Raw genomic sequence first — 115,241 nt, forward strand, 5'->3', positions numbered from 1 at the left:
ACTACAATGAATATATTTGTTCCTATTTTGGATATGGACTCAAGTAAAAGTAGAAATTGTGGGTCAAGGGGTGAGTTTCTCCCAATTATTTTCCTATGTGTCTGTATTAATTGATCATTCTGCCAGCCTTGTAGGTTGGTAGGTTTTTCTACCTTCTCATTAACTTTGGGTATTTCCATTTTAAAAAAAAGATGCAAATGTGTGAAAATGGGACCTTTTTCTTTATTTTAAATTTGACTTGTGAGACTGCACATTTCCTAATGCCTGTTTACTAGTTTTATTTCCTCTTTTGTGTGGGTTGTCAGCTCACATCCTTTGTTTATTAAACTACAGGATTTTAAGTATTTTTCCTATCAATTTGTATAAAGTATTTACAGGCTTAAGATATTAACTCCTATTTTGGTTGCTGCAATTCTTTTTCCACTCTGCTGTTGACTGTGTTATTGAAGTTCTGCTGTATGATTTTATTTCTGCTTTACCATGGTCAATTTTAATTTTTAAAAAGGTTGCAGTTGTATTTTTTTTTCCTGGAAAATTTACACTTAGAAAGTTTTTCTTCATACACAGATGTGGTAAATATTCACTTCTATTTTCTTCTGGATTTTCTCCCTCCAATAGCTTGTTGTTAAGTGTGTAACTCTTGAATGTAGATGGAATTAAATTAGTATCTGGTATATGGAGAGAGATCAGGGCCAGAGATATCCTTCTGAATTACTAATTAGGAATTCCTTAACAACGTATTAAATAACTCTTCCTATCTCTACGTGAAGCCTCCTTTGTTATATACTAAATTTATATGTAAAATGATTTTTGTGTCCCTTCCTTTTACTTAACGTTTTAATGCATTGGTCAGAATTTCCAAAAGGACATTATATAAAAATGGTAACACTGGGTTTCCTGGGTTAGTTTTTGGTAGTAATAATGGGCTGATTTGAATTTACTCAGAGATCCTGGGAATTTAAGGCCTAAAGTGAACCTCCTTTAGCTAGGCAAGAGAGGCCCAGTCACAGGACCCACAGATCACAAATACCAGCTGACAAAACTGTTATTATTATCTCTATATCTCTATATTGTTAGAGATTTTTGAGCTTTGTGACTGCTTTGGTCAAAGTGAATTACAGGAGAGGACGTGCTGAGCAGAACTGGGCCTCCCAGTGAGATAAGAGATAGATAGGCTCCAGGCTGGACATTTACGACCTGTCCTGTTTGCATTTCCTGAGAGGAAAGGTAGGTGGGCCCCCAGCTGAGGAATTTACCATCAGCCTCCTGTTTACAAATAGCCAGGCCTTGTCTCTTGTAAACATCTCAAGGTAATAATCACGACAAGGACTAAAAGGGAAAAAACAAAAAACGGAGGAAAGGATTAAGGGATCCCCCCGTCCCCCTTTTTCATGACAGGGGTGACACTGCACAGGCGCAGAAGGACTCCATGTGGACCAAAAGTCGAGGGATAACGCCAGGCCACAGTGCGTCTCGCTCTTCCCAGCAGCCTTCACCTCAAGGCGCATCGTGGCTGAGGGCTGCCTGTACACTCAAGGGGAGGGTCCTGAGGCAAATTAACCAGGGTGGGGACAGAGCAAGACGAGTGGCCTGAGGGAAGAAAACGACGGGTAAAACCGCACCCTTATAAAGGGTTTAAACTTCCCAAAGACGTGATTCTCTCTCTCTGAGCTCGCCCACGCGCCTTTCCACATGTACTTTTCAATAAACTTCTTACTTGACTTACCTTCTGCCCCCTTGCCTGAATTCATTCTTGAGTAGGCAAGCAAGAACTAAGGACTCTAGCCCTAACTTCTTGCCCCTGTGGTGCAGAGGTTAGGACTCCCGATCCAGGAAACTAAGACCTTGCTTCTAGCTGCTGTTCACTGCTGCTTACTGCAAACTACCCTTTACTGCTGTGGGTGGTCCGAAATCACCAGGACAGGAGCTGGTGAACACTTCAGCCTTGGTCTGACAGAAGAGAGTCTGGATAGGGACTTCCCGGGTGGTCCAGTCGTGAAGAATCCGCCGTCCAATGCAGGGGACTCGGGTTCGACCCCTGGTCATGGAACTAAGATCCCACATGCTGGGGAGCAACTAAACCCCTCGCCACAACCAGGGTCTGTACACCACAGTGACCGATCCCACATAACACACCGATGATTCCGCGAGCTGCAACTGAGCCCTGACACAGCTACTGGAAATAAAATACAGAGACTGTGTAATGGCAAGAGGTCTTGGCAAGAGCATCTCTCAGGCACGTGGCCTGAGAAGCAGAGCAAGACAGCCAGGGGCACAGAGAGAAGCAGAGAGAGCCAGGGACACCGACCCCCACTGCTTTCTGGTCCCTGAGCGTCCACGTCTGGGCTGCTCTATGAGACGCTCTGCTGTCCTCAGAAGACTTTCTCCTTTTTCACTTAACTTGGTTGAAGTGATTTCTATTTCCTGAACCTGAAAATGGTCCCATGGAACAAGACTCACCTTCGTGAGCGACCAGAGGTTTTGCCGTCTCCACTGTGGACCCAACGAGCCGGCTACTGCAGCTGTTGGCAGAAGCAATCCATCAAATGAAGGGTTGGGAACATTGCTGAGATGACTCTAAGGAGTTCCTGGGTCCTCTGAACCTGCAAATGGAGGATGCAATGATCAGAAAATTCTAAGATTCAGAGGAAGCCTTGGAACATGGGTGAAGTTGTGATGTTTTTGTGTGTGTGCTCAGTCGTGTCCGACTCTTTGCGACTCCACGGATGGTAGCTCACCAGGCTCCTCTGTCTACGGAATTTTCTAGGCAAGAATACTGGAGTGGGTTGCCATTTCCTTCTCCAGGGTATCTTTCTAACCCGGGGATCAAACCTGTGTCTCTTAAGTCTCCTGCATTGGAAGGCAGATTCTTCACCAATGCACCACCTGTGATGAGTGGCACATATAAACGCAAATGAAAAACCTGTCCTTCATAGTCTCACCACCCACACCCCCACCACACACACAATCCTTCTCTTTCCATCAGGAAGTTGGGGTCACCTGTTTTGTGCCAGACGCTAAGGAAGGTGAGTGAGGCAAATTTTTGTATGTACTCAGAGAATGCTTTGCAGGGGGGAGCTTTGTAGTGTGAAGCAGGGTCATTTAGCCCAACAAGGGCATCAGGAAGGTCTTCCTAAAGAGGCAAAGCAAATAAAGGAGAAACAGGGCATGAAGTCATTATGGATGCCTCAACTGACAGCCTCACTGACAGCACCAAGTCTGATGCTCCGAATAGAGTCTGGTGCTCCATCCACCCTCGTGGCCTCACTGATCGTGCAGTGAAGTGGGGATGGGAGGTCAACAAAGTTGTTTCCAAGCTTTCATTTGATTTGAGAACATTAGTAATAGAACAGGTATGGGTAAAAAAAATAGAGTCTGTAGTGTTCATGGGTGCTTATTTCTGGAAGGCAGTAGGCAGCTGCAGTAATTTTGAAGTTGCTAGATTGTTGACTTTTAAATTCTACCCAAAACAACTCTAAGCTAAGCTGTGAACAAAGAAGAACTGAAAATCACTCGAAATACTTGAAGACACTGCTGTAATTATTATCCTCCTTTCTGGATGTTATTACTCTGAGGCATGGGTTTACAGTAGTAAAACATTTGGAAAGAAGAATTTGTTGGTTTTTAGAACCTGATTGGGATGTCCAAGGCATTGAGTAATCAAGGAATAATTTTTTTTTTTAAGTAATACTTTTTGTTGTACAAAGAAGACTCTTGATAGTCCCTTGGAGTCCCAAGGAGATCAAACCAGTCAATTCTAAAGGAAATCAACCCTGAATATCCATCGGAAGGACTGATGCTGAACCTCCAATCCTTTGGCCACCTAATTCAAAGAGCCGACGCATTGGAAAAGACCCTGACGCTGGGAAAGAGGGAGGGCAGGAGAAGAAGGGGGCAACAGAGGATGAGATGGTTGGATGGCATCATCGACTCATTGGACATGAGTTTGAGCAAAGTCTGGGAGATGGTGAAGGACAGGGAAGCCTGATGTGCTGCAGTCCATGGGGTCACAAAGAGTCAGACATGATTGAGCGACTAAACAACAGCAACAAACAAAGAAGAAACAAAGGAAAAATTCAGCCGGCACTCCACCTCTGCATAGCAATCCTGCTCTGGTGAAAACAATAACAACAACATAGTCCTCCTTCAGAATGCGGGCAAGGGGGGAGACTTAGAATCAAACTAACACAACAGACCCTTCCTGGACCAGAACATAGAGTGGGAGGGAGAGAAACTTGGGGCAGGTGAGGGCCCAGAGGAGGTGTCACTGGGGCCACGTCTCTTTCAGGAGGGCTCTGACATGGGAAGTGGGGAGGTCGCTGTTCACACATGAACTTAAGTGATGGGCCAGTGCTTGGGGAGCTCACTGGCCTCCATCACCCAGTGGTCATTCAGTCACCAAACTCAAAGGAAGACGATCCCGCCACCCCCCTCCCCCCACCATTGTGATGCTCTTTCTCTTCAATCTTCTTGGAAATTTCTATCCAGGAAGGAAATTTACCAAAGGAAAAACCCTGATATCTGTTCAGAGTTTGCAAACCACTTTCAAATTGATTCTTTCATTTGATTCTCTCCCACAAAGCCTTGTCTAGTGCTCTGGGATCATTTGCCTCAGCTATCAGACTTAGATTTGCCAAAGGGCACATAGATGATAAAATTTAGCAATTTTTGCAGCAAGCCTAAGTTGTGTTCTTTCTGTCTCCCAACAATTTTGCTAAAGAGTTTATGTTATTTTATGGGTTGCCCCAGAGCAGGAGTTTATAAAGCTTGCTTGGCAAAGGCTCAGGGATTCCAAGTCTGTGCCCGAGGGTGCTCGGGTGGGGAGGGGTGAAAAGATGTTGGGGGTGGTAGGCCTGAGGTATCTGTGTCTTGTATTGTGTGTTATTTTCCTCAGGAAGATGCCATTTGCAGAAAGGATTCTGCAGCAGTCTTATTTATTTTCAAATCCCCATCTTCAAGTCTTTAATAGATGCTCAATTAACATGCTTGGAAAGAATATTTCAAGGGTAAGAGGGTGAGCTTGATCATCATTGTTGAGGAGTGGAGCAGCAGACAGCAAATGGAATGGACCTGAAAATAAAAGCTTTGTAAGGGCCATGATTTAAAAAAAAAAAAAAAATCTGTAAACTTGGCTTAATCAAACTGAAAATCTGGTGGATCAATTACATACTACAGAAATCATTTTTAGGGATTTAGCTTTCACCCAGCAGCAATACAGTCTCTCTCTCTCTCTCTTTTTTTTAAGGATAAATAACATCTTATTTATTTAGTCAAAGCTGTGGTTTTTCCAGTAGTCATGTATGGATGTGAGAGTTGGACTATGAAGACAGCTGAGAACCACAAGAATTGATGGTTTTGAACTGTGGAGAAGTTCTTGAGAAGAACTTCTCAAGAAGTTGGAGAAGACTCTTCAGAGTCCCTTGGACTACAAGGAGTTCAAACCAGTCCATCCTAAAGGAAATCAGTCCTGAATAATCATTGGAAGGACTGATGCTGAAGCTGAAACTCCAATACTTTGGCCACCTGATGCAAAGAACTGACTTATTGGAAAAGACCCTGATGATGGGAGAGATTAAAGGTGGGAGGAGACGGGGACAACAGAGGATGAGATGGTTGGATGGCATCACCAACTCGATAGACATGATTTTGAGCAAGCTCCAGGAGTTGGTGATGGACAGGGAGGCCTGGTGTGCTAGAGTCCATGGGGTTTCAAAGAGTCGGGCACGACTGAGTGACAGAACTGAACTGAACATCTTATTTTCGTTCCCAGAGGTAGAACAGGGGGAAGGAAATTTGGGTCAAGGAGGGGAGCTGAGAGACAGTCCTTCCCAGCCTCATCTCAGTCCTGTATCAGCATCCAGCTCTGGGGAAACTAAGGAAGAACAGAATTAGTCTTGGGCGTCCCTGGCGGCTCAGTTGGTAAAGAATCCACCTGCATTGCAGGAGACCTGGGTTTGATCCCTGGGTCAGGAAGATCCCCTGGAGAAGGGAATGGCTACCCACTCCAGTATTCTTGCCTAGAGAATTCCACGGACAGAGGATCCTGGAAGTGCTACAGTCTATGGGATCACAAAGAGTCAGACACGACTGAGTGATTACCACTTTCAGGATTACTCTGAGATGCTTGGGAAACTGGGATCTTTTATTCCCAAAAGCCATCTATAGATCTATTGGTTTGTGTCCACTGAAGCCTTGAAGCAGGAGTATCCAATCCCCGGGACTCTGCATTCTTCATCCCCACTGTCATTTCGGGCTTCCCAGGTGGCCCTAAACAACCTGTCTGCCACTTCAAGAGACCCAAGAGACGTGGGTTCAATCCCTGGGTCGGGAAGATCCCCTGGAAGGGGAAATGGCAACCCATTCCAGTATTCTTGCCTGGAGAATCCCCATGGACAGAGGAGCCTGGTGGGCTACAGTCCACGGGGTCGCAGAGAGTTGGACACAACTGAAGCAACTCAGCATGCAGCGCTCACTGTCATCTCAGGGACATCCACTGAGCCCTCTGAGTACACCAGACGTCCAGGGCAGGGAAACAGCTCGCCCAGGTAAGCAGCTCACCTGCCTCCTCACTCTCAGATGCATCTCCATTCCTCTGTTCCCCTCAGATTGCTGGGGGTGGTCCAGTTCCTGTACCCATGCCTTTCATTAGGCTGGGCCAGTGAGAGGCATAAGTGAATGACGAGAAGAATTTGGTACACTCTCCAGCCTTTCCAGCCTTGCCTTGGGCGGTGGCTCTACCTCTGGCAGGGACCACTTGTCCTCCTTGGGCCCAGGTCTGCCTCGTAGCCCCTGCCCTGCTTCCGCTCCTCTCTCCACCACCACCATGGCCTTCCCTCACCCCAAACTGCAGCTCCTGCCTGGCAGCCAAAACCCTGGGGTCCCCAGGCAGTCCCTACTGCATAGCTCCAGCTTCCAGCTCCTGGGGTCTGACTCAATCTCCTTCCTTTGTTCCTCCAGCCCTAGGAGTGGTAGCAGTTTCCTGAAGCTGTTAATCTCTGGGTTATCTCCCCTGTAGCTACCTGCCCCCAACGTCCCCTCAACCCCTTTCAGTTCTTGCAACCCTGTTGTAACTAGCCTGCTGTGTTAATTCCTTCTCCTAAACTCTCTGCCCTGGGATCTGCCTTCTTGACTGCTCCCAGACTAAAACACAGGGTTAGCACAGTCAATGGGCACATGCTAAGTCACTTCAGTTGTGTTCAACTCTTTGCAACCCTATGGACTACAGCCTGCCAGGCTCCTCTGTCCGTGGAATTCTTCAGGCAAGAATACTGGGGTGGGTTGCCATGCCCTCCTTCAGGGGATCCTCCTGACCCGGGGATGGAACCCACATCTCTCATGTCTCCTGCCCTGGCAGGTGGGTCCTTTACTACTGAGCCACCAGGGAAGCCACAGTGAGTGTTCTCTTTCTATTCTGTGGTGAACAGTGTAATTCCACTCCTCCTTCTCTTTGAATTGTAGGCACACACTCAGTAAACACCCACCCATCTTGCCTCGTGATTGAACACCCTGGCAGGGGCTCTGCACCCAGCTGCCTTTTTCCAAGGGTCCACAGAAGGGAAGGCCACTAAGGAAGACCTTTGTAAAAAATATTTATCTATCTTTGGCTGTGTTGGGTCTTCATTGCTGTGCGGGATTGTCTCTCGTTGTGGTGCGCATAGGCTTAGTTACTCTGTGTCATGTGGGATCTTCCCTGAACAGGGATAGGACCCATGGCTCCTGCATTGTCAGGCGGACTCTTTCTTCTCCCCTGAGCCACCAGGGAAGCCCCAGAAAGACCTTCTTGAGTGGAGGTTAGCTTAACATGCTTTATTTGCATTACTCAAACGTTTACTTAGGGGATCAAGAGAGTTTAAACTGTATCTGTTGTTTTGGCCATCTAAAAAGAATTTGCTCATATTAAATGCATCAAAAGCTCTGTCTCCCTCAGTAAGAAAATAGACGCAAGAAAGGATCCCAAATCAGAAAGTTTTGCTTTTCCATAGGCAGAAGAATCTGCCTGCCAATGCAGGAGATGCAAGAGACGCGAGTTCGATCCCTGGGTTGGGAAGAGTCTCTGGAGTAGAGAATGGCAACCCACCCCAGTATTCATACCTGGAAAATTCCATGGACAAAGGAGCCTGGCAGTCTACAGTTCATGGGGCTGCAACGAGTCGGACACAACTGAGTGGCTGAGCGCACACAAAGACAGACTAAGAAGAGGTAAAAGGTTCCACAGGTGCCAGAGAAGACATGAGACTCCTGGGTCAGAGGCAGAGGACTTTACTACTCACAGCACAGCAAGCAACGTAAGCTTCAGGTTCGAGTCGGTCCCCTGGTTCCTCAAGCACTGCAGGGTGATACGGAGTGGCACAGGCAGATACCAAGCACATAGTGGGTTTATGTTACAGCAAAGAAAGCCTGAGTTCAAGAAACCCACATCTTTCAGAGGGACTGCAAGCTGCAAGCTGCAAGCTCAACCCAACGTTGAGACCAGAGAAAGACACTTATCTTCATTCTCCCAGATACCAAGAAAATCTGCCCTCTGCCCTGGAAGGAGACACTATTTCTGTCTCCCAAGGCAATCTGCTTTATAATCTTCCATAAAAAAGATAGTTGAAAAGATAGTCTGATGAGAAGTACAGTGCTCCCAGCTCATAAAACATGTCAAAATACAAAAGACGCGCGGAGAATTTTCTCCTAATACTCTCCTGGTTAAGAATCACCATGAAGGATATTGTTTCTGAATCTAAAGGCGGTTCATTTTTCAAACAATTAATTGACAAAGGAGCTTTTTTCAAGATTAATTCATTAATTTGGCTGTGCTGACTCTTAGTTGTGGCATTCAGGGATCTTTAGTTGCAGCATGCGAACTCAGCTGTCATGTGTGGGATCTTACTCCCTGACCAGTGATCAAACCCAGGCCCCTTGCATTGGGAACATGGAATCCAAGCCACTGGATCACCAGGGAAGTCCCAGACAAATGAGCTCTTTTCATCCTGTATTATGAATTGTGCAACGGGCCACTGCCTTTTAGTTGAGCTACCACAACACAAATCTAGTTTATTTCTGTATAAAAAATAAACACCAGGTTCAGACTTGCAGCTGTAGGAATACTATGAGGGTTAAATGAAACAATACATGCAAAATGTTGGCACACAGCAGGCAATAAAATTTAGTTCTTCTCTCTCTTCTACTACACTTTGCCTGCTTCATGGCCTTGCCTGAAACTGTCCTGGCTGTGCATCAAGAATGGCTCAGATTTATGTCTTTTTCCTGCTACTGGTGGCTCTGCTGAAAGGAGTCCATTGAATCCTTTAAATGAGTCCCAAGAGAGGCACCCAGCCTTCTAGAAGAGCAATAAAAATGACTGAGCAGCCGGCAACCTGTTATCTGTGATTTTATGAGCTGCCACTCACTTGACTCTCCCATTCCTCCTGGCTTCTCTTCCTACTTCCATCCCCACCCCATTCTGTTGGCCTTCTCAAGGCCACCTTCTAGAGACTGTTTACACTCTGTGTTCTCCACAGCCACAGCTCTTGTTTATTCACTCAGAAATGATCTGCAGATGACAGGATCTCTTATATAGAAAAGTCTAAGGAGTTTTACTAAAAGAAATATCAGAATTAATAAGCTAGTAGAGTGAAGTGACAGGATACAAGATCAATACACAAAGATCAATTGTATTTCTGGAAGGCAGCCGTGCTCACCACTATACCACCAACACAAAAGAGATGAAAGAAGCATAGCCCTTTTTCAAGGTATTGTGAAAAGCACTGATGCAGAGGGGGAGAATCTTGGACTTTATCTGCTGGGGAAAACGATGCCATCATTAGCTGGGTTTCTTTTTTTTTTTTTCAAGTCTTTATTGAATTTGTTACAATATTGCTTCTGTTTTATGTTTTAGCTTGTTGGCCAGGAGGCATGTGGGATCTTAGCTCGCTGATTAGGGACAGAACACCTGCCCCCCACCCCTCCACCTCCCCGTAATGGAAGGCGAAGTCTCAACCACTGGATCCCAGGGAAGCCCCTAAACTGGGTTTCTGAATCTCCTCACTGGTAACCTTTGGACCAGAACATTCTTCATGGTAAAGGGCGGTCCTGGGCATCTCTGGCACTTGATGCCAGCACTTAGAATAAAAAATGCCTTCATTTGAAAGACAGTCTGAACAGAAGTGCAATGTTTTTTGACCTTGGGGTTGTTGTTGCTTAGTTGCTAAGTCCTGTCCAACTCTTTGTGACCCTGTGGACGGTCGCCCTTCACGTTCCTCTGTCCATGGGATTCTCTAGGCAAGGGTACTGGAATGGGTAGCCATTTCCTCCTCCAGGGGATCTTCCCGACCCAGGGATCAAACCTGGGTCTCGTGCATTGGCAGGCGGATTCTTTACCACTGAGCCACCTGGGAAGCCTGCCTTTTGATGTGGGAGAGGTCAAGATCACATCTGGTTGAGAACCCTACGAGGAAAGGGAGATGCTGCGAAGCAATTGGCAGAGAAGATCCCACACAGAAAAAAAGTCAAGCTGAAGGTGGTTTGTGCAGGAAGAGATTGTTCTTCTCTGGAGAAAAGAGCCATCATCAGGAGTAGGCCCTAGAAACAACAGCTACAGAGGTTCAATTTCAGAGCATCTGGATGCAGTAGGACCACGGGCCTCCGCTCACCAGGCAGGCTATACCAGCCTCAGACCATCCCCCAGACAGGGAGATGCTTTGCCCCCTCTTGAGACCCTTTTGTTCAGACAGCATCTTCTTCAAAGTGCCCAAAGGAAAGCCTGGATTCCTTTTTAGCAACTCTCTGAGATTTTTTTTTTTTTTTCCGGCTGGCAAGCTACTTCTGAGAGCAGAGCAAGGAGGGGCAAATAACAGAGTCACCCCATCCTCCAAGCTGGGAAATGGAATCCTGAAGTGTAACCACTGCCCCCGGACCCCACTGGGTCCCTGTAAGAAGCCTCTGAGTTCTAGGAAATGCACAATGTGATCACAGGCTATGCATTTAAAAGACTGCACTCTGGTTTCCAAAGAAACAGGATATTACAGTGAGAGATTGTCCTCATTATCCCTGGTTAACGTCCGTGTGCATCTGAGGACAGTGCCCCACGGCGCTGTGCTGGAGAAGGACTCAGCCAGGACTCAGCCTTCTTTGCGGGGGCAGCGTCACTTGCTGGGGTTCTCAAGCAGACAGGTGGGCGTCTAGCTCAGACTCTCAGAAGCAGAACAAATGACTCACCAGAATGAATCCGCGGCTGCTCCTCGAAGGTGATTTGGGGTCTGGAGTTGAGAGCCAGCTTGGCTTTTCTCATGCTTTGCGTTGTCAAGGGGCTGAAATCCACTCCCTGCAAGTGGTCGGCCCAGCTGGGGTTTTTGGATCAAAGGCTGGGCAGAGTCGTGGGGAGGCAGGCCATATCTGGGGTGGTGGGGGGGGGGGGTTGGCGGTCAGAGCAGTGTCCCCTGAACTCCTCAGTCTCTAAGGGGGCTCTCTGAAGCATCTGATTCCAAGGGTGAAATACTCCCCCAATGAGCACAGCTGACAGAAGAGCAGGTAATGGGGGACTGCAGTGACTCCCTGAAGCCCCCACATGAAGTAGGGGTGGGTTTGCAGGGCGCCTTACCCATGGGCTCAGGGCACCTCCTCCCAAGCTAATACAGACACCCCAGTGAGCCCTTGAGACCCCAGAGCCTCAGTGCCCTCCTATGAAAACTAGGGAAATGACGCCTACAACATAGGGACTGTGAGAAGGAATGTACAAAGAAGTGCTCCAGAGGCCTTAAAACGTGATGTGAACGTTGGCTGGTATTGGCCCAATTCCACATGCTTTACAAATGGCACTTTCATAATAAAGTATCTGCGCTTCTATGTGAGAAGTTACAGGGTTACTTTACCTCCTGATGAGAAAACAAGAGTAGAGAGCCTGACCCCAAGGCATTCAAGCAGTTGGCAAACAGGCCCCACGGTCCCCTGGCAGAGCCGGCTGGTACATCCCGGGAGGCGGGGCCGGGAGGCGGGGCCGGGAGGCGGGGCCGGGAGGCGGGGCCGGGAGGCGGGGCCCCAGCGCAGCGCTAAGCCAACCCTCCCCTACACACCTGCTGGAGGTCCCTGCGGTGGTGGTGGTGGTGGTTCAGCCTCTGGAAGGTAGTTTTATAAATAAAATTCAAATTTCTGTGTGGACCTTTGCTTTATTGAAAAGCTGTTTACTTCGTTCCTCCCAAAGGAGACGGAAGGATCCTGCTTTCCGGATTCACCCCTCTAGGAAAGCGCAGGGTGGCTCGCCGCTGCCTAACGCGACCCTCAGCCTTCCCACGTGCAGCTGAGACACACTAAGCCCACCCCCAGGAGGAGACCCAAGGCGCTCAGAAGGGCGCGGGCGCCCAGCGAGCGCTCCTCTCACCTGTCGGTCCCTGCGGTCCTGCTCTGCGCTCAGTTCCTGAGACCGCGCACCTCCGTGAACACGTGTGATATATCGTTTTTCCTGCGTTGGTGTCTCGGCGCACATGCCCACACCTCCGCTCACCCAGAGGGCTCGCTCCTCCGGACAACGACCACAGAGCCCAGCAAAAGGTCCTTCACCTACTAGGTGTATTGTCGCAGTTGCTCAGATCTTTGCTAGAAACCCATCAACACCCCTCGGGGAGCAGGAGTGTCCTTGCTCAGAACCTGCCAACCTCCCCTCCACCTTTAGCAGGAGCGAACACACATCTCGAAGTTAAAAGTGTCCAGAGATAAGAAGCCAAGCTTCTTGTGTGTGCACGCAAAGGAAAAACCAGACGGAAGCCGCTGGAACCAAGATGGCGAGGAATCTGACCTGAAACTGACCCCATGTCTCATTATACGTTGATCTGCCTATTGCCTATATAAAGGACATGCCTACCGCTGGCCAGGACCGAGCATTAAGGACCAAAACAGGATAACAAAGGGGTGGCACCCCGCTTCCTTAAAGAAGCCCTGCCCTTCCCCACCCCCCACTAATGCGTGCACCTCCCCATCACTAGCCTCACTCCTCCTCTTGTCTTTACTCTTTAAAATTAAATAACTCTCGCCAGGTGGGTGGAAAGTGATCTGTGAACTTAGTTCCTGCTTCTCCGTTCCTTGGCGACTTAAGTTTGTGCTGTGTTGAGCTTGGCTTTGGTTTGTTTCGTCTGTTTGCTCCTGTTCAGTCCTGTCCGACTCTCTGCGACCCCATGGACTGTAGCCCACCAGGCTCCTCTGTCCATGGGAGTCTCCAGGCAAGAATACTGGAATGGGTTGCTGTTCTCTTCTCCAGGAGATCTTCCTGACCCAGGGATTGAACCCCCTCTCCTGCATTGCAGGCAGATTCTTTACCCTCTGAGCCACTCTGCTGGAATCTAACAGAAAAAGAAACCTACCCTACTGGGAAGCAGAGATCCTGGGCTGGGCTAGGGCCCAAGCAGGGGCTAATTGACTTAATTGGGTACCAAATGTTCTATAATACATATGTAGTTTTAATTTATTATTATTTATTTGACCATGCAGTATGTGGGATCATAGTTCCATAACCAGGAGTTGAACCTGTGTCCACTGCATTGGAATCTCAGAGTCTTAACCACCAGACCTTCAGGGAAGTCCCTGTTGTATATTTTTGCTTAAATATTCAGTTTCTGTGGTCCCGTAATTTTTTTTTTTTTTTGCAAGGCACCAGTTCGCCGCTCTGAGACGGAGACTGCACTGAGCACTGACCTGACTGTGGATGATTCTACTAGACAGAAGTCACTTTGTGCCACTCCTCTGCCCAGATGCCACTGCTCAGATTCACAGTAGCCGAGGCCCTCGGGCCCCTACCCTGCTCCTTCCCACATTCCTGCCTCCCTGGCCTTCTTGTCTGTCCCTGAGCACATTAAGTGCACTGCCTGAGCTCATGCACTTACCATTTCCTGTGCTTGGGACCTGCTTCCCATCCCACTTCCCTCTGCCCTCGCTGCCTCATTTCCTTCATCTTTCTCCATCACCATCTGACCCACACCATAGATCTACTTTTGTGTGAATTGTCTCCCCCTCCCCATCATTACATAAAGGCCCAAAGGGAAGCAGTTCAGTGGCTTGTACTCCCAAAGCCTGGACCCGTGCATGTGGCAGGTATTCAATTAATACTTAGAAGTGACTGAATAAATGAGAGGGATCCAGACCTCCTCTGACCTGTGTTCATGCTTTTTGTGTTGCTGCCTGTTACTGCCCTGCGAGCAGACTTCTCTGTCTCCTGTGGGGACAGCGGCCTCAGGTGTAATCTATTCCCTTAAAGGTCAGCACCAGCTGTGTATCCCTGCCACAGCTCCCAGCCCACAATGCCTTGACAGGAAAGGGATCTCTAGCTAGAGACTGGGTGAGGGGAGGGGGGATTGGAAAGATGGTTTCCATGCACATCCTTTGGCCATACTTTTAAAGACTCCCTTTAAACTTATCTTTGTTCTTTCTCCAAAGTTCCTTTCTAGGCAGCCCCCAGGTATAATCAGGTCCCTTCCAAGGAGCCTGGTCTGTCCCCCCACACAGACTGGGTAGGCATCCCCAGACCCTGGGCTTCCCATCAGAGTGGCATGGACCACACTGGCTCCTAAGCCACAGGAAGAAAGGAGAGCATCCCCAGGACCCAGTGCCATCCTGGCACGGGGTTCACATTTAATAAATGCTTGTTGAACGAACGAGTGGCTGCATGAGCGAATGAAGCAGGAGAAACGCTTTGGACTCTGTAAAGCAGAGTGATGGGAATGATTATGAGAAAGATGTTCAAAGTTATGAAATCCACCCCTCCGAGCCCAGGGTTCTGGTCTGACTTTCAGAACTAACAGGTGCCCGTTAAACAAAGCTTTTCAGGGAAAGAAATTTCACAACTTCCCTTTCTTCCTCCCTCTGGCCACAAAGGCTGTTGATTCAGACACCAAATTAAGAAATAGATGAGTAGACAAATTGCACTGCCAGGGCTTCATCTGTGTGTTGTTGCCCTGAAGCTAATGTTTCTGTGGATGCATTTGAGGTCGTCTCCTCCCTCTGCTCTTGGTCTCCCCTCTTCCCCTAAAAGGCAGAGCCTGGGGGCTCAATCCATTGCCAAAAAAAAAAAAAAAGAAAAAGAAAAAGATCTGAGATATAAAATCCTGAACAAATAACCAAGGAGCTAAGGAAAGTAGTTTGCTTTTACCTGTAGCATTTTGAAATTTGCAAATGATTTTTTTTTTAAATTGTACTGGCTCCAAAGAAATGGGAGGGCTGCCCCCTAAAGGGGCAATTCAGCAGAATGAAACTTTGGGAATGACTGGAATTATATTGTCTGTCTGCTCTCTCTGCCACTGACAGCAAGTGCTCAGTGAGCAGGTTCTACATTTCTCTTTCTCCGGGTGTGCAGCTGCATTGCAGGGGTAGCTTCAAGTCACCCAAACCAGGCTGCACCCTGATGGGGAAGTCAGAAGCTCTGGGCCACAGTGCCTGAGGCAGGACCACCCCGTGTCTGCAGCCACTATAGCATGAGTCCCTCTGGTGCAATGCTGAAAAAAAAAGTCTCCGGAGAACTAGGACATGTAGAAAGCCCAGCCCGTCTCTATTTGTTGGCATTTTCCCCCGGAAAGATAGCTTCCCTGATGGCTCAGTGGGTAAAGAATCCACCTGCGGGGCAGGAGACACAGGGCACTCCCGGGTTCGATCCCCGGGTTGAGAAGATCCCCCGGAGGAAGGCATGGTAATCCACTGTAGTATTCTTGCCTGGAGAATCCCCCATGGACAGAGGAGCCTAGCGGGCTACAGTCCATGTGGTCACAAAGAGTCGAACACAACAGAGTGATTAACACACTCTCCTGGAAAATGTATCCACAGGACAAATGTCTGAAGTCTCTGAAAAAGAAAAAATCACTACATGTGCTATAAAGGCAACAAAAGCACTGGAGCGTGTTGCCGTCAGGTGAGTGTGTGGTAATGAAGCAGCGTGGCTGTGATTTGGGGTGCACTAGGGAGGACAGAGACAGGAGGAGAACGCCAGTGGCTGTCAGCCCGCTGTACGGCTGCAAACACATGAAGAGACACAGTCAGGCGAAGCTGACATCTGCCAGGGAACAATTAGCTGTGTCAAGCCCTGAGCCTCTGCTCCGCGCTCTGCAGGCTTTGAGATGCTTCCAGATGTCCCTGTGTTTCAACGCAGCATCTTCTTAACACACAGCAGGAAGAAGGAAGCCGGGGGCACAAGCTGAAAAAAGTACCCACTTGATTACCAAGTTCAGCTTAGTCCAGGGATAAGAACCACTTCCAAGGAGCTATGGGCCAACATTAATAGGGTCATGGAACATATCGTAGAACGCCTCGTTTAATCCCATAAAACCCTATGAGAAGGGTCACATTAAGCCACTTTCATAGGGCTTTCCTGGTGACTCAGCAGTAAAGAATCCACCTGCAATGCAGGAGACCCAGGTTCGATCCCTGGGTCAGGAAGATCCCCTGGAGAAGGAAATGGCAACCCACTCCAGCATTCTTGCCAGCTGGGTGGTAGAGGTCAGCCAGCTCATGTTCATCACAATGAAAATGCCAGTGTTCACCTGCTGTCTCACCTCTCTTAAGGCTGCACACAGCGTACAGGGTCAGTCCCAAGGTGGAGAGGACACTCAGATGCCCCCGTCCTGGCACCTGGAGCTTTTGTGACGGTCCCTTGGTCCTCTTCCCCCTCAATTCATCTGCCACATTTAATGCGATGACATTTCCCTCCTTACAAATCCTTCTCACAGGGGATTCCCTGGCAGTCCAGTTGCTAAGACTCTGTTCTCCCGGTGCAGGGGGCTGTGGTTCAATCCCTGGTCAGGGAACTAGATCCCACATGCCGCAACGAAGACCCGGTGCAGCCAAATAAATAAATATTTTTAAAAAGAAGATTTACTTTAAAAACAAAAATCTTTCTCAATGTCTGGAGAGTTCAGAAATACACACTGTATAAAGGGTGGAAAGACATGACGTCTGAGATTTTCTTCAAACCACTTCAGCCAACCAAAAAAGGCGGGGGGTGGGGGGGGAAGAACAGGAAATAGAAGAAGCAAATGTGGAAAAATCTCGACAGTTATTGAGTTCAAGGAGAGGTTTAGCCTGGGTGTAAGGGTGTAACCCTGTGCTAGGCTCTGTATTTGTATACACTCTTGAGCAGTTGACCTTTTTCATTATAATTAAAGAAAAATTTTTTTCTTTGCTGGAACTCCTGCTCACACATCCGTCCTGGCTCTGTTCCTTGTCTTTCTGTACCTCCTCCCTTAAAAATAAGTGTTTTCCCAAAGTCTTTGCTCACTTCTTTTGAGTCACAACTCTGTGGGCTGGGCCTGCCTGTTCTCAGAGAACCTGAGTTCTCTGTGAAGATGCCCTGACTCTACAGCTTCAGTCATATTTCAGATGTATGTATATCGATATCTATCTATATACATTCATATATATACATCGAGGGAGAGAAATATGACAAAACTCATAAACCTATCAGCTAATCAACACTGACATTTTGTCATGTGTTGTGTTAGTCTTGGTCACGTCCTACTCTTTGCGACCCCATGGACTGCAGCCTGCCAGGCTCCTATGTCCATGGAATTCTCCAGGCAAGAACAGTGGAATGGGTTGCCATTCCCTTCTCCAAGGAATCTTCCCAACCCAAGAATTGAACCTGGGTCTCCTGAATTGCAGGCAGATTCCTTACTGTCTGAGCCATCAGGGAAGCCATATTTCCTTCGTATTTTTAGAATCAACGTTTTCCAAATGTCGTTAAAGATCCGAACGCCCTAACACACCTCAGACTCTCCAGACCCACCTGTCATCCCTGTCTCCCCAGAGAAAACCCCTGTTCTGAACCCATTGTCTCCGGACTATGTTTACACTTTGACTACATAAGCCTGCAATCTATGGAACTGTTTTGTTTTGTAAATTTACAGAAAGAAAGTTCACTGTCTGTGTTTGTCTGTAGCTTTTTTCCCTCCACGTTGTGCTTACCAGGTCACCCATATTGATACAGGAAGCTCTGGTTCATGCACGGTGAATGCGGCAGAGTATTTCAGTAGATGACACCGCACAACTTTTCTCCTTATTCCCCTGTGGATGGACATCTTGGCTGTTTCCTGTGCACACACTGCGGCAGTGACTGTCTTATAAAGTCTCCCTGTGTACACATGCACAAGCGTCCACTTTCCACTGTGCATCACATACCAACGGCCCTTTAACACATTACGGTGCTTGTTTGCTTTTCTTATTGCACCACTCAACCCCAAGCAGAGAGTACATTCTTATCTCTATGCTATTTTTTTAAGCACATAGTGTGAAAGTGTTAGTCGCTCAGTAGTGTCTGACTCTTTGTGACTCCATGGGCTGTAGCCTGCCAGGCTCCTCTGTCCATGGAATTCTCCAGGTGAGAATACTGGAGTGGGTAGCCATGCTCTTCTCCAGGGGATCTTCCCAATCCAGGGATCAGGCAAATTCTTTACCGTCTGAGTCACCAGGGAAGCCCATTCATACCTATTAATGGATTAACTAAAGGGAGGGAGGCAGGAGAAAGGGAGGGAGTGGGGAAGGAAGGAAGGAAAAAGGAAAGGAAGGAGAGAAGGAAAGAAGAGAGGGAGGCAGGCCATAGAAGTCTCCATCATCAAGGTCAGGATCAAAGGACTAGGCAGCCAATGGCATTATTTTGTGGAAATACAGGTATGAAGTTGGCAGAGAGGACTCCATGAGGCATTTTTAATCGTGATTTATATGCTTGGGATCAAAGAACACCCTCTCAGTGTGCATTATACTCAGTGGAAAAATAGAGTTGTCTCTATTTTACACTAGTACTTAAACAGGCTTCTCATAAAAGCCAGTTAAAGACTAACTTGGATAGTTTTTCAGATGAAGTGAAACTACATTGTCTTAAGCCAGCTAAGCCTAGACAGATAAAAGACAAGACTTTGTCAATTTAAAAAAATAAAAGAGCCATTTATCTTGCCAGTAGAATGAGTTTAGCCAGAGGAATTGTAATTTGGGAATGCAGTGGACAGCAAGATCAAACCAGTCAATCCTAATGGTAATCAACCCTGAATATTCATTGGAAGGACTGATGCTGAAGCTGACGCTTCAAAACTTTGGTCACCTGATGCGAAGAACAGACTCCTTGGAAAAGACCCTGATGCTGGGAAAGATTGAGGGTGGGAGGAGAAGGGGGTAATAAAGGATGAGACGGTGGGGTGGCATCACCAACTCAATGGACATGAGTTTGAGCAAATTCTGGGAGATGACAGGGGACAGAGAGGCCTGGTGTGCTGCAGTCCACGGGGTCACAAAGAGTCGGACACGACTTAGTTTTGGCAGTCTGGGCAGACCACAGGCAAATCCAGACAAGGAAGAGAGCTTGCTTTTATAGAGGAGAGGAGGGAGCTGGGAGGGGCACGAGAGGTCAGGCAGCTGGCACAGGGGCAGGACTGGCCCCGGGAAAGATCCCAAACATTGTGCAGGAGGGAAGCCAGCTCAGAGAAAATGGGACTGAAAGAGGACTCACTCCCTCGCAGGCTAGACTCAGGACCGCACACTGGGCTGCCGTGTCTGCCAGACCAGGTGCAGGGGAGGCTAGTTTGGACAAAGAAAGACAGAAGGAGTCTCTGGGGAGTTGCAGTAGTCATGTACAGATGTCAGAGGTCACTGCTGAGTCATTCGACCACGTGTGTGTGCTCAGTCGTATCTGACTCTTTGCAACCCCATGGACTGTAGCCTGCCAGGCTCCTCCATCAGTGGAATTTTCCAGACAAGAATACTGGAATGGGTTGCCATTTCCTACTCCAGGGCATTTTCCCTACCCAGGGATCAAACACCAGTCTCTTGTGGCTCCTTAGCAGGCAGTTTCTTTACCTTTAGCACCATCTGAGAAGCCCTATATTCTGCACAGGTAAGTGCAAATTTGAGGAGGCACTGAAACTCTGGGCTGCAAGGACAGATATAAACACATCATGTGGCTGCTCAGTAGCTAAGTCGTGTCTGACTATTTACGACCCCATGGACTGCAGCATACCAGGCTCCTCTGTCCTCCACGATCTCCCAGAGTTTGCTCAAATTCATGTCCACCGGAGTGGGTGATGCTATCCAAACATGTTATCCTCTGCTGCCATTGGAGAGGCACCTGGTGCCAGGGCTGAACTCCACTGACACATTCTGACCCATCACCTACATTTTCAATAAGATGATGCTTAGCTTGAGTTTCCAGATGCATCCAAAAAACCCACAAAATGATCAAGAGAATTTGGGCTCTGGCTGCAGACTAAGTTATTTTGGTCAGAGAGACACCTGGTGGCCCTCGAGAGAAACCACATGGTCCTGCCAAAGGACACTTTTTTGCCCCACGCATGGCACCAAGGAGTAGCGGAGGAAACCCAGCTTCTTCTGCTAAGGAGAGTACCCAGAGTCACCTTTGTAGGGAGGGGGTGGGCCAAAGAGGCACACGGAACTAGGGCTTTGTGGCTGGAGGGAGTGGGTTCAAACACCCACCCGGATTCTGTGTCCTGGACAGTCAGCTTGACTGTTGAAATGGGGCAGGGAGGTAAAGAGCTCCTAAGGCCACTGTGAAGGCCAGCTGAGCCGAGAGTGATGGACTCGATGATGGCGCCCACAGTATTTGAATGTCGCCTGTCCCCTGACCTTACTGGGACCTGGTAAGGGGTCAGATTCACAACAGATCCCTCCTGGGACCGCTACCGCCCCTGCGCTCAGATGATTACAATGTGATCGGGGAGCTGGGGCCCCCGTGGGCAGGCAGGTTTTGCTCCCTTCGTGTCCCAGTTCTGTCCACCCACAAAGAACACCCCTCAAGAAATCACATCCGTGGGGTTTCCTTTTGTGGGGTGGGGGTATCATGACAGCCTCTTCCCCACCGTGATAAATTTCTACATGCTTACATTATTACTATACGCGGTTTCATGTTTATATCAGCAAAAAATAATCACCATTTCCTTTTTGGAGGAAAAAAATGTTAAATTTCCATCAGTTCTTATTTTCATTTAGCCCTTGTATGGCCTTCCATCAGTTTGTGTTTTTCATCTTTTTGAACAGAGTAAAGAGACTCTGGGATTTCACAGCGTTATTTAACGCTCTCATATTCTATCCTGTAATTTCAGCCTTTGTCATTGTCTTTACACAAAGGAACATGGCAGACAAGCAGACATCTCGCTCTGGAAGGAACCCAAACAGTGGTGTTCATGTCTCTGCCCAAGGTTGAAAATGAAGAAAGGAGGGTGGTTTCATTCCTAAGAGCTCCACAATTCTTTCCAACACCCACTCAGCTTTCCCACACATCAAGGTAATCTGAAAGGGAAACTGAGGGTCAGCAAGAGTGGTTCCTTAAAGCATTTCTTTGTATATGCACACCTCACCTTTTTTCAAAACAAAAGATGCAGTGATAAAAAGGTTGTCTGTGTATAAAACTTTATTAACTTGGGAAGAATTTTATATGTATTAGGGAACTTATCTGCTGATATATCATTAGGAATTTTTCAAAGCAGAAAAAAAAATCCTATAATTCAAATAACCTTTTTCTAATTCACGTATTTGATTGGCTGATTTTGGCTTATGCTGGATTTTCTTAAAATAAAGGTCATTTTTGGGCCTTATCTGGTGGTCCAGTGGTTGAGAATCTGCCTTCCCATGCAGGGTATGCAGGTTCAGTGTCTGGTTGGGAACTAAGACCCCACATGCTGCAAGGCAACAGCCCACACCACGACAATAAAAAGCCTGCATCTTGTAACTAAGACCTGATGCAGCCAAAAATAAATAGATAAAATTTTAAAAAATTAAAAAGTCATTTTCATTATTCCAACGTAAGCTAGCAGAACAATTTGGGAACAGAACTATATTTTGACATGTCAATTTCCAGGTGCCATTTAAGAAAAAAAGAAAAACTAGAATTATTACATTCATTTAATAGGTGATCCTATCACAGTTTTTCACTTATCTTTTCCTGGTGGCTCAGATGGTGAAGAATCTGCCTGCAATGTAGAAGACCTCAGTTTGATCCCTGGGTCAGGAAGATCCCCTGGAGAAGGAAATGGCAACCCACTCCAGTATTCTTGCCTAGGAAATATCATGGACAGAGGAGCCTGGTGGGCTGCAGTTCATGGTGTCACAAAGAGTCGGACATGACTGAGCAACTAACACAAATATTAATAGTGATCCTTTCACAATTTTTCACTGAGGTCTTAAAGACTGAAAAGTTACCAGGAATGGACAGATGTTATGATTTATTCTGGTGCATGTGGAATTCTATCAGGCACATTTGCTCAAGTTTTAGAAGACAATCTGTTTTCTAAAGAAATGGACTCCCCTATTCAGGTGGTATCAACCTTCCCTTTCCACAATGGGATGTGCATATGACATGAAATCCTCACAGCTGGGGCATCCAGAAGAGGGGCCCGGCACACCTGGTGTGAAGTCCTAAGGGCGCGGGAGGGCACTCAGCACAGTCTGTGCGTGACTCTCCGGCTATGCATCACACTGAGCCCCAAGACCATCACCTCGATGACTCTACAGAGAACGGCTGGTACTAGGATGCGACAGAGGGGAGTTCTCCCCATCCGATGAAGGATTAAGTCACCAGCATGCCCATGAAACCTACAACTGGTGTGTGTGAAGCTACCATTGGGTGTGTCGGTGACGACTGCACAATGTCTATTTCCCCTTTAAGGCAGGTGACCACACACCCCAGTTTGCCTGGGTAGTCCCAGTGTAGGCCAGTTTCCCTGGTGTAATTATTCATAGCACCTCCTTTCACTCTTGAAAGTGTCCTGGTTTGGATGATGAATGACACTGTGGCCTCACCCCTAGGTATGGCTCACTCAGGACACCCCCACCCACCCCAGGATCTCTCCAGAGCCTTCCCAGCAGAGCGCTTTGTTCCAGACTTTTCTACCCCTCCTCCTACCTCATTCCTTCAGGGCCAAGGATCCCAAAACATCACCCTGTGATGAAGATGTGTGCATCAGAGAATAGCCTTTTGTAGACAATCACCCTCATCTGATGGGGTCATGTAGTCCATGCCTGAACCTGTGGGACTGACACCCTGAGGGGGTGCTTTCCTGAGTTCTCCCCAAAGACCACTGAGGCAGGCACTGAGGCGGGGGGCTTACACAGTGCTGGGACAGCCCAACAGGGGGCTCTGGCCACCCCCCACCCATCTCTGCCCCCGAAAAGGCAGCAAGCAAAGCCAGCACCTCAGTTCTCCCCAAAGATGGTGCCGCACCAGCCCACACACACTTCCCTCTCACACAGAGCCAGGCATAGGCAGGTTTATAGATGAATAAAAAAAAATGAAATTTTCTTCTAAATATAGCATGGAATGTTTTTGAAATAGGAATTCCTTCCTGACCAAAAAACGAACAACAAAAAAACATTCCTGACACTTTTGAACATCTAAAAGGTTATCTTCTGTACAATTATATAAATATCTCCACATCCCTATAAACATAACATTTATGGTCCTAAAAGCTTTTTGAAAAGTTGATACAATTGGATTCTTTAGGTAATGATTAGCCTCCTTGGGGGGAAATAGGAAACATTCCCCAAGCAGCAGCTGGGAACAGAGAAAGGACACAACAGGGAACAAGTAGGAAGGGGCTGGGGAAGGAAGACTAGAAACATAAAACCACACCACCACCCGCACATGGATTTTAGAGGATAAGACGCAGCACAGACTCAATTACACAAATGGAAAAGAGCTATCCAAAGGCAACGTGACATGACCTCATGGTCAAATTTCAAGCCAGTTCAGTGAATACTGTCACCTGGCAGCTTTGTTCTTCCAGGAACAAGGGCCTTTTTCTTGTTGCTTCTTATCAAACAAAATATTGACGGTAGAGTCAAATTAGAGAAAAGACTTCAGGGCCCGGCGACATGAATTCAGACCCCTGCTCTGGCATGCACACTGGCTGTGTAATCCTGGGTGGGATTCCTAGCCTCTCTGAGCCTGTTTCCCGCCTGCAAAATGTGGACAATATTGTATCTACTTTGCTAGTTTGTTGGGAGGATTAGAGGTAAGCGATAAAAAGTGCTTATAACCCCCTGAAAAATAACTGACAATAAATAACTAAAGTGTGTGTGATAAGGGCTTCCCCCTTGAAACTGAGAACAGGCTCTAGTCACTTAGTCTAAGACTTGGCTAGTGTGAGCAGACTCCCACAGGCTCTGCCAATCACCACCAAGCTCGGAGTCTGCCATGGGCCCACTGCTGTCCCTCTGATTATCGCGCAACCATAAAGGCACCCAAAAGTTAGACACAGAAGTTCCCTTGGGAATGGTGGATACCCCTTCCTAAGGCACCATGTGCAGGAGTCGAAGCGTGTGGAGGGCTGGGGTATCCTCTTACTCGGGTCTCATTGCCTCAGGGCTGCACGGCTCTGGGGAGCACAGACCTGAACCCCACGCCAGACCCTGTAAGGTGACTGTCGTACCGCAGGCCATGCAACCGAAGCCCCTGAAACCGGGCAAGCAGGATCTTGAACCACGTGCCTCCCCGGGGACCCCACAGAAAGCCGAATTTCCCAAGCCTCAGGCTCTCAGACCCTCAGCCCAGCTGGGCAGTGACAGTCAGCAACTGCAGTGGATTGTGAGAGAGAAGCCAGGACTCTAGGGAGAAGCGGCTCATGGGCAACCAAGACCTCTGGTCACCGAGGAGAAGCGTGGCAGGCTCTCTGGTGGTCGTGTGGGTGAGGGGTTCAGGCAGGAGCCCAGGAGTCCCTTGGAGAGCAGCAGAGGGGACTGAGAATGTCAGCCCTGCCCTCAGATGATGGGTTCTCACACCCCCACCATCAAGGGCAGAGGAGGAAGAGAAGGCGCCAGCAGAAAACAAGCGGGCACTTGAGGTACACGGTGGTCTCAGGTACGCGATGCATGCGGGCGCCGTCAGAAACAGCCAGGCCCGGAAGGTTTTATGAGCTCTGTGGACGGGCCCAGCCAAGATGTTGGACCGGATGAGACTGGTCGTGTCACAAATGCTAAAACAGGGGATGCGAAGAGGGCTTGTCCCTCCTCTTCTCGAGGCCACAGCAAGGTGTCTGATGAGCCCACGGGCATGAGCGAGCACACCTCCCCCCGAGCTGGGCGCACCCGGGGAATCGTGCTCCACGGGCTCAGGGAAGGGGTGATCCAGAAATTCGCCCAGGCCTGGAGGGGCTCGGCCGCCTGCTGCTGCCGCTGCTGGCTCGGAGTCTCAGCCATGGGGGCGGGCCCGCCGGCAGCTTTCAGATGCCCTGCTCCTCGTCCCGGTCATTCAGGAGCAGAGACCACTTGTCGCCCCTGTCGTCGGCCGCGCCGCTGTGCCGGGACAGCTTGTCGGACTTGAGGGAGGACAGAGACACCTGGCTGATGTAGCTGACCTGGTCCCAGGGCGAGGCCCGCGGGGAGTCGCGCCGGCGGTCGTCCATGCCGATGTGCACGCTGACCTGGGACGCGCTCAGGGGCTTCATGCGGCCGTGCGCCTGCGCCTCGTACCGCGCCAGGTCCGGCTTCCTGTAGCTGCGGGGCGGGGATCCAAGAGCGCCTGAGCCTGGAGGCACAGCTCCCCACCTCCCCTTCTAAGAAGCCCCATGCAGCCCTCTCATCAAGTCTTCTACTGACACGCAGTATCAGAGCCTCATGGGTTTTAAAGGAAAGGCCACTGAACTCCTAAGGCTCACCTCTGCCTGATTTAGAAACTTCAATCCAGATGCCTGGTACATAGTGTAGGGCACGCGGGCCAAGTTGCTTCAGTCGTGTCTGACTCTGCGACCCCAAGGACTGTAGCCCACCAGGCTCCTCAGTCCATGGGATTCTCCAGGCAAGAACACTAGAGAGGGTTGCCATGCCCTCCTCCCAGGGATCTCAACCCAGGGACCAAACCCGGATCTCTTATGTCTCCTGCATTAGCAGGCAGGTTCTTTACCATCAGTGCCACCTGGGAAGCCCTCTGGTACATAGTAGGCTGTTACTAACACTTGTTAAATGAAAGCATGAATAAGCATCTCTTGTATAAAAGGGAAAATGATAACAAACAGGATCCTATGACCATATATTTACATAAATAGCCCTCGAGCAGAATAACAGGAACAGGCCGCACGTGGTGACTGCTAAGCGGCAAACCGCTGGCTCGAGGTGGAGAAATCATTACACAAACACGCGCTCAGCCACGCTCAGGGCCTCTGGCTATGCCTGCGGCAGGTGTCCCCAGTGAGGGAGTGAGCCACACGCCCGCCCCGGCCCAAGCTCGCCACGGGGACTCACCACTTGAGCTGCAGCGACGACAGGACCACGGACACGGAGGAGGCCGCCATGGCTGCTGAGCCCATCCACGGCTGCAGCACGACGCCAATGGGTATGAAGACACCTGGCCGAGGGGTGGACGACACTCAGGCCGTGGCCCAGGGCAGACAGCGAGGAGGGCCCAGCCTCGCTGCCCACCTGATGCTGTCCTCCTCCGGGCAGCTCAGAAGCCCCCCACTGGATGCTGGCCATGGGCCCGTGCACCTGAGGCAGGCTGACTCAAAGCTGGACGGTGGGGGCACCGTTGAGGGGACTGAGTCCCCCACCTGTCCAGAACTTCCGGGGACCGTCCAGAGGTGGCATCACTGGTCTGGGGGAAGCTCCAGGGGACAGGGCACCCCAGGGACCCTTGGGGGCAGCCATCCTGGGGCCCCTCGGAGGTGTGAGCATCAGGACAAGATGCTAATGACCACGGTCCCTGTCTACATTGAAGGTCCTTCCTCGAGGACGTCAAAGCACTTGATAAAGGTGATGCGACCAAGTCCTGGGATAGAGCCACAAGCATGGGAGAGGATGAGCTCCTGAGCCAGCTCTGGGGCAGGAGGTGCATCTACCAGAGCCAGGCTGTGGCAGACACGCCAATTCACCGTCTGAGGCAGTGCTGACCACTCGGGCATAACAGGGGCACTTGCAGTGGGAAAGTCTTGTTTCAATACAGGTCTCGGGCTTCCCTGGTGGCTTAGCAGTAAAGAACGTGCCAGCCAATGCAGGAGACATGGGCTTGATCCCTGATCTGGGAAGATCCCAATTAAAAAAAAAAGAAAGAAAAGGGAAAAAAAAATAGGTCTTGGCCCACATAGACGTTTTCCTTGCAGGAGGGTCTAGAACTTTTCCCTGTCTGGTGACACAAAATTCAGTGGGGGAGGGAGAGGTTAGGAAGCAGAAAACGTCCATCGCTTTCCATGACTATTCCCGAGTCAGGGTAAAACCTGGGCAGAATTAATTCTTACGATAAAGTTCTGAAGCATTGATCCCTGAGCCTAGCATATAGCAGGTGCCCCATAACTGTTAAGAATGATTACTTTTCAGACTGTGTGTCTTAATAATGTTCTGGAAAACAAGGCCATGGTAAATAGGATCAAGCACCTTGGCCAGCTTTTCAGAGCGGCCTGGAGTGAACGGAGGCCTGGTTCCTCCCTGCAGTTTCTCATTCATCTCTCCTGCTCAGTCGTGTCCGACTCTTTGGGACCCCATGGACCGTAGCCCGCCAGGCCCCTCTGTCCGTGGGATTCTCCTGGCAAGAATACCAGAGTATTGGCTGCCATGCCCTCCCATGCCCTCTACTTTTAGATACTTACAAAGTGGAACATATGGAAATTAACTCTTTCCAGAGGCTTCTGGCAGCAGCTGGGGTTGAGGGAACAGGGTGGTGAGGGCCTACCTGCCGCAACGGGGATCCCGATCAGGTTGTAGATCAGCGCCAGCACCAGGTTGAGTCGTATTCTCCAAACGGTCCTCCTGGAGAGGTGAATGCTGGCCACCACGTCGAGCAGGTCATTCTGTGGGAGAGGACCACAGGTGAGTGGGTGGGTGGGGGCCCCGTCACCCATAGCACCATGGGGACGGGGAGCCGCAGCCGAGCTCACCCTGATGAGGACGACGTCGGCCGCCTCAATGGCCACGTCGGTGCCCGTGCCAATGGCAATGCCCACGTCGGCCTGCGCCAGGGCCGGGGAGTCGTTCACGCCGTCGCCCACCATGGCCACCCTCTTCCCCTCGTTCTGCAGCTCCTGGACCTTGGCCACCTTGTGAGAAGGCAGCACCTCTGCAAAGACTTTGTTGATGCCAACCTGGAAGGAGAGGGAAACAGCATTTGATAAAGTATATAATAACAACCGGTGTTGCCAGGGGCAGCAGCAGGAGCAGAAACCCAGGAGCCGCCCCACCCCGCCCCACCCCACAGCAAGCCCTGCAGATTCCGGGGCACACAGCAAACGCACCCCCCGCTCCCATCCCAATGCCAGCCCCACATCCCACCCTCCCAGTGCTCCTCTCCTCTCCATATGCTGACCCGGTGACCTCTCCAAAGCAGCCGTCATTGGCACCTGCGGGTGGTGCCATGCTACTTGCTAGGTCCTGCAAAGGGCTCTTCTCTTTCCCCGGCCCTTGCCATTCTGACTGGGGACCACCCGTGACTCAGGCCTCCTCTCCCCTGGAAGATGTCCCTGTCTGCCAGGCTGAGGGGCAGGTTGGCAGCCCCCAGCACATGGTTTACACTCGCCCCTGGGTCACCCTCGCGACAGAACTGTGAGCTCCCCAAGGGCCCTCTCAGCGCGGCTTAGTAAGCGCTTGCAAAATGCCTGAACAAGCTTTAACTGGGGAAAGTGGGTACTCTTAGAAGGATGACTAAGACAGGTGCCACCACTCCCTCCTAAGAACCAAGTCATCTGCAAAAGCAGACAGCTTTACACACATTTCCCGAAGGGCTGGTATCTAACTGCCAAGAGTCTGCACTGGAGCTGTCCCTGCACGGTGGGCCAGGCAGGCAGGGAGCCGTGCTGCCCTTGTGGTGCAAACTCAGAGCCAAGCGCTGCGGGAGACCTGCTGGGACCCGGGAGCCAGCTGGTGTAGCGTGAGAAGAGCTCAACCGGCAAACACTCCCTTAGCATAAAGGCTGCAAGAGTGTTTATCGCAGCCCTAAAGCCATGGTCTTTCTTCCTCACTGCAGAGTCTGGGACGTAGAGAACACTGGAACTGATGCTCTGGGGCTGCATCCGGCCGTGCAGGAATGACAGCTCCCAGGCTCCAGCGATGTGGCCTCTGGGGCAGCAGCAAGGTGGTCCCCTGTAGGCTCGGAGCAGATCGGAGCACGTGGAGAGGAAAGCCCCGGCGGAGAGAAAAGCCCAGAGCAAAGCTGACTCAGCTCCATGCACTGCTGCTGTTGTTGCTGAGTCGCTCAGTCGCATGACCGACTCTTTTATGACCCTACGGACTGTAGCCCGCCAGCCTCCTCTGTCCATGGGATTCTCTAGGCAAGAATACTGGAGTGGGTTGCCATTTCCTTCTCCAGGGGACCTTCCCAACCCAGGGATGGAAGCTGTATCTCCTGCATTGGCAGGCCGACTCTTTACCACTCAGTCACTTTCCTCAAACTGTTTCTGCCAGCTCAAGATTGCTTGTAATTTCCGAGGTGGGAGACACGCCAGCCCCTGGCCCGCACCTGGGTGGCGATGGCCCTGGCTGTCTTGCGGTTGTCCCCGGTGATGAGCACCACGTCCACGCCCATGCTCTTCAGCGTGTGCACGGCCAGGGCGGCCTCCTGCTTGACCGAGTCCGCGATGGCGATCATGCCGCACAGCACGCCTGCAGGAGACACCGTGGGTGAGCGCACGCCAGAGCCTGGCAGCCGAGGGGCAAGGAGGACGTGGCGACGACCGGGAACAGTGTGCGTAACACCATGTCACAGGCCAACACAGAACGCCAGATCATATAACAGGACACGCAGTTTTGCTTTTGCTTTTTAAATTTAGATACATTTCCAGATGCACACAAGAGTCTGGAAGGACTATCAGAAAATTGACAGTGGCTCTCTGGTGGGATAATGAGGGGTATCCCATTTTTTCCAAAGTTCTCGGAATTTTCCACATTTTTTCTAAGGAACATCTATTGCTTTGTGGAGTGCTTGACTCATAGCTCAATAACTGTTAGCAGTAATACAACAAATATGACAAATGCCCAAACAGCTATAAAATCCATCCTTCCTTTCTGTCTCTTCCTACAGAAAACACTTGTGTAGAGTTTGTTTTTTTTTAGTGACTAGAGACTGACACAGGAAGGTGTGTGAGAGCTGCGGTGTGATGGAGACGTGAGGATGAAGGTGGGTAAGAGGCATTTTTAATGAGTCAATTCCAGCTCTTAAGCTGAAGGGGCGGTGGGTTTAAAGGACTCAGAAGAAGAAGAAAATAGAACTAAAAATAACAGAGAGGAACTTTTTTTTTTAAAAAAAAAAAGGAAGACTATTTCTGCCTGATATCTCCAGCTTCCTTTGAGAGCAGAGGGCAGGGGAGCGGGGTGGTACCGTCGATGGCCACCAGGATGGCCGTCTGGCCCTTTGTCTCGTGGTCGGTCATGGCGTCGCGGACGTCGCTGGTGACGGTCAGGCCGTTGCGCCTCATCCATTCCCGGTTTCCGATCAGCACTGAGAAGGTCTGCGTGGCCGCGTCTGCTTGAAAGAGGGTGCGTTTATTCCCACAGAGCCCAAGGTCACCATGAGAAAGCACTAAAGACCAAGGGATCCTTCTTGTAGCAAAATGTCCACTTGTTGGTTCTGGAAAAACCACAACCTGGAGAACACCTCTCAGCACCAGCATTGAAGGACCAGGGGGGAAAAAAAGGATAATTAGCATGCAGAACCGTGGTGTGAATTAAAGTGTGTGAAGGTGTTACAAACACATTAAATACTGTGTAGTGTACCTACTGGCCTTTAGAGGTGTCTGCTACTGTTTCTACAGGGATTAGAGCAGTTAATTATGTATTCAGCACCAAAAGCAAGAATTGACGAGACTCATCTCTGGCTCAGTACAGACGACACAAGGTGAACCAGCCAACCACCAGCCCATGTGTGTGAAACGCTGTGAGGCGACACCTCCTAAAAGGTCAGGTGAGCCTTGCACCCGTCCCCTCTAACTCAGACGACACTGACAGGCAGGTCCCTGGAAGGCAGAGGAGAGGTCATCAGAGGCTTTAAACTGCTGGAAGGTGGGTGACGATAAACTCTAAATCAAGATTTAACTACTAGTATACTTAAGAGCAAAACTCAACCTGGGTTTTTTTGGTTGGAGGCTTTGGTTCCCCTCTTATGTTGATGGCTGGCAAGCCAGTCTTTAAATAACCAGGGCCATTATTCAAAAAGCAGCTGCCCGTCCAGTGTCCATTCTTCCTTAGGTAGACCATGTCCATCCTCTGTCCCTGACTGCTGCTAGCTTTCTCCATACGTCAGATCCCATCAAAGCCCACCACGAGGAGGTTTCCTGGTTAGCAAGAACAAAAAGACTCCCATCCGTCTACCCTGTAGCTGCCGAGAAGCAAGACTGGCCTGGGATAAGAAAGAGGAGACTCAAGATTAGGGGACAGGTAAGCAAACTCCGGCTCCTTGGAAAAGACCCTGATGCTGGGAAAGATTGAGGGCAGGAGAAGAAGGGGACGACAGAGGATGAGATGGTTAGATGGCATCACCCACTCGATGGACATGAGTTTGAGCAAACTCCAGGAGATGGTGAAGGACAGGGAAGCTGGCGTGCTGCAGTCCATGGGGTCGCAGAGTTGGACACGACTGAGCGACTGAATAACAACAAAAAGTGAACTCTGTGAATTTAAGTCATACGCCGCTTTCATCTGCCATTAGTATCGAGCCACATCAGAGGACACTGCAGGCTGCCCTGGGAGGCAGACGGGCAGCACACCAGCCCCGAGCCAACCCTTCCGCAGGCAGGAGCCTCGGGGTGAGCCTGGCCTGGTGCCCTCTGTGGTTGTACCCAGCCCCCGGCAGACAGAGCAGTGGAGACCGAGGCCAAGGATACCTGTTTCTGCGGGGTCACTGCCGACTCTGTTCAGGTGAGCGGTCGGTGGGCCCTGTGGGCGCTCGCCCTGGGCAAGGATGCTCTCCACGCTGCTGACTTTGCAGCTGATTCCACAGCCGGGCACCGCCTGGAAGTCCGTGCAGCACCCCAGTGTCTCCGTGCCGAGTTCCTGGGGGTGCAGGGAGAGGAAGCAGAGAACAGGGGTGAGTTGAGAGGGAGGCAGGACAGGGGTGGAGTGAGGGCAGCGGGGAGAGCAGCAGCTGCTGGGAATTAAGGGAGGCACGGTGGGAGAACTTCCCGGAAAGGCAGAGAGAGGGACTCAAGCCAGCAGCTCTTTTTCTCTCATCTGACACAGATGCTTAAAACAGCCTCAACTTTGGCCACCTGATGTGAAGAGCCAACTCACTGGAAGAGAGCCCGATGCTGGGAAAGACTGAAGGCAGGAGGAGAGGAGGACGACAGAGGATGAGATGGTTGTATGGCATCACTGACTCAATGGACATGAGTTTGAGCAAGCTCCAGAAGTTGGTGATGGACAGGGAAGCCTGGTGTGCTGCAGTCCGTGGTGTCGCAAAGAGTCGGACACGACTGAGCGACTGTACAACAAATTCTCTCCTACAGTCTGGATGCCTGGGCATCCTGGACAGGATGCAGTCCAGAAAAGAGAAAGGCCATGCATGTCAAACACTTCCAATTAAAGGCTGGGGGTGGCAGGGCTGAAGGTGCCAAAGTGGGCAAGATTTTATTTTTATGCTAAAAATAATTTCATAAAAACGACAGAATAGGTAAGTAGTAACTAACTCTTCTGAGGTAACTGCCCATGCACAGACCCTGGGGGGAAGGGGCAACATGGCAGGAGAAAGGGGGACCTGGGCTTATTCAGGTAACAGAACAGAAGGGATGCCTGGGGTGAGCAGAATCTTTCCTGAAACATCAGGAGGTGGAAAGGGGAAACAGCCACATCCTACACAAAGGACGCAACACGACATGAGAGTTCTGGAAGACTCCCTGTCCGGGAAGAGTTGTCAGCTTTTCCTCAAGGCATCCATGTCACCCTTCGACATTTACTGGTGATTGTACTATTCAGACAGTTTATATGTTGTTCGGGGCAATTTTCCAGCACACCCCTGGGGCCTCCATGTTCAGACTGAAAACAGAGAACGCTCACCTGGCCCTTTCATCTGGAGAGATCAAGGGTGATGGCCCACCACTAACTGTGCCAACAGCCCACAGGCCTCTGGTCACTTCTGCTGCTTCACCTCCATCCCAGGCATCCCCCGGGGAGTGGACTTCTCCTGCCCTCGCCCCAACACCCCATCCATTTTTGTGTCCCTTTGCACGAAATGCTCATAAAGGACTGAATCCGTATGTCTGTCTTCCTCACTCGACCCTCAGCTCCCAGCAGGCAGAGTTCGCATCTTATTAATTCTTACTGTCCTGAGCTCGGATGCTCAGGGAATGCCTAATGAATGGCCCTGCACACTGACCTGCTTTCTGATCATCTGGAGACGTGACAGGGGACCTGCCGCTGTGAGCTGCACCCCCACCTGCTCCGGGGGGCCCTGCTCAGACCACACACACCAAAGCGAAAGTGTGAGTCACTCAGTCGTGTCCAACCCTTTGCGACCCCAGGGACAGTAGCCAGCCAGGCCCCTCTGTCCATGGATTCTCCAGGCAAGACTAGTGGAGTGGGTTGCCATTCCCTTCTCCAGGGGATTTTCCTGACCCAAGGATTGAACCTGCATTTTTTTGCATCGCAGGCAGATTCTTTACCATCTAAGCCAATCACTTTAAATACACACGCTAAGGCCCCCTGCCAGAAGCAGCCAGCTCGGGGGGCCAGGGGCAGCGAGGAGGAAAGGCGTGTGTGGAGGAAGGCGCTGTGAGTCTTTCAGGGCAGCTGGTGGGAGTGGGGAGCCCCAGCAACGCCCAGTCCACCTACCTCTTTACAGTATCTGGTGACCGCCAGGCCCAGGGGGTGCTCGCTGCTGGCCTCCGCGGTCCCCACCACAGCGAGCACCTTCCGCAGGGGCAGTGTGGCCACGTCCACGAGCAGGAGGACCCGCGAGACTTTGGGGACCCCGTGGGTAATCGTGCCGGTTTTGTCGAACATCACGGTCTTTATCTGCCAGAAACAACCACATCTCAGTGACCAAACACAGATGGGGCTCTCAGAGTCCTCACAAGCTCAAGGCAGAACTTCACCCGACCCACCCCGAGCAGGCAACAACACTTCTGCACGCCCTGTAACAGAATCCTTTACGCCCATCCCAAGGGTTAACCTCTCCTGCTGCAAAAAACTTAGCTCCCTCTCTGGCCAGTTCTCAAAAACTCCACAGAAGCTCTCACTCTGATGTAACGGGAGGCGGTATGGTACCCTCCCCAGACAGTAACACCATGCAGACCTCTCCTGGTGTCACGTCAGGAGGGCGACCCTGGGGGCCTGCCCTTCTCCTTGTCCACCCTGTCTGCCGGGCAAAGCACTGTTTTTCTGGCCTGCGTCAGTACAAAAGCCTATGGAGAACAGCATTCTCCAGCTCCACGTTCAAGAAAGGAAGGGAGTGTTCCTGGCCATAATTACAAGTAACCATGGAGCCAGCCTGAGGGCCCGTGCCCCTCGGTCAGCAGCAGCCTTGCGCTGGTCTCTACGGGTCTGGGCTTGGCCATTCTTGGCTACTGCGCTCAGATGGCCCAAGTCCACCATCCCCGGGCCCTGGACAAGGTCGGCCCTTGCTCTGCTCAGACTATGTCCTGCAGGCTCGGCTGTCCCCCATTTAGCAAACAACAGAATCCCCTTCTTGTTTCTGACTTCAACACCATTAATGGGTCTTCCCTCAACCATTCTGGCCGGCTTTTATTCCAGCCCCCACTAGGCCGCCAGGAGGATCTTCCCAGCCTGCGATCATGCAGGTGCTAGACCCCGCTTCACCCTGTTTTTTGGTTAAGCTGTGGATCCTGGACTAAATAAACCTGCAAGGCTCTTCAAGGCCCCTCTCTCCACCTGCTTCCTCCCTCAATAGCTTTATCTCGTGTCAGTCTCTCACTCCATGATTGTCCTCATTTATTTATTCAGAAAATAACTGTGGGGTGATCGCCACGTGTCAGGCTCTGGGCAAGATGCTGGGGACACAATGATGGGGAAACAGTCACGGTCTCCCATCCTCCGGAGTCTGGGACCGGGCATTGTGATCTCCTGCCCCCCTTCCATATGCTGGTCCCACGGCCGGACACCATTCAAGTGCTGTCAACTGGCAGGTCTCAGACCTTCCCTGACCACCTGCGTCAACCCCCGTCCCATCCAACACACACAAGTCTACGGTCAGGCCCCTCATAGAGTCCTCATGGCAGTTCACGCTCTACACGGCACCTGCAGTTTACCTGCCCCGGGTCTGTCTGTCTCACTAGACTGTAAAGTCCTTGAGAGCTGGGGCCCGGCATGGGACCCACACACAGCAAACACCCAACAGACAGCGAAGAAATAAAGGGAGGATGGAAGGCTGGGGTTGCCGGCTGAAGGGAGATTCTTCATAGACACTGCTGCCCGCTTCTCCACCCCCAGGTCCCGGGACCCTTCCTGGAGCCCGACCGCCTGGCTCTGCAGGTCTGAGCTGCAGGCCCCCTGGCAAGGCCCCCGGGCCCCCGCTGCACTTCCCTCACCTGTAAAATGGACAGAACCAGCACCCGCCTCCGTGCTGTCGCTGAGATTATTTATACAGCATTCAGTCCTTTAACCGTGAGCTGCTGCAGTCCCTACATCATCCCCAGTGAGTCATGGCTTCTGTTTTACTTAATTAGCAGGGCTTAACGAGCCCTCGGGAGAAGGCAATAGCAACCCACTCCAGTACTCTTGCCTGGAAAATCCCATGGATGGAGAAGCCTGGTAAGGCTATAGTCCATGGGGTCGCTAAGAGTTGGACACGACTGAGCAACTTCACTTTCACTTTCATGCATTGGAGAAGGAAATGGCAACCTACTCCAGTGTTCTTGCCTGGAGAATTCCAGGGACAGGGGAGCCTGGTGGGCTGCCGTCTATGGGGTCGCACAGAGTCGGACACGACTGAAGCGACTCAGCAGCAGCAGCAGTAGCAGCAACGAGCCCTCTTTCAGGTTTTTCTCATTTTCAAATTCAAATTTGAATACAAAATTTAAACAAGGACGGTTTTCACTAGGACTAATTAAAAAAAAAAAATTGCACAGTGGACAGCTACAAAATCACCCCACCCGAGACTCTGAAGGGAGCAGGGGGGAGCCGACCTTGTGGGCCATCTCCAGGGGCTTGCCTCCCTTGATGAGGATGCCGTTCTGGGCAGCCACGCCGGTGCCCACCATGACGGCCGTGGGCGTGGCCAGGCCCAGAGAGCAGGGGCAGGCGATGCAGAGCACCGTGATGGACGTCTGGAAGGCGAACCGCAGGACCACCTCTGCCTGGGAGATCCCCTTGCTGGGGGCCTGACGAGAGGGAAGAGACGGAGGCAGGGTGAGAGTCGGGAGGCATCACACAGAACTCTGATCACAAAAGAGCATCTCACTCTGTAATGACCTCTATGGGAACAGTATCTAAGAGTGGAATATGTGTGTGTATGTATAACTGATTCACTTTGCTGTTCAGTAGAAGCCAGCACAATACTGTAAATCAACTATCTTCCAATAAAATTCATTAAAAAAATAAAAAAGCGCATCCCAGTGCAGTTGGGAGTTCTTAGATGGCTGGATGGTGCTGGGCTCAGGACACGTCCTATCGCATGGGTCACGTTACTGCTCCACATCCCACCTTTCCAACTGGGCCTTCAGGGAAAGGCATTATGAGAGGAGAGAATTACACAAAAATCCCCAACAGGGGAAGAACACAGACTCTAGAATTAGACCATGCAGGTCCATGTCACGGCCCTGACGATGTGTCTCAGCTTCCTCACATACAAAATGGAGATGATAATGCCCATCTTCCAGGTTTTTGTAAGGATTAAATGAGATAATATACAGTCCATGGGGCCACAAGAGTCGGACATGACTTAGTGACTAAACCAACACCACATATAAATACATGTAAATATAAATGTACATAAGGCCACATCTGCCATAGGAAGAGAAGCTTCTGAGAAATTATAACAATTATATTATCATTATTTTATTATTATTATTATGAAAGCTTTAAAACATTATAGATTTCCATGGAATTGACTCTAAGGTAATAAACACGTGGGAACAGATATGAGGATATTTCTCATAGTGTTTTTTCATAAAGGCAAAAAACTGGGAACAATCAATAGGGGATTGATTAAATTGTAGGTACAGGGTGCATAATGGAGTATTATGTGGATGTTAAAATGATGATGTACACATATAGTTTTTGACATGGAAAGATATCAGTAACATTGCTGACTTAAAAAAACAAGCACAAAATGGTATGTGTTATTTAATTAGTGCAAAATTATCTGCCTATATCTCTACATAGCCCTTCAACAATCCTGCAAAGATGTTCACCAAAGTATAGGGGTTTGGAGCCATCTTTATTTTCTTCTATTTTTCACCACTGTTTCCTTCATAAATCCCAAACCAAAAAAAAAAATACAGGTCTCCTTCCCAGTTACCTGGTGACACACATCGGTATGATTATCTGCAATCTAACATCTTGAGTGATCTCAGTTTATCTTTCAAAATGGCTAGTGGCAGGGGTGAACAACGGAGAGATGCTATAGTCACTTAATTACAGTCAAATGTGTATTTTTTAAATAGAGAATACAGACCACCATCTCTTCAGCTTCGATCTAGTCTTTGAAAGGTTTGATTCTAAAATAAGATACATTAGTAAAGATCATTCAATTTTCACAGAAACAGTTTGATTTAGGTAGAAGGGCATGCTGTTTAACCCATCATGTGATGTTTGGGAGGTAAAGATGGGTGCTTTTTTAAAGCCAGGGATTCTTGTCAAAATCACACCTGGCATTCTGAGGGAGGTGGGGTGCACTTCTGGAAGGGAACATGAACCCTGTCCCTACAAATGATTTTCACAGAGCAGAGTAACAATAATGTCTTAAAGGAACATATAGTACCTCCGGTGCCAGCATCCTCCCTGATATCGCAAATAAAAACAAAAGAAGCGAAAGTTAAGACAGAAAGGCAGGGATCAGCAGGAAGCCACCCATTCCAACTTGTTCAGGACTGAGTTTCCCACAGCCATGTGCCAACGAGATGCTCTCCCACAAAAGCCAGAATTTCTGCCAGTCATGTGCCATAATAATCACTGGTAAGAAGTTCTAGGAATACAGTCAGAGGCTTCTCTTATAAGCACAGAAATCTCCTTAGATGTCGGAAAGTATCTAACTTGGACATCTTTCATTTTAAGCAAGGAAATGTGAGGGACGAAATGACGTCTAAGTGAATGATGTGCACCCAAGAATATATGATATGCCTCTATAGATAAAAATTTTTTTTAAAATATTCATTCTGTATTTACAGGTTCTTATTTTATGGCTCTAAGGCAAAATATATATTAGACTGGGCTAAGTCTGAGATATTTTAAAAAATAAGGGAAAGTGTTGTTCTGCTCACTGGGCAGTTATCAAATGCTACTCCCAGTGGGCCATCAGCTTTTTCTGTCTATCAAGGCTTCTCAAGCTCAGCACTACTGACATTTGGGGCCAGATAATTCTTCACTGTGGGGGCTTGTCCTGTGCACTGTTGGCTGTTCCTGGCCTCTTCCTTGCAGTCCTGGCCTCTATTTATTAAATGCCAGTAGCCCCCTTCCTTAGTCATGACAACCAAAAACATCTTCAGACACTGTCAACCAAAGTCACCCCCAATTGGGAATCACAAATGTACATAGTCATTTCCAAAGCAGAAAAAGGGTTTTTTTTTTTTTTTTTGGTGACATCACGCAGCACACAAGACCTCAGTTCCCTGACCAGGGGTCGGACCCATGCCCCCTGCAGTGGAAGCGCTGAGTCTTAACCACTGGACCGCCAGGGTAGTCCTTGAAGCAGAAACATTTTGTAATTTCTTGAAATTCAATAAAATTGTATTTCCGAAGACAGTATTCTTCCACTTTTTAAACTCAAAAATGTATATTCCATTGTTTCATATATAATGCTTAGTAATTATCAAAAAGCTATTAGCTTTACTCGGAAAGCTATTACTCGGGAAGCTGCAAGGTTAGATTTATATGGACACAGCCAGCCAAAAATATATTTTTCTTAAAAATGGTTAAAGAATATTATCATGCTATTGAAACTGCATGAAACCTCTGGGAGATGGTGAAGGACAGGGAAGCCTGGCATGCTGTAGTCCACGGGGTTGCAGAGTCAGACACGACTGAGTGACTAACATCAAAAATAATAACTGAAATCGTGACTGATGTGACCTATCTTCTACGATGTGTGCTTCATAACCTCAAAAGTGGCCAACAGTGCAAAAATGCACATGCTTTAAGCATTACAACTGAGAGCCGACGGTGTTTGAAATTATCAGAAAGTAAAAGATGTCTTAGTGAATAAAAAAACCCTGCAGGAGTGAGTGCCTGACTGACTGTCCCACCCTGGCTGAGGTTTTGCTGCCAATAAGCGAAGCAAACAAATAAGTTGTAATGGGGAATTAAAGCCCAGTCAATCTAAGACATGAAAAAAACAGTATTAATGGCAATTGATTATTTAAAACACAACAACCACACGGCCCACAGCATTCAACTTACAGGAAAGTATTTCTGAACAACACCAAAATCGATAAAACCGATTACAATCCATACCACCAACGTCACAGTTGAAATGATGATGATAAATGGGACAAAATATCCACTAAACCGGTCAGCCAGTTGCTGAATGGGTGCCTAGGGAAATAAAACACCAAGATCGCGGGAAGTTACAATCTCTGAAGAAATAGAGAGGCCATGGGTGGACAAGGGCTGGGATTCCTAGCTCCCTCATCAACTACAGTTATTAGTCAATCTCTCTAACTCCATAAAATCTGCCTGATTCCGTGGGGCTCTTGGAATAATTTCTAAAAGCAGGGAGCTGAAGTTATACTGCTTTTAAAATTCCTTCAGTACCTTGGACATCTGGGCCTCTTCCACTAGCTTCACAATCTGGGCCAAGGTGGTGTCATTGCCCACGTGGGTGGCGGTGATGAGCACAGAGCCATGGGCGTTCATGGACCCGGCGATTACCATGCTTCCAGGCTTCTTGGTGACGGGCATGGCCTCTCCTAGAGGTGGGGAGGAGACCAACATTACGTGAGGAGCCTGATCGGTGTCCCCAGGGCCCAGGCAGGGTGCTGACGCCCACCCAAAGGGACCGAGTCCACACCTGTGATGAGGGACTCGTCAGCCATGGTGTTGCCTTCTAGGACTTTCCCGTCCACGGGAAACTTGCCCCCGGGGACCACCTTGATGATGTCACCTCGTTGCACCAGCTCCATGGGCACCTGCTCCTCCCTGCAACAGAAGCCGCTCAGGTTACACTCGGGGCCATGTGTGGGAGCCCGCCACCCTGGCATGTCACCCAGGTCGGGTTCTGGACACTCCGCCGGCTTTACTCTGAGCAGAGGTCATCACTTTATCTACTGTGTACAGACTGAATCAATACTGTGTGGCTGCTTAGTGCCAGGCACTGTCCTAGTCCCTGGGGAGATGGCTGTGAGCAGGACAGCCAAGTCCCAACCCTCATGAAGTCAATTCCAAGTAGCAAACAGACCAGCAAGATAGTTCCAAGACTTAAACAAGTGCTACACTGACAGCAAGGTGACTGGAGGGCTGTTTTCAGCAGTGGGGGAGGAGGAGGGAAGGGGACAGGTTTCATCTGAAGATGACATTTCAGCTGGATGACAAGAGGACCCAACATACAAGGAAAGAAAACTCAAGGGAGAGGGACCTCCCTGGTGGTCCAGTGGCTGACTCCACCCTCCCAGTGCAGGGGGGCTGGGTTCGATCCCCGGTAGGGAACTAGATCCCACATGCCACAACTAAGAGTTCACATACTGCAACTTTAGATCCTATGTACTGCAACTAAGACAAGAAAATTTAGGAGAGAAAGAGCAGCTAACACAAAGACCGATGGAAGGGGCCTTTGAGAAACAGGAAGCCTGCAGGCAGGACTGGAGGGGTTTAAGTGAAGCAGACAGACCCCGGACCATGTTGGGTCTTGTAGAGCAAAGTGTGGGCTTTGGACGTAAGGCTTTTAGTGGGAAAGTGACACCCGTTCACATTTTCAAGTCATGTCTCTGGCTGCTGCATGAGAATGGGCTGTAGGGGCAACAACAGAAGCTGAGAGAGGAGTCAGGCAATGGAAGCCTCCCAAGCGAAAGATGGCCTGGGCTGAAGGTGGAGCGAAGAGAGACCCAGGAGCTTTGGGGGCACAAGGTGTTAGAAAGATGTGCGGATATGCTGAACGCCTAAGAAAAGCAAGCACGAGCTCTTAGCTTCAGGTTGAGCGGCTGGGTGGATGAGAAGGCGTTTAATGAGATGGAGATGCCTATGAGAAAGCAGCTACAGAAGGAGGGGAAGAGGAGAGGAGATGAGGTCTGTGGTCTCACGTGGTAAACCAGAGATGCTCGCCTGACTTCCACACAGATGTGGCCAGTCCAGAGAGTTCAGTTCAGTTCAGTCGCTCAGTCATGTCCGACTCTTTGCGACCCCATGGGCTGCAGCAGGCCAGGCCTCCCTGTCCATCACCAACTCCAGGAGCTTACACAAACTCATATCCATTGAGTCAGAGAGTAGGGAGTGAGAAACTGGATTTGAGCTGAGATTAGAGGTCAAACCGGGAAGCTGTCAAAATACAGACAGAATCGAAAGTCTGAAATGGTAAGAGCTTCCCCAGGAGCGTGGCTGGAAGAGAGACCTCGGCCCTGGGACACCCCATCTTGAGAGGTTGAGCAGGCAGAAGGGCCCACAGGAGGGGGCACCCACCCCATGGCATTTAACATGTGGACGTTGTGGACATCAACGCAAGTATGTGTAAAATCCATCACATCCTACACTTGGGATTCATATTCTTCAGTGAAGGTAGGCGATAGCTTAATAAAAAAAAAGAAAAAGACAAAGTTTTAAAGGGACAGAAAAGGAGGGGAAATGCTGGCGAGAGGCTGACGTGAGCATTAAATGACAGCAACGGTGGGATTTGGTTCATGGACGTGATTTGATGTCTCTGGCAAAAGCAATTTCAGGAACTGGTGGAGGAACCAGGAAGACTGGAGGGGCCTGAGAGACTGCAAGATGAGGAAACCAGACAGGAGCTGAAGGCAACCTGCAGAAGAAGTTCTGTGTCTCCCTGAAGTCAGAAGTGAGATCACAGGCTAAAGGGGAAAGTGGTGGGACCAAAGCGGTTTCTGGGATGCAAAGAAGGCCAAGAAATAACCATTAAAATGAGGCTGACCAAAGATATACAGAAGCCTTTTTCTGTAAAAATGCCCATTTTATGAAATATGATTTAAGATTCAATTTGTGTGTGCATGCGCTTAGTCACTCAGTCATGTCCGACTCTTGGTGACCCCATGGACCTCCAGGCTCTTCCATCCAAGGAATTCTGCAAGAATACTGGCAAGAATACTGGAGTTGCTTGCCATTTTCTCCTTCAGGGGATCATCCAGGCCCAGGGATCAAACCCGCATCTCCTGCCTTGGCAAGCAGATTCTTTACCACTGTGCCACCTGGGGAGCCCAAGAGTCAGTATATGTAACTGTAAAGAACATGGGCTCTGGAACTAACAGTGTAGGTTCTGTCCTAATTCCACTACTTAACACCTGTGTGACCCTGGGCCCATTGCTTAGCCTCCCTGAACCTCAGTGTCCACGTCTGTACAATAAGAGTACTAGGAGTTCCTTCCTCATAATGGTTTTTTTTTTTTTTTTTCTCTTTTGGTTAAACACAAACATGTTAGTATAGCATCTGGCAAACAGTAAATGCTATATAAATCCCAGCAATAATGACAATAATCGTTATTGTTTTTAATATCTGCCAACCTTATACATAGGGCTTCCGAGGTGGTGCTACTGATAAAGAACCTGTCTACCAATGTGGGAGATGTAAGAGACACAGGTTCAATCCCTGGCTTGATCCCTAGGTCGGGAATGTCCCCTGGAGGAGGGCATGGCAGCCCACTCCAGTATTCTTGCCCGGAGAATCCCATTGACAGAGGAGCCTGGTGGGCTATAGTCCATAGTGTCACAAAGAGTCAGACATGACTGAAGTGACTTAGCAGTTAACCTTCTAAAGAAAAAAAGACACTTTTCCCATTTTTATTCTTTGGCTAGTTGAACTCCTATCTCAGTATCAAGTTGAATGCGTATCTCTTAGCCTGTCTAAATCCTCCAAATCTTGCGAGGCAGACCCAGCTCATGCACCACATTCTGGGGAGCTCTGTTTGACCACCACTAGCCTTCTCCTTCTAAGTTCCAGACACACTGCTCTGTACCTCTCACTTGGCATCTAGCACACATACACCCCCTTGAAGCCTTGCTCATCTTGGCATGTGAATGCTCTGCTTGCTGAAGTGGACTGACAGGCGGGATCTTTCTGCTGTGGCGGCGCCGGCCCTCGCGAGGTCGTGTGTCCCGTCCTGCACACCACGGGTGTATGCTGCGCAGCACACACGCTGACATAAATTGATCAAGGACTTCCGACAGTGCTGGTTACCTGATGACCATGTTGTCTTCACCAAGGGTCACGACGGTGGCTTCCGTGGCTTGCAGAGACATGAGTTTGGCAAGCGCTTCTGAGGTTTTGCTCTAAGAGACAACCAGAACATGAAGTGTGAGCGACAGTAAGCCGAGCTGTGCAAACCCAGGCCGGGGTTAGAGAAGACCCTGCAAGGAGAGGCTGTCCCTTGACACAGCCCCTCCACACGTCTGCAGGCTTTCAGGATGGGTCTCACCCACTGCCCGGGGAGGGTCCGGTGCCACCAAGTCCTGCGGATTACATTTCAGGTGGAAGAAATGGTACCATTTTCTTTTAGGTTTGCTCTAATTTTTTTAGGACCCGAGTTCCATTCTCTTACAGGACGCACTGGCATCTGGAACAAGGGTGGTAAGAACGGCACAACCCTGAAGTGGGAATGTGGATATCTAATCCAGGAAGCCACACGCTCGGTTATTTACCAAGAGACGATGAGACCTCTGACCCGAAAGCCAGAGTTCTTTCCACTGCACGAGGCGCCTGAACAAAGGCTTTTAATAATTAACCAGATTAGCTGGGATTTTAGAAGTAGCGACTGGTTTGGAGATTAGCGGCCAGGGCACCTAATTATATGTAGGTTTCACATTTCGTGCCCTTGACGGCATGGCATGAGTAATTCTAACCACGGTGCTCAGATGAGCTGAGGTTTGTGCTTCTGAGGGAAGAGTTCTGCCTTTAACCTGAGGCTGCAGTTACCTTCACCACGTGTTCCAGCCACCGCCCCAGGGCAATGAAGACGAAGAGCATGGGGGGCGTGTCAAAGAAGGTCACGGGGCTCCTCTCGGCCTTCTCGGCCACGGCCACCACCAGGATGATGAGGGAGTAGACGTAGGCGATGCTCGTGGCCAGCACGATGAGCACGTCCATGTTGGCCACCCCGTGTCTCAGAGATTTGTAGGCCTGGACGTAGAAGTACCAGCCGCCGAGGAACTGGAAGGTGGTGGGGGAGAGCGACAGTCGTGACAGGGCCTCTTGGGACTGCAAATACCCTGGGCTCACCCACGATGCAGACATCCCTTTGCCCTCCAGAACTGACATGTATGAAATATACTTCCTCACTCAGAGGACTTCTGGCCACAGGAGTAGATGCTCATGCGAGACCTTTAAGACCCAGAGGACTCGACCGCATAAGTCCGTGGATGGTGAAGATGGTGAAACAGATCATGGTGCGTTCATACTGGGCACAGTGCTATGCGGTCCCTGAAGAGACTGCTGGTGTGAGAGATGTACCCAGTATGTGGTTGAATGAAAAAGCCAGTTATAGATCAGTGTGTCTAGTATAAGCCTGTTTCAGCTATAAAAAAGGCCTATGTCTGTCGTATGTGAATACAGATACACACGGACATATGCACGTAAATGTGTTTTTCCTATACAGGTGAAGATCTGGAAAAAAACAAACTCAGCCTACAAATACTTGCCTCCAGACAGTCCTAATTAATATGAATTAATTCTAATATTCTAGTATTAAGTCTAATATTAAGTCAGGAGTTTTATTTTATATTCCAAAATAAATGGAAGGCACGTCTCCCACCAGAAACACAGCTAGTTCCTGAATGTGGTCCCCAAGGTAGACATAACACGAGGGCTGTGCCCTTTAAGTTATGATTCCTCAGGACCACGTCTCGGTCATTCTAGACAAGATATGGAAGAGCAGCAAGAGCTCCAGGGAGGTCCAGCTGCTGCTTCTAACCGTGAATTCAGCGGAAAAAAGCAAACGTGCTACACTGGATCACCAAGCCTTGCCTCGAGAGGGCTGCTGTTCCGGGGGTGTCTGGTCATCTGTGAATTGCCCGTGAAGCCAGGTCCTTTCTCGTCCCCCCGTGTTAGGCCCTGAGTGTCAGCCGTAAGATAGAAAAAAATCAGCAACGGGCTGGGTGGTGGGGAAACAGGCAATGAAGAGGCACTTGGAGCAACTGACAGCATGCTAAGAGGACAGCAGCTGCTGGCCATACGCAGGCATGCCGGGCAGGTGTGCCTCCTGCCAGCCCCCGATACGCACCTGGACAAAGGTGCACAAGATAAAGAAGATGAGATTCAGGATGGACAGTCCTGGGATGACGTTGTGGTCCAGGAACGAGGACTGGGATTCATGGCTGGGTATCAACATATAGATCATTAAACCCATAACGGGGATGCCAAACACCAGGCTGCACAGGAAAGAGTTCTTCCACCTGGAAAGCAACGCAGCAACACGGACAGGTCAGGCTCCGCCTGCCCCCTGGCTTCCAGGCTGGTCCCCTCCCGAGGACTTGGTCTGAGACTTGCCTCTGCCCCACGTCTGGGACAGACCACCAAGGGCTACAGTGGAAGCAGGGCTCGCTCCCTACTGGCCATCCGAGGGGACATCAAAGGTCTACATCTCCTGCAAGCATGCTCCAGGGATGTTTAGGCGTAGCCCTGGTCTGCCCGTAGCCAAAGTGGTACCTCCAATCTACAGGTGAGGCAACCAAGGCCCGGAAAAAGCTGAGAGTTCAGCCCCAAAGAGGCTGACCATCCTCAGACTATGGCCACTACTGTTCTTTCTTCAAAACTCACACGTTAAGTGTTATCCAATCTGTTAGCCATCAGCCATAGGTAGCTATTTAAACTAAAATTAAAGTGAAGTGGAATTAAAAATGTATCTCCTGAGTCACAGTGGCTGCATTTCATACTGGGCAATGCAGACATATAGCGTTTCTATCATAGCAGAAGGTACCGAGGGACAGTATTGTTGTCAAGGATTAACATTACGAGGTAAAGGCAATTAACTCAGCAGAAGGTGCTGTAGGAGGCGGCGGCGGGAAGAGGGGTGGTGACAGGGACCCCGATTAGCACAGAATCCGGCAGGGGAGGTCCCGGGAGAACTAGCCCCACAGGCAGGGCTACGGTTTATCCTTTCTGTTCTACCTACTGCTTTATTTCCACCTTGTGGTCCAAGTGATGAGCGTTGGGGATCCTCTGGGCCGGGGAGGCACGAAAGCCAATTTCCTTGTTATCAAAAGGAGGAAACAAGAAAGAAGGCACTTGGTTAAAACAGGCATCGGGAGAAAGCACTTTACATCTTTGGAAATGAGGTTAACCTACAACTGCCTCTGAGGACTCATGACTTCTGTCCCCACATTGCTCTACAGATGCCGTCCATAGTGACGCCTGATCCTTCTGTCAGCAAAGATAGTGGACGCTGGGAGGTGACTGAGCCTGACCCGAGCTGATGGATGCCAAGTTACAAGCTTAGGATTTGTGAGTGAAAGACTCCCCAGTATCAGCTGGGGAATTGGGCAGCGGCCACTGACCTCTGCAGGATGAAACTGCAGGTCAGAGGTCACACCCCCGACCAAAGCCACAGCATCATCAAAAGTGCTGGATCCAGTCACAGGTCCCCCACCCCTCAGCACGGGCTCTCCTGCCGAGCAGACCGTGGCTCCAACAGCATCTGTGGTTTTTTCAGGGATTATCTCACCCAGGTCTTTGGCTGCCTCACTCCTCTCTTCCACCCTTCTCTGCCTTATTTGATCTGATCACTAGATTTCTGATTCCCTTTATGAAATTACACAGAAAAAGCTGTCAGGAAATGTCCTGTCAGTCAGCACAATAGAAAGAGGGGCCCTGGGGACTCTGATGTTGGGATTTTATGCAAAAATTAAAAGTTACAGTAGGAGGAAGAGCATGTAAGGCCATCTAAAGACAAATCCTTCACAACTAATGCCGGCCTAGTTACATCAGGAAATGATGCCCCAGAGATGCAGGAATGGGGGCCAGACATTGGCAATGTTCCCCAAGTAAAAACAAGGAGGGAGCTACAGTGAGCTGGGTAGAGGCCAGCAGGGTGTTCTAAACAGGAAGTGGGGGAGACCTTCCCTGGTGGTCCAGTGGCTAAAACTCCAAGCTCCCAAAGCAGAGGGCCTGGGTTCAATCCCTGCTCAGGGAACTAGATCCCACATGCCACAACTAAGATTACACACGCTGCAGCTAAAAAAGGGATCCCACATGCCACCACTAACACCCAGCGCTGCCAAATAAATTATCTTTTAAAATAAAGAAAAAGAAACAGGAAGGGTACCAGAGATACGCTCCAAGCTCCACCTGAACACTCCCCATCATTACTGCATCTGTCAACTTTCTCCCTCACCAGTGCCTTATCATCACCATTCCATAAGACCTGCGGCATGGCAGAAACTGGATGCCCACTGAGCTTGGAGCTGGAAGATCTGGGTTTGAGTACCAGGTCTTGCAACCTTTAGCTGGGTGCGGGGGATCTAAGTCCCTGAACCTCTCTGGGGGATCTCTCTTCCTCATCTGATAAAGAAGCTGAGTTGTCTGCCTCTAAGATTAAGGCACTATATCAACAGCAGTAACAGTATTTACATGTCAAAGAGCTCTGCTAGGCCAGACAACAGACAACACCTCTCTTACACACACGCACACACAAAGAAAAATTTAACACAACTTAAAGCCTGCTCTGAAATGTTTCATTTCATAAGCCACAGTCCCTGCTAAGCTTCACCATTAGTTGTTACGAGTTCATCTGGTTCAGTTTTTACTGTCTCAGCCCAGCCAGATCACCACTGACGCTCTGATACAGCACAGACCTGGGAGAGGATATGGAATGTCTGTGGACAAAGCGAGGAAGGAATGGGGTGGAGGTATATGTAACTGCGTTGAGCGATTTTCCAAAGGAGAAATGACTGAACCCTCCTGCTGCAAAGAAGGCCCAAATGCAGGGAAACTCTTCCCAATACCAACAGTCATTTCATCTGCACATACTTGGCACAGGTGTAAATAATATTAAAAATTACTAACAGTCATTTTCTTTTTTTTTTTGGCTGTGTTGCATGGCTTGTGGGATCTTAGTTCCTAGTCAGGGATTGAACCCAGCCAGGCCCTCCTCAGTGAAAGCACAGAGTCCTAACCCCTGGACTACCAGGGAATTCTCACAGTTAGTCGATTTAACACCATGTACCAGGAATCCTGGTGACGCTGCTGTTTCTCAGGGACTACTTGAAATTAAAACAATCATGTCTTTTTCTTTTTCTTGTTGTTTAGTTGTTAAGTAGTGTACCACTCTTTTGAGACCCCATGGACTGTAGCCCACCAGGCTCCTCTGTCCATGGGATTTCCCAGGCAAGAATACTGGAGTGAGCTGCCTTTTCCTTCTCTAGGGGATCTTCCCCACCCAGGGATCAAACACACATCTCTTGCAACTCCTGCATTAGCAGGTGGGTTCTTTGCCAATGAGTCACCTGGGAAGCCCACTTCACTGATTTTCAATCTCAGATTATCTGATATTTACTAAACCCTCGTAGTTTATTTTAAAATAAGTCACCTATTTCCATGGGAAAATCTGAAGGATTTTATCAATATATTATACTAGCTGATCTTCTCTCTTTTTTTTAATTAGCCATATTTTGCTCATTTTTCTATGATGATTATAAATCACTGTTTTTAAAAAGGTGGGTGCAAAATTTTTTGGACGAATGACTCACCTCGATAAGTTTGACAATATCCCTCGGACCAATAATTTCAGGATCAAACTTCACGTGGGCCTTGCTGGTGGCGAGAGCCACAGAGGCGTAGGTGATGCCGTCTGTCTTCCTGAGTTTGGACTCTATGTTGTGAACACAGGAGGCACAGGTCATCCCCGTGATCTGCAGCAAAGGATGACAAAGATCCCACTGACCCAGGATCCAGAGGACTCCATCAAAGGCATACAGGGAGCTGATGAACAGGCAACCACAAGAACTCTGTCCTCCTTCCCAACGTGCAAGCCTCCAAACCCCCAGCGCAACATTTTAACCCCAGACATTCCCCAGAGGGAATATATTCCCCTTCAGGGAATATAACTAGTGGTTCCTCCCTACCTCAGGTACAGGAGACCAATCACTAAGTAGATGCAAGGACTGAGGCCTGACTCCCAGCTCTGGTAACAGTGGACTTTCACAGCCCTGTCCTGGTTATCCATTTCTGCCACCCCAGGCTGTGTGCACCAGTGTGAGAAAGGAATTCCAAGTGAGTCAGCTATCTGTCATCTGCATCAAGTGAGCCAGATGACTAACTCTTCTGAGTATCACTTCCCTGGTGGCTCAGATGGTAAAAGCATCTGCCTACAATGCAGGAGACCCGGGTTCGATCCCTGGGTTGGAAAGATCCCCTGGAGAAGGAAATGGCAACCCACTTCAGTATTCTTGCCTGGAAAATCCCATGGACGGAGGAGCCTGGTAGGCTACAGTCCAGGGAATCGCAAAGAGTCGGACACGACTAAGCGATTTCAGTTCTTCACTTCTTCTGAGTTCCAGTGGTCAGCACTTCCCAGAAAACAAATTAAATACAGACATAAAATACCTGAGCACGTGATGACAATACAAGTATCGATACCACTTAGTGTCTTAAAAAATAACACGGCAATTAAAAAAGAACAAAACATTGTTCCAAAGAATGTTTTCATCTTCCCCACTGCCTTTTTTTTTTTGGCCACACCACACAGCATGTGGGATCTTAGTTCCCCACCCAGGGATGGAACCCACACCACCTGCATTGGACGCTTGGAGTCTTAACCACTGGACCACCAGGGAAGCCCCCACAAATGACAGTCTTGTTCTAGATTTCCCACACCGTAGTCTGTGTAGAGACAAGCACCTCTGGACCTGGAGGTTTTCAGAGGGGCCCTGCTCCTGTCACCAGGGCTGATTCCGGCTGTGACCCAGCGAGTGCTGTACTGGGCCCCTCCGCACACACCGAGGCCCAGCCAGAGCGGAGGGTTTGCCATACAATGAACACCACTTATCAGCAGCTCAATGTGCCACTCGTGTCCTCAGCACTCGTTCTTCAAACATTTACTCACCACTAACAGCAGGGACTAAACACAGCAAAGAAGAAAGACGCAGTCACTTTGGTAAACAGCATTACTCAACGCTTATGGATTCCTTCTAAGTCTCCCTTTATTTGTACAAAAGAAGCTTTGCACAGAAGTGCTTGTGAACATACTATATGTGAAATACTAGACCCATCTGTTGTCGTTGATGATTTGTTGACGAATACAGCTGGTGACAGTGGGCAGACAGGAAACCACCCCGTCCCGCGCCTTCCAGCAGCGCTGGGAACAGCAACCACCCCGGCGCTCACCCCGGACCGAGCGCCTGCGGACAATCTAGTCACCAGACACCTTCTAGATCCATTCTGTGCCTACAACTGAGCCCTCTCCCCCTGGGATGGCTGCTGGCTGCCTCACATCCCATGGCCTGGACACCCCTCTGGCCTCCCAGCTTCCCTCCCGGCCTCATGGGACGTGTTCAGATTTGACTCCCTTGAAACACCAAGCTCAGGACAGCCGCTGTCTCTAATCCCTCTTCCTCCCCCACCACTGCCTCCTCCCCTCCTAAAACCCTGGATGCATCCCTATGACTCTCTGACACAGAGGACACTCCTTCACAAAATGAACAGGTCCTAGTTACTGGCTTCAAAGGAGAACCCAACAACGACAGGATATAAGCAAGATATGCGAGCGTCCTGTTCACAGCCCGGGCTGCGGTCAGAAGGCCTCCGAAGGCCGTCTTGGGCCTGCGCTGCCCAGTCCCTCTGCTCCAGCCCAGCCGCCGTGCTTACCATCAGCTCGAGGTCGCCATACGAGCCCGTGTAGTCTTCCATCACTGCTGCCTCAAAGCCCAGGTCCTGGACAAGCTTTGCTATCTCCAGGGGCTGGATGACTTCTGGGTTGTACTTCACCTCTGCCTTTCCCGCCATCAGGGCAACCAGCACGGACAGGATCCCTGCAACCAGCGGGGCACAGCTGGAACCCTCCGGGCCAGGCCTCTGGGAGACGATGAGCTCAACACAAGCCAGCAGAGGAAGACCTCTGCCCCCAGAAGTTTCTAGAAGAGTGGTGCTCACACTTGGCTGGGCGTGAGGATCACCTGGGGAGGAGCGCTAACGGTCACCGTACCTGGCCCTTCATGTTAGGCACTCAGTCGTGTCTGACTCTTTGCGACCCCATGGACTGTAGCCTGCCAGGCTCCTCTATCCATGGGACTCTCCAGGCAAGAATACTGGAGTGGGTTGCCAGGCCCTCGTCCAGGGGGTCTTTCCCACCCAGGGATCACACCTGAGTCTCATTACGTCTCCTGCATTGCAGGCAGGTTAAGGTTCTCCTGGGGGTTCTAATGGACAGCCAAGCGTGAGAGCCACCTTTCTAGAACCACGCTCCTCACATGTTACTGGGCATACGAATCACCCGAGGACCTGGTGAAAGCACAGACTCTGGCTCAGTGGGTCTAGGGTTCGCTCTGGGGGGTCACCCCACTCCCAGGTTGGGCTATACTGCCACCCCGGCAGGGGCAGCTTTGAGTCAGGTCCTAGGAGACACTGGTGAGGATGTACACCTCAAAGCAGGGGACGGAGTCTGCAGCTGGCAATTACTGTTACACCAAGGAGGTAATTTTTTCCTCCACTTTCATACACAGGAGAAAAACATAATTTTCAAAAGTGGTTTTCCTTACTCCTTTTCCGTTTTCAATTGCTTTCAGGAATGTAAAAGAAATCCCACGGACTACCTTGCTACGGCTATTGCTCATTAATAGTTTAAGGAAGGGAGGTCCTGTCTTCCGCCAAGTGAAAAAAATAAACAAAAAATAAAATACTATGTAATTTCATTTGAAACAAAATTGTTTAAGGGGGGGAAAAACCTCATTCAAGTAAATGAAAGGAATGATGTGCTTTAGAAAGAATGTCATAAGGGATAAAATGATAGATTCAGGTGAGGAAGAGAAACATGGGCCTGTGAATCACAGGGTAACTTCCGAGCGACCCGCTCAAGGGTGACAGGGGAGCGCCAGGAACACCTCAGTTTGAGAACCATCCTCTAGAGCTTCAGGAAACCGTAGGCTTGGTGAGCAGGAGGTCACAAGGAGCCGCAGGAAGACAGAAGGTGACCCCGGAGGCCAGCAGAGTCATGGTTCAGACATTCTCCAAACACAAAATTGGGACAGGATTTTCATTCCACTTTCAGGCTTAAGAAACCAGATGGCCGATGTTGTTTAGAGGACAAAACTTTGGCGTTTTTACAACTCTTTATGATTTATGGGGACAACAGGGCAGAATACTTAAAACTGGAACTTCTCCACAAAATACAGGCTATTGATGATGTATTTGGCAGTAAGAGGCTTTGGAAGGGAAAACCACAGACTGCTACCAAGACAAGCTAGGTGGGGAGGCAACTCATGACTGTACCTTGACCTCTAAACCGGATTCCCCGTGGCTAACTCACTTGGAGATCCATTTTATCTCAAACTAAAAACTCGTTAAAGGACAGAATGCCAACTGCTCCAGAACATTAGAGAAACATCTATCCTCTAACATACAGTGAACATGCCACCAGATTATCAAGTGTGTGCTAAGTCATGTCCGACTCTTTGTGACCCCATGGACTGTAGCCCACCAGGCTTCTCTGTCTGTGGGATTCTCCAGGCAAGAATCCTGGAGTGGGTAGCCATTCCCTTCTCCAGGGGAATCTTCCCAACCCAGGGTTCGAACCCACGTCTCCTGCATTGGCAAGTGGGCTATTTACCACTGAGCCACCAGGGAAGGCCCACCAGATTATCAGGGCTCCTGATAAACGTGGTCAGTAGAGATGCCAAAGGGCGCACACACCGCCCCACGTTGCTAACTGTGACGCCTGACAGTCTGCACGACCGCCTGACAGCAGCACTCCAGGCGCGGAGCAGTGGGGGCCGCTTACCAGGTTCCTTCTGCAGGCTCCTCTCTATGTTGGACACACAGGATGCACAGGTCATGCCTGAGATCTGCAGGAAGCACTTCTTTGGGGCTGCCGTGGTGGAGGCCGGCAGGGACCTGGGCGACTGGCGGGGGACGTGGTTAGTATGGAGCCCCCCTGGCTGGGGAGCCCCCCCCTGCACGGGCATAGGTGCGCCAGCCGCCACGTGCCCCACGGCACTCCCAGCGCTGTGGTTCCCAACGAGGTTGCTGGAACAGTTTTCTAGGACAGAAGGTCAGAAATCATTCAAATTAGGAACCATTCAAACTGGAAGAATGAATAATATTTTTCTGGAACAGGAGGGTCAAGCCTAACAATATTCAGGTCAAAGTTCATGGAGAAGATATGGGCGGGGTTGGGGGGAGAACCGGAGTTTTCATCACTGAATCTCTCTCTCCACAGGCAGACGGAGACACAATTCCACACGTAGGAAAACACACCAATACTGCAAGGATGGAATGTTCTGGGTAGACGAATGCTCTAATGGATGATGACAATAACAGCAGTGATAAGAACTCACCAGGCACCCCACCCTGTTAAGCACACATATGGCCTCCTTTAACTGTTAACATAGCCCTGTGGCAAATACTGCTACTGATTCTATTTTACAGATGAAGAAACAAGCTATAAGAAATTAAATACTTTGCCCCAAACCCCTCAGAAATCAGGGGATCGAGCTTACACATCTGGACTGTCTTTTAACCACTAGAGCATCCTGGTTAACAGAGGTCCACTCCCTCCCCTCCGAGAATCAAACTGCCCCAAACACCCTAACTGAGCTGCTGGCCCTTCCCTCACTTGTCTGCGTCCCCATACCTTCCGGGCAGGAGCCCTTGGTCAGCTGTACCCACTGTGAACGTGGGCTCCCAGCCTGCGGTTTGTTTTGTCACCCTCATCTAATGGTGTCTCTTAATAAAAGAAGCCCTTGATGTGAATGAAGTCCAATGTACAGTCAACTAAACCAACTTCTTTCCTCAGTTAATGGACATGTCTACCTCAACACTGAAGATATTCACCATGTTTTCTTCTAGCTCTGGTTTCTTCACTGAGCTCTGTTATCTTACATGAAGGTCTACATTCAGGTCACTGACATGCTTCACGTTAACTCCTGTGTAGATCTGAGGTGATGGTCAATGGTAATTTCTTTCCGCTTGGATTTCCAGTCATCCGGCTCCAATACTGAAAAGGCCATCCTTTCTCCGCTGAGTTCCAGGGATCAGGGAGCAGACATTTGCCCACCACACATGTATAGACAGATATAACTAAGCATCCAGCAGATCAAGATACAGAGCGATTTCATCATTCTGAAAAGTCACACTTTCGCAATGACACAAAATACCCATGAAGAGTATGTAGAAAGAAGGACATCATTTGACGATGAACTCTCACTACTTCAAAGTCCAGAGCTGCTATGATAAAAGCTCATTTTCTGGAAAGTCACACTTATGCGATGACACAAAATGCCCTTGAAGAGTATGTAGAAAGAAGGACATCATTTGATGATGAACTCTCACTACTTCAAAGTCCACAGCCGCTACAATAGCAGCTCATTTTCTGCAAAGTGCTAAAACTACTTCCACTCACTTGGAGTGCAGTTGATGGACACTTTCAGCACCTTCAGTGAAGACCCTCCAGTGCTCCGGCCTTAGAGGCCCTCCACCTTCTGGATGCAAAGACCATCACCTCACCTGGCACAGCTCTGCTCTCCTGGGCCTTGTCCTTCAAAATGACTCCACCTTTGGACTTCAGGCTCTTAACATTCAACCTCCTACTCCTAATCCACCAAACCCTCCTGCCCCTATCCGTCACCACTGTGTGGATTCACTTGCCTTTCTATTCAAATACTGTGGTCAAGTTTCACTAACATTCGTGCTATTCTCCAACACAGAGGTCTAACTCAACTAAATTCTGAGCTTCTGGACACTGCTAAAGAAAGTTAAAATAAATGAACAAAAACTCAAGCCAGCCTGCGCTACTAGGTCTTTTCTGCCAACCCTGAGTGCGCATATACATTGACTTGGCTTTCTGGAAATCTACTTAACAGCATTATCAAAAATGGTACCTCTAACTGTTTGGTACTTAGTAGTGGCGCAATAAATATTTGTGATGGAATGAAATAAGGCTGATATCCTGTGACCCAGCAACTATGCTTTCAGATATTTATCACAAGGAAATGAGTCTGTGCAAGGAGAAACAAATCATGTGGTTGGACGACTGCCCTCAAGGAACCCCTGGTCAATTTAAGAGTGACCGAAAAAAATACAAATAATGCCTTTTTAGCATTTAAGTGGTTATAAAAGACAGTCACCAGCACACTTACAGTTTATCCTACATTAAGTCTGACAGGTGAAATACAGGACGCCCAGATAAAACTGAATTTCAGATAAACAAGGGTTTTTTTTTTAGTATGTCTCAAATACCGCATGGGACATACCAATTCTAAAACATTCTTCATTGTTTATCTGAAATTCAAATGCAAACTAGGTGTCTCAGATTTTTATTTGCCAAATCTGGCACCCTAAGTACCTCTTGGGCTAAACATAATTCTCATAATTCTGGCCAATCAAAAGCCCTCTTTTCTCCCCAGGTTTACTTTTTGTCGAGTTCAATTATTCTGGGTTATATAGTTCAAGGCAAATTTCTTTTTACTGCTACGAACTTGATTCCACTGTTGAAAGACTTTAAGCCTCATGCAAACAGAGCAGACGGCCACTCCACACTGCATGTCTCACCTTCTGAGTACAGGATTTACTGTCCTACTCTTTTCCTTACTGACTTTTGTTTAAAAACAAAAACTCCTTCCTGAAACTTGGTACAAAGACAAAGCACAGGGTGGGGCCTAGTCCCTCCTCATGACTCACCTGCTCCCATCAGGGGTGTGTGTTCAGGGATCGGAGCCCCCCGAGCAGCCCACCCGCCCCGCCGTCTAGGAAGGGCTCCTCTCGGGGGGTGAGTGGGAGTGAGCCATGAGGGGGGGTGCTGTGGCCGGGTTTGTGCCATCTCCCATGGCTCACTCCCACCCTCCCCCTGGAGAGGAGCCTTCCTACCACCACCGAGCCCCCCACCTCACCAGGCCCACCCCTGCAGCCCAGCATGGTTTCTCCTTCTCGCTACCACACGAGCTCTCCGGGGGGCTACGCCCCACTGCCCAGCGGCCCGCAGCTCACACAGGCCTGGCGAGGGGCAGAAACACGGCAGGTGCCAGGACATCGTGCAGGGCTCCCGTGCAAGGGAAGTGGAGGGGACAGCAGCGAGTGGCTGGCAGGTCAATGCGAGGGGGCTTGGGGATGGCCACCACCCAGGAAACCATCTCCTGACGCGGTGGCAAGGCCTGTGGGCACCTCACTTTGTGAAGGCTGTCTTGTCCCTCCTCTCATAGCCGTGGCTGGTGGCAGGGGAAAGGAACCATCGTCCCGCCCTTTCCTTTATTCCCACTTTCAACAGAATGGGCTCCAGGGGCTGAGACCAAGGTGCTGTTGTCTTTATTATTCTGTTTTGTTCAGCAGAGAAATCTCCGAGTAAACGAGGATGGCTCCTTTAGAGAGAGGAGGGCCAGGTGTCCCCACAGTATGCTTTTTACAAACAACACAGGATCAGTGTTCTCTTCAGTAAAGAAGCCAAAAATCCGAGGAACTCAGCACTGAGTCCCAGCGACCTGAGAGGCAACACAGAAACACCCGGGAATTCTAGCTCCTTGATCCTGACAACTGGCCCACCGGGTTAAGTTACAGAATTGTCAGCTCAGTGGACCCGGGAGGCAGGGAGCGTGGCTCACCTGTCCAACCGTGCGGGCACTGCATCGTAAGATGAGAGAGAAAGGAGATGCCCCCAGGGAGCCCTCACGCGCATCACCACGTACCAGCCAGGATGGAGGCCTCGAATCCCATGTCCTCCACTGCGGCTCGCAGTTCTTCTGGGTGAGTTCGAGATGGATCGTAGAGAACCACTGCAGTCCCTTCGGCCAAAAAGACTGAGATCTGGTGCACGCCCGCCCTCTGGGAGATCAGGCCTTCGATGGACTGGACGCAGGACTTGCAGGTCATGCCGGCGATGGCCAGCATCACAGTACAGGGGGTGCTGGGTGCCGGGGGGCTCCTGGGGTCTGACCCACTCCCTTCCACCCCATTGGGAAGAGAGACTTTAAAGTTCCCAGGAGGCAGGGCCTCGATGGCCCTCCGCAGGGCCTCTGGGGAGACGAGAGAAGGGTCGTACTGGACTCGGGCAGTGCTGCTCTCCAGGGACACATGAATACTCTGAACCCCAGGGAGCCGGCCAATATTGTCTTCGATGTTCAGGACACAAGATTTACAGTGCATTCCATCCACTCTCAGCTGCAGGAGGACCCCCTGGCCCCCTGGGGTCTCAGAGTTATTGTCATTCTGATTAACGGGAGCCAGAGGGGCTGCTGGGAGGGTGCTCTGGAGCCGCCTGACATCTATGGGTCCCAGGCTCACGGGGGCCACCTTGTTCTTGATGACGGCTTCAAACCCCATGTCGGTTATGTGGTCCCTGAGGTCTTGGGGTTGGATAAGGTAAGGCTGGTAAGTGATGACTGCCTCCTGGTTGCTGAGCGAGACGCGGACCCTCACGACGCCCTGCAGTTTCCCGATCTTGCCTTCTATGGAGCTGACACAGGACTGGCAGGTCATGCCCTCCACCCGAAGCTTGACCACAGCCTCAGAGGCAGGCGAGACCCTGGAGGGCCAGGAGGTGGCCTTTCCCTCAGCCATGCTGGCCTGGAAGCCCATGTCTTCAATCTGACGGCAAATCTGCATCAGGCTTACCACCGAGGGCACGTACCTCACCTCAGCGCTGCCCTGCTCCAGGGAAGCCTTAATGCTCACAACGCCTTTCAAACTGGAGACCCTGCCCTCGATGGACTTGACACACGACTGGCAGGTCATGCCCACGATGCTGATGGTGCCGGTGGCCGTCTGGGAGTGGGGCACACCATCCAGGTCATCCTCATAGCCATTGTTGTCGAAGGCAAAGCTCTGCTTCATCGCTGGCTGGGAAAGCTTAGACAGGATCTAAAAGGAAGAGAAGGAACATTTTTTATCCTTCAAATGAAACTTTCTCTAAAATCTCCCAGCTTGTCCGGGCCCTGAGAAAATGGAAAACAATACAGCTGGTGTCCAAACATCCCAAGAGGACAAGAACATCAAAAGATACTACTCATCAAATGAATGGGCTTCCCTGGTGGCTCAGTAGTAAAGAGTCCACCTGCAATGCAGGAGATGCAGGTTCAACCCCTGGGTCGGGAAGATCCCCTGGAGAAGGAAATGGCAACCCACTCCAGTATTCTTGCCTGGAGAATCCCAGGGACAGGGGAGCCTGGTGGGCTACAGTCCATGGGGCCGCAGAAGAGTCGGGACATGACTAAGCTTCTAAATAATGACAATAACAGACATCAAATGAAAGGATTCAGAGGGGTTCCTTCCAGCTCTGACTTTCTGTGATTCTGAACCCAGAAGTCAAAAGCCCACCATGGTGAGATGTTTTTCTACCACGGATGGAGTAAAGGTTTCCGCAGGAAAGGAGACCAAGATGGGACTGACAGACACAGGACAGGCATGGCCAGTCTGGACAGAGACAGAGAGCACAGAAGAAGGGTACAAGTCCCTCGAGACCTTCCTGACTCCAGTCGACACCTGAAACCTCCCCACTGGACTTGGTCATTTTAGCTCAAATTTCGGAGGTCCTGCTGGAATGCAAATACACAAGATAGCCAACACCCTAATTCTGCCTCTCTTTCTAGGTGTGTCCGTCTCATGCTTTTAGCAGGGGTTAGATTTAACGACCACCAGGCACATGTTCCGAGTACAGACCTCCCAGCCCGTGGGGTCAGACCACGGTGCCTGTGACCAAGGGTCAGGAAGGATGCTCCTTGAGCTCAGCGGTGCCCAGAGGACCAAGGGAAGCGGGACGGGGACAGCTGGAAGAACAGGAAGTCAGGCTGAACAAGGCACTTCTCGGAGCTGCCTCCACAGAGTCCCTGCCCCACACGGACCACTGTAGTTATTACTCAAAGTGACACATGCTCCACCAAACTAAAGGGACTCATTTTTTTATTTTATCATGGCTCAAGTGTAATTTCCTGATATCTTCTCATGATGTTGTGGATTTAGAAATTTCCTCTTCGTAAGATTCCAGCCTCACCACTCTCTTAATTAGATATAGTTTTTATATCAGTACTATTACCTGCTTCAGACATTTGGGCACAGGACTTTATATATGGTACTTGATTATAAAAAAAAGTATATGTCATTAGGCACCTATATAACCCTGCTCATCTTCAGCTGAAACTCCGTTATGTGAACTGATCTTCTCTGTCCCTGTGTATAAAATGCAGATCTTTTCAACTGAACTGATCTTCTCTGTCCCTGTGTATAAAATGCAGATCTTTTCAACTTCAGCTTTTGAGCAGCTTAACAAGATGAAAATTTAAATCTTTTGAAATAGATTATGAATGTTTATTTGTATATCCACAGAGGAAATCATAAACTAGTTTGGGATTAATAATTACAAGGAATTGGTTTTTTTTTTTAATATTTTTAGCTAAGTCTCTTCAGTGTTGGACCCTCTGCAACGCCATGGACTATAGCCCAACAGGCTCTTCTGTCCATGGGATTCTCCAGGCAAGAATACTGGAGTGGGTTGCCATGCCCTCCTCCAGGGGAATCTTCCCCACCCAGGGATCAAACCTGCATCTCTTATGTCTCCTGGGTTGTCAGGGGAGTTCTTCACCCTTAAAATCTAGTGTTTCGGTTATCTGACTACATAACAAATCAAACCTAGTGGCTTACAATGACCGCTCACAATTTTTCAGTTCGGACAGGTTTGGCAAGAAACACTCATCTCTGCTCCATAGAGCATCATCTCGGATGGCCTGGGTGGGGCTGGGAACTATCTTCCAAGAAGACAGTGTATTCAAGACATAGCTGGCTAGTTGATGCTGGCTGCTGTTGGCAGGTACCTTGGTTCTCTTTCATGTAGCCTCTCTCCATGGCTAGGCTGGCCACCTCACAATTGGGGTTTTCTGGGCTCTGAGAGGGAGTGTCACAATAGTACGCATTCCTAGAGAACAAGCACTTACCAAACCTCTGCCTGCATCACACTTATTAATCCACCATTGGCCAAAGCTGGTCACAAGGCCAAGCTCGGTCAATATAGCAGAGAATTACATTAAGGGTTTACATACAAGGAGGTGGAGTTCACTGGGAAGGCCACCAAAATAAACCCATCACAGCATGTTAGTGCGACTGAGAGGGAAAAAGAATAGTACGCACACAGATGTTTATGTAGGTATGGAGTTATCTCTACAAGAAGGTGTTGGCATTGAATTTGCGGACTGGGCAGCTGAAGGGGTCAGGTAATTGGGGTCAGGCATAGGAAGAAAGAGTTACTTTACACTGTACAACTTACTGTACAATGTATAAGCATTACTGGATTCTAAAAAAATTGATTTAAAAATTAAAATAATGAGAGCATAAAGGAGACCCAGAGCAGTAGCTTGATTGTAACTCGTATGAATCAAATCTCATTTAACTGAATCAAAACCTCATTTAACTGAAAAAGGATGCAGCAAAAACTACAAAGATATTCACTTTAAAACAGTATTTTAAATCACCTCCTTATAATAAGACATAACTCTCAACCAGTCCATTGGAAAAACAAATCCCTAATGATTTACTACCCAATTTCTTTGTCTTGGTCCTAGGTCAACCTACAACTCACCAAACCCAAGCCACAAAGCTGGCTCTTAATCCCTGAATGATTGATCCTATTAATATGTTCCTCCTAAAGGAGTCTGCAGAAGTGTTGGAAGCCATTTGTTTGTAGCAAACCATTCTCAGAGGTCTCCCTTTTAAATACGCAGGCTTCTAAGGACAAGCAGTTATGGAGGACAACGTCTGGCAAATAACACAACTTTGTGAAATAACAGTGTACCTGTTGGTTTAGGGGCAACCTCACAACGCTGGCAAGTGTTTGGATCATTTCTAGGTGAACACACACTGTATGTGCTTTTAATTCCGTTCTTCAACGAAGACAATCTCTAGGGTGGGGGAAAACTCATCATCTGAGTTCAAACACACACATCTAGGGTGAAGGGTTCATAAGAAGCAACAGACATTGGTAAGTGGACACAGGGAACAGGCTGTGTCCAGGAAAAACCTGGCGGAATTTCCAATGTTGTTTGAGTCCCACTAAATCACAGACTCCTTGAGAACAAACACTGGGGACTTCTTCTGCAGGTCCAACACCAGGTTACCAGCTTTTGAATTTTCAATAAACTATCAGTACAGTAGGCATCAGGATGAGAAGGGCTTGGAAATACCCGAGAAGAGGGTAATTCCACAGAGAGGAATCCAAAAGTGAATTTCCATTCTTTGCTACCTCTCTAGGCGCGTAGGTCCCATGGAATTTGCTGAGTACCAGGACTTTTCAAAGAAAGGTAGGGAAAGGAATGTAAACAGTTTATTCACTAAGATGGAGCCAGAAAAGGAAAATAAGACCTTTGGATGGGCCATTCTAATATGAAGAAATTAGAAATGGGGGTGGCATGATTTAAGCAAAGAGTTCAAAGCCGGACTGAAACTGCAGAGCCCAGAAATGACACGCCCTGTTAAAAACGGCTGTGATCACAAATCAAAGAGCAAATACTATTACATGCACAAGGAAAGGACTACTAACCACTTCTGAGATCTCTTAATTACACCTGGATCTCCAGCATCCTTAAGTAGGATACCACTTGCCCACATATCTTCAGACTTCTTTCACTCTGAAAGCTACAGAACACCCTTAACAACTTATGAGGCAAAAATATTATTACATGCCTGCAAGTTATCCAGTATATAACCTCCACCCATAAAACTCTATATATCTGAACTTTCATGGAACTGAAAATACAGAAAGGCCCTGATTTTTTCCATATGTACACAGACCCAATAGGTTGCAAATAGTTAATGATTCTCAGTGTTACTTTATGAGGATGGCATTTTATATCCCTAACGCTCAAGATAATTCTGTAAGGAGATACTCTTATCACCATTTTACTGCTGAAACAGACTCAGAGGTTTATCCAACGTCACAAATAACAGAGCTGGGATTTAAATCCAGCTCAAAGTCCAACAGGTTTTCTACTTTTTAAAGAAACCTTAAGATTACTTTTTTCTTTTTCGCCATGTTAATTACAGGAAAAGATTACAATGCTGAAAAGCAAAATGAAGAAAACAAAAGCAGCCACATCCTACAGGGGAGGAGAATTTGCCACTCTGAAACACATCTCTTCTGCATATTGTTTCAAGCTATTTATTTTGGGGTAATAGCCAACACTGAAAGGGCTCTGAAAACCAAGGAAGAGTTGCCTTTTTGTAAGAAACATTTATATTTGTAAGGGAAATCTCCCTCTGTCCCCGGAAGAGGAGGCTGATCAAATTTCTAGAAACTCGACTGATCGATGGAGAAGGAAGTGGTATAAATGTGTAACATGATCACCCTTGTTTACTGCTTTTCCCGGCTCTCCCACCCTCAACATCTCTGCCTTTGGTTGAGGATGGTATTTGAGGTGAGGGCTTCGTTCATTTCGGTGAGTTACTTTTTCCTGGTCTCCTCCTATGTACTCATGTTATTAAACTTTTGTTTGACTTTCTCCCGTTAATCTGTCTCGAGTCAATTTCATTGTTGGAAGAGCCAGAAGAATGAGAAGGCTAGAGGAAAATTTCTTCCTCCCTGATACTACCTGTCAGGTAACAATAGACTCCATCGAGGTGAATGAACGCACTATGGAGGTGAGGGGGTGGCTGAGATCACTGGGTGGCCTGGGCCTAAGCCTAAGCAGATGGATACTAAGGCCTGCAACCCTTAGTATCTGCTTTACTCTTATCTGAGAATTCTTTAGGCATCACAGATTCACAGCCGAAGGAGGGTCAAAAGAGACTGACTCAAGAAAAGATCCCACCTAAACCACTCCAGCTCTGGGGGATGGTGATAGAGAAGCCTGGCAGGCTGCAGTCCATGGGGTCACAGAGAGTTGGACACGACGGAGCGACTGGGCGACAACAAACCACTCCAGGCAAATAGGTGTCAGTCTCTAAAACCACCACTGAGAAAGAATCAATGTCCCCAGTGAAACCAGTATGTAAAAAAAAGAAGTGGGGGGTGGGGTGGGGGAATTCCCTGGCAGTCCATTAGTTAAAAATCCAGGCTTCCAACACGGGCGGGCATGGGTTCGATCCCTGGTTGGGGAAACTAGGATTTCGCATACAACATGGTACAACCAAAAAAAAGACTATATGTACATAAATTTAGACAAATACACACTTAGGTATTAACACATAAAATTGAGGTTACCTATGGGTGAGTTATGATATTCTGATCTTTTTACTGTCTGTACATATTTTCCAATTTTTTAAACTTAAATAAAAAAAAAAGTCCTACTTTTATACTAGAAAACAAATGTGGTTTCTCAGTTTCTTTAAGGCAAAGAAGAAAATGTCTTGTTAAGCTATACTAATATAAGCAATGATAATATTATCACTGTGATAAAGATGAGCGCAATGATGAGCAGATGATGTGTTTCAACATGTTTATCCTCTCAGCTTGCTTCTCTGGTGGCTCAGACAGTAAAGACTCTGCTTACAGAGCAGGAGACCCGGGTTCAATCCCTGGGTGGGGAAGATTCCCCCGGAGAAGGGAATGGCAACCCACTCCAGTATTCTTGCCTGGAGAACCCATGGACAGAGGAGGGTTACAGTCAGGTGGGGTCGCAAAGAGTCAGACACAACTAATCCTTTATCCTCTAAAGAACATGTTCACTCCATATGTTTAAATATCAGCCCTTTCCATGTGTTATGAATTTTTGGAAGGGATATCTGACAGCCTCGGGTAGGATATTCAGCCTTATCTGAGCAAATCCAAGCCTCAGTTTTCTTAGCTGTGAAAGGAGGTAACAATAATATCCACTCCAGTTCTGCAAGGAGGTCTGAAAGCTAAGGACTGAAAACTAAGGGAATGTAAAAGGCTAACATCATAAATGACTGAAAATGACTATGAAGACAAACAAGGCCTCATTGGATCTTCAAAAGCAGTCTAGGTAGCCTCCAACTAATAAAAAAATTAAAAAAAAAAAAAATTAAAAAAAAAATTAAAAAAATTAAAAAAAAAAAAAAAAAAAGCAGTCTAGGGAAGTAGGCAGGGAACTCATTATTTTCCACCATTTTACTGATAAGAACTAATCATTAAAACTCATGTACACATTCCCGAATCCCTACTCCAATCCCTTCAAACTGTCCTTTAAGGCTATTTCACAAAGGTCCAGAAAGAGCTCCCAGTGAGAATTATTTACATTTTATCTACTGATAAAACAAACTCTGGGCATTTTACTTCAAACTCCGCAGAGGACAGACAGTGTGCCTGGGCTGTGTGGGCTCCCGCCTGACCTCTGGCCTCAGGGCCACCGCCAGCCCTGGTGCTGACGGTGCACTTTCTGGGGAAATCCACACCAGTGACCATTTACTGCCGGTTTCTTTCTCTTGATCACACGAGGAAAAAACTTTAACCCTTACTGAGAAACTGGGTGCACTATATCTCACTGTGGTTTTGATTTGCATTTCTCAGAGGACTGGTGATGTTTATCACCTTTACATGTATCTGTTGGCTACTTTTTGTATGCCTTTGCAACAGTGTCTGTTAGAATGGTTATCATCAAAAAGGCAAAGGATAACAAATGCTAGTGAAGATGTGAAGAAAAAGGGAGTCCTTGACAAAGACATGGCAACAACCTAAGTGTTCATCAGTAGATGAATGGATATAGTAAATGTGGTATACATACACGATGGAAAACTATTTAGCCATAAAAAATGAAATTACACCATTTGCGGCAACATGAATGGATCTTGAGAGCATTATTCTAAATCAGAGGGAGACAAATACTGTGTGATCTCACTCACATGCAGAATCTAAAACAAAAAGAAAAAAGAAAAAAAAACTCAGAAAAAGAAGTCAGATTTGTGATTACAAGAGTCAGGGAGCTGGGGGGAGGAGGAATTGGATGAAGGTGGTCAAAAGATACCAACTACTAGTTACAAGGTAAGTCCCAGGAATGCAATGCACAGCACAAGGGGCCGTAGTTAACAGGGCGTCCCTGGTGGCTCAGACGGAAAAGAATAGCTAACACTGCTGCACAGTACATACAAAAGTTACTGTGAGGGCAAATCCTGAGTTCTCATCACAAGAAAAAAAATTTTTTTTTCCTTTTTAAAAAAAAAAAAAAATGAGATGATGGATGTCACTAAACTTACTGTGGGTGTTCATGTCACAATACAAAGAATACAAGTTAAATCATCATGCTGTACACCTTAAACTTATACACAGCATTGTACATCAGTTATGTCTCAATAAAACTGAGAGAAAAAAGAATGAGGAGGGGAAATAATAATAAAATGCAAAAGTAAATAAGCTGTCACTTTTCACCCAACAGGCTGGCAAAAACTTTAAAGTTTCATGATACAGTAAGAAAGAGAATAGGGAAAAAGAATTCTCAACTACTGGTGGTACAAAAATAAATGTACACAACCTTTTTGAGAGGAATTAAGCACTAGTTGTCAAAATATTAAGTGCCTCTGTCCCAGTACTTCTGGGAATTTCATCATATAGATCCATGGGGCCATGAAAATGTCCATTGCTATACTCTATACTGAAAATGTGGCAACCATCTAAATATTCTTCTGTAGAGAACAGTTTACATAAAGTGTCCATCCAAAAGAATTTTATGCAGTGTTTTTTTAAAGGTGAATTTACATGTATTGCCATGGAAATCTATCCATGATATATCAAAGGGGAGAAAAGTTGTAAAAACTATAAGAGCATATACTATATCCTATTTTTCTAGAGAGGAAGAAAACCACACTCCTGTACTTTGTTATTGATGTTTATATCCTTTAGATACTAATTTTAGGAAAAAATTAAGAATATACAATGACAAGTTCCCTAGAAAAGTGCATACCACTGTAGTATTGCTAACGATGATTCCACGACAATTTGTTGGTGACTTCTTTAAGTGACTGGATCACCCACCTCATCACCCACCTCATTTTTTCCCTTTATTTATCTGGGATACACCTGTGCCAGCTGGGTCGTCTTGGTTTCACATAAGCAAGAAAAACGAAACAAAAAACCAGCCTGACCACCTCTCACCCAGCACAGAATCCTGTATGTTGGGACGTCCCTGGTGGTCCTGCGGTTGAGGCTTCACCTTCCAGAGAGGGGAGTGCAGGTTCAATCCCTAATCGGGCAGCTAAAATCTCACATGACTTGTGACCAAAAAACCCAAAATATAAAACTGAAGCAATACTGTAACAAATTCAACAAAGACTTAAAAAAAAAAAATCCACATTAAAAAAAAAATCCTTAAAAACAAAAAGAACCCTGTAGGTTGTCTTCTAAAATGGTCAGGCCCACAACCCAACACCCTCATCACAGTCGTCAGCCAGTCCAGTGTTTCCAACATCACTCCTGCCTCCTGCCACAGAAACCCACTTCCGGTTCGTGCATTTGTTCAGTCAAGAGTTCACTCACCGTAGACTGATACACTGTCAGATTTGGAAGAGAAAGACAAGCAACACAGCGGCCAAGCTTGGCCACAGGCAAGGAGTACGGAGGCTGGGTGGGCAGTTCTGAGTGCAAAGGGGAGTTCCCACCACCCTCCAACTGGAATGAGGGCCAGGAACCCCTACTTTCCACAGCTCCTCAATGGGATTCTCAGAGGTAGGAGCCTGTTCCTTTCCAGGCCACTGTCCTGGGCCTGAGAGGAAACAAGAGACCCGGGGAGGCCTGGGGACACAGGGCTAGAACAGCCAGGCCAGGGCGCTGAGACCCTGCCTTCGCCTTCTTGCTGCACATGCTCCTGGTGGGGTGGGGGTGTGTGGGGGGGGGGTACACGCCCGAGAACCTCACCTCACACGGTCTGCTCACACCAGCAAAGAGGAGGCTCTAACTCATGTGGAGGGAGGGTGGACCCTCCAGGCTGAGTTCTGACCAGTGAAGACTTCGCAAAATACAGAAGAAAACAAGGACTTGCTCAACATGTTTTCATTTTACATTGTACAGATCATACTCTCTCTGCATTTTACAAGAAACATAAAAAGTACACACATCCACTAACTACAAACACAATTTTGAAATGTTTTCTTCAGAGCAGCTACCTGCATCTTTTGTGAACCATGCACCGCCCGAATGGTTAACTTTTTGTTCACTCTATGTTACCGCTCTTCAATACTCAGATGTTTTCAAACCCTATCTCACCCAGCAGGTTAATACTTCCCTGTCCCAACAAAAAAGCAAGGGGCCTGTCCTCAGACAGACCTGGGATTCAACCCTTCAGGCGGATTACCTAACCTCTCGATCTCAGCTTTCTGTCTGTTAAAAGAGGACGATGATGACATGAGGTGACAAGTCCCTTCCAGTACTGAATAAGTTATCTCAAGTGAGTTTCATTTACAACAGACTTTGAGTCGATACACTGTTAACAGCGAATGAGTACTCAACTGTAATTGATGTTTTCTTTGGTTTTTAATCATCATAAACCACCTACTACAAATTTCCCCCATTTGGGGATAGTTAAATCAAATTATGTTATGTATAAATATGTCCCATGGATAGAGGAGCCTGGCGGGCTACAGTCCAAGGGGTCACAAAAGAGTCAGGCATGACTTAGCGACTAAACAACAACAAATATACATGTTTATATATATACATCTGTATCTCCACAAATTATTAAGTAAAAAAATACAAGGAATGTAATACTTTTGTACACATACACAAACTCACATATATTCGTATGTCTAGTGGCAAAATGGCTGAAGCATACGGCTGCTTTCAAGTCTTTATAGTTTTCTATATTCCCCTGCCTCATGTTAAATTTGCTGTGCACAATAAACAGGTGTTAACTTTTATAATCAGCGCTTCAGAAGAAAAAAAAAAGCTGCCAACTGTGCTCAGACACATTAACTGGCCAACACAGTTCCACCAGACGTTCAAAGTGCACCAACCACATCTCCAGAGTTAGGAATCCCAATGAAGATCATTTTGGTAGAGACAATACCATTGTGAGTGTATATAGTCCTCAACAAGGTGCTTTCACAACCGAGGGAGGCAAGACTGCTCATCCCAGGAATCTGGAGCTGGAGACGTCCAAGCTCACCTGCCAGATCCCACAGCCCAGTAAGGGTGCAGACCCACACCTGACGGTCGCAGTCCTAGCCTCCGCCCAGGCCTCCAGCCTGGCCCTCCTGAAGGGCTCCCTGGTCAGGTTCTGGTTGTTTTCCCAGTCACATGAGGTTAGAAGTGGCCATCAAAAACCATTAGACTATTTCCCATTCAAATACCTCAGACATAGGTTGAATTTTGTCAAGTAGTAGTCTGAACACTTTAAAGGAAAGCTCTTAAGCATTTTACAAAAAAAAAAAAAATTTATATTTTCCTGTCTTACAACATTCAACTAGAAATATGAAAGTTGACTGTGTACTGCATAAATGGACATTCACAAATCTTCGATGTACACAGATCTCTTTCATTTAAAAAATCTCAACTCACAAAATCTCCTTTAGTTTTACAGACTTTTTAAACAACACCAGAAGAAACAAAGATAACTCCTAAAGGAGCAAAAGATATATGAAACCTTCCCTTTATGTCTAAGTAGTAGTATTTTTTCCCCATCTACTCATGGCAATGAAAAGAACCCCACACAGACCACGTGTATCACCTGGAAATACCACTGAAGCACAGTTTTTACAAAACATTAGTGACACTGCTCTGCTTTTGAATGCGACCTGACTTTTGGGTTAACAAACCTTTCGTTTGTTCAAGAGCAGGTTCACTTGGCAGCAACATTTTCAAAATGCTTATTTAGTTGAAATGTGAAGATTAACACAAGAAGGTACACATGTTAAAAATAAATAAAAAGAGGAAGAAGATTCATTTTTGTCTGATTTGCATTTTGAGAAACTTGTTCACCATAGAGGCTTAAAAAAAATCCTGAAAGTAAGAAGCAACAAAACCCAAGATTTAATCTCTGGAAAGTTCCCCTGGGCTCCTGGCTCACTCCATACCCCACCCAGAGCCACTCCACTGGCCCCTCTGAGGTAAGACAAGCAGGAAACCTCCATCTATAACCTGGGACTTTTATAAGAAGCCCTCCTGGCTTGTCAGCCCTTGTGCAACACCACTCACCTGCTTAGAACTGATCTCTTCCGATCCATTCAAAACCTTCTGTGAAAATTCTCCTTCCTCTGATGGGGGAGGGCATTCCTCCTCTGATATCACTGGCCTGCTGGAGCCCCCAGTCCCAGGGCTCCTCTTGAAGGACCACCGTTTGTGGACAGACAGCAGGGTCACCTGTGGGTCACCCAGAGTCGCCAGGGAGGATGGCTCGGGGTTCCCGGGCGTCTGGTCCCCAGCTCTCTCCATCTCCGCGTTCATGCCTTTACCTCGCAGTTCACCTTCTCCGGGCTATTTGATTGTTATTTGAGCCGCCGGGGTGCGCCCAAACCATGACAAGGTCACGGGACAAGAAAGGAACCTGCAAGGCAGCTCTTCCCCTCGAGGTTGCCCCGGGGGCCCGGTATGTCCCTTTCTTCTGTCTTACTGTTGTTGCGCTTTCTATTAATTTTTGGAAATATAATATATAGTAATAAGGCTTTGCTGGAAAACTCCAAGCCTATTTAGAAATGCTCATGATTGCTCCGGCCCAGGACATGACCATAAACATCAAGTCAAAAAGGAAAAGGCCACAGGAATAGTTTGGCTGCTTGCTTAAAAGATTATGTTCTAGAACAGAAAAGAGTAGAGGCATTAAATTTAGAAGTAGATATACTGCTTCAGTTTACTTGCTACTTGGTTGAGAGGTTTTTCATTATTGCTATTTCCTTGCTGCTATTTGTCCATTGTTTCTCTTTCTTTAAACAACATGGGATATGATGGGTATTTTTGTAGAATTAGAAAATGGGCTACATAGGATTTCAATAGAAGATTTATATTAACCAGCTTCACTGCCATTATCTCACTATTAATAGAGGTGTTTTGCTACTTTAGAGGTATTTTTGTTGTTTAATAGTTAATCATTGTAAATTGAGGTTTTGTGGTTTCAGGTAAAGAAAAATATCAGGGTTTTCACATGGTACTATTCTCAGAAAATGTCAAACATATTTTTGTAGCCCTTCCCATGTGTTGTTTTATTGTCTAAAGAATTCATACCATACCTGAAATTTGTGGAACATTGTTTTTGTCAGAGTGAAAATGTTAGGCCATTGAGGCACGAAGACTAATGTACAGGACATTCTAGGAAAAAACCCTGTAATCGGAAAAGTTCCAGATGAATGCATAGGGGAAAAACATGGGGAAAAAAATATTGACAGAAGCACAAACCAATATCTGATGTAATATGTGGGACTTAAGGGGTAGGTAACGTTCATTCTATAAAAACTGAGTTGTCCTAAAAATTAAAAAAAGCTACCTCTTCGACGCAACCTTCTGTGTGTGTCTGTCTTCTTCCTCGCCGACGCCACTCATCCCTTGGGTATTCCCGGACCTGCCGGGGCTGGACCTCAGCAGATCGTGACACAAGAAAATGCTCCAAAAGCGTCCTCCTAACCAGCAGAGGGGGGGTGCCTGCTGTATCAAGTCGGGCAGGTTCCCCGATGCCCCTGGGCCAGCCCAGGAGCGGCTGCGCCAAGCCTCCGGGAACTCCGGCAGGTTGCACACTGCTGTATGTATATTTGCTCTTGTTTATCTACCCCACTCAAACCAACTGGCATCCTCTTACTCATCACGTTGCATTCGGCACTGCGGAATCTTTGCACATGGCCCCACGCGCACCCAGGGCTGCGTGTACGGGGCCCAGGGCTGGGAGTGATGTCCCAACACCCAGCCATTTCCTTTTGGCCCGGTGCGCTCCCAGGAGTCCAGCCCGGAGGCAGGGGCGAAATCTCACTTCCTTTTATTACCAAACTCCGAGCGCTTTCTTGGAATAACTTCAGCTGCCTCTTCCACAGCTCCAGGGTGCAGATCGCTAGGGGAGAAAAGTATTTTCCAGGCCACATGACTTGCATTTTCAAGAAGGTGTAAGAGAATTCCGTGCTTCCTGCAGCTTTGTTCTTCCTGGGACCAACGGCTTGCTTTCTGGACGAGCTGACTGCAGGAACTCACCGGGACAGGGCTCATCCGTATTTTATATGGGGCAGAACAGTCGGGAACTAAGACACAATTCAGGCGTCTCAGGCTACCCGCCGTTCCTCAGGAGGATTAAGAGAAAGACATACAGGATAGTGGGGTAATCTGGGTGGCCTCCTGTTCTGGTGGGCGGCCCTGCTTCCCTTCCCACCCCTCACCCCCAACTCCCCCCGCCCAGAGACAGGAAGGAGGCGACCTCATTCCCCTCGGGAGGAGCAGCTCCGCCAGCCACTAAACCTGGCAACATCTCCCGCCGCAAGCATGTGCGGAGTGTCCACGCTGAGGACGGACTCAAGTCTGTTTGGTAAAACTCTGGGTCCTGGCTTAATCCACTCCCCCTGCTGTATGTGCCCTCGGGAGGAAGGGGGGTCACAGGGGCCTGCTCCCCATGAGGGCATTTGGAAACACAACCCCTTCGGCTCAAGGTCACAGAGGACTCTGCCTCTCTACGGGTTGCCTACAATCACCCCTCCTTCCTCGTTAAAACCGCCATCACTGCCCCAGGAACTCCAGACAGAGATTCTCCTTCAGCTTCTGCCCTCGTTTAGTCCTCTGAGGTTTAACTACTTGTTTGCTTCCATTTCTGAAATGTGCTCGAGGCGGTCAATTCCCAGCTGTGTCTGGGTTGGCTTCTTATCTCCCATGTGCTCGAAAAAGCATCCAACTTGGTCTCCAAGAAATGCCATTTAAATCAGAGCGCCAACGAGGAAGGGCATGTTTGATGCCGAGGGCCTCAGGCCCCAAAGTCACACAGAAGTCTGTGCAAATGAGCCTGGTGGGTCTGTGAGCGCTCAAATCCTGCTTCCTTACCTGTGGCTTCCGTGTTTCCAGATAGGATCTGTCAGGAGCCATATATGCCTGCCCACCCCTTCACATTTCCTCTGCTGGGCACTGTAAATGGATTTCCATCTATCTCTTTGAACACCAGATTTTAAAAGGTTGGTTTTGTTTTTTGTTTTTTTTTTTTACCATTTTGGGTGGAAATTCTCCCCAAAGGTCATTTATCTTTCTGTTATTTTTTCAAATATGAGTTACTACTCATAGCTGAACTTTTCCTTGGTGATGTGGGGCCATGATCTGCTTCTGTGCTGTAGCTGCGAACGGTTGTCAGCCTCATAGTCCCAAGTGCTTCTGAATAGTCCATCCTGTTAGCACCATGAGCTATGGGAAATCTGAAATACTTTACTGTAAAATCATTTTCCTTCTCCTAAATGGTCACTCAGACCCAGAACACAGCCTGAGAAAGGAGGCTCGGCTAGACTGGGCTGCACAGGTAGGAAGTTTAGACTTTGTCCTGCGGACAGCGGAGAACACCAGGTTTGAAGCAGAGAACTAACACGGCTACATTTTGAGATTTAGAAACAGTCTGGGCAGGCCTGAGAACTCAGAGGTGGGGTGGGGATTACAGGGTTACAAGCAGCAGAGAAAATGAATAGCAGAGTGGCATTAACAGCGGAGGAGGCCCTGGGGCTCTGTCATCAAGAGATCACAGCAGGTGACACAACAGAGGACCTGATGATACCATTTCCAGTTTGGCAGAGAGGAGGGAGAACTGGGCGGGGTGGGGGAGGGCAATTCTGGGGATGGGAATGGTTGGATTCACCCTCGTTCCCAGAGATTCTAAGGGACCGGCGAAGGGACCGGCGAAACAGCGGGGATACGAGCCATGCTCCCAGCCTAGAGAATCAAATCCAAAATCCTCTTTCGGGTACCTTCCTCCTTCCTCACACCTGAGCCCTCGGTCCACCTCCTTCCCCAGCTAATCCTCCTTATCCTTTAAGTCCTGCCTCTCAGGGGAGGCGCCTCCACCAAGCCTGGGGCTCTCCCTTATCTGAGTTCCCGTATCACTGAAGCCAGCACCACAGACCTGGCAGGTATTACTGGGGAACCAGTCTGCTCCCAACACTGAAATTGCTCTCAGCTAAGTCAGTGCTTGGCCAAGCATGCACTCAGCACCAGGAAACACATAAGCTCTTGGAAGACAAGGTCCTCACGTTTTATCTGCCCACAGATGTAAGGAGGTAATGAACAAACATCAGATGTTAAATAAATACTGAGCTGGACTACCTATTAACATCAGGTGTCAAATAAATAACATAACATCGGATGTTAAATAAATACTGCACTGGACTGCGTGCTGCAGTCCTTGGGGTCGCAAAGAATTGGACATGACTCAGCGACTGAACTGAACGGAGCTGGACTACAGACAGATGGGAATGTGCTCTGTACCTGGAATGTTATGGGTTTTTTGTTCCCCTCGTCACGATACAAGGGCAAACCCCATTCAGTTCAGTTCAGCCGCTCAGTCGTGTCCGACTCTTTGCGACCCCATGGACTGCAGCACGCCAGGCCTCCCTGTCCATCACCAACTCCCAGAGTTTACTCAAATTCATGTCCATTGAGTCGGTGATGCCATCCAACCATCTCATCCTCTGTCGTCCCCTTCTCCTCCCGCCTTCACTCCATTAGCATTCTCCTTCAAACTCCTGCCCACTCCATCTAGAATCACCAGTCTTCAAGTGTCTCCCTGCATTAAAATATTTTTAGCCTCCCGCCTGTACAAATTTTATTGGTAACTTTACAAAATAAAATGCATCCTGTAACACAGAAACATACACATTACCATAGTGAAAGAGACAGCCAATGGGAATTTGTTGTATGATTCGGGGAACTCAAACTGGGGCTCTGTAACAACCTAGAGGGGTAGGATGGGTTGGGAGGTGGCAGGGAGGTCCAAGGGGGAGGGGACATAGGTCTACCTATGGCTGACTCATGTAGATGTGTGGCTGAAACCAACACAATATTGTAAAGCAATTACCCTTCAATTAAAAACAAATAAATTTAGTTATATTCAGAATGCATCTCTTTTCTGTGTAAAAAGGAAAACCCCTTGGTGTTCAAACAAGCCTATTTTTATGAGAAGCCTGGGCCCATACGCAGATGGGCGGCTTGTGTCTCTGTGATCCTCTGGGATAAAGGACCCCGCTTGGAGGAGGTGTGTCTGGCTCACCCATTTCAGCCCTCACCAAGATCACCGGCTCCCCCCAGGGCAGGTTTCTCAGAAAGAACCCTGGGCCAGTCCTCCTGAGGCTGGCAGAGGAGCCGGGATCCCGTGATGGACAGAAGCTGGCACGAAGCGGCACACTGGGAATCAGGGGCCTGGGAGTTTCCCACACACTGCAGAGGCCGGACAGGAACGCAGGAAGGTGAGTGGGCACCAGACATGTAAGTGCTTCATGCAAACGAAGATAGAGACACTTTCTGCCCTCGGGACTTTATTAGCAAGTTAGGAGAGAAGGCCAGAGCAGACGATGCTCAAGTAGAAAAAAACACTCCGACTTGAGGAGCCAGTGGTGAAGGAGGATTTGCAAAGGGTGAGGTGTCGGCTCCTCACCCCCCCTCACTCCCGGGGAACTGGCCATTCCCAGACTGAGACAGCACTGCGTGACTTTTACACTAGCTTATGTACAGGACTTCTCAGGGAGTTCTTCGTGCTAAAGAACCCACCTGTCAATGCAGGAGATGCAGTTTCGATCCCTGGGTCAGGAAGATCCCCTGGAGGAGAGCATGGCAACCCACTCCACTATTCTTGCCTGGAGAATCCCATGGACAGAGGAGCCTGGTGGTCAATGGACAGAGGAGTCTATGGGGTCCCAAAAAGTCAGACATGACTGAAGGGACTTAGCACATGAGCAGGATATGAAACAAAACCCACAGAACACCACCTCAAAGCTCACTGGAGGGAGTGCTCTTCAACAAAACTGCATGTGGTTAGACAGCCCAAAGTGAAAAAAAATCACAGTAGTTCCATAAGGAGACTGGATGGAGCCCAAAAGAGAAACACTGAGATGATATCAAAGAGCCAAACCCAACCTTTCGACTCCACAGTTAGTCAGTCACATGTACCTTCAACTTGCTTGGCTGCCCTCCTTATCTGGGGCCAACTCTGCTGTCTCTAAGGTCCCAGTGACTCCAGGTCCATCTCCTTGGAGCTGAACAAGGATGAGATACAACACACCAGGCTGACTGGCCATGCTCTGATTCCTGACCACTAACTTAGAGAAGCCTTGGTGCCCCCAGCAGTCCAGCTCCATCTCCCTGGTCCTCCCCCTCCTCACCCTCCTCCCTGCTTCTCTGACCTCCATTCCACCCCACACCCTCCACCCCCAAGGATAAGCCCACTCCTGCTTCCCAAAACAATCAGAAAAGAACTTGCAAAGATCTCAACCACCCACTCACTTGATTAGAGCCTTCCCTCCAGTCAATCCTAAAGGAAATCAACCCTGAATATTCACTGGAAGGACTAATGCTGAAGCCAATCCTTTGGCCACCTGATGCAAAGAGCCAACTCTTTGGAAAAGACCCTGATGCTGGGAAAGATTGAGGGCGGGAGGAGAAGGGGACTACAGAGGATGAGATGGTTGGATGGCATCACCAACTCAATGGAAATCAGTTTGAGCAAACTCAGGGAGACAGTGAAGAACAGGGAAGCCTGGTGTGCTGCAGTCCCTGGAGTTGCGAAGAGCTGGCCAAACAACTCTTCTCACTGTCCCCAAGGTCAGTCACCAGGTACCCATGGCTCCTGATTTTCCTCCTACCCACTGGCGACTCCTCTACGGAGTTCTTCACAAGAGACTAGTCCTCAAACCTCTCAGGGCTGGAGTGGCTCCCAGCTCAGACCTTGGATCCCTTCCTTGTCTGTACTTCTTGGTGATTTCATTTAGTACATTGGAAATACCACCTGTGGCCAATAACTCCCAAACTCCACACGTATGGACCTAAAAGCTTAACCAGTTTCTCCTGTTGGATATTTCATATGCACCAAACATTAACTTGTCTAAAACTGAGCTGTCTAAACAGAAAAAAATGTCACCTGCAATTCCAGTTCTACAGGGATCAAGCCATCAGCCACTGCAGTTGCACATCCCCCCTAGAGAGCACATTAATTTCCCCTAGGGAATTCAGAATGGAGAAAAACAGGAAACATTCTATGCTTTGGTCCTGAGATAGTTAAGAGGCATATCTAGGGAAAAATTTCAATGACTCCCTGCATGCTAAGTCTCTTCAGTCATGTCTGGTTCTTTATGATCCCATGGACTATAGCCCCTCAGGCTCCTCTGTCCATGGGATTCTCCAGGCAAGAATACTGGAGTGAGTTGCCATGCCCTCCCCTCCAGGGCATCTTCCTGGCCCTGGGATGGAACCCACATCTCTTACATCTCCTGCAATGGCAGGCAGATTCTTTACCACTAGCGCCACCTGGGAATTCTAGATTCGTGCACCATCTCAGACAAGGGAAAGCACTAAAATTATTAACTTGAAAAGTCTGTTTTTTGTAACATGCCGTGATCTTTCTATGTCTGATCACATATTTGTTTTTCCCAGCAAAAAATTCATACATATACCCTGGCTCCTCCCTTGCCTCTTTGGAACAGTTTTCTCAGAGCAATCTAGAGACTGTCTCCTGGTCTACAGAATTCAATATGGTCCCTGAATAACACTGAAATTCGGTGCTCTCATGGGTCACATTTTTTTTAGTTCTCATGCCCCTTACTTGCTTCTTCCAGTCTTTCCCACCTTAGTAAAAGGCAACTCCTCCTTCCACTCACCCAAGAAAAAAAAATCTTGGATTCATCCTTGCTGAGAATCATCTTTTCCTTTCAAACTCACATATCCTGTCAATTCTATCTCAAATACATCCAGCATCCAACCACTTCTCAGCACCCCCATTGAAGAAGGAATTCATAGGGCCTGGACTCCATCTCAGGCCTGTCCATGCTGATCATGCTCAGCTGCCTCCCCAATGGACTCTGAACTCTCTGCTTAGTGCCTATGGGAACGACAATGGAAGGATAAGACCCCCTCCGGACAGGGGAACCTTGAAGACTATATCCAGGTTACTCATCACCTAAGAGAAAACAGACACTAATCACCCCTGCCTCTAGACAGTATCTATCGGAATGTAACCACAGGCTTATCGGTTATTAACTGGTTGGAATGTAACTGCGGGCTTATTGATTATTAACTGCTTGAACACATAACACATGAATGATGGGGTTATTGTGATTGTATTTACCCTTCCTTTGTCAGTCTCAAGGAATTTGGGGTGGTGGGTTCAGACACGTACACATGGGGTATAAAAGATTTTCACAAATGCTGGTCGGGGTCCTTGGCTAAGAGGAGACTCTGCCTTGGGCCCGCTGGTGTAATAAACTGCACTCCACTATCTGCATTGTCCTTCTGAGTGAGTTTGTTTCCCAGAACACGTAGCTACAACACCATGACGACATGGTCCAGGCCACGAGCACATCTTACCTGCATTATTAATATAATCGTAGGGACCTCTTGGTTTCTCCTATTACCTCCTAAAGTCTATTTGCAAAACAAAAGCCAGAGGAATCTTCTTAAAGGGGACATCAGAGGACGCTATGGCACTTCAGTCATGTCCAACTCTTTGCGACACTGTAGTCCGCCAGGCTCCCCTGTCCACGGGATTCTCCAGGCAAGAACACCGGAGTGGGTTGCCATTCTCTTGATGAGGTTCTCCTAAAAGCCCTGCAGGGGGTTTCCACGTATTTACAAGAAAGGAGAAACCTAAAATCCTTACAGTCAGCCTATCCTCACACCCCTCTCTCCTCAACCAAGACCAGTTTTGCGATGTGGCTGGTCCTGGAACAAAGCAAGGCCGGCTCCTGCCCAGGGCCTTTGTCCCTGACTGCTGCTCCCGGCTTACAGATGTGCTGTGCTGACTCGAGCAGTCATGTCCGACTCTTGGCGACCCCATGGACTATGGCCCGCCAGGCTTTTCTGTCCATGAGATTCTCCATGGAAGAATACTGGAGTGGGTTGCCATGCCCGCCTCCGGGGATCTTCCCGACCCAGGGATCGAACCCACATCTCCCGCATTGCAGGCGGATTCTTTACCAGCTGAGCCACCACGGAAGCCCAAGAATACTGGAGTGAGTAGTCTACCCCTGCTCCAGCGGATCTTCCCAACCTAGGAATTGAACCGGGGTCTCAGGCACTGCAGGTGGATTCTTTACCAGCTGAGCTACCAGGGAAGCCCAACCCCAACAGCCTGGATCCAGACGACTCACGTCCTTGCCTTCTAATATCCCTGCTCAAAGGTCACCTTTTCAGGGGCTTCCCCAGTTCCCTTGGGTACAGTTTCAAACATTCTCACTTCCTATGGCTCTTTCCTACTTATTTTTCTCCAGAGAACTCAACCACTGCATGATATAACAAGATATATTTTACTGACTTGTTTACTAGTCTCCCCAGTTAGGATATAAGTTTCACAAGGGCGGGAATTGTCTGTTTTCTTCACTCAGCACTGTATTCCCAGCACAAAAACAGTGCGTCTATTTTAAAGTTTCTTAGTAACTATTTGTTGAATGAATTACAGACAGTACTAAAAACAGCTTACTTTATTTGCTTGCTACCAAACACCGAGTGCTAAACTTTCAGTCAACATTCAAATGGTGCCCCATGCAAAGCTGGCTCTCTCCTTCACTCACCCATTCCTTTCCCCTCCAATCCAGCAGTCTAAGCTCAGACACTACTGTTAGAAAGAAATAACAATTCCCCAACGCAGTCATTCGCCCCCAACACCTGCAAATCAAGGCTTCTTTGTAGTTTCCACCCCTCTCAGAAAGGTGACCTATAAAAGAGCCAATGTGAAATTTCCTAATCAAAATTAGTGAGGTCACCTGCAAGATAAAGAGGGGGTTCCCTGCACAGGATCAGAGACAAAGAGGGAGAGAAGTGACAGGACTGATGTCCGTGTGGACCAAGTTGGGGTGAGAAGGGGCAGGTGGAACGAATTGGGAGAAAGGGACCAACAGACATACACGCCCACGTGTGAAACAGATAGTGGGAAGCGGCTGGATAGCACGGGGGCTCAGCCCGGTGCCCCGTGGGTGGGCGTGGGGGCAGGAAGCAGGCTCAAGAGGGAGGGGACACATGTACACATATGGCTGATTCACGCTGTTGTACAACAGAAACTAACACAACATTTTAAAAGAATTATACTCTAATTGGAAAGAAAAAAAAAAAAGACTTCTCATTTTAGAGCAAATATTCTTATAGTTAAAAGATCCCTGCCCCCCAAAAGATGTCCTAGCCCCAAATAATCTCCCCTTTTTTGTGCTAATACCTTCATCGCCCACCCTTCCACCTGTTAGAGCCTTCCATTTTATCTGTCTGCCCCTTGGAGTGCCCTGCCAATGCTGGGTGAGATGCTGCCTAACACTCGTGCTCCTGCTCATTCATGTCTGACTCTCTGTGACCCCATGGACTATAGTCGTGCCAGGCTCCTCTGTCCTTGGGATTCTCCAGGCAAGAATACTGGAGTGGGTTGCCATTTCCTTCTCCAGGGGATCTTCCCCACCCAGGGATCAAACCTGAGTCTCTTGTGTCTCCTGCATTGGCAGGTGGATTCTTTACCACTGCACCACCTGGGAAGCCCAGTATCAAGCAAGATAGACTTTAAAGCAAAGACTACTATCAGAAACAAAGGGACATGTTATAATGATAAAAGTCAATCTGCCAGGAAGATAGAAAAGTCATAAACATATGCATCTAATAACAGAATACAAATATAGATGAACCAAGAACTGACAGAAATGGAAAGAAAGATAATTCAACAGTATCAGCTGGATACTTCGATATCCACTGTTAATAATGGATAAAAAAAAAAACTAGGCAGAAGATCAAGCAGAAAATATGTGATACTGCCGTCTTATAATAAGACATACGTATTTGGTCTCCATTCCCTTTCTGTCACAGAGGTCCTAAAACTCATGGAATTTCCAAAGTGCTAGAAAAATGATAAAGGTGTCTTTTGTCACAGCTAACAAGGTGACTTCTAAAAGACCCAAGGATAGGGGCTGGTTGCCAGGGGAACCAAGAGGTGATTACAGGGTTCAAACATTTAGTCCCACCCAACACTCTGGGGAGGGTAGAGTGGCTGGAGATCAAGTTCAACCACTGACAGCCAATGATTTAATCATTCATGCCTCCACAAGAACCCCAGAGGAATGGTTTTCCAGACTTTCCAGGCTGGTGACCATGTGAAGACTTGGGGAGAATTGCGTGACCAGAGACCATAGAAGCTCTGTGGCTCTTCCCACATAATTTGCCAAATGCATCTCTGTCTTCCTACAGTTCCTGAGTTGTATCCTTTTGTAATACACTGCTAATCTAGTAGATAAATATTTCTGAGTTGTGGGCCCCCTTAGCAAATGAAACCCAAAGAAGCATAGGTGACAACCTGGACTTGTGACTGGTGTCTGAAGTGGAAGGACAAGGGGGCCAGTCTTGCAGGACTGAGCCCGTAACCCACGGGAGCTGATGCTCTCTCCAGATAGACACTATTGCAAATGTGTTAAATTGTCGGACACCCACTGGTGCCCGAGAATTGGTGTAAGAGGTAAAAAACACACACTGAAATTGGTATCAGACTCACAGGAGAGAAAACATGAACAACTAACATATCTACAGAACCTTCCTCCCAATGATAGTATAATATTCATTCTTTTCAGGTACACATGGAACATTCTCTAGGCTTCACCACATGCTAGGGCATAAAACAAACCTCAGTTCACTTAAAATAACAGAAATAACACAAAGTATGATCTCTGACAACAATGGAATCAGAAATTAGTAACAGAAAGAATTTGGGGACATTTACAAATACATGGAAATTAAACAAGACACTCCGAAATAATCAAAGGGTCAAAGAAGAGGTCAACAGGAGATTAGGAAATACTTTGAGATAAATGAAAATGAAGACACAACACACGGTAAAACAAACCTTATGGGATGCAGGTAAGGCAGTGCTTAGAGAGAAACTTACAGCTGTGAACTTCTCCATTAAGAAAGAAGGATCTCAAATCAATAATCTAAAATTCTGCCTAAGATACTGGAAAAGAAAGACGAAACCTAAAGCAAGCAGAAGGGAGGCGTATCAGTGTCCTATGAGGTAACAAAATACCATACACTGAGTATTAGAAATTTAATCTCTCACAGCTCTTAAGGCTAGAAGTCAAGATTTTCCTTTTTGGGACTCTGAAGAAGGATCTCTTCCACATCCCTCTCCTACCTCCTGGTGGATGCTGGCAAGCTTCAGGACTTCCTGGTTTACGGAAGCATCATTCCAATCTGTCTCTGTAACCACATGGCTTCCTCCTCTCTGTCTTCACATGGTGTCCTTATACCAACATCAGTGACTGGACTCAGGGCCCACTATAACGCAACAGGGGGGCCTCCCTAGTGGCTCAGATGGGAAAGAATCTGCCTGCAATGCAGGAGACGTGGGTTCGATCCCATGTTGGGAAGATACCCTGGAAAAGGAAGTGGCAACCCACTGCAGTATTCTTGCCTGGAGAATCGCATGGAGAGAGGAGCCTGGTGGGCTACAGTCTGTGGTCACAAAGAGTCAGACACAACCGTGTGACTAAGCACACACACACATGATGCAGTAGGACCTCACTTTAATTCAACTGATTAGATCTGCAGAAGATCCTATTTCCATGTAATATCACATTCACAGGTATCAGGACTCAAGACTTCAACATATCTATTAGAGAACACAATTCAACACACTCAAAAGAAAATAAAAAAGATTAGAGTGGAATAGCAAAAGACAGAATAGAAAAACAGAGGAAATCGTCAAAACCAAAAGCTGACTCTTTGAAAAGACCAACAAAATTGACAAACCTTTAGCTAGAATGATCTATGAGAAAAAGACAGAAGACTAAAATTATTAGAATTAGAAATGAAAGATGATTATTACTTATCTTACAGAAATAAAGACTATAAAGGAACACCAAGAAACAACGTTTTGTTATTGTTCAGTCACTAAGTTGTGTTCCGCTCTTTGCAATCCCATGGACTATGGCATGTGAGGCTCCTCTGTCCTTCACTATCTCCCAGAGTTTGCTCAAACTCATGTCCATTGAGTCAGTGATGCTATCTAACCATCTCTCTGTTGTCCCCTTCTCCTTTTGCCCTCAACCTTTCCCAGCATTGGGGTCTTTTCCAATGAGTCAGTTCTTTGCATCAGGTGGCCAAAGGATGGGAGCTTCAGCATCAGTCCTTCCAATGACTGTTTTGATCTCCTTGCAGTCCAAGGGATGCTCAAGAGTCTTCTCCAACACCACAGTTCAAAAGCATCAATTCTTCAGCACTCAGCCTTCTTTGTGGTTCAACTCTCACATCCATACATGACTACTGGAAAAACCAGAGCGTTGACTTATGAACTTTTGTCGGCAAAGTGCTGTCTCTACTTTTCAATACACTATCTAGGTTTGTCATAGCTTTCCTTCCCAGAAGCAAGCAAGCATCTTTTAATTTCATGGCTGCAGTCACCATCCACAGTGATTCTGGAGCCCAAGAAATGAAAATCTGACACTGCTTCTACTTTTTCCCCTTCTATTTGCCATGGAGTGATGAGACCAGATGCCATAATCTTAGTTTTTTTAATACTGAGTTTCAAGCCAGCTTTTTCACTAAGAACAACTATATACCAAAAAATTAGATACCTTAAATGAAATGGACAAATTCCTTAGAATACACTAACTACCAAAACTGACTCAAGAAATAAGATACTCTGAACCAACCTGTAATAAGATACTCAATTAGTAATAATAAAAAATCTCCCCCCAAAGAAAGCTCAAGCTCAGACGGCTTCAACATTGAATTCTATCAAACATTTGTAAGAAGGGAGCACTTCTCAACTCATTCTGAGACCAGTATCACCCTGATATCAAAACCAGAAAAGACATCATGAGAAAACAAGAGAAACGAGAAAAACAATCTAGTATCTCTCATGAATATGGACACAAAATTCCTGTACGAGATAGTAAGTAACCAAATCCAGCAACACATAAAAAAGGGCTACATGCCATGACCAAGTAGGATTTGTCCCAGGAATCCAAGTTAGGCTTAACATTCAAAAATGAATTAATGTAATATACCATTTGGAGCAGGAAATGGCAACCCACTCCAGTATTCTTGCCTAGGAAGTTACATGGACCAAGGAGCCTGGCAGGCTACAGTCCATGGGGTTGCAGAGTCGGACACGCCTTAGTGACCAAACAACAATACATCATATTAACAGAATAAAAAGTAAAAGACACATGGTCACCTCAATAGACACTGAACAAACATCTGATCAAATCCGAAATCTTTTCATGTAAAAACACTCAAGAAATTAGGAGGTGGAGGGAACTTCCTCAACCTGATAAAGAGCATGAAAAACCCATAGCTAACATCCTACTTCATGGTGAAAGGCTGAAAGCTTTCCCCCTAAGATCAAGAAGAAGACAAAGACTCCATCTATACAAAATGTTCACAATAGGAAAATCTATAGAGACAGAAAGTCCAGTAGAGGTTGCTCAGGCACAGGGGTCATTGGAAGATGGGGGGGGGGTGATAGCTAGCGTGGGCAGGATTTCTTTCTCAGGTGATGAAAATGTCCCCAAATTGATTGTGAAGATGTTTGCACATACCTGGGAATTTCATGGTATGTGAATCATATCTCAATCAAGCCTTTTTTTTTTTTTTTTTCTCAAATGTAGCAGAGAGACCATTAAAATAAGAATTAGAGAGGATATGCCTTTGCCATTCATGGAAGCCCAAACAAAAACAGTTTCGGGAGCGTGGTGAGGCAACAGAAGTGGACAGACTGCAGAAACCTACAAAGCTCACCAAGTCTTTCAAGGAGAATGGATAAACCATGCCACCTTCCCAACAGCACACTGCACCGCTGTGGACCTTAGAAACATAGTGTTCTACTGAGACAACCTAGCCTCAGAAAACTAAACACACTTTAATATCATTTTCACAAAGCTCAGAAACAAGCAAAAAACTAAATAATACACTGTTCAGGCAATCATATATGTGATAAGACACAGACACACACCCCCCCCCAAAAAAAAAAGCTGGGTTACAACAAACACAAAATTGAGGCTAGTAGCTACCTCTATAGTGGGTATTTCTCCGGGCGACACAAGACAAGCAGGGAAGAGCTGAGTTCCCTCAATGCCAAGAAGCCATGGCATTGATAATTCTCTTGTTCTTGGGTCAGGTGTTCTCTAGTTTATTATGCTTTACAACTATCTACGTATGTGTGTATGTTTATATATCAATGTCTTTTATATTCAATAAACTAATAATAATAAAGCAAAGATGTTCAAGTGAGTGGAGGCATGGAAACAAGCAAGTACAGATGATTCTTCCTCAAAGGCTGAGGAAGAAGAGAGAGGGAAGTAGTACAACAGCCAGGGGGAGACACGAGGCAAGGAGACTCCAGGGTGAAGGCAGACGGACGACTTTATGAGGCTGAGGAAGAAAAGCCTGCAGAGAGAGGAAAGACTAGCGGCGAAGAGAAGACAAAACAAGACCTGATCAGACCAATAAAGGCTCCAGAGCCTGCAGAGAGGAAGGAAGATGAGAGGATCTTGAAATGAAGGTGGGCTTCCTGAGACGAGGGATGGGCAAATGAAAACAGACTGGAGATCTACACAAAATATGGAGAGAAGGTGCAGAGAGACAGGCAGAAGTTGAAGAAAATCACACGCAGTGGTGTCTGTTTTCTCCAGGTAAGAAGTGAGGTCATTTGTCGAGAATTTAAGGGAAGACAAGAGACTGAGCAGAAGGCTCGCTGCAGGTGGTGAAGGCTTGAAAGAGTGACTCACAGGTTGACTAATAAGACAAAGGCATTTGCAGGCACCATCGAGATTAGAAACAAATTGTCAGGGGCACCAGCCACACGGTTGCCTGAATTTCCATAGCAATTCTGAGGAGAAGAGAGGGCAGTTTGTATGCTGATACTGGAGAAACAGGATGGAGGGACAAAAAGTCTAGCATGCCGGTGAAAAAATTACTCAAACTAAACCAAGAGTCTGTCGGGACAGAGAAAGAGAGGCCAGAGACTCTATAATGGTAATAACAACAACAGACCCACTGATGGACAGCTTTTAAAACTGTTTTTAAAAAGTATATCTATAATGTTGGCACCATTGGTTTTAGAGGGAAAAAAAAAATGAAGAAGAGATTGGGATAAAATATGACAAAGATGTTAAATGTCGGTTCTCTTTGAATTGCAAGAAGGTATGTTTTAATTCTAAAACCAACAGCTACTGCAGCAAAAGCAAACAAACGAAGTTTACAAACAGACTTATGACAGTCATCCTGTTAAAAAAGAAACAACACACCCCTTAGGGAGTCACCTGTGCTCAACCCCACATCAGCAAACAAGACAGAATATATAACCTAACTGCACCTTTAGTCTCTTCCGGGAACATCATGACCTTCAACCAGTCAAGTCTGCAACTAGCTGGGCAGCACTAGTTGGGTAATCTGCCTGACAGACACCTGCTTTCCCCAATGGGAAGGTAACCTGACCTGAAACAACCATCTCTTTGCTAGAATAACTTGCTCTGTCTCCTATGCCTATATGTCCTCTACTTTGTACGGCTCCTTGGAGCCCCTTTCTTTCTGTGAAGATAGGAGGCTGGCTGATTTGTGAATAATTAAATAAAGCCAATTAGATCTTTTTTTAAATTAATTAATTAATTTGGCTGCACCGAGTTTTTGTTGCAGCATGTGAGCTCCTGTTTGCAGCATGTGGGGTCTAGTTCCCTGACAAGGGATGGAACCCAGGCCCTCTGTACTAGGAGCCCAGAATCTTAACAACTGGCACACCAGGGAATTCCCCCCAATTAGATCTTCAGTTGAATTTTTTTTTTTAACAATCCTGAGAATGGCAGGAATAGAAGTAAATTGCCCCTTTTGGTCTTTATTTTCCAGATTTTTGTTATAGAGGTAAATTACTTTTATAATAGCAATTTCCCAACAAATTTTAGATGTTTCTAATGCCTGATGCTGGGGATGGCTTTTAGTTTGCAGAGGAACCGGGCTTTCAACAAAGCTGCTACAAGATTCAAGCACCATGGATTTCACAATTACTGGTGTTTTAAAACTCCTTATTTGCAGAGTTAGTTATATCACAATAAAAGATTCACTCTCTGTTCTGCCCTCTACTTTTATCTCGTCAACCTTTGATCTGCTCAGATTTTCTCTTTTAACCTAATTTAGAAAAAAAAAAAAAGTCACAAACATTCCAGAATTCCACTTGGCAGTGATTCCAACTCTACAGATAGAAATAACACTGCACACACTTGATCTCGGATTTGTCCTCGCTATTGAAAGGTTGCTGAATCATGCAAAGATGTCGGGATTCTTGGCCTCCGGAGGAGAAGAATTCAATCCAGGGCCAGAGACGAGGCTGGGTCGCTCAGAGCTTTTGTGTAATAAAGTTTTATTAAAGTATAAAGGAGATAGAGAAAGCTTCTGACATAGACATCAGAAGGTGGTAGAAAGAGTACCCCCTTGCTAGTGTTAGCAATGGAGTTATATACTCTCCAATGAATCCAAAGAATGTCTGGAGGTTGTAAAGACCTCACCAGACCTACTCCCATAATTTACATTTTAAGATAACAGAATTGGCCAGAAGGTTTAATCCAAAGACTGTCCTCAGGCAGGATACATCCTTGTAAAGACCAGACCTACTCCCATAATTTATGTTTTAGAAAGTGAAAGTGAAAGTGAAGTCGCTCAGTCATGTCCAACTCTTTGCGACCCCATGGATTGTAGCCCACCAGGCTCCTCCATCCATGGGATTTTCCAGGCAATAGTACTGGACTGGGTTGCCATTTCCTTCTCCAGGGGATCTTCTTGACCCAGGGATCGAACCTGGGTCTCCCGCGTTGTAGACCTAATTTATGTTTATGTCTAATTTATGTTTTAAGATGACAGAATTAGCCAGAAGGTTTAATCCAAAGACTGTCCTCAGGCAGGATACATTATTGTTATATAATCCTAAAGAATGTAGAGGAAGCCCGGCCCTGCCGCTGGAGCGTGAGGGATCACTCGAATTCCATTTGGAGGCTTCTTTGAGCTCGCAGAGTAGACATCATGAGCAAAGCACACCCTCCTGAGTTGAAGAAATTTATGGACAAGAAGTTATCATTGAAATTAAATGGTGGCAGACATGTCCAAGGAATACTGCAGGGATTTGATCCCTTTAGGAATCTTGTGATAGATGAATGTGTGGAGATGGCAACTAGTGGGCAACAGAACAATATTGGAATGGTGGTGATACGAGGAAATTGTATCATCATGTTAGAAGCCTTGGAACGAGTATGAACAACGGCTGTGTTCACCAGAGAAATCAACTGCTTCCATGTGTCCCCTTCGCCACAATTTACTACCAGAAAAATTGGGTTGTGTACATTTTCTTACTGAACTTTTTTGTTAAATAAACTTTTGTAATAGCCAAAAAAAAAAAAAAGAATGTAGAGAAAAAAAAAAGTAAAAAGTTTGTCCTTTCTTCCTCCTTGAATATTCCAGACCTCTCTCTCCTTGGGGATCCCTAGACTTCTTATCAACCTGCCTAGGAAATGACTCTCATTCCCTTTTCTTTTAGGAGAATTATGTTGCCAAGGGAAAGGGGTGTCATTTTCATTCCATAACTACTTCCTGCTGTTTAGGGGCGTAGCCCCTAAATTGTTGAGGCAACATATTCTCCTTTTTTTTTTTTTTTCATTTTATTAGTTGGAGGCTAATTACTTTACAATATTGTAGTGGTTTTTGCCATACATTGACATGAATCAGCCATGGATTTACATGTGTTCCCCATCCTGAACCCCCCTCCCACCTTCCTCCCCATCCCATCCCTCTGGGTCTTCCCAGTGCACCAGCCCTGAGCACTTGTCTCATACATCCAACCTGGGCTGGTGATCTGTTTCACCCTTGATAGTATACTTGTTTCAATGCTGTTCTCTCAGAACATCCCACCCTCGCCTTCTCCCACAGAGTCCAAAAGTCTGTTCTATACATCTGTGTCTCTTTTTCTGTCCTGCATATAGGGTTATCGTTACCATCTTTTTAAATTCCATATATATGCGTTAGTATACTATATTGGTCTTTATCTTTCTGGCTTACTTCACTCTGTATAATGGACTCCAGTTTCATCCATCTCATTAGAACTGATTCAAATGAATTCTTTTTAATGGCTGAGTAATATTCCATGGTGTATATGTACCACAGCTTCCTTATCCATTCATCTGCTGATGGGCATCTAGGTTGCTTCCATGTCCTGGCTATTATAAACAGTGCTGCGATGAACATTGGGGTGCACGTGTCTCTTTCAGATCTGGTTTCCTCAGTGTGTATGCCCAGAAGTGGGATTGCTGGGTCATATGGCAGTTCTATTTCCAGTTTTTTAAGGAATCGCCACACTGTTTTCCATAGCGGCTGTACTAGTTTGCATTCCCACCAACAGTGTAAGAGGGTTCCCTTTTCTCCACACCCTCTCCAGCATTTATTGCTTGTAGACTTTTGGATAGCAGCCATTCTAACTGGTGTGTAATGGTACCTCGTTGTGGTTTTGATTTGCATTTCTCTGATAATGAGTGATGTTGAGCATCTTTTCATGTGTTTGTTAGCCATCTTTATGTCTTCTTTGGAGAAATGTCTGTTTAGTTCTTTGGCCCATTTTTTGATTGGGTCATATATTTTTCTGGAATTGAGCTGCAGGAGTTACTTGTATATTTTTGAGATTAATCCTTTGTTGCTTCGTTTGCTATTATCTTCTCCCATTCTGAAGGCTGTCTTTTCACCTTGCTTATAGTTTCCTTTGTTGTGCAAAAGCTTTTACATTTAATTAGTTCCCATTTGTTTATTTTTGCTTTTATTTCCAATATTCTTGGAGGTGGGTCATAGAGGATCCTGCTGTGATTTACGTTGGAGAGTGTTTTGCCTATGTTCTCCTCTAGAGGTTTTATAGTTTCTGGTCTTACATTTAGATGTAACATATTCTCCTAACCCTCATATTGAGGGTCTCTGATCCAGGGGCCCCAAGTAATAGTTGGAGGAAGCTGTGGCACTCATAGGAGCTCAGACAACCATTTGTAAATTAAAAGCTTTTAGATGGTTAGAAAACCCCATTATACAGTTACAAATGTAAGGCAAAATAGTCATCAAAATGAAAAGTCACATTATGTCCATAGTTACATCAGTCCATCTTAGGGTTGTTAGATGTTTAAGAAGTTTAAGAAGAGGCATCACATGCGATTGTTGAAGGTATTTGAAGACTTGCTGCATAGTTTAAAGTTAGGAATTGGACCGGGCAGGCCGCCGTGCTCAAAAAATAAATAAATAAATAAAAAATAAAAATAAATAAAGTTAGGAATTGGGAACAATCGTGATCAGGTGTTTCATTTTCCTTCTCAGGAAGGAAAGTGGAAGGATTTAAATTTCCACAAACTTTGAGCTTAGTTACTGGTCCTTCTAACAACAATGACTGATATTTAAGAAGTTTACTATCTGTTATCCAAATATTAACCTTAGAGTTTAAGATTCCACTCACATCATGAGAAGTCAGTACAGTAAGGTTTTGTCCATTAATTATTTTTAAAGCTTCAGGTGCTAATAACGCCATTGCCCCAATTACTCATAGGCAGTGGGGCCACCCACGTGCAATTACATCTAATTCTCTGCTTAGATAAGCAATAGGTTGCTAGTGAGGCCCTTGGGGTTGTGTTAAAACTCCCAAGGCCATACCTTTTCTTTCAGTGACAAACAAGTTAAATTCTGACCCTGTGGGCAAGGTCAGAGTGGGAGCTTGCAGACAGCAGTCTGAAGAACCTTAAAAGCCTTTTGAGTATCTGGAGACCAAACCAGTTTGTCGGTTCGGGCCTGCTGGGTTTCAGCTGTAAGTTTATATAAAGGCCGGGCAAGTTCCCCACAACCTGGAATCCAAATAGGACAGTAGCCTGTAGATTCCCCAGAATCCTCTCAATTGTCTTATTAAAGTCATAGGTAGGGGATGGTTCAGTATAGGTTTAATTCTCTCCGGGCCTATGGCCCTAGTCACTTCTGATATGGTTAGGCCCAGATATCTAACAGATTGTTGACAAAGCTGAGCCTTTTCTCTTGATGCCTTGTAACCACAGCCTGCCAGAAAGTTTAGGAAGTCTTCTGCTGCTCGTGAACAAGCTTCCTCTGTCTCAGCACAGAGCAAAATACCATCTACATATTGTAACACCACCGCTTCAGAGCTATTAAAGTTTTGTAGATCCCGTGACCAAACTATGTCCAAATAAGTGAGGACTGTCATGAAATTCCTGGGGCAAAACCGTCCAGGTTAACTGAGAAGCTGGCTGCGAAGGGTCTTCAAAGGCAAATAGAAATTGACTTTCCTCTGCCAAAGGCACTGAATAGAAGGCATCTTTCAAATCAATTACTGAGAAATATTTGGCTCATTCAGGAATTTCAGACAATAGAGTATAAGGATTAGGCACCACAGGGTGTAAAGGACTACAGCCTCATTTATTATTCGTAAATCTTGAACTAATCTCCATTTACCATTTGATTTCTTTATACCCAAAATAGGAGTGTTGCATGGACTGTTACAGGGAACTAATAGTCCCTGCTCCTTTAAATTCTCAATGATGGGTTTTAACCCTTCTTTAACCTCAGGTTTCAGTGGATACTTCTCATGTGGAAATAAGTGAGGGTCTTTGAGCTTGACAACCACAGGAATAGCATTTTGTGCTTGACCACAGATTTTCCATCAGCCCATATTCTAGGATTTACATTTTGTTCAACTAAAGGGAGAGAAAGGGAGGGCTCCATATTAATGAATACAGAGGCATGGACCTTGCTCAGTATATCCCTCACCAAAAAAGATGAGGGTGATTCTGGCACAATCAGAAACTTGTGTGAAAATAGCACAGAATCCCAGTTGCAAGATAAAGAATAACTGAAATAATATCTTTTGGCTCATCCAGACAGTCCTATTATGGAAGTGGATCGGGAAGAAAGTGGGCCAGGGGCTTCAGTAAGCATGGAGTAATTTGCCCCAGTATCTAAAAGGAAACTGACGGACTGGCCTCCCACAGTTATCAATACCTGGGGTTCCTCAGGTGTAATTAGGATGGGAGCTCGTGTGGGGACCCCCGGGCACCTTCAGTCCTGATTGTCTTGAGAGTCCGACCCCTGAAACCTACGTCTCTGGGGGCAGTCTCTCTTCCAGTGTGGTCCTTTGCAGACCGGACATGGAGCCGGGGGCGGCTTAGATGCCTGAGGGCAATCCCGCTTGAGATGCCCCTCCTTTCCACAGTAATAGCAAGCCCATCCCTTTTCACCTGGGTCCCTCTGGGCATTTCTCTCAGGCTGTTTAAGAATGGTTCTCATAGCCATTGTGAAGGCTTCCGCCTGTTCCTTTGTCTTTCTCTGCCTTTCTTTTCCTCATACTCCCTTCCATAATAGACTGTCTGAGCCAGTTGTAACAGATTATCTAAAGATTGATTTGGTCCATACGCCTGTATAGCTTACAGTGGATATCTGGAGCCGAATGAATGAGAAATCTATCCTTTAAGATCACTTTTCCTTCTTCACTTTTGGGATCAGTCTCAGTGAATCTGCGAAGGGCTCCTCTCGGTCTATCTAGGAATTTACCAGAAGCTTCCTTCTCCTCCTGTTCTATGTCTGCCAATTTGCCATAGTTAAAGGCTTAGCACGCGCTTGTCTGAGTCCTTCAAGAATACATCTGACAAAATGACTCTGATCCCATCTTCCTTTCACTGTGTTGTAGTCCCAGTCTGGTTCTGTAGCTGGGACGGCCTGATTTCCCAGTGGGGAGGGCGGTCCTCCCTCTTCCCTACTGATTCATTACCAAGCCATTCATCTCCACAAGCAACCGCTTTTCCCAAAACTCAAGACTCAAGTCTTTGAGTCGGGAGTCAGCGTTTGTCCCAGGATATACATCGCATCCTTCCAAGTAAGGTCATAAAGCAGAGTAACACCTTTAAAAGCTCTAATATATTTTTCTGGCTCCTCTAAATAGTCTCCCATCCTCCTTGATTTTTTGTATTTCTTGATAAGAAAAGGGCTTATTAACTCTCATAGACTGATTATTTCTCCCAGTGGGTGCTTCATGAAGAGGCAACAGCGTCTGTGGCTGGCTGTTCCTCAGTCTCTCTTTCTGCTCTATGCATATGATCCCAGGGATGGATTGGAGAAACCTGCTTTTCTTTATCTCTTTGTCTCCTGTCCTCCATCTCATCTAGCAAAGTAGGAGCTCAGGAGGGAGCTGAAGGAGTCACACCCAAATCTATACCCTTAGGACATAAGTCTGGCATATTTCGCAGAGAGAAAAAGGGCAACACATATGCTACTTCTACCCATTTCCCTTGTTTTCTACAGAACCGGTCTAATTGTAAAACAGTATTATACTTAAGAGATCCTCCAACTGGCCACCATTCACCGTCCTCCAGTGGGTACCACGGCCATGCAGTATCACATAGGAAGACCAGGTGTGTCTTCTTTAAGCCCTGGGGATCAAATCTATCCCAGTTATTCAGGATACAGTTCAAAGGAGTGAGGCTGGAATTGTTAGCTCCCATCTGTGACAGAGAAAAAAAGCGACCAGCGCCGTTTTTCTACCGGAGGCGTCCCTCCCTGCTCTAGATGGGGGTGTAGACAGACTTCACACCAAAGCTTTCCTTCCCTGGTCGGACTTAAGTCTGTCCCTTACCGACGCAGGCGACCTACTCGGCCCTCCCGGTTCCGCCACCGAGATGGGGTGGGGATGCACCAGGGGTAGGCCTGACGGCATCCCTGACTGACGTCCAGCTCCTCACCATTAAAACCTTGCTTGCCTCTGATGCCACCTGGGGTGCAATCAGAGTAACCTTCCAGAATGCCTCCCAGGCTAAACCGCTGGGGGAAACGTTAGTCACCTGAGTGCCTGTGCACGACCCTGAGTATATTCCTAACCACAGTAAGACCGATATAAACATGAGACTGAGATGTTTCTTCCAAGCGTCAGCACACCAGCATGAGCCTCCTCTTATCCACTAAGAGCGTTACCAAAGGAAGAAAAATATCCCTTGTAGTTCCGATCTGAGTAACCTTTAACCTCAGAGATGCTCTTGGAGCTAGAACTCCATCTAGTTTCCAAACTTTCCATGCCTAGCAAGGCTAGGTGCTTCCTGACTACCAACCCAAGTTTGGGAACCTAAGTCATAGTACGCAGTAACAGATCACAAGTCCCTTGAAAGTCTATGATCCGATAGATTAGGTTAGTACTTCTAGTTTTCAAGGAGTTATGAAATGGTCAAAGAGACCAAAAAGCTTGGCAGAGAAAGGAGAGTTCGGTCCACACGCTTTGCCCATTTCTAATTGGTTCCCGAAGGAGACGTTGGGTGCCTCTTGGCATTGGCAGTTCGGTATAAACCCTCAACAGGTTTCTGCCATAAGCCATATGAGGTTACCACGGAACCGCAGAGCAGGGCTCCTCACTTGCTCCGCGCAGGGCATGTCATTCATTCACACAAGCACACCGTAGAGTTAGTAAAGTACAGCAGGAAACATGTTCGCTAGGAGAACAAAGAACTAGAGCTCCAAGCATCCTTACCTTGTCCTGAAGGATCCCGGACAAGCCCCCAAGATGAAAGGTTGTTGCTGAATCACACAAAGACGTCGGGGTTCTTGGCCTCCGGAGGAGAAGAATTCAATCCGGGGCCAGAGACGAGGCTGGATCGCTCAGAGCTTTTGTGTAATAAAGTTTTATTAAAGTATAAAGGAGATAGAGAAAGCTTCTGACATAGACATCAGAAGGGGACAGAAAGAGTACCCCCTTGCTAGTGTTAGCAATGGAGTTATATACTCCAAAGAATCCAAAGAATGTCTGGAGGTTGTAAAGACCTCACCAGACCTACTCCCATAATTTACATTTTAAGATAACAGAATTGGCCAGAAGGTTTAATCCAAAGACAGTCCTCAGGCAGGATACATCCTTGTAAAGACCAGACCTACTCCCATACTTTACATTTTAAGATAACAGAATTAACCAGAAGGTTTAATCCAAAGACTGTCCTCAGGCAGGATACATTATTGTTATATAATCCTAAAGAATGTAGAGGGGGAAAAAAAAAGTTTGTCCTTTCTTCCTCCTTGAATATTCCAGACCTCTCTCTCCTTGGGGACCCCTAGACTTCTTATCAACCTGCCTAGGAAATGACTCTCACTATCTACGCTATGCTATCAGTGAACAGTGCTCATGTCACTGGCCTATCCCCATGCTTGCAATGGAGAGGAGAATGCATGTCAGATAAAAACACATTTATAAAGCCAGCATGCTCACACCCCTGTAATGTATTCCCCAGTTACAACAGTACCAGATGTGCTCTGTGTTGGGGCTGCCAGGATAACCACCGGCCTCTGACATTAGGACGCTCAGGAGTGTAGACTCCACAAAAAAAGGGGCAAAACAGCCGTCTCCCAGTTCCTCTTTAGGCTCTTCAGCCACCTGCAGTCTGGCTGGTGCTGGTCATTGTCCAAGGCCTCTAGCAAGGTTCCAACAGCTCCACTCCCTTGAGGAGTGTCTCAAACTCTCCTATCTTGGGCATAAAGTCCGAACTCCTGATCTGAAAAACTGGGCCTTCCATAATCACTTTCCAAGCCACTCACAGCCTCGCAAATGCATCCTTCCAGTCCTGTCCTCTACCAGCAACATCCTTCCTTCCAGTCCACTGTGATTCCGGCCAACGCCCACTCCTCCTCCAAGACCCCACTCCTCCAAGACCTCACCACTGCCTCCAGAGCACTTTTGCACCCCTCCCTCCCAGGAGAGGCCGATCACCCTTGTCTGTGCGACCTACCCTGTGAGGACACCTCTGCTCCAGCACCTATGACTGCCGGCTCCAAGAGCACAGGGCGGACCTCTGTTCATCTCTCCATCCTCTGCTCAGCCCCCGCAAGTGAACAGAAGGTGCTCCAGTGTTCGTGGCCTGAAGGCCAATGGCCAGGTCACAGGCCACCTCCTTTTCAGGGAGGGTCACTGCTGCCCCACGGGAGGCCTCTGAAGAGAAGACCAGGGGAGGGGATCATGGTCTAATTCTTTACTCAAGATCCACTGTGGTGCACCTACTATGTGCTGTGCAGAGTAGTTTTTAAATGATTCTAACCTGGTACCTACTTTCAAGAAGTGCGGAGTTGCAAAGGAAAGCTCTGTTCAAAACCATATTGCAAAGAAAAGTTTGATCAAAGGCAAGTGGTATATGACCAATTGTCAAGTAAGTTTGGAAGAAAATACACATCTGAGAAAGCGAGAAAGGCCAAGTTGGGACTCAATCCCACATCTGCCCCTTACCAGCTGCAGGACTTCCAGCGAGCTGCCTAACTTCTCTCTGCCTCAGTTTCCGCATCTGTAAAGATGATGAACCCTGACCTTGTGTTCTACCTCTTCCGCCACCTCCCTCTGCTCCAGCCACTCTGGCTTTCTTATTGCTCCTCAGACGTTCAGGTCACTCCTAACTTAGAAGCTTGACACCCCCTGGTTCTTCAGCCTAGAACACTTTGCCCCAAATCTGAATCATTTGGGTCTCCACACAAATGCCACCTCCTCCAAGAACTCCCCGATCACCTGCTTAAAAGAGGTCCTCCACTTCCATGTCATCCTAATGCCCCTCCCCTGATTCATGTACTTCGCCACACCTCTCAGCATCAGAGTAACACTATTCGTTTACTCTTCTTAGGAACATTCATGACTCATGGGTTTCCCTGGTGGTGGTTCAGACAGCAAAGAATCTGCCTACAATGTGAGGAGACTGGGTTCAATACCCTGGAGAAGGAAATGGCAACCCATTCCAGTATTCCAGTATTCTTGCCTGGAGAATTCCATGGGCAGAGGAGCCCGGTGAGCTACAGTCCATGGGGTCGCAAACAGCCAGACACGACTGAGCAACTACACACACACACACACACACACACACACACACACACACACACACACACACACACACACGACTCATGGGAAGAGGTCAACATACCAATATTATCAGAAATTTGGAAGAAATTGATTCCAACCCTCAAGGATGACTTTGAGGGGTTCAAGACTTTAATGAGGGGAGTAACTGCAGATGTGGTAGAAAAGCAAGCGTGAGTAAGTGAGTGAAAGTCGCTCAGTAGTGTCTATACAGCCATGGAATTCTCCAGGCAAGAATACTGGAATACTGGAGTGGGTAGCCTTTCCCTTCTCCAGGGAATCTTCCCAACACAGGGATTGAACCCAGGTCTCCCGCATTGCAGGCGGATTCTTTACCAGCTGAGACACCAGGGAAGCCCAAGAATACTGGAGCGGGTAGCCTATCCCTTCTCCAGCAGATCTTCCAGTCCCAGGAATTGAACCGGGATCTCCTGCATTGCAGGCGAATTCTTTACCAGCTGAGTTTCCAGGAAAAAGCAAGCAAAGCAGAATTAAAGGGGAGCCTGAAGAAGTGACTGAATTGCTGCAATCTTATGATAAACTTTCATGGAAGAGGAGCTGCTTCTTATGAATGAACAAAGACTGTGGTTTGTTCCATAGATGTAATCTACTCCTGGTATAGATGCTGTGAAGACCCAGTGAAATGACAAAAAAGGATTTAGAATGTTACATAAACTTTATCAAACTAGTTGATCAAATCATGGCAGGGTTTGAGAGGACTGACTCCAATTTTGAAAGAAGTTCTCCTGTGGGTAAAATGCTATCAAACAGAGAAATTGTTCATAAAAGGAAGAGTCGATCAGTGTGGCAAACTTCACTGTTGTCTTATTTTAAGAAATTGCCACAGCCACCCCTAACCTTCAGCAAACACCACCCTGATCAGTCAGCAGCCATTAATGATGAGGTATTGACCAAAACAAAACAAAAAAATGCTCAGACTGAGAGTTGTGAGTTATGTTTCATGTGGGCCTACAATGAGATAGCTCTAAGGAACTGCTGCAAAGTGGGGGAAGTCAGGATATATATATGATTTTAGGGAAAGGGGATACATGCAGTTAAGTACACATCTTTCGAGAAGATTGCTTGCTGCCAGTCACATGGAACAGAGGTCTCTACTAATGATTTTAGTGTTTTCCCAGGTATGAGAAGATCCAAGAAACTGGGCTCATAAAATCTGAAAATATCTAACTATCTGAAGGCCTGTTCTGCTAGTTTTCTGAGAGCACAGAGTACCTCATTCCTGATCTCTGCCCTGAACTCTTTTCAGGGTGTGCTGAAGGGCAACAGTTGCAGGGGCTAGTGGCTTCATACTTGTAGAATCATGTGGCGAGTGACAATTCTTAGCTGGTAGCGGCAAGACCCTCCACTGGCAAAAAGGTTATGACTCACTGAAGGGTCAGATGATGGTTAGCATTTTTTAGCAATCAAGTTATTTTTAAATTAGGATGTGTACACTTTTTAGACAAACTGCTATTGTACACTTTGTTGTTGTAGTTCAGTAGCTCAGTCGTGTCTGACTCTTTGTGACCCCATGAATGGCAGCACGCCAGACCTCCCTGTCCCTCACCATCTCCCAGAGCTTGCTCAAACTCATGTCCATTTAGTCGGTGATGCCATCCAACCATCTTATCGTCTGTTGTCCTCTTCTCCTCCTGCCTTCAATCTTTCCCAGCATCAGGGTCTTTTCCAATGAGTTAGCTCTTTGCATCAGGTGGCCAAAAGATTGAGCTTCAGCATCAGTTCTTCCAAAAAATATTCAGGATTGATTTTCCTTAGGATTGACTGGTTTGATCTTGCAGTCCAAGGGACTCTCAAGAGTCTTCTCCAACACCACAGTTCAAAAGCATCAATTCTTCAGCATTCAGCCTTCTTTACAGATGACAGCATGGTGTAAACACAACTTTTATATGTACTGGGAAACCAAACAATGTCTGTTGCTTTACTGTGGTGGTCTGGAACTGAAGCGCAGTATCTCTAAGGTATGCCTGTACTGAAAAAAACTGTCAAATAAATGGTGAAGATGAGAAAATACCTACATCAAAAGGTTTTGTGAGGACTGAATGAGCGTGAACAGAGAGGAATGGAACGTGCTCAAACACAGGGCTCAGCACATAGGAAGCTCAATCATGTTGGCTGACAGTGTTATCAATGGAATCCAGAAGAGGGTGAGGCAGGCATGAACAGAGACAGTTACAGAGTGTCAGGAAGAGGCAGGTCTTGAGCTTGATCTGGAAAGATAATGATTTTTTTTACTGGACAGAGCAGTGAGGGCACCCTAAGAGTTTTAAGTCTCCTCTATGAGTTGCCCCTCCCCCACAGGTGTTCTCCCTGCTCCTCCATTAAATGCAGAGTCATCCCAGTAAGATCCAACTATTGAGCAGCCTCTCTCTGCCCATCCATAATCCATTTTTCCTTCCTTTCTACACAACCAGGGCCTAGATGAATTTCACCCCAAAAGGTAGTCCAATAATGCTGTCCAATGAATTTCAGCAATGTGTAGGAAAGGCACAGTCTACTCTTCAGATCAGCAACCCTGGCCTAGGCGTCTATCCTGGGCTTCCCCGGTGGCTCAGCAGTAAAGAATCTGTCTGCAGTGCAGGAGATGCAGGAGACTTGAGTTCAATCCCTGGGTCAGGAAGATCCGCTGGAGGAGGAAATGGCAACCAACTCCAGTATTCCTGCCTGGAGAATCTCTTGGACAGGGAAGCCTGGGGCGGGGCTACAGTCCATAGGGTTGTAGAGAGTTGGACACGACTGAAGTGACTAAGCACAGGTATCTATCCTAGAGAAATACTCAAAGGTCAGCATGAAAAATCACATACAACAATGTCCACTACAGCATGATTTGTGAGAGAGAAAAAATAGAAGCAATCAGAATGTCTACCCATGGGAAAAGAAGAAATACACTATGGAGCATCCATGCTGTGCAGAGGTGAAACTAAGTTTCACAGACACTTATGTACTAACATGAAACAATCTCCAAAATATACTGTTAGACTGGAACACACACACACACATACTACATGATCTCCTTAGGTAAAACACACACACACACACACACTACATGATCTCCTTAGGTAAAACACACACACACACACTACATGATCTCCTTAGGTAACACACACACACACACACACACACACACACACACACACTACATGATCTCTTTTAGGTAAAACCTTCACTGGTGGCTCAGATGGTGAAGAATCCACCTGCAATGCCTGAGACCCAGGTTCAGATCCCTGGGTGGGGAAGACCCCCTGGAGAAGGGAATGGCCACCTATTCCAGTATTCTCTCTGGAGAATTCCATGGACAGAGGAGCCTGGCAGTCTACAGTCAGTCCATTGGGCAAAGAACTGGACACAACTAGGCGTTAATACTAACAAATATTCTAAAACCACATACACAAGAACCTAAGGATTTCTCTGGAGATACAGATATGCATTAACATAACAGGTATGTGAACACCACTGCATTTCCTTTTCCAAAACTGTGCCTGAGAAATGTTAAGTTTTCAGTAAGTATTTGCTGAATGAATGAAGACCTATGAACATGAGCAGAAAAACACTGGAAAATAGATTTGTTTTTCTTGCTAAATATTTGTGTCCTGTTTTTAAGAGACCACACTAAATTACTTGCATAATTTAAATGAATTCAAAATAGTTCTTCAAAAACAAACAACAACAACAACAAAACACCACCACAGGACCTGGATAGACCATGAAGGGGTCGATGCACCAATGCTTGACGAACTTTTCAGGACAGCTAATTTACTCGAACTGGGCAATTAGGGATCTTACAAAACAACTCAACTCTCACTTTACCTCTCCAGCATCAAACTCCTCAACATCCGACGAACAGAAAAGTGTTGGGTTTTAAACTGTTACTGAAAATCAGTTATTAGCACGCCCTTTCTAAAGGGTGTTCTCTAACAAACCACGCGCCGAGGAGTCTCCCCCGCGCACACCACGCGCCGAGCGCAGCAAGGATGGTAGGTGAGCGCCGAAGGTCCTCCAGGCAGGTGTGCGCACACAGCACCCCGGGAAGGTAACTCACTCTCCGACTGGCCTTTTCGCGATCTGTAATCGGTCTCTCCTCCTCTGGCTTCATCTCGCGGAGGAACTAATTTCTTCTGTGATTCAGCTCGGAGCCCAAGGTCACCTGGTCAGGGGAAGAGAAGCGCGGTGTTAAAACGCAGGGAGAGTAGGAGCGCGCCGTGGGTGGCATCCTCGTGGTTCGGTTCTAACCCAATCCGGCACCTGCATTTCAGAGGAGGAATCTGCAGCTCGACCCCCACCGGCTAATTCAAACTCGCGCGCCACTCCGCCCCTGGCCCTGGGGGGCGCAGGGAACAGAGCTTGAGGGGAGGGTGGGCCGGAGACCCTCACCCACACCCGGAGACCCTCACCCACACCCATAGACCCTCGCCCACACCCGGAGACGGGCCTGTCGGTGCCCGAGTGTCCTCGGCCGAGTTGAACCCAGGCAGGGCGGGCCCGTCCCCCCTCACGGATCTCCGCTACCTCCTGGACCGGTGCGCTCTGGCCTCGGTCTGTCTTCAGCCTTGGGCGTGTGCCAAGGGAGAAAAGGAGCGAGGTCGAGCCGCGTAGACCCGGGCCGGAGATGCAGATCCCCAGGCTCGCCCACTGCCGGCCAGGAAGGTGCGGCGTGGCGGGGGTCACCGTTGGGTCCGTTCCGCGCAGCTCCCTCTGGGGCTCCGCGCCTGACTCCAGGGCGCCGCGGATCCGAAACGCTGCAGCTGCTGCGGCTGTGAACTCCGCACCTGGAAAATCGATCCCAGACGCGCAAGAGCCTCCCATTGGTTTCTGACCGGCGGCGGGGCTCTAGAATAGGGGCCGGGGCGCCGGAGCGGGGGCTTCGGTGGGGGAGGGGGCCGAGGGCGGGTGCACCGACTGTCCATCACAGGCCACGCCCTCCCCATGCCCAACTCCCCCCACGGCTCCGCCCACGAGGGGGCCGGGACCCAGGACGCCACGCGGAAAACTTGTCCACTCCCTTGGAGATTCTATTGGCTGGAGGGCCGTGGGAAGCTACTACAGGCAGCCAATTGAGGTGCACAGTCGACCCCGTGTGGGCGGGGGGAGTGCCGCAAGGTTCCTCAGGAGCCAATAGAGAAGAGGAACGACGAAGCGCTTCCTGAGTTCGAGGGTCGGCGGAAGATGGCGGCTGCTGAAAGGGGTTGGTTCTTGTGCGAGTTATTGAGGTGAGGAGCGGGTGGTGTGGGCTCGCAGGCGTTTTCTATACTGCAGTGCTACTTGTCTGCCCAATGCGACTAATGTGTGCGGGCAGGGGCTTTCTTTGTCATGAATTTAAGCTGTTTTCTCAAGGCCAGTGAGCTTTCCCTTTGGGGTCTTGTGGATAGACGAGAAAGTTGAGTTGAAGACCCGGTTTACCGCGTTTATTTTCACTGCCTCACTGCTCTCTCAGAGCTCGCTTTTCCTCTTTGGTTTAGCTTTTTCTTTCTCTTGTGTTCACTCCAATTAGCCTGTTAAAAATTATTCATATTCGTTCCTCATTTTCCTTTATGATTGAGCCACGAATTCATTCTCCATTCTATCATGCTCTTTTTGGTGAAGAAGAAACCGGATCTTCTGTTATCTTAGTTTGCCCTCTTTCACTCATCGAAACTATCATTGTTAATGTATGTCATTTTAATGTCAAGTTTCTGTTGCGTCCTCGTCTTGATTTTCCTTTGATTTCTTTTCTGGTTGATGTAAATGTAGTTATATAAGATATTTCCTGTGTGCTCTGCTTAGTTGCTCAGTCGTGACCGACTTTCTGCGAGCCCGCCAGCCTCCTCTGTCCTTGGGGATCCTCCGGGCAAGAATACTGGAGTGGGTTGCCATGCCCTCCTCCAGGGGATCTTCCCAACACAGGGATCCAACCCAGGTTTCCCGCATTGCAGGCGGATTCTTTACCGTCTGAGCCACCAGGGAAGCTACCTTTTTGTCTTTATTGCATAGATAATACATTGTGGGGGTTTTTTTTTGGTAGAAAATAGGAAATAGATGTGCAAAAAATAAGTCTTCAGAAATGCTACAATCCAGAGATAAACTATTGATAACAATTTGGTGAAAAACTCCCAGACCCTTTTCCCACGTTTGTTGTTGTAATACTACTGTATTTTGTGTGTGTTGACTTACACTAATAAAACAGAAGACTTAGTGTATTCTACCTACACAGCTCTTTTAACGCCTATGTATTTTTGTTCAGGTTGAAAATTTATCATTAATATGATAGCATCCTGAATAGCAGTGTATATGTATTCTCTCCAGAATTCAGGTATTATTTCTTTTTCACTTTTGTCCCCCCTACTTCAAATTCTGTAATGATTATTTAAAACATTCCGACAAGAAAGTCTACTTTCAGAGCCTTCATATTCTTCTCTGCTGTTTGAAATATCCTTAACTCCCTGCTTTGCACATGATAATGACTAAATAAAAATTTTGCTGAATGGAATGACTCACTGTTGATTACACTTACCTTTTTAAGGTCTTGTGCTTAAATATGAATAAATATTTAATGACACATTTTAGTTACATTTAAACAAATTCTACGTGGGTAGTTTTGATGTACAGGTACGGTAGGATGTTTGATAAATTTCTTAATAGAAGCTGTATGTGTATCTTTGAAACTAACAGATTGAAAACAAGAACTGGGTTAGCTTTAGTGATTAATATGATTTTTTTCTGGTTGTAAGTTGAATAGTTCAGTTTGAAAATTCTATCACATTTATTTTCCCATTTAAGTCATTTGAAGAAAATGTCATGGAAATCTTTGGATTCTGTGAGTCAGCAACATTTTAAATTAAACCGCTTCTTGTCTTATCCTAGGAAAGGAAAGCTAACTGTTTAAGATAATATTGCTTTCATGAACTGATATATTCCAAACGTTAAGTGGCTAGTCTTACCACTTCTGTCAAACTTTTGTCCATTTCTTCCCAGCAGTGGTTCTTAAATTGTGGTTCATTGTGGTTCGTAGGCACCTTAGAGTCCCTAAGACCCTTTCAGCGACTCCTCTAAGTAAAAATTATTTTTATATAATGTTAAGATATAATGTTTAGAGGACACAGTTTTCGTTTTGTTGACATTTGCACTGATAGTGCAAAAGTCTTGGTGGATAAAACCACTACTTAGCACAAATCAAGGCAGTGTTCTCAAACTGTACTAGTAGTCATTGTGTTTTTCACCTCCATGCACTTGATAAAGCCAGTTTTTCTTTAAAATGTCCTTGAGGAAGCAGTAAAAATTATTAATTTTGTTAAATCTAAACTCTTGAGTACATATCTTTCTACTATTCTGTATGACAAAATGGATTGAACACATACTCCATACCGGAGTAAAATAGTTGTCTTAAGGAAAACCTCTTGTATGACTGTCTGCATTGCAAGGTGAAGTAGACATACTTTTTAGAGGACACAGTTCTTATTTGGAAGAACAACTGACAGACAAACCATGATTCCTTTGACTCGGTATTTAGTAGGTATTTTCTGGAAAATGAAGGAATTGACTCTTGCTTCAAAGAAAACAAGTGACTGGGACTTCCCTGGCAGTCCAGTGGTCAGGACTCCGCACTTCCACTTTCTGGAAGTGTTCAGAGATCCCCCAAGCTGCGTGGCAGCTAAGAAAACAAAACAAAACAAAAAAATAAGTAACAGGTTCAGAAACATTTAGGGAAGCAGTGGTTTCAGGGTCATGTAACCAGATCAGACATAGAACTCAGAATAGAATTGGAGACATCTAAGTTTCCTCTTCCCTCAAAAATTGTTCTACTTGAGGTGAAGTGAGAGAAGATAAATGATTTAGTATCTCACCAAACTTTGAACTGTGGAATATTCACCATTTGGAAGACATATTTCTTTGGATTACGTGTTGTCATCTTGGGGTCAGATGCCATTCCCAGTCATATCTTATTTAGATTAATGATTAAATTTATTTTAATCCTTTAATACATAATACATATACTGAATTAGGAGAAAGGTGGATCAACATTGATGTTTACTGCTGATTAAAAAGAAAAAGTACATTGACTTGCCAGCATGCTGTGGAATTAAAGAGGACTTGCACTTTTGACATTAGATATTTTGTAAAATTTGTAGAATTTTAATAGCTGAGTATTTTGTTAGACTCACAAGCAATAAAATTTTCTTTCTTTGCTACTAATATATAAAACAGTTATGTGAAACTAGACTTCAATTTGTAGCCTGTCATTTTTTACTATTATTATTTTTATTTATTTATTTTTAATTGAAGGATAGTTGCTTTACAATGTTGTATTGGTTTCTGCCATACATGAATCAGCCATCTGTATACATATGTCCCCTCCCGCTTGAACCTCCCTTCCACTTCCCACCCCATCGCACCCCCTAGGTTGTCACAGAGCACCAGGTTGAGCTCCCTGCATCATACAGCAAATTCCCACTGGCTGGCTATTTTACATAGGTAACGTATATGTTTCACTGCCACTCTCAACTTGTCCCACCCTCTCCTTCCCGTACTGTGTCCACAGGTCTTTTCTCTATGTTTTTGTCTCTATTGCTGCCCTGCAAATAGGTTCATCAGTACCATTTTTTAATGACATGATATCCATTTTCACCATTCCCCTCTCGTTTCAGGTTTTTTTATTCATTACTTTTGCCCGGGCTATTCGTATTTGGAACTTTGTGTGTGTGTTTACTTATTGTCCTTTGGCGTTTCCGACTGCTGGTACAGAGAAAGAAAAAGTCAGCATCATCTAGCAAAACTGGAAAAAATCAAACGGTGATTGCATTTTTCCATCCATACTGCAATGCTGGCGGAGGAGGAGAAAGAGTGTTATGGTGTGCCTTAAGGGCTCTACAGAAAAAGTAGGTATGCATCTTCCTCAGCTAATTTGGTATATTATTACTGTTTTTAAGAAATCCTTACCCAGAATGTGTTTTTTCTAATACCTTATTCCTAGCCAGGGACTCCTTTTTAAAACTATTCTTTAGCAAGGAACCACTTCTTTCATATGCCGACCTATCTTATAAGATCCTATTGAAGGGCTTCCCTGGTGGTCTAGAGGTTGAGAATCTGCCTGCCAGTGCAGGGATCACGGGTTCAACCCATGGTCTGGGAGGTTCTCACATGCTGTGGAGCAACCGAGCCCTGTGTGCCGCAACTTACCGAGCCAGTGCTCCAGAGCCCCCACGCCGCAAGTACTGAAGCCCGCATGCCTGCAGCCTGTGTTCTGCAACAAGAGAAGCCGCTGCTGTAAGAAGCCCATGCACCACAAGGACGAATAGCGCCCCCACTAGCCACAGCTGGAGAAAGCCCGTGTGCAGCAAGTAAGACCCAGTGGAACCAAAAATAAATGAATAAATAAATTTTTTTTAATATCCCATTGAATTTTATCTTTACCATTGATATGATAAAGAAACAGTATCTGCCCTTTTATGGCATAATTTAGTGGGGATAACTGATCACCTTGTGGAGACATATATCAACTGGTATGTGGAGGAGATTGAATAATAAACAGAAATAGACCAAATACTATGGAGTGTTTTAATACTTTGAATACTTTTAGTCAGTGGTGATACACAGCAAATATTCTCTATGAAAGCATCTATTTGATTCTGATTTTCGTATCATTACCAGTTGGATATCATTACCAGTCTTAAGTAAGGTACCATGTTATTTAATAGAAAGAATTTGGTTTTACACATCTTTTAATGTTTTAGGCTTCCTTCTCCCCACTCCAGTCCCACACGAAACAGCATAGCAAAACACAGGTTCCATTATTGTTTTATCATATAAGGAAGACTGTTATCTCTCCATGGTGACCCTACTTCCTGGCACACACCCTTCATTCAGTTTCAAAGTCCTCATGAGTAATGCCCTCAGCTTTCTGTTTCTCTATTCTAAGCCCCATCTTGGCTTCTAGCCACCGTTTCTGTGTGTCCTCTGCCATCTCCCATAACTCGCTAAATGCGGAGAACTTTCTTAAATCCTATATTAACCCCACCTCCTTGAAGCCTGCCCTGCTCTAGCCCCTGCTCTTCTTTCTTTCTCAGGGCAGTGTGCATTAGCCTTGTCTCTGGATTACTGAACTTGTGAGAGCAGTGGTCAGGTGTCAGGAGATTTGTACTCATATTCACCCGCAACCCCTGTTACTCCTCCAGCTCACTAACAAGCAAACAAACAAAAATCCAAATAATGAGTACGACATGGAAGATGCTTTTGCATCTTTCTCTTGCCACTTTTTGTCTCTCATCTCTCCTCACCCCTCTAACACATACTTTGCTCTAGCCTACTGAACTCGGGGCACATACCTTTTTAAGATTCCTTGTCTTTTCATCTAGTGTTCCTTTTTTTCCTGAAACAACCTGTTTCTCCTTAGTTAGTTCCTACAAATCTTTCTTGACTCAACGCGAGATCCAGGACACTGGATTTTCATTCAGTCTCCCCATTCTCTGTATGACTCAGAGAATAATTGTAAATACAACCAGAGTGCGGCCAAAGTGTTAAAATCACAAGAAGGTGTTTTTCCATATTTTCATTATATATAATTGTGATGCAGGCTCAAGGCCCAGCTTTTAAAACCTTTGTGCATTTCTCAGATTAAAACCCTGAGTAAATGTTACGTGGCAGCCTGGATGGGAGCGGAGTTTGGGGGAGAATGGATACATGTGTTTGTATGGCTGAGTCCCTTCACTGTTCACGTGAAACTGTCACAACATTGTTAATTAGCTATACCGAAGTACAAAATAAAAAGTTAAAAATAAATAAAGAGATGATAGGACAAAAAAAATCCCTGAGTAATGCTTTAGCATTTATGATCCTGTCTGAAGGTACCTGTGTGCTGTGCTGTGCTCAGTCGCTCGGTCATGTCTGACTGTGCAACCTCATGGACTGTAGGCTCCTCTGTCACTGGGGGTGCTCCAGGCAAGAATACTGGAGTGGGTTGCCATGCCCTCCTCAAAGATACTTTTAGTGAATGTTAACTACCTTTTGTGAATGTTAACTCTTGTTTATGAATATTTTATTAATATTCTATTACCGGCTCAGTGGTAAAGAATCCTCTTGACAGTGCAGGAGATGCAGGAGATGTGGGTTCGATTCCTGGTTCAGGAAGATCCCCCGGACAAGGAAATGGCAACCCACTCCAGTATTCTTGCTTGGAAAATTTCATGGACAGGGAGCCTGGCAGGCTATAGTCCTTGGGGTTGCAAAGAGTTGAACGTGACTGAGCACAGGCTAAATCATCATTTTAATACTGAGAAAGTTCTCAAAATAACATTTTTGAACATTTCTTAAGAATGAAAATGCCTCATTTATAAATCAGCTATTTTGTTGATGTCTGCTATATGCAAAACCCTTAGTAGAGGGAATAGCAAAGAACTAGAAGTTTCCTTTGGACGACTAACGTTTTAGTTGTAGGGCAGTGAAAGACCCAGGTAGAGTGGAGTCTTAAAATCAGTGGAAAACATTTTTTTTTAGTCTGAAAATAAGCTTGTTTATGATCATGAGAAAAATGATCTACAATGCTTTGCTTGTTTTCACCTAAACTACTGAAATTCTTACCTTATTTTAGGTATCCAGAAGCACTTTATGTTGTTTATACTGGCGATGCCGACGTCAGTGGCCAACAAATACTGGAAGGTGCTTTCAGAAGATTTAACATCAGGTTAACTCGCCCAGTGAAGTTTGTTTTCTTAAGGAAGCGCTACCTTGTGGAAGATTCACTCTATCCTCATTTCACACTGCTGGGCCAAAGTCTGGGATCCATTTTCCTGGGCTGGGAAGCTCTGATGCAGTGTGTTCCTGATGTTTACATTGATTCAATGGGCTACGCTTTCACACTTCCTCTGTTTAAGTATCTAGGTGGTTGCCGAGTTGGAAGCTACGTTCATTACCCCACCATCAGCACGGACATGCTCTCCGTCGTGAAGAATCAGAATGTGGGATTTAACAACGCAGCCTTCATTACCAGGAATCCTTTTCTCAGCAAAGTAAAGCTCATCTACTACTATTTATTTGCTTTTATGTATGGGCTTGTTGGTTCTTGCAGTGACATCGTCATGGTCAATTCTTCTTGGACACTGAACCATATTCTCTCACTGTGGAAGGTTGGGAACTGCACTAATATTGTTTATCCACCTTGTGATGTACAGACATTCTTGGATCTTCCCTTACATGAGGAGAAGGCAACCTCGGAACACTTACTGGTTTCAGTTGGCCAGTTCAGGCCTGAAAAGAACCATCCTTTGCAGATCAGAGCCTTTGCTAAATTGTTGAATAAGAAGGAGAGTGAATCTCTTCCTCCACTTAAACTTGTGCTCATCGGAGGTTGTCGTAACCAAGATGATGAACTCAGGGTAAACCAACTGAGAAGGCTTGCTGAGGACCTCGGAGTTCAAGAAGACGTGGAATTTAAAATAAACATTCCGTTTGATGAGTTAAAGAATTACTTGTCTGAAGCAACAATTGGTCTGCATACCATGTGGAACGAGCATTTTGGGATTGGTGAGTTTGTGCTGTAAACAATTTGTGGTGGTGAGATGAGATAACACATTTTCGGTGGTTTTGAAAAAATAATTGTACTCTGATTTCATCCAGTCCCCTGTCTCTTCCCAGAGTCCACCAAGTGCATGTTCCTTATTTGAGACCCTGTAAAACATATACCCTCCTGGCTCAGACGTTAAAGAATCTGCCCCCAGGGCGGGAGACCTGGGTTTGATCCCTGGGTCAGAAAGATCTGGAGAAGGGCATGGCAACCCACTCCAGTATTCTTGCCTGGAGAATTCCTTGGACAGAGGAGCCTGGCGGGCTACAGTCCATGGGGTCACAAAGAGTCAGACATGACTGAGCAACCTAACACAAAACATTTAACCAATGATCATATTTTTTGACCACTCACTGTATGGTGGTTACTTTCAAGGTCTTTACAAGTATTATCTGATTTAATCCTCTCTAGGACTTTATAGATATTATGGTCACTTCCATCTTATCAACGACACAGAGAGTTTAGAACTTGCCCAGTCCCACAGTAATAGAAGAGGGCAGATTCTAATCCAGACAGCGCCCACAGCGCTCTTAACTCCCACATTTCTCTCCACACTGCACCCCGTCTGTGTGCTGGTTTAGATCCCTGGGCCTCATCCTAGCCCCCCACCCAGGGGCCACATCAGGATCCCTGGGTGGGCACAGGCGGAGATGCGGTAAAGCCTCTCGGGTGGTTCTGTTGTGCCCCAGGAGCTGAGAACCTCTGTCCCCAGGTGGGCTTTTCCCAGTCACTTTTTTGATTCTTCTATTGATTCTGGTGGTTCTTTTATTATTTGATGCTCTATTGGAATGGCCTCAGGTGTTGGGTTTGGACGACCGTGTTAAGGGTGGAGACTTTCACCCCGAGAGGCAGCCAAGAGCAGAGGCCGGTGAGGCGCTGAGTCTCGCACACGTGGAGGGGAATTGGCTGTGGGACGTGTGAGTGTATGTCCAGCAGCTGTAGCACGTGTGAGTCTGAAGTAAGGGGAGGGGCCTGACCTGGGAACAGAGTGAGGACTTGTCCAGTGAGTGACCGCAGCCCTGTGGCCGTGGCCAGGATGGCACGGGAGAGTCTGGAGAGCCAGAGGCTGCCCGGAGTGTAACAGCGACAGGTCACAAGTTGGCAGAAGAGCGGCTAGCGAAGGAGAAGAGGGGGAACACCAGGCAGAGCAGTCGTGGAAACTACGAGAGGAAAGGGTTGAGGGGAGAAGGAGAACAGCGAAGATTTCAGTGCTGCTGAGATGCTGGGCGAGATGAAGATGTGGTGGGCGCCCTGGGTGAGAGTGGTGTCAGTGGAGCAGTGGGCAGAGGGCTGGGGGCGGTGAGGGAGCCCCGAGTACTGGTGAGCCGGCGGAGCTGGTGAGCTCAGACCACGCTGGCCCAGAGCTATCTGCAAAACAGAGACGGAAGGAGAGACAGTGCCAGGGGACGGCGTGTGACTTGGAGAGAGGGTGGGTGTGTGTGCACGCACTCACAGGGGCTTTGCTTTTATGAGTTTGAACTAGCTTAAGTGCTGATAGGAAGGGCCAGTAGAGAGGGAGAAGTGGAAGTTTCTGGAGAGGGTAAGACTGATGAGGTCAAAGTCTCTTAAGACTTTGTCTAAGTATAGAGGAATGGTACGCAGCCTTGAACAGAGAATGGTGTAATTCATATTTTTCAAATAAGAGTTCAAATCAAAGCATTACCAGAAGATTCTGTTCTGTAGAGATTTCACCAGTGTTGAAGAGAGTTGTGATGGTTTCATTTTTCTCCCGTGTGTTTAGGATGATAGCAGCTCTGTACCTTCCTTTGGAGAAGTAAGAAAGCAGTCACCTAAATCATTTGCTGAAGGGCTTAGTTCTTTCTAGAAACATGGGTAAGAAAGGCAGGCCAGATTTATATCCTCAGCTATATCACTGGCAGAGACTAACCAAAACTTTGATATAGTTCAGTGCTGCTTTTGGGCACATAATTCTCTCAAATTTGCCAGAAATCCAAACAGTAACATAAACACCAGCCTTACTTAGAATGTGTCACTAAGATGGCTTACTTTCTTCCTTTTTTTCTCCTAGTGCTGTAATTTGAACTGTTAACATACTGGGTTTTTTTTTTTTTTTTTTAATCTTTTTTTACACCTTTTATCTTTTAATATCCATTATCTACCATCTTGCTAATAACATTCTCCAGTCTTTTTTTTATTATCTGCAAGTTTTTTTTTAAGACAATTCTTGCGACTACTTGTCTGTTTTAATAAAGAACAAAGCAGCATTATTATGAAGCCTTGAAAACTGAAAAACTTACATTTTATTTTGCACCAGAGAAATTAAATGAGTAAATTTGGAGAGACACAGGCATTTACTTAAATTGCTTGAGTCTTTTTAAATTTGTAAAGGGTTCTGCTCGTCTTTGTTCTTATAAGCACATTCAGAGACTTAAAAGACTTGATTTCTGTTCCTTAGGAATTGTTGAGTGTATGGCAGCCGGCACGATTGTCCTCGCACACAATTCGGGGGGCCCGAAGCTTGACATTGTTGTTCCTCACCACGGCGAGAGGACTGGATTCCTAGCTGAAAGTGAAGAGGCCTATGCTGAGACTATGGTTCATATTCTTTCTATGTCTGCGGAACAGAGGCTCCAAATCAGAAACAGTGCCCGTGCGTCTGTAAGCAGATTCTCCGATCAGGAGTTTGAAGAGACATTCCTATCGTCTGTGGAACGATTATTCCAAAAATGCCACACCTGTACAGATTAAAGATGTTTTGTATAAAATGGTTGGATACCTTCATATGTTAGTATTTTTCTAAATTCATTCCTTGTTGTGATAAAGTTAGTCTTATCCTGACTCTTTTGAAAAGACCCTGATGCTGGGAAAGATTGAATGCAGGAGGAAAAGGGGAAGACAGAGGATGAGATGGTTGGATGGCATCACTGACTCAATGGACATGAGTTTGAGAAAACTCTGGGAGTTGGTGATGGACAGGCTTGGCGTGCTGCAGTCCATGGGGTCGCAAAGAGTCGGACACGACTGAGCAACTGAACTGAACTGAATTGATGCTTACGCAAGGCCCTTGCTTATCCATAAGCAAGGCCCTCAGCAGTATGTACATATAGCTAAGGTATTTATTTCAATGGAAAAAGGCAGAATTACCTAAATGGGAAAGGTAACCTTATATAGTGTAAATGTAAAAATTTTAGATTAGGGTTTGGGCTCAAATTCTGAAAGAAAAGAAACAATTTTAATTTTGGTATAATTCATTATTTTAAAAATTCTATTTGTCAGGTTACTTTAGAAACTAGGAAAGAGAATTTCCTTTTAGAAAAAACAGAAATGTTGAAAAAAAATGGATGACTGATAATTGATTAGTACTTTTTAAAGTCATTTAAGAGGTCAGAACATCGCAATAAGTTATTTTTCAGATGGTGATGATGTAAATGGGGAACCATCCACATGGTCTCTAATCAGCATCATGCGTTGTAAGGTGACGAGGTGGCAGTTTGCATAGAGCACCGGACTAGCAGGAAGAGTAGCTGGACCTGACCTCAGCTTCGTCATCTACAAACGTCTGACCTTTTGATGCAAAAGCTGCTCCTTAATTTTTCTGAGTCTCAACTTCTTTCCCTGTAACCTGGAGCTGTATTGGCTGTCCTCACTGCCTTTCATAATTGTAATGAAAACAAAACACGGAAGGTATGTGAAAGTACTTTAAAAATTATGAAGTTACTTTAATTAAAGGTAACAATATGTGGTAAATGTCTTCTGTACTCCTATCTTTATCAGTGCATTATGGCCCTAGGTAAATTCTTGTTACTAAGCCAGTAACTAGGAGTCAGTATAATTTAACAGGACTTTTATCCTGAATAACTGGTAACCAGCATGGAAAAATGAATATATGTGTGTGCAGATATGGTTATTGAGAGCTACAACTTTCAGCATTTGCTCCACACATAATCAGTTCCTTCTAGTGCAGTGAACTGACCTTCATAGTCTTACACATCTTCGTCTCAGGGGCATATGAAAGAGGTAAACTTTTCCTTTCCAGTCGCCTCTTGTCCATTCATGGAGTCAGCCAGCTTCATTATCTGCTTACAGTTACATCGTTGATTTGTTGTCTGCAGGCCCTCTTCTGTCATCAGACCAAAAAGCACCAAAACAGAGTCCAGGGATGTTGACGTACCAGAGTAGCCTTGTGCTGGAGATTATTCAGTTTAGAAAAGAAAAACTGGTGGAAACTGGAGCTGGAAGGAGCCCTAGTCTCGTTTCTCTTATTTTCAAATTTACAGAGAGGAACAAGGTAAAGAGCTTCAGTTCCATCAGTATCCCAGAGGTATTTAATGACAATCAGGATTATCACCTGGATGTAAAAAGCTCAGTGCTTTTCCTTCTCTTATTATTCTTCTTTGAGATAAGATCCATGACCACTGCCCACTCAGCCTACCCATCCACCCAAGGAAAATCATGGGACTAAAGATAAAATGAACAGAGCAAAAGTAGAGGATGTAGTAAAGGAAGAAAGGATTCTGAAATTTCACAAAATATTATTTAAACTCCTTTCTTCAAAATGGTTTTCATTTATCACAAGCATTTCACTAAAAATACAATGTGCATATGTTAGCGTGTTCTCCTTCAGTGTTCCTAATGCAGTAGTAAATGTTTGTTTCTGAATACCTGATATGAAGAATGACAAAGCTACTGTCTGTGGAGAAACTGAGTTTTGATTCTGATAAGATGTTGCTTTTCATGGTCCAAACATGCTGTTTTGAACCCACAGCACTGGTGATTCACATTTTATTTCTAGTTGTGCATAATAAACTATATTTACATATTCTTTGTATAGTAATCTAGTTGTATCTTAAATATACATTTAATAACTACAAATTCTATTTGTATCTAAATACGATTAAAAGAAGTGGTTTTATTGTCTTTCTTTAACCAGTATCGTGCCATTATAGTCTCCCAGTTCACATAGTCTCCCACCCCTCACATAGTCTCTCAGTTGTGAATTATTTATTACCTGCTGAAATGGCAACCCACTCCAGTATTCTTGGCTGGAGAATCTCATGGACAGAGAGGAACCTGGCAGGCTACAGTCCATGGGGTTGCAAGAGTCAGACACAACTTAGCAAATAAACCACCACTACTATTTCCAAGTACCCGCGCCAAGAATATTTTTTAAAGAAAAAAAGTTTTTAAAGGCAAAACAAAAACTATCTTGTCTCATGTACCCACAAGGAAAGTAGATGGTCAGATTTAATAGATTTTTTAAATGAATATTTCAGACATGTAAAATACTGCAGAGCTTCATACACTTTAATAATTTCCAGGATAATTTCCAAAGTCATATTCTAGACAAAATGACGAGATGGGGGCCAGTGTGATTATCAGCACTTTCAGAATATTGTGTATTTAATTATACTGATGGACCCTAGACTCCAGAACTATGACATGAATAAGTACGTGAAAGTGTGTCTAAGCCTGTCAGTGGGTACAATGAAAAAGGTACTTTCCACACCACTGTATATAAAATACAGATAACTAATAACCTACCATATAGCACAGGGAACTTTAGTCAGTACTCTACAATGGCCTACATGGGGAAAGAATCTTAAAAAGAGTGGATTTACGCATATGTGTAGCTGATAGACTTTGCTGTACTGCAGAAACTAACAACATTGTAAAACAACTGTAGTTACATCCATTAAACCACAACCAGAGGCTGTGCGTATTTCCAGAGTCAAATCAGGCCCCTATGATTTACCCTTCGTCTCCACTGTCCTTTGCGGACTCTTATCCTCTTTCCCCGCCCTAATTAAGGCCGCCCTTGGCTTTAGAGAAGCATCCGTTCCAGTGGTCTAGTGCTGTGTGCGCACTTGGATCACACATAACTATTACAAGACACTTAGAAGGGAAGTTAAGGGTTGATATTCTTGGTACCATTTAAAGAATGATCAAGTTGATAGATACATACATAGTTACTGAGACACCTGTTTTTTTTCTAACAATTTATTCTGAAAACATGCAAGTGTGATCAATAATTTCTTTGTTTTCTTGGTTTTGCAGTGTATCAATGTGCCATTTTAGTTTTACTTTCATCAAAGACCAGATATTGCAGTCAGAATTCTATCACTTAGCTACAACCACTCTGTCCTTCATAACAGCAGATACAATAAATCAGAGTATCTACTAAGCTCCAGACACATGTTCAACACTGGGATTGTTATAATTAATACAAAAAAAAAGTTGAAGTCTAGGTTCCTGTCTCAAAGAGCTTACAGTCTTAATAAGAAATTGCATTAGCATTTTTCAGTTAAACATTTCTGGCACTGGGCTAACCACTATATATAAAAAAGACCATCATGAGAAATAAAGACTAGATACAGTCCCTGCCTTCCAGAAGTTTATACACTTGAAACTATTAGAAAATAATTCAGTGAGACACTAAAATGATTCTTTCCTTGCTCAGTTACCTTACTTCCATCAGTGTCAACATCAGCTTCAAAAAAGCATATTCAGCATACCCT

The 115,241-nt window shown here is 46.8% G+C and overlaps 3 protein-coding genes across 9 annotated transcripts; 2 read left to right on the forward strand and 1 right to left on the reverse strand.

Moving 5' to 3' along the window:
* Positions 1 to 22,163: 22,163 nt before the first annotated feature.
* On the reverse strand, positions 22,164 to 101,138 carry ATP7B (ATPase copper transporting beta). Of its 5 annotated transcripts, none has more exons than XM_043477689.1 (22): positions 101,003 to 101,138; positions 100,276 to 100,380; positions 57,009 to 58,179; positions 53,114 to 53,371; positions 50,986 to 51,149; positions 48,870 to 49,031; positions 46,298 to 46,374; positions 45,407 to 45,578; positions 44,104 to 44,337; positions 43,369 to 43,460; positions 40,043 to 40,170; positions 39,787 to 39,941; positions 39,433 to 39,567; positions 36,003 to 36,197; positions 33,691 to 33,873; positions 31,749 to 31,917; positions 30,248 to 30,394; positions 29,390 to 29,532; positions 27,816 to 28,019; positions 27,611 to 27,728; positions 26,191 to 26,293; positions 22,164 to 25,446 (listed from the first exon to the last, which is right to left on the reverse strand). In XM_043477689.1, the coding sequence occupies exons 2-22, from the start codon at positions 100,327 to 100,329 to the stop codon at positions 25,173 to 25,175; spliced, it is 4,338 nt and encodes a 1,445-aa protein (XP_043333624.1). In that variant the 5' UTR covers positions 100,330 to 100,380; positions 101,003 to 101,138; the 3' UTR covers positions 22,164 to 25,172. The 5 variants fall into 5 exon arrangements, with proteins under 5 accessions (XP_043333624.1, XP_043333623.1, XP_043333622.1 ...); XM_043477688.1 differs by having other exon boundaries at positions 100,743 to 101,122; XM_043477687.1 differs by lacking the exons at positions 100,276 to 100,380; positions 101,003 to 101,138 and adding an exon at positions 69,380 to 69,749 and having other exon boundaries at positions 39,487 to 39,567.
* Positions 87,341 to 87,734, forward strand: LOC122447202 (small nuclear ribonucleoprotein G-like). The gene has a single exon (XM_043477695.1). It carries the CDS (start codon positions 87,359 to 87,361, stop codon positions 87,587 to 87,589), a length of 231 nt encoding a protein of 76 aa, XP_043333630.1. The 5' UTR covers positions 87,341 to 87,358; the 3' UTR covers positions 87,590 to 87,734.
* Positions 101,139 to 101,301: 163 nt separating the features above from the next.
* On the forward strand, positions 101,302 to 113,545 carry ALG11 (ALG11 alpha-1,2-mannosyltransferase). Of its 3 annotated transcripts, XM_043477692.1 has the most exons (4): positions 101,302 to 101,443; positions 104,855 to 105,085; positions 107,794 to 108,725; positions 111,182 to 113,545. In XM_043477692.1, exons 1-4 carry the CDS (start codon positions 101,400 to 101,402, stop codon positions 111,472 to 111,474), a joined length of 1,500 nt encoding a protein of 499 aa, XP_043333627.1. In that variant the 5' UTR covers positions 101,302 to 101,399; the 3' UTR covers positions 111,475 to 113,545. The 3 variants fall into 3 exon arrangements, with proteins under 3 accessions (XP_043333627.1, XP_043333629.1, XP_043333628.1); XM_043477694.1 differs by lacking the exon at positions 101,302 to 101,443 and having other exon boundaries at positions 104,953 to 105,085; positions 108,077 to 108,725; XM_043477693.1 differs by lacking the exon at positions 101,302 to 101,443 and having other exon boundaries at positions 104,956 to 105,089.
* Positions 113,546 to 115,241: the final 1,696 nt, after the last annotated feature.

Source organism: Cervus canadensis, chromosome 9 (assembly GCF_019320065.1).
Source record: "Cervus canadensis isolate Bull #8, Minnesota chromosome 9, ASM1932006v1, whole genome shotgun sequence".
In the NCBI taxonomy this organism is placed as follows: Eukaryota; Metazoa; Chordata; class Mammalia; order Artiodactyla; family Cervidae; genus Cervus; species Cervus canadensis.

What these genes read in the sequence shown, in the direction of transcription:
- LOC122447202 (XM_043477695.1), top strand. Translation starts at nt 87,359, where the DNA reads ATGAGCAAAGCACACCCTCCTGAGTTGAAGAAATTTATGGACAAGAAG.
- ATP7B (XM_043477685.1), bottom strand. Translation starts at nt 69,628, where the DNA reads ATGAACGCGGAGATGGAGAGAGCTGGGGACCAGACGCCCGGGAACCCC. An exon ending in AAGAGATCAGTTCTAAGCAG is followed by an intron (nt 58,180 to 69,379) that starts GTGAGTGGTGTT and finishes TCTTCCTTTTAG; the next exon opens with ATCCTGTCTAAGCTTTCCCA. An exon ending in TTGTTCAGAAATACTTTCCT is followed by an intron (nt 36,198 to 39,432) that starts GTAAGTTGAATG and finishes CCCTCTCGTCAG; the next exon opens with GCCCCCAGCAAGGGGATCTC.
- ALG11 (XM_043477692.1), top strand. Translation starts at nt 101,400, where the DNA reads ATGGCGGCTGCTGAAAGGGGTTGGTTCTTGTGCGAGTTATTGAG. An exon ending in TTAAGGGCTCTACAGAAAAA is followed by an intron (nt 105,086 to 107,793) that starts GTAGGTATGCAT and finishes ACCTTATTTTAG; the next exon opens with GTATCCAGAAGCACTTTATG. An exon ending in GAACGAGCATTTTGGGATTG is followed by an intron (nt 108,726 to 111,181) that starts GTGAGTTTGTGC and finishes TCTGTTCCTTAG; the next exon opens with GAATTGTTGAGTGTATGGCA.